Source organism: Sturnira hondurensis, unplaced genomic scaffold, assembly GCF_014824575.4.
Source record: "Sturnira hondurensis isolate 20B ecotype Veracruz unplaced genomic scaffold, ASM1482457v3 Scaffold0009733, whole genome shotgun sequence".
In the NCBI taxonomy this organism is placed as follows: domain Eukaryota; kingdom Metazoa; phylum Chordata; class Mammalia; order Chiroptera; family Phyllostomidae; genus Sturnira; species Sturnira hondurensis.
The window spans coordinates 7,886,516-8,025,957 of NW_028082364.1; the positions used below are offsets into that span (position 1 = coordinate 7,886,516).

Consider the following 139,442-nt stretch of genomic DNA (forward strand, 5'->3'; position numbering starts at 1 on the left):
ACCAAGTCCCGCCAGGGCCGCGGCCTGTCGGGCCCCATGGGCTCCGGACCAGGCTGGTGTGGCGAGAACGCCCCACGAGCTACAGGCGAGGGACGCTGGCTGGGTGCACAGCACCAGGGGACACAGGGAGACGCTGCCTGTGACATGGTCCTCGTGGCAGAATAGGGGTCTCTGCGCCTGTGGGGCACAGAGAGTGTCCCCTTTCCTTCTCACCCTCCAGGTGACACGCAGGGGCTGGCTGACCAGACAGGGCTCTGGTAGACACACGGAGAAACTGGGCCGTGCAGGAAACCGTTCTCAAACGAGGTGACTCCACATGCCCTGTGGAGCTTGGAAGAGGCAGGCCTGGGCCCCGGGCAGAGGTGCTGGCTGAGCAGGCCCCGCTGGGCCCCGAGGTCCCTGCGTGGCTGCTCTGCTCCGGCTACGGGACACTCAGCGTGCCATCTCCCAGTGGGCCAGCCCTGCAGCCCTTGGGACTGTCTCTCTAGGACAGGTGGAAGGAGGACCGTGCCAGGACTCCTGGCCCAGCTCTGAGGGTGGCCCTCTCCCTCTCCGGGCCTCAGTTTCCCTGCTTTCTCAATGAGATGCTCTCCGAAGCCGTTCCTCCCGAGGCCCTGGTGAGTGCTGTAACCACCCTTCGAGGATACTTGTGGGACCTAGCACCTGTGGGTGGCCTAGGCTCATGAGGCCCTCTCAGCTCCCCAGAGGCACTTCTGGGACCATCAAAGCCATGGTCATGAAGGCAAAGGCAGACAGAGTCCAACACAATGGAATTAAGAAATCCCGCTCCACTCAAAGGCACCATAAAAGGAGAGCGGAGACGAACCGCGGAGCCGACTGACTCGCGTTTCCAGCCTGGACCTTCCAGGAAAGGAAGGTCCAGGCTGGAAACGGCCCCCAGCAAGAATGACAGGACAGCCCCGGATGGGGACACTGGGCCGGTGACTTCACGCGGAGGAAGCCAGAGGTGACCGGCCTCGTTAGTAATCAGGAAAAGCCGCTTCGGGCACAATGAGCAGTGGTTACTCACCGGCAGGCCAGCCAAGGTTTGGAAAGTCCGACTCCACGGCTGGCTGGCGCGGGCGCCGGAACCCGCCCTCCTGCCGGACTGCGGTCACTTGCTGCCCACGTTTCAGAGACGCCCGTCTCATGTCCCCAGACCCAGCGGCTCCACCCGCTTGCTGGGCTCGGGGCTCCTGCGGGGCTGCTGGTGCGGATGAGCCACCGTGAGCCCGGTCCGAGCAGCGTGTTGGCTTTGGCACGCGCGAAGGACACCCGGCCACAGGGAGGGAGGCTTCGTTCTTTAGGGGCTGAGAGACGGGCAGAGCCAACGCAGGACAGGAGGGGGGACAGGCTGCTGCCACCTCTTCCCTGGGGTGCACACACGGGGTCCCCTGCGCGTGGGTCGCGCACACCCCACACACGGACTGAATCCACTGTGCTGCGGGCACACTGTGGTCCCAGTTTTAGAAAGCTAAACTTCAAGACAGAGGAGTGTGTTCCATTCGGGGTGGGGATGGGGCTGCCAGCCCCTCTTCTCCTGTGCCCCTACCTGGCCTGGGCACACCTGCCCCCGCCTCCCACCCAGCTGTGGTCCCACAGCTGCCGGCCGGAGCCCTTTGTCCCAAGTTCACCCTTCCTGCCTCCCTCCCTGCCCCGCCCCTGAGAGCTTTGACCGATGACAGGCACACGGGGAACCCCAGGTCCTGTTCCCAAGGGGCCAGAGGCTCAGTGAAAAGGTGGCCGGGGGAGCTGGGGGTGCGGCTGTGCCCTGCCAGAAAAGCACAACTCCAGATGTGGCCACCCCGCCGCGCCCACCCACCCTAGGGCTCTGCAGGGGTCCCTGTGTGCCCAGTGAGTACAGGGCAGGATGGGGGGGGGCCCAAGACCCCCGGACTCCCAGGACAGGTGAGCAAGACAAAACAACAAGAAAGTCCCCAGAAACCATCTCTCTTTCGTGTGACTCTCCAACCGGCAAGAACGGTAGAAATTATCCGCACAGAGTAAAACCCATACAACTAAACTGGCGTCACCAGTGGTGCTTTGGACACTCCGTTGAGAGAATGGTGCGCAGTCCGACCCAGAAAAAGTCGATATTGGTGTCTGCAAAGCTGGGCGGTGGGCGAGGCAGGGGCCTGTGGGTAACCTGTCGCCTCTCCGGGCTTCACTCTGGGTCTCCGTGTCCTGGCCCCCAAGGGCCCCCCCGTGAGAAGCTAGAATCATAAAAGCTGACCTGAGCAAATGGCAATGAGTGAAGCGTAATTTTCTTCTAAAATTGAGATGGAAGAGAAATAATTTCTATGAATCTAGTTTCAGTAAAATGAAAAAAAAGTTAATTAGAAACTGTTTGCTTTCAAGGTTAAACAATAGACCAGGATTAATATTAGATTAAGCGTGTTAACTCTGGAAAATACTTTTTTTGTTAAATATTAATCAGGGAAAGCAAGATTATAGTGAAATATTTTTGTACTCACACGTTGGGGTCCACACGTCGGCACTCTCTCCGTGCACACCCACAAGTGCCCACACGGTACACACACACCGTCACCCCCACAGCGTGTTCACACCGTGCATGCCCACCACCTCACTCGGAGCTGGCAGAGCTCAAGGGCTCCGAGCTCTGGCTCTCTCACTGGCACCTGTCACCCCCTCACGGAGCAGCCGGGCCCTTCGGGGTCAAGGGCATGGGCTGACCCTGGCCCCAGCCTGCTGCTCCCTGACGTCGGCCCGATTTCCAAATCCTTAGTGGTGCCCCTGTGGGCCAGCCTGGGGGGGGGCCTTTCTTCCTAGGAATTGGTCCATTTCACTTAACATTGCCATTTCCACATGAACAGAAAATACAATCATATTATTCTATATAATGTAATCATATTGCCATGTTATGTACTATAATCATACTGGTATATATTGTATCATTATACTGGTGTGATTATATTGTATAATATTGTAATGACATCATTTAATTGGCAAGGAGTACAAACACTCGCCCGGGAGGAACCTGGTGCCAGGTGCCGGTTGGCTGCCCCCAGGCTTCTGGCCCCTCCCCTCAGGGCCTCTGGTGGCTCTCAGCCTGGCCCCGGGGGTCACCTGCCCTCCGGGCTGCAGGAGCTTCCCCAAGACCTCACAGCAGGGACCCCGTCAGTCTCCCCCGCCCCCCGGAGGCATCCGCAGGCAGCTTCCTTCGCTCTCTCAGGGCTGCCCAGCCAGCCCTGCTCTGAGGGCCCGGTTTCTGTGGGCCCAGACTGCATGTGTCTGGGGCCCGAGGACGGACCCCAGCCTGCCTTCCACCTCATGTGTGGCCTCCAGCCAGGATGTGCTCTCAGCTGGGGCTTGGTGGCCGCCTGGGGTCCCTTTAGGAGTTTGGAAAGACCCTGCTCTCTGCCACCTGCGCTGTCAGCGGGGAGGCAGCCCCGCTTCCCTGCAGTGGGTTTTGGAGGGTGCGGTCTCCCTCGGGGGGGCTGGGGCCTCGCTGACCGCCCTGTGCCTGGAGACGCTCCTCGGGGGGCTGGGCAGTGCCCACCCCCCCACCTCACCCCGGTCACGAGAGACCCAGGGCTCTGCCCACCGCTGTCTGTCCTTGTCTGCTACTTGCGTGGTCATCTGAGTGACTGTCCCTAGACCCACAGGTCTGGAGAGCAGGGACAGGGTCTCTCCGGGCCCCAGGGCTGGTCCTGGTGCTCGGGTCAGACGGGGCCCGTGAAGCCAGGGCCCGGCCTCCCTCTCCAGTCTGGCCTCTCCCTGCCCCACCAGGAATGATGAATGGCGCCGCCCCTGAGCTCTTCGTTTCTCCTGGGCCAGGGGTGGGGCAGCCGGGGGGGGGGGCACTGTTGTCCTCCCCTCCCCCCTCGCAGCTCCGGGCAAATGCCTGTCTTATCTCTCCCAGGCCTCTCTGGTTCCAGCTCTATTTGTTCTGACATTAGGTGGGGTTTATCTCTTGTTCTTGGTGTGTCAATAAAACCTCAGACACTGTGGGGGAGTCTCTCTGGGGTTGTGGGGCCCTCGAGGGTGGGTGGAGAACTCGCTCCTCCCTGCGGGCACACCGCGGGCACACCTGCACGGTGTGGCCTCGCTCGGGGCGCAGGTGCCGGAGCACAGAGACCCCTTCGTCTGCCTGCTCGGCTGTCCAGTTTCTAATCGGGGACGCCCGTCCGTTTGTCCGTCCTCACGGTGCAGCCCGGCACTGCCGGCCCAGGGCCTCCACTTGCCTGGTTTAGGCTGTACTTGAACCTGGACCCTGGACGACAGAGTTTGCAGTGGTTTGTTTTCCAAAAGGGAATTTTCTGGGAAGACCTCCCCACCCCATTCTTCCTCGGGGGGCCTGTTTGCAGCGTGTGCGGGACGAGGTTTGGGAACGGCAGCTCAAGTCCCTGCCGGCCCAGTGCCCAGGGCCCGGAGGGGAAGCCCCAGAGCCGAGGAGCCTGCAACCCCCACCTCCCTGTAGCCTGAGCCAGAGCAGAGGGGCCAGAACTTGGCAGGTGTGGCCGGAGGTGTGACCAGACGCCTCGTGGGACTGGAAACCCAAATATTGGTAGAAGTCGGGAGACTCCAGTGACCTCTGCCAGGGGTGATGTCACCAGCACCTGTTTCGGGGCAGAGCTGCGGCAACACGTGACTGTCCTGACTCTCGGGCACCGAGGAGGGAAGCCGATAGGGCCCCGGGGATAAGGACAAAGCTCTCTGCCCGCAGGGTGTGTGCCCAGCTGGGGCCCGGCCGCCCTGGCCAGCAGACACCGGACCAAACAGAGCTGCCCTGGGCCTCTGGAACTTATCTCGAGTCAATAGCAGGCTGGCGGCTGTGGAGGCCGAGAGGCCAGGAGACAAGGCCGGCATTCGGGCCCACGGCCCGGTGTCCGAGGGGCCCCACTGCTTCGCAGCCTGGGCCGGGCTGGGCCCAGCTCGCACCCCTGCCCGGCAGTCCAGGACGGTCTGGCTTCCCAGAGAGAGCCTCATGCTTAGCCACCCCCAGAGCCGGCCCCGACGGGGCAGGGAGAGGCCGAGGGCCACAGACAGCCCCACAGGTGGCTGTTCCCGGCCCTCTGGGCAGGATGTGGGTGATAACGCCAGCGGCTGCAGGATGCTGGCCCCGCTGGGCAGCAACAGCTTCCTGGAGAAAACAGTGGAGGGTCAAAGGGAGCTGGGGAGTCACCAGACTGAGTGAGAGCCCTGGGCAGCTGCCCCAGCCACCAGCAGCCCGGAGCCCCCAGGGCCGTGAGAATGGGCCCGCTGAGGGTCTGTGAGTGCAGACGACATCTCTGCAGCCCGCACTCTGGGCCCTGTCCCGCCTGCTCAGCAGCTCTGGCCCAGCGCCTCTCAGACGCCACACATGCAAGGAGAGCCCAGGTTCTAGTTCAGACGCCACTCCCAAGTCAGGAGCCCGGGGGCAGCCTGGGGCTCCGCAGCCCCCGCCCTCCTGGGTGACGAAGCTGCTGGCCCGGGACCTCTCTGGGCAGCCTCGCTGAAGACGACGGGGGTGGGCAGTCACTTCGGAGTGCGGGCTTCATGCAAAGAGCCCAGGGTGGCGGGAGAGGACCAAGTGATGAGCCGGCCCTCTGGAGCTGGAGGGACAGCCCGGAGGAACTTGGTCACACGGGAGAGCAGCCACCGCGCCGGCTGGGTCACACAGGTTAAGCAGGTGGCTTCTGCAGACCCTTGGGTGGGATGGTGGCCTCTTCCCTGCACAGGTGGATGCACTGGAGAGTGTGGGTGTAGAGACTCCCGGACCGGACGCCCCGAGCGTTCACGCCACCCTGCGCCTCTGTGTGAGCTGTCTGCTCCGGCGGCCAAGGCAGGAACTCCGCAGGCTGGGGGCTTGTACCCCACAGACAGTTAGCTCTCGGACGGGGGCGGGGCTGGAAGTCACCTTTGGGACACACGGAGCCACCCTGGCTGTGCAGTCCACACACTGGGAACCCCCCCTCGGGGCAGCAAGCGGCTCTGGTCCTCAACTGTCCAGGGCGAGGGCCCTGGCCTGGCAATGCCGCTCTGGCCTGTCCCGGGACTCAGGCAGCCCCAGCGTGACGGCGGGTCTAGAGCAGAGCCCCCCTCGCCCGGCGTGGGGCCTGGGAAGCCCGGACGCTGAGTCACGCGTCTGCTGGTGCCTGTCAGCTCCCCTGCCAGCTCCGGCTAATTACTCAATTTGCACTAATTCTCGTGCCATTAATACGCTCTGCCTGAAATAACGTTGCCTAGAAAACGAACTCGTCTGCGACACTATTTTTATCACTTTTTGAGGAAAGAAGAGTCACACTGTCAGTGTTTCTAGCTGTTCCTCGTTTCTTCCCTTTTATTTGGTGCTAAGCTCAGAGAGGGGGATTCTGGGAGGACATGGGCGGGGCGTCGGCCTCTCCGCATACTTCCGCTGGACACTGCATCCCTCTCGCCAGCCCATCTTGGTGGACAAGCCCTGTCCCCTGGGGTGAGCTGGCCTGGACCCTCGACCCGTAGGGAAAGGGAGTGGCAGTGAGTGGCTGGTGCTGGGTTCCTTGGCCACTCGGCGTGACCAGTGTGTTGTCCCCCTCCCAGGAGGTGCCCACAGCCCCTGCGGTCAGGCAGTGAAGCACCCACCCTCGCCCGCTTCCTGAGATGTCCTCCCAGGAACTCAGGTGAGAGCGCTCCCTGATCCATCTCCCTGCTGTGAGTGTGAGTGCACCTGCGTGTGCGTCTGGGTCGAGGACCCCTGTGTGCACACCCGTGTGGCTGTGGCCCCCGTGGGCGGGACACCTGTGTGCACGTGCGTGTGCGCCGTGCTGGGGGGCGGGACAGGATTTCCTGGAGACTCGAGCTCGTGAGCGGCGGGCGGTCTCCATTGTCATGTCAACCAAATATTTTCTGCCTCCACGCCCAGGAGCCCCGGGAGCGGGCTGTCTCCTCGCGGCTCCCAAACCCCCACCAGACTTCCAAACCGCTAGGCAGATTTCGAGTCCCTTTTTTAGCTCCTGAATGAAAAGAAAGTAAGCAAACACAAATCTGCTGATCCCAGGCCGCCTCCTCTTCTGGAGAATTTAATTTCTGGGCTTTGATCTGATACCAGGACCCGGAGGACTTGTTATTTCTAAATAATGAGCTGAATGTTTGTGCTCCAAGCCTGAACTTTTCTGGTTTGGGGGAAAACATGACTCGCCACAGACGGCCTTTGATGCGGCCGGTGGTGGTGTCCATCCACGCAAGCATGAAAAGGCCTTTCAGGAGGCCGGCGGGAGGGGCAGCCGGCCCCGGGCCCAGGCTCGCCCCCTGGACCCGGGGCTCATCGACAACATGGTCCCACCTGGGAGGGTGGGCAGTGGTGGGAGGGGCCAGGTGGACCCATCGCTCCCTTTTGGGGGTCCTCACACTCTCTGAGCTCCATCTGCAAGATGGTCAGTGACCTCTGGCCTTTCGGGGGGGGGCCTCCTGGGGCTGGAATAGACAGGGAGTCAGGATGAACCCTGGACTTCACTGCTGTTGCGTGTAGGGGGACCCCCAGGGACTCTTTTGGAGCAAGTCCTCCTAACTGAGCGCCTCAGGGGCTGGCGCTGGCCTTGAGGCACCTTCGGGGGCAGAGGAAGGTGCCCGTTGGTGATGGGGGGGACGAGGACACACAAGCACAGGGCACGTGCAGCCTTCCGGGTAGGCAGGGCCGGTGCCGCTGGAGCCTCCTGGACCCTCGCCCTGGGCCCCTCAGCCGGGCCCACGACCTTCCTTGCTTCGTCCACGGCGGCCCAAGGCCAGGCCAGGCACTCAGGCCAGGGACACCCTGTGTCTTCTGGCAGAGCATGGCTCCTTCGCTCCTGCCCCTGGGCTGTGGCCTAGGAGACAATTGTCCCAGGTCAGAGCTGGGGTGTTGTCTCGCCAGGGAGTGGCTGGTTTCACCCTCCGGAGAACATTTCCTGGGAAGTTCCCACAAGCAGCAGCAGGACCCTTGCCAGAGGCCATGAGGCGAGCGCTGCCTGTCCTGGGGCCCGGTGACCATTGTCCTGGCAAAGTGGGGGCTGGGCCAGCAGAGGCCTCTGTCTGGGGGGCTCCAGGCACGCCCGAGGTGCCCCTGGCCTCGGCACGGACTGCATAATGTGTCTCAGGCGGGGTCCCACGGGTCCCGGATCCCGAGTCATGGGTCGGGGTCCACTCCTGGGCCTGAGCAGGGTTGGTACGCACTTGGAAAAGGAAAGGAAGTCACTTAATTAACAGGTAATACAGTCAGGCGGCTCCAAATCCCAGACGGGTTGGGAAACAGCGAGGAACCCCTTGGGGAAGCGAGAAAACACGCTCGGGAGGCCGGGCGCTGCTGTGAGCCCGCCTCCTGTGCCGCTCGGCGCTCGAGGCGGGCCGGGGGCAGGGCGCCTGGGGACTCGGTGGAGCAGCTTCCCAGCGGCTCTGCAAGTCCAAAATATCCTGGGAGGTTTACTGTATTGATCTATTTTCCCCCCTCCCCCGAGGACGTTTTCTCGTTGCTTTCAGAGACAGGAAGAGAAACATCGATGAGAGAGAAACCTGGACTGGTTGCCTCTCATACTCCACCCACCTGGGGTGGACCCGGCAGCCTGGGCACGAGCCCTGAGGGGAACTCAGACCTGTGACCTCTGGGGCCGGGGACAACGCTCCGGAGCCACGCTGGCCAGGGCAAGAGGTTCGTGTTTAAAAAGTGGGGGAACAGAGTGGACTAAGGCTCTGGGCTGCAGGACGTAGGGCCCGGGGATGACTGCGGTCACTGCGTCTGGCGGCTGCTGAGTGACGGACGAATCGCCCCAGCCCCTGTGGCTCCAAGTGACCAGGGTCCTTTCCAGGGCCTGGCACAGGGTGCGGAGGTGCTCAGGTCAGACCCACCGGGGGCAGCCGCTGCAGCTGGGGGCAGGGGACCGCCTCTTGCTCTCTTGATCTCTCTCCTGCACATGCTCTCACTCTGTGCTCTGGAAGCTTCTCCGAATGGCCTCCTGTGTGGGCCAGCTCGGGCTTCCCCACAGCATGGTGGCCCTGGGCGCCCAGACACCAGCCCAGCATCTTGGACAGGCTGTGCGCGTCTGTCCCCAGAGGACCAGGATGTGGCCAGCTGCCTTCTCTGACCCCTGAGGCTCAGAACACAGCAGCGTTTCCACCGCCGGCCCACATCCCAGCCCACAGCCCGGCCCTGATGCCACCTTCCCGAAGTCCTCTGGTCAGAAGAGTCACAGACCGTAGCTGTCCTGGAGAAGAATGACGGGCCACCTGGCGTCGCCGTGAAGGCCAGGGCAGCACACAGCGGGGGCAGAGGCCTCAGGGTGCGGGCCCTAGACGAGGCCCACAGGCAGCCCAGCCACAGACCAGCACCTGTGCAAAGCCCACAGCTTGCAGATAACCGCGGTCTCCCTGAGGCCTCGCGTCCGCCAATCAGATAGGGTTGCCCTGGAGTTACTGTGTTGGGAAATGACCTCATAGCATTACAGCTAGTTACTGATTAATTTTGTTTAATGTGGGAGTCTGCTTGATTTTTAATAAGGGCTACTTTGTAATCACAGACCAACGGCACCTTCCAGAGTCAGGAGGTGCATCCCAGGGCATTTTAAAGGCACAGGACACCAGCCGGGCCCCGCAGGCCTGGCTGGGGCTGGGGCTCCAACTGCTGTGAACGGACACCCTGGGGGCTCTTGTCCCTGAGGACGAGGAGTCAGGCAGCTCTCGGGCCGGCTGTGGTTCTCTGCCCAGACCCGCAGTCCGGAGATCTGCTTGCCATCCCCCGGGAGGTGGAGGTTTCAGCCTGCACGCTCTGCAGGGTTGGAACAGAGAAAACACCAGCCTCCAGGGCAGGGGAAGGCCCCCATGGTCTGCCACTGCGGCCCAGCTGCTGTCCTTTACAAAGTTGCCGTGTGACCTGCCCCCAGAGCAGGCCTCGTTTTATGGGCAGTGGGTACCTTGGGAGGCCCTCAGGGGTGTGTGGTGAGGGCCAGCTCGCTGGTGGGCAGGGAGCAGTAGGCAGGGACCTGCCAGGCCCCGAGCGTGCGGGAAGACAGGCCCAAAGGTGCACAGACGAGGGGAAGCACACCCGTGGGGAGGCACTGGGCTGCAGGAATCAGAAGGGCCAATCAAGCTGCCCGACCCAGAGCAGGGGCCAGCTCCTGGTGCCGAGGCCCCGAGGCAGCCATGTCCACTCTGCAGACGTGGAGAGAGGGGCAGGGGTGGGCTTTGGGGGTCACACAGCAAGCCAATGGCCAAGTCAGGTCCTGCCCCCGGGGATCTGCCACTCAGCACAGGAGGCAGCTGCTCCCAGAAAGGAGACCCGGACAGCTGTGCGTGTGACAGACTCGGCGGTAGGGAGCCCGCCCCCAGGGGTGGACAGCGGGGGCAAGCAAGGGGTCTTGCTGACTTCGAAATGGGCTCTGTCCAGCACACCCGTCTGGGTTACCTGCGTCTTTCATGTGAGCTCTTTGCAGAAACCGGACAATAACGCACAGTCTGAGCCGAGGAGATCGGGTCAGTCCGTCCAGGGATGGAGCCAGGGCGCCGGCCAGCGGACCTGCTCTGAAACATGGGCCAGTTCTCCCAGGCACCCTCGTTTCCTGCGAGGGACAGTGTTTGGATTCCCCTGCTAGTGCGTCCGGTTCTGTCACTACGTAGCAAGTTCAGTAAAACCTTTGATACATTTCTCCGGTTCTGTCACTACGTAGCAAGTTCAGTAAAACCTTTGATACATTTCGTTTGTATGATAGTCATAATTTACCACTTAGAAGTGAGCCTTCAATACCCTTTTGGTCATCGGAGGGAGGGGAGCGCTGGGAGGCCAGGGAGCCCCGAGGAGGGGTGGGGGATGTGGGGCGAGGGGAGGGGCTGGAACAGGGCACCCAGGGCCTCCCCCTAGCACTTGAGTCTGGTGTGTTGCGTGGACCCCTCAAAGGGGCACCTAGGGGACCAGTTTGGGACTTTCCCAGGGCCCTGGCATGGGGTCTGAGCAAGACGCCGCCTCAGACAGCCTGGGAGTGAATCCAAGATTGGGTTCGAGTTCACCCGGAGGCCTGAAAGGTGTTTGCATGGAACGGGGTTTGAGAGGGCTGCGCCCAGGGCTCAGAAACTTGTGCCTGCTGGTCATGGTCTGTCCCCTTAGGTATCGTGGACAGCTGTGCTCCAGGCTGCCTCCCAGATCACAGGGAGGGGGTGGGAGGAAGGGGAGGAGGCCTGCAGGTGGGCCAGAACCCAAGCATGAGGGGCTGAGGTGGGGTCAGCTCCTGGGCTGGGTCATGCATCTCAACTCAGGTTGGGGCAGACCTGTGTCCAGGAGGGTGACCTGCAGTGGCCCCGGGGTGTCCACGGGGGGCCAGTCACCCTATGAGTTTCTGTTGGGGCCAGCGGGCGCCAGCCCACTCTTGGGTCCCTTCCTCTGTCTGTGCCCAGGTGTCATCCCAGGTGACCCCGGCCGGGTCACCTGGGACGGCGATGATTAAGTGACTGTCAGGTGCTCAGAACAGGCCTGCCCGGCGAGAAGGCCACTCTCCTGGCAGAGACCCGCCTGCCGCCCGCTGCCCATCCTGGCTCCAGCATCCACCTCATCGATTCCATTTCAGGGTGATGCCTGGAAGCCCCTGGACCCCAAAGCGGGGCGCCGGTCAGTCGGCGGGGCCAGGGCCTGGGCCTCTCAGCCAAGCCGGGGCTGGCCGCCCATGCCCGGAGCTCTGCTGCCACCTGGTGGGACGGCGTGTGCGTGCGCCCTCTGGGCCTCTCCGGCAGGTGCTGCGGGGGGCGGGGGCGTGGGCAGAGCGCGGGAGCTAGGAGTGCACGGAGACAGCGATGAGGTTGTTGCTGGGGGGCTGCTGGCTGGGACTCGGGGGAGTTCCAGTGGAGACGTGAATGGAGACAGGAGTGGAGTGCATTCCCCAAGGCCCTGGGGCAGGAACAGCCAGGAGGCCCACGTGGCTGGAGCCCAAAGAGTGAGGAGGGAGTTAGGAGAAAGTGGGGTGAGGGGAGCGGACCCGGCGGGGGGGTTCCCCCCAGGGGTGAGCCTCATTCTAGCTGCCTGAGGAGGGTGGAGGGAGCAGGGAAGGGGGGCACGGGTGTCGTTCCCTACGCCCCACTGTGCTGCAGTTTGAAAATGGTGGGAGGGGTGGGGGGGGAGGTGGGACAGTCACTGCCTTCAGGTGAGCTGCGTGACAACTGGATGGAGGGCAGGGAAGGGCTGGAGGAGGGAGTGGCCCTGGGGCTGAAGGCAGGATCAAGGCCAACTGCCAGGTGTCAGGTCCAAACCACACACAGGTGTGATGGGAACGGGGCCAGGTGATGTTTTTACACAACCCCACTGGCTGAGCTTCGTGTCACATTGCACGCGCTATCTCGGTCACTTAGCGCTAAGCAGGGTGTTCCCGGCCTTATCTCGCTCGATTGGCAAACAGCCTGTGAGCTGGGCCTGTCGGCCAGAATCAGACAGAGGGAGACGGCCACTGGAGGCTGACGCGCTCAGTTTCTGTCACGGGTGTGCCTCCCAGGTGTGCCTGTGTGAGTGTGTGGTTTGAAAGTAAGGTACAACCCATGTGACGTGGATTTGCTGTTCTCAAGTGTACAATTCCGTGGTTTTTAGTTTATCCACGATGTCGGACAGTCATCGGCACTGTCTCCTTTCCATCGTCTTGAGAAGAAGCCCCCCTCTCCGTGGGTGGTCAGCCCCCGGGCCTGCTCCCTCCCGCCCTTGGCCACCACTCATCTGCCTCCTGTCTCTGTGGGTTTGCTGTGCTGGACACCCCCCACAAGCGGCATCCCACCGCCTGTGCCCTCTGTGGCTGGCTGCTCTCACGGAGCGGGTCTCCCAGGCTCGGCTGTGCCGCAGCGTTGGTTGGTGCTCCGTCGAAGTGCACTGCGCTCACCGCAGCCTCTCCACGGTGGGCATTCCGGTTGCTCCCGCGTCTTGGCTGCTGTGAATAACACTACCAGGGGCCTTTGTGTACGGGAGGGAGGGGGGGCAGGCCTCTCCAGCAGAGACTGAGAGGTTATCACGGACGGAAAGAACTCCTAGGATGCAACTCAGGAAGAAGGGACTTGACCCCAGAGAAAGGAGTGAGGCGGGAGGTGGACCGGTGGGGGAGGAAAGGGCCAGCACCCCCGGAGCCCAGTCCCCAGGGACTTACTATGCGGGAAGGACGGCGGGAGTCGGGGTGGTGAGACCAGGATGGAACTCGAATCAGCCGTGATACTTAATTGCCAACAGCGCATGTTCTCTGGCTCGGTTTGGCAGAAAGCACACTCACTGAGGAGCAATCTTCGGGAGTCCGGGCTCTGAGGATGCCCTGGGAGCAAAGCCCAGCGGCGTCTCCTGCACCGTCGGTTTTAGGACGGAGCCCCTCAGCAGGGCGTGGGGGTTTTCTGAGGGTGGTCTGGTTCCTCACCAGACGCCTGGCGCCCCCAGTCCGCATGCAACACCACCAATGCCCTTCCACGCTGCGTGAGAGCCAGCTCCCCACCCCGGGTGGGGCGGCACGGGCTCTGGTCACCATGCTCAGCAGAAGGCAGGGTCCCCCCGCCCTCCGCCCCGACCTGCTATGGGTCACTCACAGACCCGATGAGGGAGGGCCAGGCGCCCAGAGACAGTGCGGCTGCCGGCCCAGATCTCGGCTTTGCATCTCTAGCCAAGGAACACGGACTTCTGGGCGCAGTTCTGCGCTCAGGGCCCACATCCCTGTTGTTACTCGGACAGAGCAAAACGTACTCGCCTTCGTTTACCCTGAAGGCGGTCTTGGGGTTCCCGGGCCCCTGGGGCTCCGGGCAGGAGCAGAACACCAGCCCTCTCCCCTCAGGGGCTGGACTTACCAGGATGTTGTGTGTCGCCATTAGAATAAGACACTTGTGCAGGGGGCTGGCCGGGCCCTGCCCCAAATTGCCTCTTGATCAGCTTTAAAAGGCACCTGCCATTTCCCTTTGATTTATGTACTAACCTTTCCACACCGTGGGCTGGTTGCGTCCCTCCGCTGCCGCGGCGGCTGCTCAGAGAGCCCTCCTGGCTGCGCCCCCCTGAGCCCTCCCGGAAACAGGGCTCCTCTTGGAGAGCCCGAGACCCCCACCGCCACCTGCCCCTGGACTCGGTCCACCTGCGAGCTCACAGGTGCCCTTCTTTGCACACATTTCTTGGCACAGAAAAGACTGGGAAAGAGGTTTGCATTGAGGTTCGGTGACACACACGTGTGACCGTCCCCTGTCCGGCCTTTTGCACAGAGCCGGTGTGAGGGCTGGAAGTGGGGTCCTAGAACACCAGACCTGACGGGCGGCTCCCAGGCAGGGAGTGTGTTGCTGGTCCAGGCGGCTGGGCTCCTGGGGCCAGGCTACCCCTTGTGGAGACGCTGTGAGCCCGGCACCCACCTCACTGTACTCTGTGCAGACCGAGGCCCCTCAGCCAGTCTGCTGGCCAACATCCAGTCCGGTCAGCAACCTCAACAGAAAACAGAGGGAAAACCGTTCCTATCTTTTCAGGAGCTGCAGACGCACACGGCCCCAAGTTGTGTGGAACACCCAGCTCTGGGGTCCCAGGCTTCTTGGGAGGCGGGGATGTCCCAAGAGGCACTCAGGCTGCCTGTATGCAGGGTCAGCTGCAGACCCAGGCCGGGGGGCGGGGGGCGGAGCGGGGATGCTTCAGGGGATGAGACCTCCCCCAGCCTGCAAAGCTCCATCCTGTCTGCTCAGGTGCATCTGCCCCCTAAGGTGGCTGTGCCAGGGACCCCCAGCCCCAACCCAGCCACACACAGTCCCTGAGGGCAGAGTGCACCAGGATGGGGCTGGTGCCAGGCACCTGGCTGCGCTTTCCTGGGAGGCAGACACTTTCCAAAAGGCCCCACTGAGAGGGTGCACCTGGGCTGGACTCGTGTCTTTGGGGAGGCCACAACTGTTCCCCTCCCCAAACACACTAGCCCCCAGGTTGGGGGAGCCCCAGGTACTGCCCCCCAGGTTCCTTGCTGGGGAACAGAGCTCCTTGTTTGCCCTTCCCGGGCCCGGTGGCCCAAAGCACCTGCCCCCGTCAGGGGAGCACAGAGAAGTGGCCCTCGGGGACCAGCCCTGTTTAGTGAGGCTCTTGGGCACGGGGATGGGCCCAGGACTCGAGGTCTGGGTGCACCCCACATCCATTTTAAGGGACGGAGACATTAAACAAGGGATCGCAGGAATGCAGACCAACACTGCTCGCGATCAGGACCCAGGGGACCCCCGTGAGCACGTGGAGACAGAGCAGGTCCGAATTGTCTTCTTCTTGCCCCAAACCCAGGAAGAAAGGTGTCCCATGCACCGGAGCACAGTTTCTCGACCGTCAGTCTGGAGCCCAGGAGCCAACTGGATTTCGGGTCTCAGGCGCCGAGCACTGGCTGTTGCGGTGGATTCTGGGTGTGGAGGGCTCCAGCCGGCCCCGCAGGTCCCACGGGCGGTCGTGCTGAGCTGGTGGATATAAAAATGGCCACTGCAAATGCAATAACCAGGGGTTGGCACGGGAGAGGAGACAGGCCCAGCGGCAGGCCTTGTCCCCTCCCAGAGGAGCTGCGGGAGGTTTGCCCTCCCATGTGGCCCCCTCGAGGCGCTGCACCCCACACACACCGTGGGGGAAGGGGAGCAAAGTCCCCGTGCTCCCGCCTGCGTGGCTGCTGGTGATTGCAAGCCCGCAGTGCAGGCTGCAGCTGGGTGTGCACACCTCTGGCTTGGACCCGGGGCCGGTGTCGCCTGGAGCCGGCAGAGTCTGGTCGCGCAGAGGCACACCGGGTGTCAGTGCAGGCAGCAGTGGCCTGGCGAGAGGAACCAGCTTCTCCAGCAAAGCCGTGACGAGGCCCGTGCACGTGCCACGTAGCTGGCCTTTTTAACTGGGTGAACACACGCAATGTTGCATGTTTATGGATTGTTCGTGTGGTTGGAGACAAAATCAAATTGTAGATAATAGACTGTCTGCGCGTCCCCTTTCTGGTGCCCCTTTAAATAATTAGGTGAGGGCCGTTCTCTTAGCTGATCCCGTGGTGGGCTGTGGGGGCCCCCACAAGGTGTGGCCTGAGGCATCTGGCCCCACGAGGTCCACACCCTCGTTTCATTCCAGGATCCAAGTTTCCCAATGCTCAGGGGTCGAACGGTGGGGTGGCCACAGCCAGCGGCAGAGGGGCCCAGGGCTCTGATTACTCCACCCCCAGCCAGGCCCTGGGAATTGAGGAGCAGATGAGGACCCCACTCTGTTCCAACAGGCTCTGGGAGCCTCAGTCCTCTTCTGTGGGCGGGTGTCTGCTCATCCCCCACTCACAGGGCTGCTAGAGCCACAGGAGGAGGTTGGGGAGACGCTGTGGAGACCTCCTGGCGGGCCCTGACGAGGACTTTGGCTCTGGGGAGACAAGGGTGGCCGCTCCGCACCACCCTCAGCACCTGGGCCTTCGGTCCCTGAACTCCGTGCACCAGGCCCAGGGTGGGACAGGTCTGCTAAGGCGGCTTGGGGACAAGAGCAGAGGTTGTGGTGGGTGTGTGCTGAGTAAGTCAGTTGGTTTGGAGGACACATTAACCAAGATAACGTGCTCAGAATGTGGGAGGTGATTGTCGGGCAGGCGTTCTGGGGCAAAGTGACACACAGGCATTTCAACGGTGAAAGGAAGGGGGGCTTTGGCCTGGGCTGGGGGGCTGGGAGGGCAGCCTGGGGCCCTCTGGTGCACTTCTCCCTTCCCGCACCTCCGGCCCACCACGCTGGCCCTCGTCTCTTCTGTGAGCCCCTGCCCCAGCTCTTGCCCAGCACAGGGGCTCCGCCCGTTGCCCGTGCCCGTCCTAGGGGGTCCTGCCCAAGCACAGTCTGAGCCCACCCCGAGGGTTTGCAAGTCTGTGTGTGCCTGGCGGTGGCTTCATTGCCTGTGTCGGGAACACAGTCGATGCCTTGGGTTCATAGCTGCGCCCCAGCGCCCAGCACGGCTCACACGTGTTCATCGAGTGAGTGAAGAACAGCCCCAAACGTGCTCAGCAAGGGGGGGACGGAGTTTGAGGGAAAAGGCGGCCTTTCTGCTGCCCTGGGGGAGACCAGGGGTCAAAGGCAGCAGCTCCGTGTGGGGGGAAGTGTCCGACCTGGTGCTGCCCACAGAGAGGGGCCTCCTAGGGAGGGGGAGACCCACCTGAGGCTGGTCTGCACTCACACGCCTGCCCACACTTCCCACCCCCGGCTCTGGCCTTGCACAGGTGGGCCCCTCCCCTCCCCAACAGGGGTCAGGGCTGTCCTGGCTCCGGCTGCCTCCAGCTCCCGAGGAGATTCCTTGCTGGTGCCAGCCTGTGCGGGCAGGGACACCCCGCAGTTCCCAGGTGGCTCAGGAGAGGAGTCCCAGGCCCAGGTGCACCAAGCCTGGGAACTTCACCCTGCACGCCAGCCGTTCGCCAGCGTCTCCGCTAACTCGGCTCGGCAGCGCCTCCCGACTTTGTTAATGGAACCTGGTGATCCATAACCGTGCGTGGCAGCCGTCTGCTTGGGGTGATGTGGCGGTAATGCACACATCAGTGATCAATCAGTGGATTTGCAAGAGAGGCATAACGTATTTAATTATAATTGTGCTGGCAAGTCGGCGTGGCCTCGGCGACATTTGAATAGGTCAGCGCCAGCCCTCACCCTGCTGTGTTGTTTGGTATTAAATGCCACTCACGGGGAGGGCTGGGAGCCCTTCTGAAGTCGCAGGATATCACACGCTGGCAAATTGAAAATGTCCCTTTGCTCTTAAAACATGATTGATATCCTCTACAAAACAAATGTTACACCTTGTAGTGCACGGGTCTCGCCGCTGGGGCCGCCCCCCAGCTCACAGGCACCCCAGTGGGCTGTGCCCGGAAACGCGGGCAGGCGGGCCAGCAGCACCCCACCTCCCTCCCAGGCCGGGATCCCCGGAGATCGTCTCTTCAGGGCAAAGAGTTCTTTCTGTTCTTAATCAGGCTTCCCTCACCAACAAAATACAGGCATAGAGCAAGAACCAGAAAGATAAATGCACGTTATGTCTGCTCCGTTGAGAACAGAAAAATAGGCCTCCGGCTGCTCCAGACGCCACTTACTTGTGAACAGCGCACCCTCCAAACTGTGCCTGGCGTCTTTTAAAACAATGCGGTTAGCACAACCGACAAAGGAAATAAGTAAGAGGAACACAGACAGACACACAGCGCACACACGCCCGCATCCAGACGGGCCCTCGGTGCAGCCTGCCCTCCGCTGCAGCGTGCGGACTGAGTGCCAGCTCCCAGTGCGGGCCCAGCACCACGCCTGGAGGGCAACAAGCTCCCAGCAGTCTGGCAGCTGTCACTCGCAAGGGAGAGGCACCCCTGTGACAGGCCCGCGTCCTGCTCTCGGGAGGACCTTGTGAGGCAGAGGCTGCAGACGGCGGGCTGGGCCGGGCCAAGGGCGCAGGTGGAAGGGGTATGGGCCCATTGCCAGGGCAGACCCCCAGTGAGGGCCGGGCAGACACGGCATTTCTAAGGCTCAGCCTCCTCTTCTTCTCCAACAATGAAAGAAGCGTGGAATCTCTATTCACAGGGTGAGGGAGCGGCTCACAAGTCAGTGAAGGGTCTGAGTCAGAAATGCGTCCGGCCCGGCGTGGTCCTGGGCGCGATCCAACTGCCTCGCTGCACACCTGGCCCATTTTTCAGAGTTCAACAACGCAACTGTGCATTCCCCGCGCAGGGAGCAGCCTCTTTGGGTGTGTTTTTGCTGTTGACAAAGCTAGGCAGCCCCTAGTCAGTCAGATTGGAGGGCATTCGTATCCATGCTCCGGCGAAGCCACAGAGGGCAGTCGACTTTGCAAAAACGGGCTCGTGAAAAACGGTGAGATTGTTCAAAGAGTTTCACTGTGCACACCTGTGCTTTTTAAAAATGCCCATCTCTATATGGCAATTAAATAATTTACCTTTACAAATGGAAGTGCCACCTCTGAGGTGCGGAGTCATGCACGCCTCCCCAGGGAGTGGGGTTTGTCCCCACCTGCTGTGGTGCCACCAGGTGTGTGGAACCTGCCTGGACAGGAGCTCACTCCTCTTAGAAGAACTGAGGCGCGCTTTGCCCCATGTCCTCCCAAATTTGGACCCCTGTTTCTTCCTCCCTCCCACCCTTCCTCCTTCCTTCCCTCTTCCCTGTAGAAAAAAGTGCATGGGCTTCCTGAACAACACAAGATGTATTTGTCACTTTCACGGACATGACCCTTAACAGCAGCACGGTCAGAACGGCGGGGGGTGGGGGGGGGGCGAGCAACGGCCACTGGTCGATTGGCATCTGACTTCTGCAACAGCACTTCATTGTCACTTTTACCTGTGAGGAAGAGGCCAGCCAGTGTCCCTAACTGTCCCAGCACACACAGATGGCTCCGGGCGTGGCCACCGGTGATGATGACCCTGAGCCTGTGCTCTCGGTCCCCGTGCAGGACTTCCCCGCAACTCTAGGGCAAACCCCAAGTGAGACAGGCAGCCGGTGGGGTGTCCTGCATGGGCGCCGTGTTCTGAAACGGTGAGCGGCTGACGGCCACAGACCAGCTTCCCCTCCAGCCCTGGCTGGATCCAGACCCAGCGTGAGCTGCAGGTTTGTCCGATGCTGCAAAACCTAGCTTCTTGGGTTGATGGGAGACTGACATCACCCAGGAGACCCCCACTGGGTGGGTGCCAGACCCTGAAGGAGCAAGCAGCCTCAGCACCCCTTCACATTGTCCGAAAGTGGAGGTTCACCTGCTGGGCCTCCTGCCCACTGGGTGGCAACCGGGGCCCGGGAAAGGGGTCAGGGGAGGAGAGGATGTAGTCAATGCTGAACTTGATGTCCTTGTGAGGCCCCTTGCCCAGGCCGGCGGGGCTGGCGGGGGTCGGTGGCTCCTGGCGGAGGGCCAGGGACCCCGTGGCAATGGCCCGCTCCTGCGGACCAGGGGGACCCTGGGCACAGCCCCCTTTCGCCCCCTCACTCTTGACCCCGCGCCGACGCCGGCGCCGCCTGTAGTTGCCATCTTCAAAGAGGTCCAGCAGCGACTCGCAGCCACCAGCGAACGTCCAGTAGTTGCCCTTCCCCTTCGCGTGGCCCTCCGTCCTCGGCACCTGGGCAAGCGACCAGCGAGGGGGGCTCAGCACTGGGCTGCCCACCCCCCCCGAACGGAGCCCCTCCCCCCGAACGGAGCCCCTCCCCTCATCTGGGCTCCCATAAGGCACAGGGTAGTTCCAGGGGCTGGGATGGTGGGGGCGGGGGGTTGGCCTTGTTGGAGGAGCAGGAGGGCGAAGCCCAGTTTGCCGAGAACGACCTTTCCCCGTGCCTCCTCCTGCCACCCCCCTCCCGGCCCCGAGGTGACTTGACCCAGGAGTCCCCAAGCCTGGGACGCTCAGGGATGCACGAGAGGGGCCGGGGCGGGGCTCACTTTGACGAAGCAGCTGTTCAGGGACAGGTTGTGGCGGATGGAGTTCTGCCAGGCGCGCTGGTTGGCGCGGTAGTAGGGGAACTTGCGCATGATGAAGTCGTAGATGCCGGACAGGGTCACCCTGCCCGCGGGGCTCTGCTGAATGGCCATGGCGATCAGCGCGATGTAGCTGCAAACCCGGGTGCGTCAGGCCGGGGAGGAGCGGAGCGCCCAGAGCGAGTCCCAAGCGCCCTCCCGCCGGCCCTTCCCAGACGACCCGGGCGCCTAGCGCGTTGGAGGGGAGAGCAGAGCCGAGGAGTCGCTCTGGGCGTGGCCCCCGGAGCTCCCTGCTCCTCGCCTCCTCTGGCCCCAAAACCTCTGGCTCACAGTTCTTCAGCTCCCCCCGCCCCCGACCTCTAAACCTGTGGACCGAGGTGTCCCTTCTCTGAGCTCCGCCCGAGAGAAGAAAGCCTTTCCTCCTTCTGTCCCGGGCAGGTTCCCGCTCTCGAGTCCCTGCGGAGGGTGCCCTGACCCCGCGGTCACCTGTACGCGGGCCGCGTGAGCCGCTTTTCCTGGTCCGAGCCGCCCGCAGGGTAGTCGTCGGCGTCGTAATTGAAGCAATTATAGGGATACTCCGAGCTGTCAAACATCCTGGCGCGCGGCGCTGCCGCCTCCACCGCGCTGTCCGCCGGTCGCCAGATCTGCGCTGCGGGACGCTCTCCTCCAGAGCTGGAACCTGGGCTTCTGGGGTCCCCGCCCGCGCCCACCCCGTTCTCTCACATCCAATCCCGGCGCGGGGGAGGCCCCAGCCATCGTTAAAAGGCGGAGGAGAGCGGAGCAGGTGACCCTCTGACCGTAGGGAAGTGGGAGGAGGGTGGGGCGCCGGATGGTCCCACAGGCGGGCGCCATCTGCTGCCTCTCCTCGCTGCCCAGTGCCCTTCCCAGAGCTCCCGGCAGGACCCCAGAGTAGAGGGTCTGGGGCCCTGGAGCCAGAGCTGGGGTCCCCCAGGGCTCGGTGCACTGAGGGACTTCTCCTGGGAGCTGGTTGGTCTGTGGGTCCTGGGTGCACCTGGAGACAGGCAGGTTCTTCCCAGGCACCTAGATCCCCAGAGAGGACTTTTGGGCTGCAGGTCAGAAATGGGGCAGACTGGTGGCTCCCTCCCCTACCAGTCTCCCACCGCCTCTTACCCTCTTTCTGCCCGAGAGCAGAGGAGTCCAGCTGGGGTGGGGTGGCTGTCCACCCGGGGGTGTCACTGCCTGGATCAGAGCCTGTCCCTACACACACGATCAGCACTTCTCTGGCACCCTGTGTCCTCACAGCTCTGAGCCTCACTGCACACAAGTGCGCCTCCTCCGGGGCCCCCAGGCCAGCTTGGGGCCCCCAGGCCAGCTCCGAGCCCCGCAGCCCGGTCAGCGCTGAAACCCAGCCCCGCACGCCCGGGCAGCAAAGACGCCGCCCCCCACCCCCCCCGAGGGCCGAAGCCCCTGCTCCGGGTGTGAGCGGAAGAGAGGACCAGGGAGTTTGGAGAATATTAGGAAAAAGAAGTGAGGTGGGAGTTTGGGACCGGGGCTTTGTTTCCCCACGGAGGTGCCACCCCAAGGAATTTCCTCGAATAATCCACAGAATTCTGCCTGTGATCCAAGCTTGTGCATCTTCCTGGTGCCAGAAACCCTTCCCTTGAGCAGCGCCCTGAGCTCTGGAGAGGCCTGTGCTCTGTCCAGCCAGCAGGCCCAGGGCTGCCAGTGCCGCCTGAGGCCCCGTGAGGAAGGGTGGCCACACCGAGGTCTGCTGGAAGCTCTGAGGTGGCCATGCCGTCGCCCCTCCGCTGTGGCGTCGTGGCCACCTGGCTTTGCTCAGCGGTCTGAGACCCACTCCGGGGCCCCCTGTCGTCACCACAAGCAGGCACCCAGGGAAGCGTTTTGGGGTGCAGGAGCACAGCGTGGTGCAGCCCCTCTCCAAAACATTCTGGTGGTTTCTGTAAAAACTGAACATGCTGCGACCACCACATGACCCAGCAGCTGCACCCGGGGCAGTTTTCTGGAGGAAATCACGCAACACCTGTGCGCAGCCTGCACGGCAGCTTTATTCGTGACTCCCCCGGGTGGGCATTGGTCCAGACCACCTGCCACAGGGAGACAGTGGGACAGGCTGTGGTGCGTCCACGCCACTGGGCACCACCCGGCAATGCAAAGGAGCCAGCTTCGGAGAGCTGCGCACTGGGAGACTCTCTGACCGGGTGAACCGTGCTGGTCTCAAGGGTCCCATACCCATGGTGCCAACTAAACAAACTGAAATGACAACATGACCACTCGGAGAGCAGGCTCGTGCCTGCCAGGGGTTGGAGGAGGTGGGGGCCAGAGGGACGTGGTCCCCGCTGCAGCAGGTGACCCGAGGGGCTCTGAAAGGGTCCATGTCTTGAGAGCATCAGGGTCCCGGCCCCAGTCCTGGTCCTGGTCCCCAATAGGGTTCCCACGATGTTGTTGCCACAGAAGCTGGGGACAGGGTGCCTGGGACCTCTGGGCTTTACGTCTTATGGCCGCGTGGAATCTGCAAAGATCCCCAAATGAAGACTTTAATTAAGAACCCCGAAAGGCTCTGGCAGCCCCCAGAACCCCTCGTGCTGTGGTCACAGGAGCTGCATCCCAAAGACGCTGATGCCCTGAGGACTTGCTGACCCCACAGGGCGGCTCGGGTGCTGAGTCACCCGTCAGCCCCCAGGGACAGAGCCCCCTCCCCGCCCTTCCGCTCCGTGTGGGGCTTGCCCTGCTGAACTGTGGTGCCCAAACCCACTCGCCTGCCTGCCCCCATCCCTCCTCCGTCTCCTTCCTTCCAGGAGGCTGGTCCTGGGCTTGTCCTCCTGGGGGCCCCACGGGCAGGCAGAAGCCAAGGGAGATGAGGGATCGGGCCCGGCAGAGCTCTGGGCCCATCTCCACCCCAACCTGCATCAGTGACCATGTGCTGTGGCTCGAACACTCGCCCCTGTGACAGATGATGCCATGACTTCACCGCAGCCTCCTGGGCTGACCCAAACGAACCCTGCTGGGGCTGAATTTCAAGTTGCTCCCACCCAGAGCCCTGTCCTGTTCTCCTCCCTGCCCGGTACAGCCCTCACTTTGTGGGGCAGCACGCTTTGGGCTCCCCACACCTGGTGTGCAGACTCTCTTCCCTCGGCCAGGGTGTACTCTGACCCCAGGGCACAGGGGACGGCAGTCTGGGCCTGCTCCCTCAGCTGGTGGACCTCGGGGCCCGGGTTTGACACCCACTCTGACTCAACAGCACGTGCTACCCAAACCCAGGGCTAATGGAAAACCCTGAAGCCCAAGCGGCGTGGAGGCAGAGCCTCCCTCCCACCTGCCGTCTGCGCTCCTTTGTTCCCCTGGGAACAGCCCCAAACCCCACCAGGACCTTTGTGACTCCGCCCCCACCCCCACCCCACAGGTGCAATCCAGCTCCCAGTGTGAAGGTGGCAGATATGTCCCAGGAGGCGGCCAGTTCTGCTGGAGCCTGTTTGGGGCACAGGCCGCTCATCCCCCAGCTGCTGTAGGGCCAGCCCTGTCACCCGTCCCAGCAGACCCCTGGGAGTCCCTTGCACCTGCACACGGGGCCTGGACGGCTTTTGGGTCACCTGCCAGCTGCTTCCAAAGCCACCAACACAGAACACAGTTCATTTGCAGCCAACAAAGACAGAAGCCACCACAGAGGATGGTCCTAGAGTGACCCACTGAGCATACCTCTCGTTGGCACCCACGATGACGAAGCCAAGCCCTGGGGCCCCTCTGTGCGAGAAAATGCTCCCACTCATCAGGCACATTCTCCGAGCGCTTGCTGTGGGCCAGCACGGTTCTGGGTTCTCCATGTGTGCGGAACCCACCTGACTGCCACCAGCCAGCGGTGAGCAGGCTGCTGGGAGGCGCTCGGCTTGCACCTGGCAGAGGCGGATGTCACACAGACCTCAGCCTCCCTTAGCAAAGACCTGGAAGAAGTCACCCTAACCTGGTAACAGTGGTGACCTCTGGGGAGAGAAGAGCCTTGGAGCTTTAATTTTTATGAGGACAGTGTACTTCTTGTGTAATCAAATGATGTAGGAATCCACACTGATTTCTGCAACGTCTTTGATTGCTGGGCAACCCACTGCCACAGGCTCCGTGGCTTAACCTGCCGCCTGCTCACCAGCATTTGGCTCTGTGGTGAGCAGCAGGCACTGCGCACAGGGCACAGGCACCCTCGGCAGCAAGGCCAGAGCTGAGGGTGCAGGGCAAGAAGCCCCCCTGCTGGGAGACATCACCCCAGGCAGCTCGTCTGAGCCCGGCTTACCTGCAGCCCGTAGCCAGTGGGAGGCTGGAGACCCCGGAGAGGCAGAAGCCGGGGTGGGGTGGGGGGCCCAGCAGCTCTCCCCACGCTCCCTGGATGTGCGGGATGCACCCTCCCCCCACCATGGCGGAGAAATAACCGAACTGTTCGCTTGGTTAATTGAATAGAAGGTGAAGGCTGATTGGTAAAAAAAAAAATCTTTCCAATGAATTTCGGTTTTTTAGAATTCTGAAATAATTACTTGACTTCTTTTTATTTTTTTAAGATTTAATTTATTTTTAGAGAGAGGGGAAGGGAGAGAGGGAGCGAAACATCAATGTGTGGTTGCCTCTTGTGCACCCCCTACTGGGGACCCTGCCTGCAACCCAGACCTGTGCCCTGACGGGGAGTCGAACTGGCAACCCTCTGTTTACAGTCCAGTGCTCAATCCACTGAGCCACACCAGCCAGGGCTTATTCCTAAAAACAATTTATTAATTAATTTGGGGCCCCTAATCTTTAGCCAAAAATTTCCTTAAAATATCACCAATAATGGCGGCATCAGCCGCAAACAGGCAGTGATGTCCCACGGTGTTGTCATGAATTCCAACTTCTCGGACGATCTCACGAGTGAAGTGCTGCTGTTCAGACCATTGACAGGCGCTCAGAGGTGACTGACTCGCCCAGAGTCACGGCACTGCTGTGGGGTCAGCCCGTGGCCCTGGGGACCCTCCCGTGTGTCCACCAGCCGCCTGTGCAAGGTCGTGCCGCAGGGACATCTGGGAACGGTGAGACAGCAGCAGGGCTGCAGCCCAAACTGGGGACCTCTTGGAGACCTCGGTTAAGTGGGCCGGCCTGGTGGCCCTCAGCACCAGGGCCGCTGGGACGTCCAAGTTCAGAGCCATGAATTGGTACCGTTGATGGATGTCACTCATGACTCCCCACACCAGAGTGGTGATGGGCAGGGCCCATCGGTGTCCACACCGACGTGCCACTGCTGTGGGAGTCTGTGGTCTCCCAGCGCAGCCAGGACACACATGTGAAGCTCACAGGGGAGTGAATACCACGAGGAGGGAACTTGGGGCTCTGCTTGGGGGCCCCCCGGGAAGGCACACCCTTGGCTGTAGCAGCGTGGGGCCCAGGGCACAGGGAGGGTCCGGAGTGCCAACACCAGGACGTGGAAGGAGAACCGGATGTGGCCAGGGGGCTGGTGCCCGGGCCGGTGCTGGTGCTGGGTTTGTGGGGATGGGGGAGGGGCAGGTGCCTCTGTGGAACCTGCCAAGCTCAGTGGTGAGGGACAGGCATCGGGGGTCAGCGGGGCCGACTGTGCAGACCTGCTCCTCAGCCTTGTGCAGCGAGGACCTGGGGTGTGGGGGGCTGTGCGGCAGGCACAGGGGTGCGCGCCTTGCTCCAGCCTCGTGGGGAAGCTATGGTGGCCGTGTCGTTCTGGAAACGCACGGCCTGGACCATGGTGGGGTGGCCTGAGAGGACCTGCAGAGGCAACTGCCGCTGGGGACCAGGCACGTCCTCTCCCGGGGAGACATAGGAGCAGCGCTCAGAATCAGGATCAACGCCGTGCTGCTGGCCTGGGGCAGAGAGCTCTAGGCTGGAGGCTGTGCTTCTGGAAGCTTCCGGGGGGGCCAGAGTGCTTCTGTAACTTCCATCGACTTCCGGATGAACTCCAAACTTCTGGTTGGAAAGCGCGTCTGTAGATATTTATTGTTGTGCGGAACTTGTATTAACACTCAGCAGGTATCTTCGGAGCACCGTGTTCTGGTGGGGAAGTGGAGGGCAGGACGCCTGGGGCTTCGGGGCTGGCCTGGGCTGGCCCCGTGAGCTGGACACTGACAAGACAGGCTGGCCTGCTTGGAGCTTGGACGGCTGGCAGGGGCCTACCTGGCTGGGGGCCCGCCTGCCCGGCAGCGGGGGTGTCTGCGTCACTCAGACTCGGGCATCCTGGCAGCCCGTTCTCAGGAGCAGGGGGACCCCATGCCCGGGCTGGCTCTCTCTGTCCTGCCGTTCCCAGGCTGCCCTCTAGAGGGCGCAGTGGGACAGGGCCTGGCCTTACCCTGCCTGCCAAGGGCGAGGGGCTTGCGGGGACCTCTGGAGAGTGCACCTGGAGGAGACACTGACCAGGGCTGAGGCCCTGGTGTCACCCCTCGCCGCCTGACCCCACACCGCTGACCCAGTTCTGGGCAGTCGGCCCCAAGGGCTCCTCTCCTGCTTCCTCTCCCCACTTACCCCATGAAAGCCACGAGGCCACCGAGACGGGGTGGGCCCTGTGCCCAGCTCCCAGAAGGCCTGGGCTCCACGCCGTCGGTCCTCCTGGCCCACACACCCCTTCCTCTCAGATGCCACCTCCCAGTAGGGTGAGCAAGTCCCCTTCCGGGCCCCCAGCACATACACGGGGGCTTTGTGTTTCTATTGTGCCGATTGGTCTGAGGCCCACCTTCCCCCACCTTGGGCCAGACCCCCACCCCTGCCACCCACAGCAGAGGCCACTGGGCCCCTTTGGGTGGGGGACCGTGACCCACGGTGGCTGGGCAGGGGTGGGGGTCAGCGGGAGGGCCCAGCAGTACCCCTGTGGACAAGGCACTGTTCCCTTCAGGCCCCAGCGGGTGGCCTTGGTCCTCGTCCGCGTCAGACTTCTGGACGGGTGCTGGGAGTGGAGTATGTCCCCGCGCCCACGGTGGGCCCCGTGCACACCTGGAGTTACCTGCTCATTCACTCGCTCCAACTCCGGAAATGGCTTCTGCCCTCAGAGCCACCCGGTCTGCTGGCCTCTCGATCCTCCCGAGCGAGGTCCCAAACGACCAGGGAGGGGATGGGCTTTGATTTTTCTCCATTTTATTTATTTATTTTAATATTTATTTATTTATCTTTAGAGGGGAAGAGAAGGAGAGAAATATCAATGTATGGTTGCCTCTTGTGCATCCCCTGCTGGGAACTGGCCTGCAACCCAGGCATGTGCCCTGACTGGGAATTGAACCTCGATCGTGAGATTCTCAGGCCCCCACTCAATCCACTGAGCTACACCAGCCAGGGCAGTTATTTATTTATTTTAAAATAGTGGTTGGATTCTCGCCCATGGGGCTCTCCTGGACGCTCTGGCAAATGCTGCCCCGACTGCCCACAAGGTGGGCGGCCCAGCTCTCGGGGGAAGCGGACCTTCGCCAGGAGGGGTCGGGCGGAAAGCCATTTTCCTCCTCCCGGTTTGCTCCCTCAGTCCTGGGCCCACCCACCCAGGCCCACCCGCCCTCCCCCATGGCTCCACTCCACATGGCTCTGGGGGCCCAGTGCTGGAGGCTGGACACACTGGGTTCTTGGGCAGGATCCCTGCAATCCAGCCACCAGGCACTCGGGAGCCCCACTGCATTCGCGCAGAGCTCGGGAAGCCCTTCCGCCGCCAGAGCCTGGGTCAGACACCGTAAAGCAGCAGGACAGGACAGGGATCCCGGCGGCAGAGCCCTCTCAGAGGCATGTGCTGCGGCAGGAGGAAGGGTGCCTGGGAAGCCGTGGGTCCTGCGCGGGCCGGTGGGCGGGCGTCACACACCACCGCTGCGACCGGCAGACACCGTGAGGCGGGAGGTCACCAGCTGGGCAGGAACTGGGGTGGGGACAGGCGTCTGGGGCCTCTCTGTCACGTCTGCGGCACCTGTTGGCTCAGCTGTGTGGGCGAGGCTGCCAGACTTCAGCTCGGCCCCAGTGCGTCCAGAGGCCCGGAGTCCAGGCTCTGCCATTTCTGGAGCCCAAACTGACCTTCAGGCAGAGGGAGCTTACCCTCCCGAGCTTCAGTTTCCCCCCTTGAGAGGTGAGGGAAACACGGACAGCTCAGCTCTGGACACCGGGAGCACCGGACAGAGACTGGGCCCCTCCAGGGTAAGGAGACGCCCAGTAAGAGGCTGGGAGGCTGATTCCCAGACAGGGCTCTGCTGGGGGCGGAGAGATCTCTTGTGCTCTGAGAGCACCGAGGCTGACATGACCCCTCTGGCCTGGGCGGCACAGTGCCCCGCGCATGCTCTCAGGCGCCTTGGAAAGCACCCGGATCTTCCTTCCCAGGCCAAGCTCACTGAGGCTGCCTCACGGCCTGTGGCCAGCAGGTGGGGGGAGCATTGGGTTGGGGGGCTGGATCTCTTAGGCTCCCCTCCTGCAGCCACCGCTGTCCCAACTCCCCTGGGTGACCACAGCGTGTCCACCTGATGCCACCTGTGGGGGCCGGCCTGCGCCAGGGGACATCTGCACCTGCCTCTCAGAGCTGCTCCCTCAGGAGTGGGGCAGGTGGTGCCCCCCACCCTACCCTGCCCTCTCTCCAGAGAGCGCAGTATTGCTCCTTCCGGCCCCAGGGGCCTGGCCAGCGTGGACTCCGTGAGAGCTGGGGCCTCGGCTGTGTCCATCACCAGCGCTTGCTCACCCGGAGGGCAGGCGGGATGGGCCCCAGGGAGGCCCTGACACACACTGGCTGTATCTTTATTGCACTTCCGTCACATTGCAGACTGACCCACAGAAACGCACTGGGGGCGCGTGGAGGACCCCATGTGACACCCGGAGGCCGAGTCTCCACAGCAGAGCCAGAAGATGAGTTTCAGCCCTGGCCGCCACCCAGCAGACTCCCTGGTACCCGAGGGCGGCACTGAGAAACGGAGTAACTGGTCATTTTTGTTACTCTCAAACACGCACTCGTCTGTCCACGCAAGTCCGTGCCAGCCACCAGGGCCGTGGTCTCGGGGGGACCCTCCCAGTGTGGCCAGGGAGGGAGGAGAAAGACCTTTTATGCTCAGTTCGGTCGGGAGCCCGCGGCCCTTGGCGGGGAACGTGGCCCAGGATGAGACCCTCAGTGCGAATCTGGGGTCTGTGCAGACGTCTCTACTCACATACGTGTAATCTGTGTATAGACACAAAACGGCGAACAAGGTTCCTGTCCATACTGCAGGGCGGGCTGCCCCTGTCCACAGGCACCCTTCCCGACGCTCTCTGGTCGGGGAGATGAACAGAACACGTCCTGTGGGACCCACTGCTGAAGGGCCGCACGTCTGAGGTTCCGGGTCCAGGAGCGGCCCCGTGGGCTGGAGAGCGCGCGGCGTGGGCGCGTGTGTCCGTCATCAGCGCCGGCCGGCGGCTGCGGTCACTACCTGTCGGTGGAGCCTCTGTGCCCGGGGTCCAGGTCGTCGTCCACCACGCGGCGCGGCCCGTCCTTCCCCACACAGTCCCCGATGGCCTGCAGCACCAGGCGCAGGCGCCGGTCCAGGGCCTCCAGGTGCGGCTGGAGCAGCACGGGGGCCACGCGGTCCTGGCGCAGGGACTCGGCCATCAGTAGGCTCAGCTTGTACTCCTCCTTGGCCAGCAGCTGCAGCCGCAGGTAGGTGGACTTCCTGACCCTGCGGGGCGGGAAGGTGCTGACAGGCTGCCCCTGGGGACCGGGCCGGGCGGAGCACGGGTGCCTCGTCGGCCCCCAGTGGGTCCCGCTTTGAGTCCTGTGGCACCCGTGAGGCTCGGCAGGCACTGTCACCCCAGGCAGACGCCGGGGAGAGAGGGACAGCCTGCTTTTGGGGCGCAGTCCCCAGCTCGGAGCGGCGTGCACGGTGAGATGCACCCCCAGCCAAGTGCAGGCGGTTTGCCCCCACCTGGGGGCAAGATGGGGTGGGGCGCCCCATGGAGGGTGGCAGAGAGGCTCAGAGTCTGGGCTGCCACGTCCCCATCTGCACCATGGGCGGGTAGGGTGACAAGAGGCTGAGCCCCTGAGCTTGGGCTGGGCAAGCATCGGGGGAGGGCTGGGGTGCCGCTGGGCGGCAGGAGGGGCTGCAGGTCACATCTGGGGCGTGGAGTTCTGGACAGGGGTGGGGGGATCTGGTGGCTCTGCCTGAGGCGCGGCTGGGGCGGGGCTCCCTGTGCGGGCGGGGGCGGGGGCGGGGCGGTACCTGCAGCACTGCTGTAGGGGCACCAGGATGGAGAGCTCATCGTGGGAGTATTTCCCAAACCTGTGGGAGGAAAAGCAGACCTGTCCAGAGGGCCCGGGGGGGCTGCAGGAGGGCCGGTGGGCAGGAGTCCCAGCCCAGGCCCCTTTGGAGACAGGAGCAGGGGACGGGCTGGGGGGCGGTTGGGGGCATCTCATGGGCACCCAACACAGGGTCTGAGGTGCTCTGGCCACTGGGCCACCGAGCAGAAGCTCATGCCCGCAGCATCGGGCAGCCCCGGGAGACAGCACGAGGCCAGTCGGCTGGGTCAGCGTGGCAGCACCTTTGACAGCTGGGACCGAGTGGCCCCCACCCGTGAACCGTCCAGGTGCCCGAAGCTGGTTTCTCTGAGGCACTGAGCCCTTGTGGCTCTGACCGTCGGAACGGGGCCCCCGCCCGCACACACCCTCCCCGGAGCACCAGGAACGACTCTCCACCACGGCCCGGGCAGGGGATGCTGTTTGTCTCCAGGTGCCGGTCCCAGACGCCGGCTTTCGGGGTAGACGCCCAGCCTGCCCCTTGGCCAGCAGCCTCCCTAGGCCCCAGCTTCCCCACAGCCACACGGGAACGTAACAAGGCTCTCAGGGTCACTGCGAGGACCAGGCAGGATGCAGTCACAGACCCCTCGTGCTGCGGGGAGCCCCGCATGGCAGGGAGTGGGCCTCGGGGGGGCCCCCTCCTCCTGGCTGGACTGGAACCCAGGGAGGTGACGGTGGGGCGGCCGCCAGCCTCTGGCAGCGTCCGCAGCAGCACGCTCACCCCCTTCCGTTGTCCAAGTGGATGATGAATGTCTCGTTCCCGAACTTCTCAAAGGTCTCGTAGTGGTGACGGTCCATGTTTCCTGGGGCGAGAAGCAAACAGCTCAAGTCGCGGGCGGCTCCGACGACGTGGCTTCCCTCCCTCCCTACATCTACCCCGCGCCCCGCCGAGGCCTAGTCACACATCGAAGCGGAGACTGAGGCAGGGAATGGGGCCCCTCTCCCCACCGCGGCTGCAGGGGCGTGGGCCTGGGGCTCAGGGCTGCATCGCACCAGGGCCGGCCGGATGTACCCATGAGGAAGTCGAAGATGGTCATGTCCATGATGTCCAGGATGCGGTGGCTGCTGTCGTAGGGGGGCGTCCGCTTCACCTCCTTGCAGTACTCGGGGTCCACTTCCCACCTGCAGGGAGCCCGTGTGAGAGGCCCTCCCAGTGTGGACAGGGAGGCCCCGATCCCCTGATGCTGGGGTGGTGGCCTCACATGAAGGCCTGGCCGTGGGGAGCGGGCATCACCATAAAACGACAGGTCTGCCGACCGACACGCCCCCCGCGGGCTCCGCTGCTCACAGGGGTGCAGGCCAGGGGTGAGGCAGCCACGCTGCTCTGCCCTGGAGTGGCCACAGCTGGAGGCTAGTGTCGGCCCAGGGTGCCCAGTGTTTGGCGGGCCGCTGTTCGGGGACCCAGGGGGCCAGAAGGGTGGTAGCGGGTGGACGCCCTGTGTGAACACAGAGGCCAGGCGGGCAGGGCATCACCCCTCGGGGCCACGTCTAGTTCTCGGAGTGAAGGCGCCCGGCCAGACCGTGCGAGCACACACACATTCCTGTGGGCAAGGCCCAGCACCCCTCCGGCCCCTTCCTCCCGCTGCGAGCGGGCAGCAGCAGGCCCTCCTGAGACCCCGGGAAAGTCAGAATCGGCTGCCGCAGCCTTGGCGGCTCCCACTCACTCAGCCTTCTTGCGCTTGTGGTAGGAGCGACGCCACGGGTTCCGCCACGTCTTCCTCTTGGCCAGGGACAGGTCTGGCAGGAAGGCGGCCAGCGAGCCCTCGATCTGGTCGGGCCGCCCGCACAGGGCGTGCTCCGTGGAGCAGTAGTAGGAGCACTCCCCGTAGAAGCAGACGTTGTTGGCTGTGGGCAGGGAGTGCGCCGGTCTGAGGAGCCCCGGAGCCACGGCCCCGCCAGCCCCACCCGGAGTGACCGCCCTGGGCCAGGCTGGGTCCTCCAGGGACCCGGCCTTTACCCCGAGCAAACAGCTCTGGCCACTCGACATGAGAAAGAAAAGCAGCCCCTTCGCCAGGGGACGAAGGAATCGACCACCCTTTCTCCAGAGAAGACCTTCCAGTGGCCAGCAAGGGTGTGAAAAGGTGCCCGGCCTCACTGCTTGCGGCAGAAACGCAGGCCCCTAGGCAGCGAGATGCCACTTCCCGCCCACTGGGGCAGCTCTGGTCGAAAGAACCGCCCGGCATCCGTGCTGCCCAGGAGGATGCGGAGAAACCGGAGCTTGGCGTGGTGCTGGGGAGAAGGTGACTCGGGCGGCCGCTCTGAAAACAGCTCGAGTGTCCTCAGGAGTGAGACACAGAGCCACTGCAGGGCCAGCGAGCCCGTCCCCAGGCTCGCCCCGCAGGGCGGGGGAAGGTGGGCCCACGCTGCTCGGCCCCCTCAGCACCCGGGTGGACCCACCCACAGCTGTCAGGTGGTGCGTGGATGCACCTGACGCGAACACCGCTCCGCCCTGGTAGGAACGAGGCGCCAGTGAGGGCAGTCGGACCCGAAACCACGTGCCCTGTGACTGTATTTACAGTGCCCAGAACAGGCAAACCCGGACGGGAATATTGATGGACGCCCGGGGCTGGGGGAGGGGACAAAGGGGGGTGACGGCCAACAGGGACAGGGATGCTTTGGGGCAGGGGAACGTTCCGGAATCAGGTGATGTCAGGCCACATCGAGAATTGTTGTAAAGCCACTGAACGGTGCACTTCAAAACGGCAACTTTTATGATGCACAAGCTGTGTCTCAACTTAAAAAACAGTAATTTAGAAAGAGCACATGGCTTGCTGCCACGCCTGCTGGGTGCCATGGCCCGCCACTGTCCTGCGAGGCCCCGGTGGCTGCCTCCGGCAAACGGGGCCGGGTGGTAACGGCTTGCTCCTGCACCTCCCCATGGGGTGTGTGTGCTCCGGGGAAACACCACACTGGTTTGCTGGAGAAACCTCGGGGGCCTGGGCTGTGCAGGAACGTGGGGGCCGAGCACCCTGAACCCCACTGTCCAGCCCGAGGGGCCATACCCGAGGCACGTTCTCCGCAGTAGTGGAGACCCCGGCCCCCCTCTGCCAACCCTGAGACCGTCATTCGGGCGTCTCCACAGTGAGAGCTCTGGAAACAGGTGTGGACACGCATGTGACGCAGAAGGACACAAAACTGGGTGGTGGGCACAGGGGAACCTGGTGTGGTCTTAGTTTTTAAAGCTCTGAAATACGTCACTAGAAACAGCCATAAAAACTGCACCAGAAAGTGGATGGTGGCGGCCACACGCCCAGGCAGCCCCACAGGGTGGTCCCGGGGGCGTGGCCAGGGCCAGACCCCAGGTGGTCAGCACCAGCGACAGCAGAGTCTCCAGGGGAAGTTTGGAGACCAGCAGTCTCCCTGGGTGGGCCACCTGGAGAAGATTCGGGGGAGCCAGGCAGTTTTCCAAAATTATTTCCTTTTGCCTTTGAAAACAAGCAAATGGTGGAAACAAGCCCCACGCCCACCCAGGGGCCAGGCGAACCGCGCCCACCGCAGCGTGGCGGCCCCTCCAGGCAGCAGTGCAGGTGCAGGCGGCAAGAGCAGCGGCCGCTGGAGGCCAGTGCTCCACACAGTGTCTCAGTCGCCGGGAAAGGGAACTGAGCTCCCGGTTACGGTGAGCAGCAAGCCCACCTGGCGAGCTCACCTGGAGAGATGAAGAAAGTTCTCCACAACTTCTTGTCCCGCGTGACGTCCCGGATTTCCTTGGTCATGTTGATCATCCTGCCGGCCACAGGAGGGACCCGGCGGAAGTCCAGGATCCTGGAGGGACAGGGGTGTGGGAGGGAGGCTTCACCACTTGCCCCTGTGGCCGGCTTGAGGTGGGGCCCAGGGAGCGCACCCGCCGCTGCCTCCGGGGCCTGTGGTCTGCCCAGTCTGCAGGACCAGGGTCAGCCGGGGGCTCTGTACTCCAACCAGCCTGGTGGTCATTGCTCTGGGCCCCGCACCACACCCTGAGCGTGAGGCCCAGAGGGCCGAGGCCGGGTGGCCCGACCCCAGAGCCAGGCGTTCGAACTACCCCCGGAGGAGGCTAAGCTGAGTGAGCCCAGGGGCTGCCGACTGTCCATCCCTCCCAGTCACACACTGGCCACCTGGCCACCTTCCCAGCAGCAGGGGACCTTGTGGAGATCAAAGAGGAATTCCTTCTTCAGGTGGAGGTGCCCCCAAGGCAGGTGACTACGGCGAGGGTCAGTTTGTGAGAACTTCATCCCTCAGTCCCTCCCTCACCTGCCAGAGGAAGTTACCTGTGCGACGCCCTGTGCCAAACTCCCCTCCCTCTCCCTTCGTCCCCAGCAGTCCACCGCCCACCCTGGGTCCCAGTCACCCCTGAGTCTGTCTTGCACATGCTGTTTTAGGTCTGGGCAGGGCAGGGCACTTCCGTCTGGGCTGCCTCGCCAAGGGCAGGGGCCTGCCGTCCCGCAGGGGAGGGACAGTTATGCACACGGGCTGTGGGCAGACCGACCGCCACCGGCCTCTGTGGGGAGCCGTGGGTGGGCAGGGCTCACCTGTCCAGGTGGAAGGCAGCGATCTCCGCGTTGTGCCTCTCGTAGTCGGAGAAATAAAAAAAGTCAGGAGGCGTCTCCTGCTCTCGCGTTTGCCTAGAGAAATTGGACAGAACAGAGAGGGCTCATCCCCGAGAAAACCTTCCTGCAGAAGGGCACTTGTCGCTGAGTCCCACCTGGACCTGGGGCCTGGTCCCCCTTCTCACCGGCTCCGGGGCGCCCCCAACCCAGGACCATTACAGTCAGAAACCTCCCGTCGACCCCTCCAGGGCCCGCCGCTCTCCTCGCTCAGCCTGCACTGCCACCGCTGACTCCCAGCAGCCCAGCCCCGGTCCTGCCTGTCCCCGAGCCTTCCCCGGGCTGTGCCCACATCCCCAGACCAGTCTCGGCCCCAGGGCCCCTCCCAGCAGCCCCAGACAGGCCTCTCCACGCCCGGTCACTGAGTGCAGGGCGTGGGCGGGAGGGCCTGGCTAAGCATCTGCTCCTAACCGGCACTCAACAGAGGGTGGGCCGAGGAGCGCCCTAGCGAGACGCACGGGAGGGGCAGAGATCCCTGTACAGCGAGAGCTCTCTCCACTGTCGTTTCTTCAAACCCCATATCACCACCATCACTGTCACCCCCACCGTCACCTCCATGGCTTTGTCCTCAACACGGGCCAGCCTCCCCCTGCCCGGCGTGCAGTGCATCGGCTGTGAAGCAGAAAGGTGAGCACCGCTACCAGGCAGCGCTCTGGCCTCTGTCCCCTCCCCCTGCCTCTGGGCAGGTCACACACTCACACCACAGGTGGCTCTGACCCCTGTGGCTCTGGGAACAGCCCAGCCACTTCCTGCAGGCGCCGTAACCAGGTTCCAGGGAAGTTCCTGGTTCCCTGCACCCCCCCACCTCAGGCTTTCCTCTGTCCCCTGCTATTCAGGTAAAGAGGCAGCTTGGTCCCAGCCTGAGGCCACACAGGCCCCCCGCTGCTCTGGTGTCCAGACGCCCCCTCCCCAGAAGGCCCGGAGCGCAGGGTCGAGGTGAAATGTTTTTCTGTCCTCACGCCTGAGGGGTGAGGGGCCCTGGGGCTTCCAGGCTCTGTGGGTGCCCCTCCACCCACCTGCGCAGGTGGCTGGTGTTAAGGCTGCTCCCGACTGGGAGGTCCCGGGGCAGGGGCCCGATTTAACCTGATCCGGGAGGAGGGTGCACAGGCTGACAGAGGACCCCGGTGGGGACCTCCCTGTCCTCTGTTTCATCGGACACCCTCAGGTGGCAGTGGAGGTGCCCGAGCTGGTGGGGGGCTCACCAGCCCCCTCAAGGAGGCTGCGGGCGTGCACTCTGGCCGGCTCCTCACCCTCGGGTTCCCCGGCCAGGATACAGGAATCCATTCTGCACATCTCCATCCTCACAACATACTCAAGCAGGGCTCTGGGGTACGGCTGGCAGGCCCCCGCCCCACTGGCCCCTGAGGAGTCCCCCCCCGGCCAGACACACAGGGAAGGAGCATGAGGAAAGAAAGGCCTGGACTGGTGTGGAAGGCCCCCGTGAGGGGCGAGGCTGAGAGCGTGGTGCAGACCCTTGAGCCGTGGAAGGCCAGTGATGTAGGGAAAGAAACAGGGCCATGCCCCCAGGCGTCTGGGAGATGACGCGCCCCCCCCCCCCCAGCCACCAGCTGTCCCTACTGCCAGCCTACACCCCAGGAGGGCTCAGGCGTCTAAGAACGGGGTGAACTTGCTGCAGGGGGCACGCTGGCTGTCCTCAGGGCCCCGCTGCCCAGCGGGGACGGCGTGGGGACGGATGTGGGGAGGCCTGCCACCTCCTGGGCCGCACCGCAGAACAGAAGGTGCTGCCGCTGACTCAGCCATTCGGGGAAAACCCTTTGGAAAAGTACTCAACCCGCTCCCCAGGCCGGAGGCTGGACTCGCTGAACCTGGTCACCTGGCAACCTTTCCTTCCCCAGGTGTCCGGGCGGAAGGTGTGCCCGGGGTGGGAGGAGGTGAAGGGCAGGGCCCCAGTGGCTTCCTCCTGGGGTGGGGGGTAGAGAGGGGGAAGGAGACACTGCGGACACGGTGAGCAGCCTGCACCTGCCCGACGAGGCGGGGGAGACGAGAGGCTGTGGACAAGCATTTCCTGGAACAGCACCCAGGAGCACAGTGCGCAGAAGTCAGGGTGCCCTGCGGATGACGGGGGCCAGCGAGAGAACGGCCTCCTGGCTGGGCCCTAGGCTTTCTTGGCCCCTCGAGGGGCAGGGTGAGTGCCCTGAGCCTGTGCAGCAGGAAGTGGAGAAGAAGGCCCAGAGGCCAACGTTCCTGGGAAGCAGGGGCTGTGGCCCAGCGGCTGCTGCAGGGAAAGACGGCCTTGGCCGTGGGGACGAGGGGACCGGACAGGGGAGAAGAGGCAGAACCTGGAGAAACGAAGAAGAGCAGGGATTCCAGGGTTCCCGTCAGTGCCTGCTCCCCTGGGAAGGCCCCCAGCAGCGTGCTTCTCTGCCTGGCGCAGGCGGTCACGCGGAGCGAGGGGCTTCACACACACCACCCTGCAGGACAGAGACCAAGAGCACCCTCGGGGGAGGGTGTCGTCCAAGGACAGCAGTGCACACGCCACGCAGTCAGACACATGCACACGCACCGTGTCCACACCAGACTGCCCAGGCACCCAACTCACTTTCTTTCACACAGGCTGGTGAACGAGCCGGTGCAGGCCCCCCAGTGTGCCGGTACCAGGGCCGAGAGGCCTTGGGTGTCTGAGTTGCCTGCGGGGACCCCCTTGGGATTGTGGGGCAGCAGGGTAGGGGTCTCCCAGCAACACGGCTCCTTTTTTTGCAAATGTCTGAGATGCCACAAGCCTCACAGTGACTACACGGGGCCTATGCGTCTTCCTGGCGGCTCACGGGCGGCTCCTCCTCGGGCCGTGCGAGGAGCCCTGCTGTCTGCAGAGCGCCTCCCAGAGCTGTGAGCACCGCCAGGCCCAGCCAACCGCTCTTGGGGGAAACGCCCCGCCTTCCACTCTCTTCCCATACAAGGAAAACGAGGACCACGTCCTCTTCCCCACTTCCCCCCACCCCTTCATGACAAGCAGGGTGCCGGGGCCCCCCCCGCCCCCCGCCCCCCCCCAGCAGGCCCCTAAGAGCTGCAACAACCAGAGAGAACACAGAGACACACTCTGGATACTGCCGTGCAGGACCGTGGTTTGGGGGGAAACGACTTGCTTGCTTTGATTTTAAACAAAGGGGACAATCTTTTCCAGAGGCCCCCAGGAAAATGTTGCCACCATCAGTGAGGTACAGGGAGACCAAGGTGGGGCGGTGGGCGGCCTGGGCACAGCTCCCCACCCGGAGGGCAGGCCCGGAGCGCACCCGCCGAGTCTCACTAGGCCCTGCCCGTCCTGCTCGGGGCTGCAGAACAGTTACCGGTTCCCTCTTCCTTCCACCTTGTGAGCAGGGAGTTCTCAGCCGCCACACACAGCAGACGGCTAACTTCTGTGGCCAGCCCGGCCAGAGGTGAGCGGACAGGTGTCTGGGGAAGCCAGGTGGCCTCAGTGGGCAGAGAGGCTGGCTCGGCCCCTACAGCCCATGGAGAGTTTGGGCCCGTGTGACAGCCCACCCCGTCCACAGAGGGCCTCGCACGAGGCCGGCCAGCACTGGCGCCACGCATTCTGTCAACCGGCAAGGAGCCACTTCCCAGGCAGCCATGAAGGCTCAGAGAAGCCTGTGCCCACCTTGCCCCGGGGTCCTGTTCCTGGGTCACAGCAGAGGCCGGCCTGGCCCCAGGCCATCGCTGCCACAAGGCTTGGCTTGGGTCCTCCCCAGGGACGGACCCTCTGAAATGTTCCTGTTTATCTGTTTGCTCGGCTGTCGGCTCCCGGAGAACTGCCTCTCGGTGCCAGGCAGGGCTTTCTGCGTCTGGTCGCCACCGAAAACTTGGTGCCACAACAGCAGCTGCCATCGGCCCTGACGACCGTGCCAGGTCAGGGGGCAGAACACAGGGGAGGGATGACCCCGACCCACAAGGCTGTAAGGGATGGCTCTTCGGACGGGGCCGGGGAGGCCCCGGGTCAGCCCCGGGCCGGCGGTTGCAGCCCACGTGGGACACGGGGCCCGGCAGCTTCGGTGGAGCCAACTGGACCTGAGGGAGGGCCTGGCTGGGGCCCCTGCGGGGAAGATGCTGAGGTCCTGGAAGCCACGAGAAGGGCAGGGGTGGGTTTGGAGGCCGCCCAAGCCCAGTGCGGACACAAAAGGGTCCTTGTCTGCCCCTGGCCAGGGCTCCTGCTGGCTCCACACCCAGCGACGCGCTCTTGGGCAATCTGTTTGCCCCCGGGCGGAGGGAGGGCTCCGCTCCGAGAAAACACCGAGTGTTTGTCGGGAGAACACAAGTACGCCGCAGACGCTCCTCCGATCGCGGCCCAGAAACCCTTCTTCTCCCCAGGGCTTCCACTCAGGAGCTCAGGGGGAGTTCCTGCTTTCTCTCTCTGCAACACCCCCTCCCAGGCCTGCTCCCAGACTCTTTCCCTCCCCCTGCCCCTGGGAAAGCTCCCCACGAGGTCCTGCAACCTGTGCCTGGGTCTGTCCACCGGCCGCCAGGGCGCCCAGTGCCCAGCACACGGAAAGCAGGCCCCGACCCCTGCTGCCCTGCCCTCCCTCCCTCCGCTGCCTGAGCCTGGCAACCTCGCTCATCCAGAGCAGGCGGGGGCCCCAGTGTCTGTGATTAGAAGCACCAGCCGGCAAGGTTTCTGAAGCTGCCGCTGTGCACGCATCTCAGCCACAAAGGACCCCCGAGCCTCGAAACCGCTGTTCCCAGATGGTTTTGCAGGGACAAGCACACACCTGCCTGTTACGTGCAGGAGGCTCAGGGCATGGGGCGCCCGGCCCTGCGGGGAGCGGGTGGGTCGAGGCGGACCAGGCACGCTGAGTGGGGCCACCCTGTGCAGACGGGAGGCCAATCAGAAGTCCCGAGGACTCTGCCACGTGTGGTGACCCGGGAGTCGCTGATGTCTCAGCAAAGACGCCCCGGCCAGCCTGGCCTCGGCCAGACGTCCGAGCCTGGACTCTGGCCCTGGTGTGCGCCCCACCCCTTGTTTACACGGAAACCCATCTGATCCTCCTTGAAGGACAGCCGGTGGTGACCCTGCCCCGTGACGGGAAGCTAGGTGACTCCAAGCATGAAGGCACCATCAGCAGCCCTTGTGAGCGACGTCCGGAGCAGAGACCGTCCGGTGCCACAGCTGACACCAGGAAACAGCTTTGGGGGCGGGGCGGCTCCACCCAGCAGAGCAGCCCCCAGACGAAAAAAATTAAACAGGAGGGAAAGGGGAGCAGCGTTGGGAGGGGCCGCGTGGCCCTCTGGGCACCGACAGCAGCCAGCACGCGGGGAAGGAGTGGACAGAGGCCCGAGGAAAGGCCACCTGGCCTGCGGGCTCCTGGGGACGCCATTGAGGACTTCGGGATTTCAGCCACACACACCGCCTGAATCGCTGCTTACGGGGCAGACGTATTTTCAACCTCAAAACTGTTGTACTGCCCTGGGCCGTGTGGCTCTGTGGGTTGGGTGTCGTCCCACAAACTGAAAGGCCACCAGTTCGATTCCCGGTCAGGGCACAGCCCTGGGTTGCACGTCCCACCCAGGACGGGACACATTTGAGAGGCAACCGATCGAAGTTTGTCTCTCCCATTGATGTTTCTCTCCCTCTTTCTCCTTCTCTTCCCCTCTCTCTAAGAGTAAGTAAACACAATCTTTTTTTAAAGAATTATTATTTTTTAAAAGATTCTATTTATTTATCTTTAGAGGGGAAGGGAAGGAGAGAGGGAGAGAAATATCAATGTATGGTTGCCTCTGGTGCATCCCCTGCTGGGAACTAGCCTGCAACCCAAACATGTGCCCTGACTGGGAATCGAACCGCAATCCTCTGGTTCGCAAGCCCATGCTCAATCCACTGAACTACCCAGCCAGGGAGTAAACGCAATCTTGAAAAAAACCCTTAAATACTACATCATGCACCCAAGTTACACATCCTCGGAATCAAGGAGGACGCCACAGACGTGGAAAGGGTTTTGCATCTGAAACATACAAAAAAGTCTTACGACCCATTCACAAACACATCCCCCCCACGAAAAGGGAGAGGCCTGAAGCGGCACTTCTGCAAAGACCTGCCCGTGGCCAACAAGGACGTGCAAACCCGCGGCCATGGTCAGCCCGCGGGGACGCGCAGGGCGAGCCCACACGGAGGCACCACTTCCCGCCCGCCAGCACGGCCGTAATCAGAGAGAGGGTGGTAATGAGGGGTGTCGCGAGCGTTGAGGCTCCTCGAGATTACGGGGTAGCTGCTGCAGATGCCAGTCTGGCAGTCCTGTGATCGGCGAAACCCAGTTACTACGCAGCCCCGTGTTTGCTCCCCAAAGATACGAAAACCTGCGTCTGCTCGAAACTAGCAGGCGAACGTCCCCAACAGCAAGATTCACACAGCGGAGCCCGGCGACAACCCGCAACGCATGGCATTCGCCTCAGAGAGGAGTCAGGCCTGGCCTGCTGCCCCGTGCGTGGCCCCGAGAACACGACACCGAGCGAGAGACGCGGTCACAGAGAACACACATGTCCTGATTCGATTCACATGAAGCCCCAGGGCAGGAAGACCCACGGAGATGGGGCGCAGGCAACCAGGGGTCGTCCAGGCCCAGAGGAGGGCAGGAATTGGGAGGCACCGTGGGGCCCCGGACAACACTCTGCTCCAGCTGTCCGGGGTCACGCTGATGGGACGCACAGGGAGCTAAGCCTTGTGCGGTCGCTCAGCCGGCGGTGCCACCTTTCTTCACTGCCTGTCACTCCACAGAAACATGCAGAACCTCCCCAGGCCGCAGAGTGAGGACTGGCTGTGCAGCTTCTGTCCGGAGTGATGGGCGGCTCCTGACACCCGGTGTGCGACCGACACGCACGTGCGGAGGCTGCCGAGTTGTGGGTGTAAGTGGGTGATGGGTGTGCTGGGTGAATTGTACCTTCACAAAGCTGTTAAGAGACCCCGCACGGGGGTCCAGGGACTCGGGCCAACGTGCTCGTTACTTGCTTTTCGCGACACGTGGCTCTGCAGCCGTTGGGGTCGCCCACAGGTCAGGACCCCCAGGCCCCACCCACGTCGCCAGCGGCCCCTCTTGACTTACCTGGGGGGGGGGAATACTACCATCTAATTAATCCACATTATTCTATCAACAACTTACACAGATTATACGTTCACAAAAGAAAGTTTTTAAAATGTGAAGGTTAAACAAAAAAATCTGTATCTGTAGCTTATCTTGAAAATTCGAAATCAGGGCGCACGTCCAAGACCTGCTGGAACTGCCTTTGCACCAGCCCTTGTGCGGCCGCCCTGGGCCCCCGGCCCCCGCTCCCCTGCGCAGGCCCTGCTCCCCTACACGGACCCCTCTCAGTGCCCCCCACCCCCCCCACCCCCGCCCACTCGGCACTCACTTCATGGGCTTGAACAGCGCCTGCCCATAGTTCTGGAACGTCATGATGAGCTTCAGCTGTGTGCCCCCCGACTTCATGGCTGCAGGGGAGGGAGAGAGACACAAGGTCACCCGCTGCCCCGGCGAGGCCAGCTCACCACTGACCCCGTGACCTGAACCCTGGTCACGGCCAAGGGCACCCTCTCCGGGGGAAGTGTGGGGTTTCCCACAGTGCTGCGGACACTCCTCGCCCCCTGCCTGTCCCGGGCACTGTCTTTCTCTAGTCTGGGACTTGATGCCTGCACACTCGCCGCCAGGCCGCGGCCATGCGGAGACATCTGGAACTCTGCTCTGGAGGCCACTGTCGTCTCCCTACAAGTGGGGAGAGGCAGACGGGTCCCCGAGCCTCACCCCTGTGGGACAGGCCTGGGGGTGGTCAGGCCGAGGGCCCCCGCATCGGAGCTGGGACACCCCGACGATGGGCCTTGAGGAGCAGGGTGTGAGTCTGGGGTCCTGCCTGCAGAGAAGCTGCAGGTGCCGACTTGAAGCAATCTCGCCCCAGTGCCGGGACGGGTGTCGTGGGGGCAGAGGCAGATCCCAGGTGAGCAAGCGCAGGCCCTGGGCCAGAGCTGCTGGGCACGCCTGCACCTGGCCGGGTCTCCAGGTGTCCTGGGGGACAGAAGTCCAGCCAACCTCAGCCCTGGGGAGGGACCTGACGGAGGGGCAGACCCCCAGAGGCAAGAAGTCAGGCAAGGGCCAGTGGCCATGTCCCCGAAGGTTCTCTCACCCTGAACATGTCCCCGTCACTCGCCTCCTTCCCACCACCTCCACAGCCACCACCAAGCCACCGGCACACAGGGCAGGCAGGCTGGCTCCCTCCACATCCACCGCAGCCTCAAAGCCTCATGGCACCTGTGCCCGCCCTGACCCCTCCCACTGGTGGGCCTGCCCTGCAGACCCTGGGTGTCAGCTCCGTCATTCCGGCACTCGTAAGTCCCGTCCCCAACTGTGTCCCAGTAGGCTATCAATTAACCCTGACCAAGGGCCATCAACAACACACGCCATTCACCGGGTGTGCTGACCTACGTTCACAGAACACCGTAACGTGTGAGCAGCATGGGTTGCTGCCCATCAGCACTGGAGACCCCGTGGCTGCCACGGCTGCCAGCTGCAGGCCACGCTGCCCCCCCCCCCCCGGCCCCCGGGGACCTGCGAGCTGTAGTCGCTTCAGGCCTGCCCTGCGCATTTCCGAGAGGCATCGCACTTGTGTTCCGAAAATGGAGCCCTTGAGGGGAACGGAGAACAACGGCGCAGGGGGACGCCCAGCCTCCCACCCTCGGGTGTGCAGTGGCTGAGTGGCCTGTCGGGTTCCAGGCCGCAGCTGCCGTCCGTGCAGATGTAGACAGCAGGAGAGTGGGCCGGGTCGGCACCCTCAGGGCTTCGTCCTTGACCTGGGACACAAGGTCGGGGAGGAGAGACCACAGCCTCCCTCCCTCCCTCCCTCCCTGCCTCCCTCCGCGACCACCCGCAGCCCCTCCAGCCCCGTGCCGGGGTCTGGCTCTCTGGGCACTTTTCGGTTATCTTTCTCCAGGTCCCAGACATGGGGACCCGAAGCTGCCACCCAGCCCCTGCAGGGCTGTCCCCTTTGTCCAGGGACCCCTGTGGGTTTGCCCAGACCCGGCTGCGTTGCAGGCAGGGCTGCCGGAATCCTCTCCCGTGCTGTGGCTTTTCCTCTGTAAGTCATTCTGAGGACGGCGTCGTTCAACGTGCCATTTACTCTCTGCGTCCGTGACTGCGTAGGACAGCACTGGCTGGGGAAGGCACCGCACGCCCGAGCCCATGCTGAGTAGAGGAGGTGACACCTCGAGTCTTTTCCAAGGCGGCGGCAAGGCCACGCAGTTGGCCTGGCTGCAGACACGGCCCTGCCGGCCACACACATGGCAGGACCAGGCCGAAGGCTCAAAACAGGGGCGGCTTCTGGAACCGTCCTGAGAGAGAGCTCCAGGACCTCACAGGCCCCGCGCTCCCGCGGCAGCCTCCCCAGCTGGGTCAGTGTGCGGTGAGACGCCCGAAGGTTGGAGCGCCCGCCGGGTCGATGCCGAGGCCAGAACCCTGTGCAGGGAGCAGGGACGTGCCAACTGGGGGTGAGTGTCCGGTCTCTGAGGCCTCAGTTTCGGTCTTTGCAGAGTGGCCCCTGGAAGGTGGTTGGATTTCCAGCTCCTTAAATTTGGAACTTTTTACACCACCCTGGGTATTGCTGGCACTTCCACGCCTGTCTCTCCTTCCGTCTCACGCTCGGGCAACTGCAGTACTAACTCTCGAATCCTCCGGCTGGCCCTGGTCTCCTGTGAGGGGCTGCCATCCAGGCTTCCCCAGGGGTGCAGGCCACCTGGCCCCACAACGCCAGGGCCGGGGCCACCCGCAGCAGGCGGCTCCCACCTAGGGGCCCTGGTCTCCAAAGCCGCCTGAGAGAATCTGTTAAGCTGAGGGCCGGGGACAGTGTGCTTCCACGCAGGGGTTGCCTGCAGCCTGGCCCTCCCCGGCCCCTCTCCTGCTCTCAGCAGGCAGGCGGCCTGGGCTGGCACACCTGTGCACCGTGCCCCTCTGCTCAGGAGTGGGAGGGCCTCCTGCTTCCCAGGAAACGGGGCCTTGGCACCGATGCGAACGCTCCCTGGAGCACGTGCAGTCACAGCGTCTGGCCCGGTTTCTGGTGCTGGCCGGGCTGCAGGGACCCTGCCCACGCTGCTCTCACGGTTTTCTCTTTACTCCAGGGTCCTCTCCATGGCCTCGTGATGCAAGTTTCTAGGACCCGAGTCACAGTCTCCGGGGCAGAACTGTCTGGAGGCTCTGACAGGCTCAGACGACGGAAGGGCTGGGGATGCAGACGCAGCACGGACGGCGTGACGTCGGGACGGGTCTGGGCAGAGCCCCGGGCTCCACACACTCTGGCTTCACTCCAGGTGAAAAGCAGGGTTTAGGAACAGTCTCGCCAGTTCAGGTTTACCCCCCAGGGAGTGCAGGATGAGTCAGGGTCTGGCTGTCAAATCAGGTGTTTGGATTTCGGGTTTGCAGGCTGGAGGTGGCAGGGGCCAGGTCGTAACCACCCGACGCTCCCCATGAGCACTGGAGAGGATAATCCAGGCGGCTGCTGACTGGTGGAACCAGGCCCACTGTCCTGCCAGGGTGGGGGGTGGCACCAGGCCATCGGGGACCCCCGCCAGCACTTGTCAGTGCCAGCAGAGTGACAAGGAGTGGTCAGCCTCTGCTCTAAAGGGCCCAGTGCACCAAGGAACAGACAGGGTTTGGACACGGTCAGTTGGTGCACCTGCGGGGAAGGTGAGATCCACTCAGCCCACAGGGCAGTGACGGGCAGGGACAGAACCTTGGGGTGGGGGCACCCCCAGGCCAGGCCCCTGTGGGAGTGGGAGGAGGAGGATGCCCAGGGTGGGCAAAGCTGCCTGTGAGCCCTGGAGGCCCGACGCCCTCTGCCCCTGCCCTGGGGCCCAGAGCTCTGGCCCCTGACCTGCCTTTGCCCCCTCTGGTGGGGGGGGTGGAGCAGGCAGTTGAAGCCCAGACTGCAGAGCTAGTTAATATTTCACAAGCTCACGGGCACTCACCATCTGCTTAGAATAAGATGCAGTGTTCCTGAGCAGACATGAGCCCACTCGCAGATGGGGACACTGAGGTGGAGAGGAGTGCACCCCGGGAGCAGCGTGGACACTGCCCTTCCCTGAACCCCCTGAGACGCTGGCTCACTTCCCAGAAGCCCTGCCCTCCCCACTACTGGAGAAAGGCTGCCTCTCCCAGGACTGCCCAGTGCCTGCCCTCGCACAAGGTCTCCCTTGGCCGTCTCTTCTCTGAACGCTCCCAGGCTGTATCCCATGGCACCCAGAGCATCTTCTCTTGGTCAGCGTGTGCGTCCTGGGCCCCCTGGAGCTCAGGCCAGGGGGCAGCAGGATCTCTCTCCGCCAGGATTCATCCCCCACTGCCCCTGACCCTGGAGGGGCCTGAGAGGCAAGCAGTGCCCACGAAGCCCACAGAACAGATGAGGGAGCTGGTCGGGGGCGGGATCTTTCTTTAACAGCCACGGCTGCTCTCCGAGTGAAAGGGGCACCCGCTGCAGGTGTCTCCCAGCCCCACCTCTCCCAGGAGCTGCCTCCCAGCAGAGCAAGAGGTCCTGGGCCCCGGAGGAGGCGCGGCCAGCTGTCTCTCACCGAGGTGCACAACACATGCTGAGAGAGGCCGTCGTCCTGTCTTCCCCCAGCCCTTGAGCTCAGGCTGAGAACGTCAAACTCAGTCTGTAAAGGGGTCGGAGAACTCACCTGCCTGTTGTACAGGTGACACCTGACTGCCCTTGGTCAGCAGCTGCACAGAACCCCAGGTGGCCGGAAGAGGGACCGCTTACCACACACCAAGCATCAGTGCCCAGAGCTGCCTGCTCTGTGTGTAGCACGGAGACCTGCGCTCAGGCGTCCCCACCGGGCGGGCACACCCTGCGAGGCCCCTGGGAGCGGTGCTTCCTAGGCCAGGGCTCAGCCTGCCCCGGCTTCTCCGAGCCACCGGTGACTAACAGGGACTTTCCCAAAGATTCGCTTACAGGCCCGAGAACGATGGTCCCAAACCTCTGTACTCAGACACTGCGCTGGCACATTGTCCTGAAACTGGTGCCTGGGGGCCCTTCTTCCTCCGACTCCGCGGAGCCCAAAGTGCTCAGAGATGCGGCCTCCCGGCGACGAAGCGCGTGGGCCTCCACCCCGACAGCAGAGCCCTGGTCACTCCCCGTCCACATAGAGCGGCAGAATCACTTGGCTGCACTTGGACGCGGGCCCGGCCTCAGGGAGCCTGGGGGTGTGGCTGAGGGAGGGGCCGCAGCCCCCAGGGGCACCCCCTGTCCGCGGGAGGAGGGGCCCAAGGTCAAGAAGGGCTGGGCCCCTGCACACAGGCCCCGACAGCAGGACGTCCCCTGACCCCTCCCGAGAGGCCTGCGGCTCCCAGGCCCGTGGAACCCGCCGGCGGAGACCTACCGACGCTCGTTATCTTCTGCACCCCGAGGTCCCGCAGCAGGGCGTCCACTGCCGGGTTGTGCCTGGAGTACAGCTCGTAGCGGTTGATGCCGGTGTGGAATTTGAGCCAGTTGGGGTAGCTGTCCACCGCTGCCTCCCCCGTGGGCAAGAAGCCCTCATCTTCCGGACCTTCCTGTGGCCTGCGGCAATGAAGGTGACGAGTGTCAGCAGGGAGAGGACTGAGAACGAGGGGGGGCCGGCCTCGGGGGCCAGAGGATGGGTTTGTTCAAAGGCGCTTCTGGGCTGGCAGGACCCTGCCGCATCCGCGATTTTCTGTGGCGGCTGTTGTGCCGAGTAATAACACATCTCGAGGCCCGTAATCCCTACTTACCCTCGGAGCCGCCACCGACGGCTATAACTATAGCAGGAGCAAGTCCGGGGCGTCAGCGCTGCCCCCCCCCCAGGTCTGTCCTGGGGTCACCAAGACAGCCCAACAAACATGACGTCACTTGGGGGACCCGGGGCCTCGCGCTTCCCGGGGCGGGAGGACCAGCTCACCTCTGACCACAGCCTGACTGCAAGTCACAGACACGCCTAGTTGTCAGAGTCGCTCCCCGGGAGCCCTGCTGTGGTGCCAGCAACCGGGGCAGGGATGATGCAATCCGCTAAATCTGATTTTAATGAGAGCAGGCCTGGGTGGGGAGAGAGGAAGGAGGCAGGACCTGCCTGCCACCCACGAGGCCATCCTCACACTCGTCTGGACAGAGGGGCTGGTCTGGGCTGGAGCAGGCCCGGCTCCCTGCAGCCGAGCAGGGTGGCCTCGTCTCCGCTCAAGTTCACTGGCACGTGAGGCCCTTGGGCCCTGAGCCCCCTCCCACAGTGGCCACAGTGGGGGCCCTAGATGCCATTTCTCCTTTGAAAGCCACAGGCCAGGGCACAGTTCCGATCCCAAAGCTCTGAGCTTCTCCCTGATCCTGGCCAGCAGACAAAGCCCAGAGGCCCCCAGACGTGTACCTGAAGGTGTTCAGACACAAAACTACGGGCCTGGTCAACTGTCAGGGGAGACGGGTCCTGACAAGATGTTTTGCTCACCCGGCCTTCCCCTCCTGGCCTGGGCAGCCAGCTGGGGGGGGGGTTTCTTCCAGCCTTGCCGCTGGTTAATGTTTCACGGCTCCGGCAGCAGCACCGGCTCATTCTGGTCTTTGTGGCTGAGAAGGGCCTTGGGGGGAAGGGCTCAAACCTGAGCAGCTTAAAGAGATGTTTCTGGAGGGTGCTTCCTGCCTCTCCAGAGCTGCCACCCTGAGCAGCCGGCCCTGCAGACACCGAGGCTGGGGGTGCCCCGGTGAGGCCACTTTGGAGCCTGCCCAGCCTTTGAGGATGGTGTTCTCCGTGACCGGCTCACAGAGCTCCACCGAGTGTCTGAAAACCTGACGGCCAGCAGCTCCCGGGAAAGGGGTGGGGGTGGGCTTGCCCTCACTCCTCACTCCTCACTCCCTTGCCAGCTCATTCACTGCCTGACTCCCCTTCCCAAGCCAGCGCCCAGGGCCTCGAGGGCACTGGCCACTCCAGCTCTGCTTGCCCAGGGCTCAGCCCTTCCCGGGGAGGCACAGTCGTCTGCAGACAAAGGCAGTGCCCTGAGCAAGTGGCAGCCTGAGGGCGGAGGGCACACAAAGCTCCCCTTCCCAGGGGCCTGCTGGCTATCTGCACACAATGCCTGGGACACAGAAGGTCCATTTCCGGGCAAACGACACAGGTGGGTCTTTACTGTCAAAGGACGGGTCGCTGTCTTAGGCCTCGGACCTGCCAGCACCCACTCCAAGTGGCCCTGGACCCCACTCACCAGTTGGGGTTCTCTGCCGCCGCCTTGGGGTTGAACCTGATGTCGCTGTTCACGTTGAAGAGAACATCGTCCTCCGTTAGCGGCGGGACGGCGACCTGGTACAGCGGGTGTTCAAACAGCCTGGCCAGGAGGGAGCCGTCCCCGCTTGGGCCAGGGGGCGGCACGGACCGGCGAGCACCGAGGTCTCGGAGCAGCGGCCGGTGCGCGGGGTCGCGAGGCCTGGGAGCGCCGGCATCCTGCCGGCGCAACGCGCCTTCCGCCGGCTCGGCTGCAGGAGGCAGTTTCTCCAGGGAGTGGGACGTGAGGTTGGAGGAAGGGTCGGAGCTAAAGTCCTGCAGGATGCGCAGCGTGTGTTTGTTGGGCCAGCCCGAGTCCCCGGCGGCCGAGGCCGGGGCCGGAGGCTCCCCGGGCCGGCCCCTCGCCTTGGCCCAGCCGGGGGCTGCCGCCTCGGCCGCCGGCTGCGCGCAGGAGCAGCCGGGCTCCCCCGATGGCCGCGCGGCGCGCCGCTCCAGCTTAGGCAGCAGGTCCAGCGCGATGTGCAGCGCGCAGGCCGCCAGAAACACCGTCAGGACGAGCGCTCGGAACCTGCGCACCAGGATCATCTTCACGGCCGGCGCCGAGCGCGGCCTGGGACTCCGGCGCCCTCCGCCAGCGGGCCCGCCCGAGCCCCTCTAGTATTGGCCAGGCACGAAATCAGCGCCGCGGCTCTGGTCAAGGTCCATCTGGCTTCGGACAGCTACCAGCTAGGGGGCTGTCCCTGAGCCCGCACCACGTGTAAGGAGCCCGCCGCCAAACCGCACGCTCGCCGGGCCATCTCCGGGCCCTTCTCTCTCGACTGTCCGGAGCGGCCGCGCCCTCAGCGGCGGGGCCCAATGGCCTTGGTCCGGGGAGCTGGGGGCGCAGTCGGGTGAGGCCCGGCGCGCGAAGTGGCCGGCTCGGGTCTCCGGCCGCGCTCATCAGGCGCGCAGGGACCCCGCGCGGCGGCTCATGCCGGCCGGGGCGCGGCGGCCTGGATGTGGCGGCGACCGTGCGGCGCAATCGGATCCGGGGCTTGGTGGGCCTCGCTAGGCGCCGGGCTGGCCAGACGGATAAGGGGCGGCTCCTTCGGGCAGGGCTCGGCTCTCTCGCGCTGCGGCCGGGAGGCGGGGACCTGGAGGGGAACGAGGGCGCAGGGTCGCGGGCACGGAGGGGGAGGCGGGGGCGCACGGAGCGGCGGGCGAGATCCACAGCAGGTGCAGCGGCGTCCCCACAGCGCTGCGCCCTCGCGGACCAGCCTCTCGGCGACCCGCGCCCGGGCGGGCAGATATCCGAGCGCGGCGGAGCCGCCCCCCGCGTCAGCGTCCGCAGATTGGCGGAGCCGCAGCCCCGCGAGTCACTGCCGGCCCGGCCGTGTCCGCTCTCTTTCTCCTTCCTCCTCCCCTCGGCCGCGCCCCGCGATGCCTGTGCAGCTCCGGGCCCGCTACGGAGAGGGCGCCTTCCCCCCGCGGTTTGCCGAGAGGAGCCGGAGACGCCCGAGAGAGGGCGGCGGGAGCGCGCCGGGTAGGCGCTCGGGACTCCTGCGGCCGCAGAGCGTCGCCGCGCCGCGGGCGCTGCCCCGGTGGGCTCTCCGGCCAGGCCGCCGCGCCCAGGGCTTCTGCCCGCCCTCCCGGGGCCTGCTGCGGCCTCTGTCCCGCTGAGCCGAGGACCAGAAGCCCAGGCCACGTATCTCCCCAGAGCCTCTGGGCGTCTGCACCGCCAAACGGCGGCCTTGTGTCCCACCCCCTCGCCGCGGGAGACGGGGCGGAGGAGGGGACGGTGGGGCCACCGTCGGAGACGACGAGAGGAGCCAGGAGCGCGGTATTTGATCCAAATCCAGAGCGAGCCCTGGAACGGCGGCCAGGCTCCAGCAGCGAGCCGGGCCCCACCCTACCCACGGGGACCCCACCGGCGGCTTAACTCTGGCGACGCCGGCGCCCTTGTTGGAGCTAGGACTCGCTGGGCAGGGAGAGGGGCCGGCGCGTGGTGAGACTGTGTGTGTGTCACTTTGTCCCAGAAGCCCAGAGTCAGCCACCGGCCCCCAGGAACGGTTACTTCCACATCGTGGCCTCTGCTGGGCCCACACAGCCTCGGGACTGGCAGCCTCCAACAGGGGCTGTGAATGTGAACGTGCACTCAGCCCAGGGCCAGAGTGAGGAAGGTAAGGGAGTCTGGCGAGCCTCTACCCCGGCCCAGAGGCCCTGCGAGTAGAATCGCCCCAAACACAGACTCTCAGCCCACCGAGAGGGCAGTCTCCTGTGGGGGAGCCTCTAGGTGGGAGCCCTGCACTTTCCTGAGCACTGGGCACCCCCTCACTCTGCGGGGCCTTGGCTCCTTCTCACGTGGGTCAGGGCCCATTTTCTCTGGTCAGCCTGGACTCCCTGGTGCTTTTTCGGGAGCGGAGGGAGGCCTCTGCTCACCTGGTTGGAAGTGGATGAAAGGGCTGGACTCAGGCCCCCTGGAGCTGGAGGAGCTGGAGGCTGGGGCCCAGTGGGAGGAGGAGGGCGACGGTGCATCTGAGTGGGGGTGGACAGTGGGCAGTTTTGTCCGTGGAGCGGGAGCTCCCTCCCTCCCTGTCTGTTCCAGCCCTGCCCACTGACAGCATGGTCTGGGTACAGGAGAGGCCACTTTGCACGGTCACTCAGAGAGACAGAGGAAACAGGGTGTCAGCTGAGGCCCAGGTAGACCGTCAGGCCCCACCCGACTGCACCTGGGGTGGGGGAGCAGGATGAGCCTTCTGGTGACCACCCAGCCCCTCCAGGGCCCCGTAGCTGCCACCCCCACGCCCTTCCCTGGTCAGTGTCCTCAGGGAGTGGGTGGGTGGGCTGACCCTGAAGCCTGTGGACGAGCTGAGGGTTGCCGGGCATTTCCAATGCTGTGCACCCCCAACCCCCGCCCAGCTGAGCTGCTGTTTGGGCCCTCCCGTCACCACTGGACAGCTCTGCCATCTAGTTGGGGGTGCATCTCAACTGTCACCTCACTAACCAGCTTACTTTCCCCTGTGCCCCCCCTCCCGCCCCCCCATTTTCCTGGCACCCCCTGCAACCCGAATTCCCTCTCCTGCCCTTGGGCTCATGCTCCCTTCACGCAGGATCCTCAGAGCGTCCGACCTGTGGTCACGTGTCAACGGGCTAAGGTGACACGTGTGGAACATGCCTCTGAGAACAGCACACCCCCAGGAGGGCAGACTGAACAGCCCTCGGCTGGACTTTTTGCCCGATTCCTTCAGACTGGGCTCTGAGGAGTAACTTGATTTGGTTCGGCTGGTCCATCTGGGGATATCCCGAAAAGCAGACATGCGCACACACAGGCACACGGGGGCTGGGAACCCCGCAGGCCCCTGCCTCACAGTCTGGCGGGTGGGGTCTCTGGGAAGGGGGTCAGGGGGTTAACGTGCGGCCTCACTGGAGACCGAGGAATGATTCTGGGGACTTTGTCCTCCCCAAACTGGCATTCCAAAGCCAGTGTGTGACATGTGAGGTGGTGACAGGAGTTCCGCAGAAGAACGTGCCCCTGGGAGGGGATCAGACATCTTGGGCGGGGAGGCAGGGAAGGCCCCTGAGAAAGCGACATTTGAACAGAAGCTCCTACAGGAGGGAACGGAGACCTGCAGGTCTGTGGGACAGTGTTCTGAGCAGGGGACCCAAAAGTGCCGAGACCCTGGGGGGCCCAGAGGGGCATGAGGGCCTTGAGGTGGGGGGTGAGTTGGGGAGGGGGCAGAGACCCTCCAGTGGGATGGGCCCCTGAACTGGCCGGCCTCCTTCCCCTGGAACAGCCCTGCCTGCACCCCGAGGCCGGGCACAGGGGAGGGGACCTCAGGCATCCGCCCACCAGCTCGGGGCCTGGTGCCACACCCGCCTGGGTTCGCGTTGCTTTCCTGAGGGTCACTTGTCTTGAGGCGCACCACGGTCTCTCCTGGGCTGGTGGCCACAGGCTGCTCTGGGGAGGGCTCGTGTCCTAGGCAGCAGGGAGGGGTCTTCACTGAGCGCCCACCGGGACCCAGGCGCTGCGGGTGTGTGGTTTGACCTTTGTCTGATGGCACCAAGGACGTGGCAAGAGGCCTGCCCCCCACCTGCCTGGGACTCGGCTGGCATGGGGCTCATGGGAATGCAGAGTTACTTACCTCTGGGGAGGGTTCGTGAGACCGGCCTTCTCTGTGCTGGGTTTGAGGGCCTGCGGGCACTGTGGACAGAGGGGGCCTGTCCAGGGGATGAAGGCAGCCTCCACCCTGAGCCGCCAGCACCGCCCCTTGAGCGGGTGGGTCCCCTTGCTGGTCCTCTGGACCGTTCCTTTTCCTGCCTCACGGCCACAGCCTGGGCATCTTTGGAGAAGGGAAACTCTTCATTCTAATTCAAAGTGACAGATCAAGAAACCCCAAAACAAATGAATAAAACAATGAAAAAGCTCGGCACTATTTTCTATACTTTGTATCATTCGAATGCATAATTTACATTCTTTTCTAACCACAAAGACTGTCTATTGACCATTAGGAAAATGTCAAGAATTCTAAAGTCAGACCATGGCTGGTGTAGCTCAGTGGATTGAGTGCCCGCCTGCGAACCAAAGGGTCACCAGTTCCATTCCCAGTCAGGGCACAGGCCTGGGTTGCAGGCCAGGTCCCCAGTAGGGGGTGTGTGAGAGGCAAACACACATTAATGTTTTTCTCCCTATCTTTCTCCCCCCCGCCAAAAGTAAGTAAGTAAAATAAAATAAGACAAAAAGAATTCCAAAGGCAGATATCGGCCTGCTCACTGAGGGAGTACATACACACAGATACAAATACAGACGCACAGCATATGGAATCCACAGTCTGCTCACCGGACACAATGCAGTTGAATACAATACAAGCTAAGCCTTCAAAGTATTTCTATCTGGGAATTAACACGACAAATAAAAACACTCATCTATAATTTCTGAGTTTTGAAGGGAACCACGGATGACTGAAAAATGAGCACAAGAGGTAACAGCACCTGTTAGAACCTGTGACACGCCACCCACCGAGGATGTGCTGGGGTGACACGTGGAGTGAGCGCCAGCCTCCGTCACGGGAGGATCACGACTGAGAGCAGGAGAACTTGGCTGTCAGCTGGAGAAACTGGAAAAAGAGCAGGAAGCCCAGGCAAAGAAGAAATGGGTTCGTGCAGAGCAGACCGAAAACACATGCAGTCGGAAACAGAAAGTGGCAGAGCTGGTGAAGCCGGGACGGTCCCCGGAAGCCAGCATGGGGGCCTGACGGAGGAGGGAAGACGGAGAAAACGTGAGTTCCAGGAGCGGGACCACACGCCTGAAGTTGGGGGGGGGTGGGTAGAGTCCCAGAAAAGATGATGCCCTCCCATCTGACTTTAAAGAAAAATTAGAATGACTCAAATTGACTCAAGAAGTGCTAGAGCACGGAGCTGGGCCAATCTTCTTAGGAGAAATTGAAAAGGGTCACGTATTTATCCCTGAAAGTGGAAGTTGGGCTAGTTTTTTTGGACGGCTTCCTCAGATAACCAAGGAGGAGACGCTTCGCATGTTCCTGGGGGACCCTGTCACCTGGGGGCACAGGTTACTTGCTGTCTCTCCTTCACAGGAGAGAATCACTTGTCAGCAGTGAAATTGCTGAACTGCTCTGTGAAATTCCACACACTCCTGCTAAGGCGAGCAGACCAGGCGCAGTGGGGAGTGGCCACTCTGACAGGCAGCTCTCGGGGACAGTGGCCTGTCCTGGGTGGAGGGGAGTCATTTTAGAAGGTGGCATTTTCTAAAATCGAGTCAAACATTTTACCAAACATTTTCTGCACGAGGGTCAAATCTGTAGTCTGCGGTTATAGAGGAGAATGCGAACAATAAGCAAATAAGCTATGATACTCAGAGGCCAATGCAAAGTGCAAGTGAGAATAAATTACAGGAGAACACCTTATTCAGAACCCTCAAATCCCTGGGTCAGGAGCAAAAAATTGATGCTGATAAACTGCGGTGGGGGGACCCCAGGCCGCCAGTGAGCCCTGCTCAGTCTGCCTGGGCTCCTGTCTGGCAGGCCCGGCCCCTGTAGGCTCCAGACTGGGCTCTGGGGGATGTGTCCAGAGAGGCCCCCCTGCCCTCTCAGGGAGGGTGTGGCCCGCGTTCTCCACGCTCCCTGAGAAATGCACAGATGCAGGATAGGGCTGAGCCCCCCTCCCTGACCACCTGGGGTCACCTGGACGCCCCTGTGCGCACACCCTTCCAGTGGCCCAGCGTGTGAGCCCGGCACCGCCAGGAGTCACCCACAGGACGGGTCCTGGGCCCCCACAGCTGCCAGGCACGTTCTCTGCACGTCGGTGCTTCTAGGACAGGAGCTGCTGGAAAGGCAGCCCGAGGGCGGCGTGGTGACCGTGTGGGTGGACAGTGGCCGTGCAGAGATGGCCCTGCAGAGGGCCGGCTGGGGTGCAACTCATGTTGGAAAGTGAGCTTTGGGGTCACTATCCAGACTTCCACAGGCCATTTCGTGGCTGAGCCCCAGGAGAGCTTACAGCTTATGGCTTTGCCAAAAGTGACGTGTTTTATGGGTGACAGATGGCTTTTATCACACCTCTGCGTTATCGTTTACGGCAATGGGGCTGGCAGGCCCTGCAGCTGCGGGCCCCAGAGCAGGGCGCATGGGTAAAGCTGGCAGGTCCAGCCCAGAGCGGACCCCAGCGCGGAACATAAGGAGGGAGGTTCCTCACTCACTGCAGCCCGGACAGCTGTCAGAGCCCAACAGGAGCCGGAGGGCGCCGGGCTCCAAGACCCCTGGTCAGGCGTCTGCACGATGGTTCTTATCCTGTCTGCCTGAGCCCCTAGGCAGGTCACAGCGAGCAGGGCAGGCTGAGCCCCCTGGTCTTCTGCTTCTTCCTGCGGGACAGCACTGTGCCGGGAGGCTCCCAGCTTCGCCAGGGTGGAGACGGGAATGGAACTGAAAAGGTGGATGGAGTTCTCAGTCCGAGGGAATCATCGCATTTGGCCAAACAAGGCTAGGGCTCCACTACGCTTGAAACCAGCCCTGGCTCCTCATCAGCTCTCACAGCTTAAAGAAGCGTGGGTCCCGCCAGAGGCGGCCCAGTGCCCTTGGCCCCTGCAGTCGTCAGGGTGTGGGTGGGCGGGGCCGGCAGAGAAGGACCCAGAAGCTGGGGGCAACTGAAGGGGAACAGGGGTTGGGACAGATCGGTAGGGGGTGCCCTTCCGTCAGAGGCCTCCAGGCAGAGACACCCAAGCGCCCACCTGGAGCGCCCACTGCCTCCCTCCCTCTCCGAACACTGTTACTCCCTGACTCTCGAGCTCAGCATAGCGCGTCCCCCACAGACATCCCACCCGAGCCCGCCAGACACCCTGCCCACCCACGGCCAGGTGGCACCTCTCCCTGCCCTCTGAGCAGAGCTGGGTCCAGGCTGCCCCCGAGAAAGGATTGGGCCCTGGTCCACTCTGGTGCCACCTAGGGTGGCCTTTACTTTCTCTGTGGAGCCCAGAGGACAGTGCAGGCCCCCACAGGCAGCCTGCTCCCTGTCCCATCGTCCCTTTTGGAGTCTTGTCCTCTTTGGGGATAGAAATGGACGCCGACCCCCTGCCGTCTTCCATGGGGCTTGTTTGCAGCTTCTCCCTCTGCAGGGCCGACAGCCCCACAGGCCCCCTGCGCGGTTTCTGCGAGGTTCTCCGAAACGCCCTGGCTGGCAGGCAGGTTGGCCCAGCAGGCCCGAGGGCGGTCCCCGCCAAAGTGGCCACCAGGCCCCGGAGCCGGGAGATGTGTCGGAGTTAACGAAGTGCTTCATGCACTTTGGTTGTCATGCAGCTTATAGTCAGAGATTCGGGTTCCAGGGAAATGTTTAAAAATACACTTTGCTTGAGAAGATGGAAAAACGTAGCTAGTTAAGTATAAAGCAATGATAGCTTAAGCAATGAAATGGTCACAAGACAGTGAGTTTCTGCTTTTGGCTTTGAAGATAGCATCCCTGGTGCACACTCAGAGATGCTCTGCAGAATCCTGGTCACCCGACCACAGAGATGAAGACATCGGGGTCAGGGCCGAAAGTAACCAGACCAGGAAAACCACTGGCATTTGCAGACCTAAGCAGTCAGCCCCGCCCGTGACCCCTCACCCCAACCCTCAATCTCTGCCATAAACCCCGATGACAGTCACCAGGATGCCGGGGGCTGGCTCCCTGTTGTCCTCTCTCGGTGCCGCTGAAACTGCTTTTCACTTCTCTCCTGCAAAACTTGGCGCCGAGTGTGCAGCCCCGCTTCATGGCGATTGGGCAAAACCTGGTGGGCTCTGTGGCACTGTCCCTCTCGAGGACCCCCACCCTGGCGGTGGGCCTGGACCCTGGCCCGGCACACGGCCCCCACCTGCAGGGGGATGGGTGCGGTGTAGGGGAGCTGGTGTGTGTGTGGGGGGGTTGTACCTGGACCCAGGCAGTGCTGGCCGAGCACCCACAGCTGGCTCCCCGCCCCCACCCCGCGCAGCCAGCGAGGAATGCCCGGCAAACCCCGTGCAGGGCTATCACGTCGAAACACTGTCCCCGCTGGGGGGGGGGGGGGGAGAAACTTCCTCTGTAGGCCAAGGGTAAACCCGCTAAGGACAAAGGCAGCAGGGTGATCATTTATCACCAGGAGCCAGAGAGGACAAGGGTAAACCCGCTAAGGACAAAGGCAGCAGGGTGATCATTTATCACCAGGAGCCAGAGAGGACGCTGGGAGGCCCGCGCCGTCCTCGGGACTCAAGGTCAGAAGCTTCTGCTTTCCCTCATTATTTCTATTTTTAACAGCGGCGTTCAGGCCTTTTGCAAAAATAGCAAGAGGTGAGAACATTTCAGGCACGAACATGCCCCCCTTTGTCAGAAAACCGCAGGAACGGAGGGACACCGGCCAGGACGCAGCCGCCTGGCCGCCAGTGCTCCTCCCCCAGAGCTGAAGGGCCCCCGGCGGCCACACAGGTGGGTACACGGAGGACAGCCAGGCAGGCACGTGCCCCAGGTCGTTTAGGGAGTGAGGCCCCCGAGCCCCAAGTCCCTCCTCCTGACCCCCCGCAGGAGGCTGCCCACGGCAGAGCTGCCTGGAGAGTCCGTTTCCCCCTGGCGTCTGCTGTGGGTGGGGCTCGCAGGCGAGGAGGGCACCAGCCCCTGGGAGCTGCCTGTGAGGATCTACCACGACCCAAGAAGAAAAGACCAGGGATGTTCACATTCTCCTTGAATGGTGATGGAGAAACTCATGACCGAGAAACGATGTTTGCGGGTTATGGAAAACGAGTCGTGTACATAAAAACACGTTTAGTTTTTTCATCAGTTGGGCTTCGAGAGAAGCCAAGGCCTGGTCCCTTCCTCCCCCTGTCCTGGCCGTTTCTGAACCAGCCTGGGGGCCAGAAGGCAATCGTTCCCCTCACTCCATGGCCCGTGCAGCGGGCGGCGGGGAGACGCTCCGGCATCAAGGAGACGTGGAAATGCAGGCAGTTAACGATTCCGCAGTCAGCAAAGGGAGTCTTGGCACATCTGTGGCATTCCCACCCAAACAGGGTGGCCTCCTCCCTCTCCCGGACGCAGTGCGCTGGCCCGGGGCCCTGCTGGGATGGCAGGACAGAGACCCCCCTGCTCCCTGGGTGTCGGCACAGAGGTGGGACGACTCGGTGGTGACGTTCTGTTTGTTTCTCACAAAGTGTCGGTGTGTGGAGCCCACAAGCAGGGCCTTCCCAGGAGGCGGGGCAGCTGAAGCCCATTCTCCCTCTGAAGTGCCCCTCCTCCTTTTTTTCAGCATCAAATTGTTTCAGAAACGATGCTTTTACACTCCCCTCTTTTAAATTTGAGGGCCTGTTCGTAAAAGTGAATAAAACATAAAGACAGAACTGCTGTGGGAGTGATGGGGGGTGGGGGGGCCGCAGTCCCCCCAGGCTTTTCTTCCGGCCCAATCTTGGGCCGAGTCTAAGAGCCGGGAGAGACCCTGGGCCTGGGACTGGGGACACCCAGCCCTTTAGCAGACTTCGATCTGAGAGGCGGCGGATCTCAACATTACAAAGAGGACCCTGTGTGGCCACCAGACCGTGTGGGGCCCCACATGGCCTCGCTGCCTCCAGCCAGCACAGTCGGGACCTGGTCCATGGCTGCCAGGGTCCTGAGTTGTTGGCCCCCTGACTTTCGGCTCGGGATTCGCAGAGAGAGTTGAGCATGCCCCTCCCACCCATCCCACGGGAAGGCAGCCCACACTGTCCCCACGGCCTCCTGGGGCCCTGTCACCTGGGTGCGCTCTCTCTCCTGCACCCTTGCCTGGCACAGACCTGGACAGGTGGCCACGTCGGGGGGAGTGGGAGGTTTGCGAACGCGGGGGCATTACCTGAGACCCCCTTCTTTTCAGGAGATGCCCTGACCCACTGGCTCCTTTCTAGGCTCCAGGAAGGGGCTCCAGGAAGGAATGGGAGCCCCCCCCCTCCTTTCCCTCAAGACCACAGCTCCCAGGTCTGAAATCTGGTGGAGGGCTGGGTCTGGCCATTGCAGCCGAGACCTGTCACCCAAAGCCCCAGTGTGGTCCTCCTCACCTGGGCTTTGGTTCCTGCCCGTGAGCCTAGCAGCCTCTGACTTCGGGCAGGTGCCCAGTGGAAAGATACCTTGACCACCCATTCACACCCACTTTCCCCACCTCCTTCTGCGTGGAGTCAGGCAGGTGCAAAGCGTCAGGACAAGGGCCTCGCAGACCAATCCCTCTGAGTTCATCGAGTCCCCAGCCCGGCGTCAGGAACTCAGCACCCTCCCCACTGCTGGCTGGGGCTCGGGGCAGGGCTCTCTCCACTCCCTCAACGCCTGCTGCGTTCACCTTGCCGGGGGGGGNGGGGGGGGGGGGGGGGGGGGGGGGGGGGGTCGGGAGAACGTTTCCGGGGAAGGAGGGAGGAACTGGCCTGTCTGCACAGCCTGCCCTGTGCGGTGCGCCAGCTCTGAACCCTGCCTGCATGTCAGGGCCCCTGGGGTGAGGGGGTGTTCAGGAACCTGGGGCGAGGGGTGCAGTCCTCAAGGGGCTGTGTGTTGCCTTAAGGAGTTTTGCCTTAATCTTGGAGACGCAGACCTGGGAACAGGTCTCACGAAGGCTGCTGTTCACGAGCACCCTGGTGCTTTGAGCTTCCGGGCCACAGCAGGCATGGCATGTGACGCGGGCTGCAGGGACCGGGGCATCAGGCGCTATTCCCTACGTGTCCACTGCCGCCCTTGGCAACCACGGGAAGGGCCTCTCCCGACGGGATGCTGGTGGGTGCAATGTTGGCCGTGCGCCTGCTTGAGGGTCAGGTTTCTCCTCTGGAGCTGCTGCCACCAGCATGGGCCCCGAGGAACCAGATGTGTAGAGCAGACCCAGGCCCAGCAGGTCACCCCAGGGCCCCAGGGGAGAAGAGGCAGCTCCCCCAGCGGGCTCCCCGGAGACCGCAACAGAAGCCGTGGCTGCTCTGCACTCGGGGAGAACTCCAGTCCCCGACCATGAGGGTCGCAGTCCGCATCGCCGAGGACAAGGGTGTCCCCATGCAGCTCCTCTGCGTCCCCCAGCCCCTGGTGAATGTGTCCTGTGTCCCACCCGCAGATCTGCACAGCACAGGCCTGGCCTAGGACACAGAGACCTGAGCCGGCAGTGCCACAGTAAGGGTGCCACAGCCCCGCCGGCTGGCCCCCACCCGCCCCTGAACCCACGGGGGAGACAGCTGCGGGCCGCTGTGGGGGATGGGTGCCCCGGGCAACCTTTATTCTGTGAAGTAAAAATAAAAACTCCCTGGACCTTGTCTACTGGAAGATAAATAATAGTTATCAAAGGCAACAACGTGCCCATTAAACTCGATGTGACCCTGTGGCCACCACAGAAGCTGACCTTTACCTTGAAGAAAGGCCAGGAGGGATGTGAGTATGTGGGCCAGCCCTGTGACTACGCCCGTTCCATGGGTGCCCGGCCGGCAGCTGCTCTCGGTCCAGACAGAGCCCCTCACCTGGCCGCCCTGCGGGCCCCTGGGGGCCACCCCAGCGCCAGGTTTCATGAGCATCCATCTGGGCTGTGAGTCTGAAATCAGAGCAGGCGTACTCTCGTCTCCACATCCCATCCACCACCAGCTCCACATGATCTGCTTCGTCAGGGGCTGTCCCCCAGGCCAGCTTGGGCAGGGTGTCACACAGACCGAGTCCCCAGCAGTCAGAGAGCTAAGGGCTCTGTCAGGGGCGGGACTGGCACCTGGGGAGTTTGTTCACGGCAGCGTCTCCCAGGAGTCGGCATTTCACCCTCCACTGCACTGGGAACACCTGCGTTCATGGCTGACGTTGGTGGCTGACGTTTGCAGAGCGCTCTCCATGCCTGGAGCTGGTGGGCAGGTAGGGACATCCCGGCTTCCCTAAGGCTCAGGTGCCCAGAGGGGTCAAGCTCTCTAGGAGCACAGAGCCAGGAGGGCCCAGAGGAAACAGGTGTCGCCAGTTCTAACAGTGTCTCCTGGTGGCCTTGGGGACCACGTACCCAGTGTGTGAGGATGGCTCGTCCTAGGCTCCACACTGCTGGCCAGGGAGGCAGGTGTTGGGTGACCTGACAGGGACACAGCAGCGGCTAAGGGAGGGACCCTCTTGGCAGAGCAGGTGGCAGTGTTGGCCTGAGGCAGCTCCATTCAAAATGAGGCTCCTGGGATGAATGTTGGGGGCCAGGGTGGCGGGGGAAGGGGTTATTAGCCTCCCACTGAACCCGGGCCAGAGGGTTTCTTGTTAGTGAGCTCCACACACAGCAACGTCACTGAGAAAATCACCCTGAACCAGTGGCTGCCGTGACCAGCGCACATCTCCCTCCTAGGCCTGTGGGTCAGTCGGGGTGGGTGGGGTCTTTCTCTGTGGCCCAGTCACGTCCTGCTTGGCCAGCAGCACTCAGTTGTCCTTTTAGGTGGACACATGGCCACTTGAATTATCGATACATTTCCCAGACTCCCTCGCAGTGGGTACAGTGGGCAACTGAGCTGCGGATGATGGTACCAAGCAGGAATGGTGTCAGGGGGCTTCTGGAAACCTCCTTGTGCTGGGGCGCAGCCAGATGTGAAGGCTGAGCTCCGGCAAGCACTGTGGGAGGCAGAGCAGAAGCCATGGGCAGCAAGACAGAAGCATCCCTGGCTGCCAGTGACCCCACCTCAAATTTCTTCTGAGCTGGGAATGCCGGCCTCCACACTTCCTCTGCTGGACAGAAAGTACACTCCGGTCTTGTTTTAGCCACTGTTATTTTGGGTTTCTGTTTGTGCAGCTGAACCTAATCACAGGGAACACCAAACAACACTGGCCACGTCTGATTACTTCCAGGCAGCCTCTCCTGCAGTGCAACGTTGCACACAGGCTGCCGGCCGAGTCCCAGTGTCACGGTCCCCAGGCTGCTGGCTGGGGTGACCTGCTCCTTGCTCTGCCCCTGCTGGTTTCGTGCTCAAGAGGCAGCACTCCCGTGGGCAGGGAAGCCCACTGCACCTGGCTGTGGTTCTGACTCCGTGTCCTCTGACTCTGTCCTCCTCGCTCACAGGTGTCTCTCCCCCAGACAGCTTCAGGTCCTGCCTTTCTGATCTTGTCAGTTGTAGAAAAGTTAACTGAGCAACCTGGTCCAACATCTCGTTGCTCACCTGTTTCAGTCTGGTCAGCCACAGGCCGAGGGCACCAGGTAGGGCTCCTGGGCCAGGCCTTTCTGTGCCGCTGTGTCCCCCCGACCACAGCCCTGGAGGGCTGCTTGTCACGCTGAGGCAGGAAAAGGAACAGAACTGGGCACACACATGTCTTCACAGAAGCCTGGAAGAGAGACGTGCACAGGGACCGGGTTTGTGGAGGCTCTCCAGATGGTCCCTGGGGTGTGTGTGAGTCACCACCCAACTTTGGAGACGAAGGGCCAGGAAACAGGTGCACAGCAGGTCTGTCCAACTCTACAGGCCGCCCTTGCCACCACTGCTCTGTGTGTGAGCCACTGTGGAGGCCATACCAGGTGCTGCTGTGAGGTCACAGGTCCCTCTAACTTCTGTGCCCTCTGAGGGAGTGTGTCACCTGCACGCGCATCCCCAAAACAAACATGTGCTGTATTTTTTATTCATTTAGAGAGAGAGGAAAGGGGAGAGAGGGACATACCTATTGATTTGTTGTTCCACGTATTCATGCATTCACTGGTTGCTTCCTGCATGTGCCCTGACTAGGGGTCGAACCTGCAACCCCGGTGCATTGGGACAACGCTCAAACCAACTAAGCCACCTGGTCAGGGCCAACACGTCTTGTATAGAAGGCAGGTCTGGAACATTCCACAGGACTGGTGGTGGGATATCAGGGAAAAAGAAACAAAAGGGTAGTAAGTAAATCCATGTTCTCAGACTAACGTTTGCTGGAAGAAGGTTGGGCAATCTTTCTAGACCTTCCATGTCTCAATAATTAAGCAGCTGGTTTATGAATCATTAAGGTCACCGGGGTCACGAGGAGGGGACCCCCAAGGGGTTTGGAAAAAGGGAAGTTACCTTGACACTCCAAAGGTGTGTCATCAGAGATACAAAAAGATGACAGGATCCGTGAAGGTAAAGAGTTACCTTTGTCGGGGAAAAATATTGGCCTGAGACATGACTAGCTGCCTCTAGTTAATAAGTTTCCATTTCGGACCATCCTATGCGGTTCCTTTGGTCTCTGGGTTTGTGAGTTGGAAGCCTCTGGGAGGAGTGGCAGAGGCAGTTCCATCGGCTGGGTCTTCCCGCCAGGCTACACCACCGTAATTCCAAGCAGGTCACCAGTAATGGCCATGCTCTCCATTTCACTCTCCACTTGCAACAGTGAGAATTGCATAATGGTGTTGTTAAGTATCCAAGAATTATAATTAACTGTAATTAGCTAATAAAATCTCAGTGTAGGAAGATCTTGATTAACCAGAACTGAAATAGCCATGCTGGAACCATTTTTTTTTTTAAGAGAAAGAAAGAAATCAAGCAGAAATAGAATCTAAAACCAAATTGTAATGCAAAATGCCAGGCGACACTCTGGGATTGGTATGTATTTAACCGGGTCTCTCGGTTGCCTTAGCCGTAATGCAGGACACACTGAAATTTGGCCTGGGGGTCCTGCTTTGGCTGGTTGGTCCCCTCTGTCCTGTCAGCTCTTAGGGGTGCCAAGAGCTTGCCTCTTCCCCACCGGCCTGCCCCTTCTCATTTGCAACACCCGGCTGTGGGCCTGGCCATGATTGGTGCATCTCTGCTGTTATTGTCCTTCGTGGATACACACTCCTGCCTAGGAGCCATTAGGACAGACGTGCTTTTCACCCCCACCCCCAATACCTCAGCCCCACAAATCTCAAGGAGCACGTGTGGTGACCGGAGTCTCCGGAGGGCATGGCGGGGGGCGTGGCGCGGGAGCCGAGGGGCACCGCAGAGGGCAAATCCTGGACAGCAGTGGCACCTGTAACCCCACCCCACAGGGGACGCGGTCGCACTGTGACCTCCAAGCCTTGGGCACCACTTATTTTTCAGTCCCGAGGTGTGACAATTTCTGTGTGATTTTTCAGTGCCCGGGCTTCAAGAACTCGCGTCTGGGTTTAAGCTTCTAATGGCCGTCGCTGTCCACACAGGCACAAAGTGTACTTGATTTTTTAGCACAAGGTTTTTCTGTCGCAAGGACTTCACAAGAATTACGTTTTTCTAAATGCATACTAATAATACTCTTTCTTGTACGTAGTTAAGGACTGTCCCCTAGGGCCCTCGGTGGCACTGGTCTTAGTCTCCGCGGAGAGGTCATTTCTTCGAGCCGTTCTCCGCCACCAGAGTCCCAGCCCCAGCCAGGTGTCCAGCCCGGGCTCTGCCCGGAGCGCGGGGGCCCGAGAAGCGTTTGGGTCCCAGAGCAGCAGGTGGGCTGAGACGCTCTGGGCCAGACGCGGGCGGCCCTGCCCGGACGGTGTGCGGGTGGGTTGAGCACGAGGAGACCGGACCCCAGGCCCGGGTTCCAGCCCGGAGAGGGGGGTGCTGGACCCCAGGACGCAGAGCCACCCTGCACCACCCCGGGGACAGGCGGCCCCGGGAGGCCACGGTGCGGGCAGGAGGGCTCCGCACCCCACCGCCCAGACGGCTGGGGAGGCGCGCGGGCCAGGTGGTTAGAGGGAGCGGAGCGCGACGCAAAAGAGGGCTCCCGAGCCCTCGAGCCGAGCCGACAGTGGTCCGGGAGAGGACCAGACGGCCCTTTCCCGGGGGAAACCCCGGCGGAGGGCGGGCTTCGTAACTGCGTGGCCCAGCGGTCTCAGCCACCCAGACTCTTCGTGCCAGGGGCAGAGGCGCGAACACGGCACTGCGCAGGCGCGGTGTGGCGGCCCCTGCGCACGCGCGGACCTGAGGCCGCGGGCCGACGCCCGAGGGAGCGGGGTCCCCGGGTACGTCTCGCCTGTGTCCTCTTCGGGGCACCCCTTCCCAGGGGTTTTTCTGCGCCTGGTCCGCGCGGCCACCTCCAGGCTGGGGCGCACACCGGGACCGACCCACCCTCCCTGATCGCACTGCGGTGTGACGCAATTAATTGCGTACTGTGACGCAAGCAGAAGGCGACAGGACTCTTGGCACGCTCCCCGCCCCGCCCACTCGCTTCTCTCCGCCCCGCCCCTGACGTCACCTCAGCGACAATCGAGGCGGTTCCTCTTCCCCTCCCGCCCAGGCCCCTCGGTCTCCGCCCCGCGCGCACGTGGCGTCCGCGGCCCTGGGGCGCGTGCCGCGTCCTGGGGTCAGTGAACCGCGTCCCGCAGTTCCGTCTGTGCGCGCGCCCGTGCGCGCCGCTCGCGCCGGAGGAATACCCCGGGCCGCTGGCCTGCCCCTCCGTGGTTGACGCGGGCCCCCTTCCCTGCTCTGGTCTCGCCGCACCCCTCAGAGCAATAAGGTCCCTGCGGGCCGCCCGCCGGCGGTTGGTTGAGAGCCGTAAATCCCCAGTCCAGTCCTCCAGGAGCTGAGAGTCCTGCAGGGAAGCACGAGCCTGCGCCCCAAAGTAAGAGGAAAACAGCTCTGTGGCCTTTCAGGAAAACCCCGAGGGGGCATCGCGCCCGTGGATCTGTTTCCGCTCCTCCTGCACTTTCCTCCCCCCAGCTGCTGCGTGCATCGGGCACGTGGCTCGGTCTTTCCCGCACAGAGCGGCCTCTCACCGGCTGCAGCCCAGCTCGACCTGGTTCATCGTGACCAGAGACCAGGGGCCCCGGATCCCCCCACTCCCCGGGTGAGCTGCGAGGCCAGGAGTCGGGGTGGGGAAGGCTGCACACGTGCATGCAAAATAAAGGTGTCTAAACGTGGAACTGTGTGTGTGCCCTTTATGTTTTCCCTGTGCCCTGTTTTCAAGCCTGTGCTTTTTATAATTCTTTGTTCCAAGTATTTTGATGTGTAGCAAATCAGGATTACCATGGAGAGAGTAGGTGGACCGGGGTCAGGAGGCGTCAGAACTTTTTGAGAAGTTCTGATCTAAAAATACGTGTGGACCATGGTCTCTCACCACCTCCCCAGGATAACTGACACACACCTCCGGGGAGAGGCTTTCGGGCTCTGCCAGTCCTGTTTCTCCGACTGATTTTCGTCCAGCAGCGGGAAACAGTTTCTACGATGTTGTTTGCCTAATGGTTGTGTTTTGTTGCCCTCAGTCCCTTGACATTTATGAGAGTTTTTCTGCAGGAAAGCACTGTTTCTCTTCCCAAATTTATTGGTTCATTTGAGTATTTCATTATACCAGTATCGACTCAAAGACCTTTTGCTCTGTGGGCAATCATCCAATATCGTCTGTGTTCCTTTTTCCTTCAAATCATTCAAACTGTGGCCCTTGGGAGCCCTTTGAGACTCCTTGACACTCCATGAAGTCCTCAAAGCCACCCCTTCTTCCCGTATAGTCGCACTACCCCGGTTTCACACACACATGGGGAAACTGAGTCTGGGAGCTGCTGCCCATCGGCTGGGTTTGCTCAGCTTAAGAAGACGAGGGGCCCTGGGAAATCACGCTCCCTCCCCGTTGCTGGCTGGAGTTCACAGCGGACCTGTGCCCCTGCGCCCAGCGGCCTAGTGCTCGTCCCTCAAAGACACTCCTGCCTCGGGTCCAGCTGCTCAGAGACAAGGACCCTGCGGTGCTGGTGCCCACACAGGCACTCCCTCTCAGGGAGCTCTGGGAGCTCAAGATAGCCACGTGTGTTCTGTTTTGTGCAGAAAAGAGGAAATGTGCAGTTTGTTTCGTAACATTTACTATTTTTGAAAAGCTGAGGTTTTTTTCCACGTGTATTCTTAACATGTCTCTGGAGGTGTCTTTGGAGGAAAAGACAGGATGCAGGTTTCACCACAGGTCCCTCCATCATGTTATGCAGACCCTCAGTGAGCACCTGGGCAGGCCCTGGTGGGGCAGCTTGGTTGCTCAGAGCCTCCTCATGCACCCAGGTTGTGGGTCCGACCCCTGGTACAGGAATCAACCAGTGAATGTGTGGATGGGTGGAGCAAGAAATCGATGTTTCTCTCTCACTCTTTTTCTCTCTGAAATAAACTTAAAAGCTAGAGCTAAGATACAGGGTTCTGGGAGAGGAAAGCCTGCTCCCAACATACGTAGCCAGCCAATGGATGAACTTGACACAGATCACTCGGGGGCACAGGAGGAAGGAAAGCCGGCTCCTGAGGGGCCAGGGATCTGCAGCCCAGGGCAGAGGGGAGAGGTGGCTGGACCAGGGTCTCTCCAAGGCCAGTTCCCTGGGCGGGGGAGGGGCATCTGCCCCAAAGCCCCAGACTGAGAGGCTGGGCTCCGTGGTCCTGAGACGTGAGCAGGAGGCCGCAGCCCAGCTCAGCACCCGCAGCTTTTCCTTCAGTGCTTACTTGCTCCTTGAGTGAGAACGGCCCTGAGACACGGTATGTGGAGGGTCTGGGGAGGTTTTCTGTTGACTTTATCAGGGAGACATTGGCTAATAAGAGTATATAGGTTTCAGGTGAACAATTCAGTAACACGTCATGTGTATATTGTAGTGTGTATTGCCCACCCCAGGCCCAGCCCCCTCCCAGCCCCATTCAGCCCCCATCTCAGTCGTGTTTAAGGGTCCCCTGTGTCAGGCAGCCAGGACTGCTGGTATTCGAGGGTGTTTCCCGGCCCTCACTGAAATAGTGGAAAGCTAAAAATATAAAAGTAACAAACTAACTAAAAAGAGACACAAATTACCCGCAGCACAGGAAGCTGTGCACTGCCGACGAACAACCAGAGCACAGAGCAGGAGGGCTGTGTGTGGACGTGGGGGGGGCCGGGGGTGGGGAGGCCGCCAGGGTAGGCACCGCCCACAGATGTGCAGCCCAGACATGATGTGCCGGCATGTGCAAAGCCGTCCGGGATAGCCAGCAGGAGCGGGGGCTCGGGAAATAATTGGTAGAAATATGTGGAAAGAACAATGGTGTCCAAGTGTGTCAAGTGAATGCACTGTCATAGAGAAACAAAGTCATTGGTGATGTGGACCACGTAATGGGGACAACCCCAATAGTGACAGCCTGGGACCAGACTCACCGGGAAGGCCACATTCCCACTTCGGCTTTGAAACAGTGTCAGGGAGGCCGAGACGCACTGGCCTGGAGCAGACTGAACCACAGATACTCCAGATCTCCTGGGTTTTTCCCAAGACACAAATCAAGATTATACCTGATGTTTTGAAACCTGTGACTCAAAGCTTATCTGGAAGATAAAGTGAACACGGAAGCCACAGCGTTTTAGGAGAATGGCCTCAAGGGCGGAGGCGCTTCACCAGGCGGCCTGAGCTGCCACCACTGGGAGGGCAGCCGCGGGGAACACCTGCCTCGTGTGCTGGTGGCAGGGGCTGGCACCAGGCACGTGCCAGGCCCCTAGGTGGCCTTGGGCCACTCAGGGCAGGAAGGCGAAGGGCTCTGGCTGGACTCGTGTCACTGTCCATTGATGACGGGCCACCCTCTGCGGTGGCTCCTACAGGACAGACAGTGATCTGAGTCTTGCCCAGCCCATCACCACAGCTTGGTGCCCAGGAGTGAGGGCCCATCTCGCAGAGCGGCTGAGACCAAGGGGTGCAGAGCCATGGCCATCTGTGTCCACAGTCCCTGAGTTGTCTGCTGTGCCCCTGTGCCCCAGCCCACAAAGGCCAAGCACCCAGCTTCCAGGTGCACCCTGCTCATGACTTGAGGCCTTGGTGCCTTCAGGGTTTCTTGTGGAATTAATCAAGGGTGTGCAGCCAAGTTCCCTCTGAGGGTCGCAAGCACCAGCTCTGACAGCCAGACAGTCCTGCCCGGTGTCCAGGGACTGCCCTGACCTGGGGTCTGCCAGGGAGTGGATCCCAAATGCACTTGAATCCTCTTCGGGCACACGGACCTCAGCCCACCATTTTCGGTCCACGTCAGTGAAAGACGTGCATTAAAGAGGCTGCCCTCCAACAACTCACCCTTTGGCCCCTTTCGGGTCCCGGCTGTATAGAGCTGCTTCATCAGCTGGCAGAGCGCCCACCTCCGGCCAGCGCGGATAACCACAGGGACTTGCGCCCCCGCCATCCCGCCATGAGCCCAGGCAGGGAAGGAACGCACAGCTTGATTGGCTTTCCACGGCGTCCTCGTCTTGCTTTGTCATGCCAGATTCAATTCCGAGAGTGAGGCATGGAGACCAGAGGCGCCTCACGGCAAACCGTTCCTGGAGAAGCACGTCAGCCCTGAGCCTCCTCTGAGCGCGAGAGGGGCCGTCTGTGGGAGGGTCGCAGCGTCCTCAGGAGCCTGGTGGTTGGGTTCAGACGTCCCTTCTCTCTGCCTCGTCCACTTTGGGGTTTTGCGCAGGACACCGGGGCTTGTCTTAGCGTCCCTTCCCCAGGAGACCTGCCCCGAGGGCTCTCTATATGGCAGTACTATGCTGTCCACCTGGCAGAGGAGGACGGGATGCCCGAGGCTGACCGGCGGGATCCTCTTCTACGCCACGAGACCAGGGGTGCAGGGAAGAAGGAAGGAAGGAGGGGACAAGTGATCGTGGGGATCCTGCTGCCAGAGTGACAGGCGGGGGCAGCCGGAGAGGCCTCGGGGCTCTCCCGGGGTGGAGCAGGGTGACCGTGAGGGGCGGGGGCAGGAAGCAGGAGCCAGCCACGGATGGACCTCGGGGCCTGTGGAGCAGCTGAGGGGAGACCCGCGAGGCCGACCCCCACCTGCCTGAGCAGGATGCTCCTTCCCTGGGCCTGGAACCAGGCTCCGGCCCCGAGGCAGGGGTTTTCCACCCAAATCCCAGGGTAGAGCTTCTGAAGTGCATCTCTGGCTTGGGAGGTGGAGTCTGTCTGTAAAGGTGAAGAGCATACCCCTCGGAGGCTGGGCGTCCCAGCGGGGCCTGGCCCTACCTCCTCCTCGCCCACTCCCCTTGGCACAATGGGGGGCTGGCCTCTCCACACTCCCGGGGACAGGGCCTGACCACGCCCGGAGCTGAGCACGGTCCTCCTGAGTCGGACAGATCCGACTCTACCCAGCCTGTGGTGCAGGCACACGGAGGTACATGCATGTGCACACATAGACACACTGAGATACATATGTGCACACACGTGCACACAGATAAACACACACACACACCCCTCCAGCTTGAGGCCCACAGCCGCTTGCCCCTGCCTTTCCGGTGAAGGGAAGCAGAAAACCTCAGGTCTTAAATACACTAATAAATACACTAAAAATGCTCCAACTATAAAAGAAGAAATGCATCGCTCTGGCCGGGTAGCTCAGTTGGCTAGAGTGTCGCGCCAGAGCTCCAAGGTCGTGGGTTTGATCCCCAGTCAGAGAATGAGAGAATGCAAGAATTCGGCTGATGAATGAACGCACAGACAAGTGGGAAACAGGCTGATGGCTCCCTCCCCGCTCACCTTCCTTGTCATCTAAAATCAATAACAAATAAAATAAGGGGCAGATAAATTTGACTTTAAAAAAATCAAAACCTGTTAAAATCACCTCAAAGAAACTGAGAGAGAAGTTGAAAATGAGGAGACATTCACTAAGGACACACTGGTGCAAGGTGAGCCTCAGGAATTTGTAACAGAATTTCTGTAAATCTGTACGAGTAAAGGAAAGGCCCTGGGCAGAAGACGTGCAGATGTGCGTCACCTGAGGAGAGGGGGACATGCAGTGACAGGTGGATGTGACCTGTGTCCAGGGTATGGGCGACCCCAGAGAAACACCAGGTTCCAATCTGTTCTCCAGCCTCACGTGTCCCAGCCCCGACGACAGGCCCCACGGGTAGGAGGGCGGTGCTCAGGGCCCAGACAGACCCTGGGGTCCGCCTCCGCACAGGCTCCTTCCTGTGTCCTTGAGTGCCCTTCCCGGGACACATCCAGCTGGAGCCAGCCAGGGATGAGTCAGGGCTGCGGGTCTGAGCTGTGGGCGCCTGTGCTCCCCAGCGGTGGGGGTGGGGGTGGGGGCGGTGGGGAGGAAGTGGCTCTGAGTCAGCGTCCTGCGGACTCGTTTTCCAGGACACTGACCTCCCCGTGGCCCTGACCAAAAGCCAGACAGAGAAGGGTGTGGGCTGTGGCTTCAGACTGTCCTGTGAGCCAGGACACAGACAGACACACACAGAGGCCCACAGACCCACAGATGCGCACAGACGGAGAGACACACTCACCCTCCCGTGGGCAGACCTCAGAACCCAGGCTGGGGCTGGCCCGTGGGTGGCTGTGGAGCTCGGGCAGGGGTGGCACTCCACTGCCCCCTCCAGGTCTCTCTGCTCTAGATCCACCAGTCAGGGCGGGAGGGGTCCTCGAGGCCATCTCCAAGAAGGGGGCTCTGAGCAGCAGGGACGTGGGTGGAGGGGCATCAGGGGATTTGGGGTTCCGCATGAAAGCAGTGGAGTCTTCAGGTGGAGACGGTAGGAAGCAGCCTTCGGCCTGCCCACCGCCCCGGGCTCGGATCACTGACGGAGCTTTTTTGTCCACTAATCCGGAGACCAGTCCTTATGGCAAAACAAAGGCCCCAGTTCAGGGGCACTGGGCCAGAAAGCCGCGCCCATTCTGGGTGCTCCGGGGGCTGGCTGTGTGTGGTTTGAGGGAAATGACTGGCTGTGTCTGTATCTCCTACCCACTAACGCCAGCCAAGCCCTCCAGGCTGTTCACGAGTCCCAGTGCTGGGCTCAGGCTGGTGTGCAGAGCCCAGGGCCTGCCTCCTCTGGGCGTCTCTGCTCCCTGTGGCCTTGAGGGTCAGGGGACACGGCGGCAGTGCCTCCCGTGGCAGCCTGCTGCGTCTGCCTGAGGGAGTGGTGGGGAGGCCCCGGGCTCAGGTCTGGGAACTGGCCCCGACCTGGCCCGAGGATTTGAAGGGCAGGTGCAGGGCCCACCCAGACCCGAGGCCCTGCTGCCCACAGCTCTGGGTGTGCACGGTCCGTGCCCCGGTGGCTCAGGTGGAGGATGAGCAGCTGATGAGTAGACAGGATGGGTGTCAGATCGGAGTCCGTGAGAGGGACAGCGACCGGTGTGAGCAGCAGGGAAGGGGTCAGTGCAGAGTTGGCTCCGATTTTCTCGGCTTAGAACTCTTCCAGGGGCATAACAGCGACGAGCTTAACCAGAAGACACTAGCTTGCGTGGGTCACAGGAGCTGAGGCTGCAGAGCAGGGCACCTTCAAGGGTCTTGGCTGGACCGGCTCTGGGTGGCCAGCCCGGCGCCTGCACTAAGCCTCTTGCTCTCAGTGGGCATGCAGTCCAGAGTCCCTGGTCTGGCTCAAGGTCAGGCCCGGACGTCACCATGTCTGTGGCGAGCTCTCCTGGGTCTAGGTCTCTGGGCCCTGGGCTGTGCCCAACCCCAGGTCTGAGTTACCAGGGACACAGGATGCTGGTGGGAAAAGAGCTAGTGAGCTCTTGCTGGGAGCAGGTGTGTCGTGGGGGCAGAGCCGGGCGCCTTCCTGGGAGGCAGGCCTGGGCAGCGCTGGGACGTACCCGGTGACCCATCTCCCCACCCCAGTTTCCATGGGAGCCACCGGCCGTGCCCAGGGACATGCGGAGGGCAGGCCCAGGAGTGTGCACGCAAGGGTGAGGGAGGGTGTGTCTGAGAGTGAGTGGCGGCACCTTTCTGTGCGAGTGTGTGACCAGTGTGTGAGGCTTCGACTGTGTGAGAGCATGTCCCAATGGGACTCCGCGGTGTCTGCCTGCGGTCCCTCATTCCAGGCGCACTGTCAGCCCTGGGTCTTGTCTGTGCAGGGGGAGGGGATGAGGGGAGGGAATGCAGGCGGGGGAGGTCTGGCCAAGTGCATCGCTCAGGACAGATGTCACCCCAGCAAACGTGCAGCCTCCTCAAGCTATCGTTGCCCCCGGGCACTTCCTGTGGTCAGCTCTGCAGCAGTGCCCCCCCATCCAGCAGCCTTGTCTCCGGACAGCACACCCCACGGCTTGAGAACTGGCAGGCAGCTGTGCCCACACCGACACCCACACCCAGGCCCACTTCTGGCTGCCCCGCCTGCCTCCCGGCCTCATCCTGCAGCACCCCCCACCCCCGCCACCCCTCACACCCCCTGGAGCCTGGCCTCCGCCCTGGCCTTAGGCCACTTCTCCCCTGTCCGGCACACTCCCTTTCTCCTGCCACACTCTGCCAAGTCCTCCCGCAAAATTAAGTCGAAAACAATTTCAGGAACTCCCAACTCCGAGACAAGTTTTAAAGCAGTGTCAGGATTCACACCATTCAGCCCCCCAGCCCAGATCTAGGAGGTGGACCTTCACGCCTTCACCGCTCGCAAACTCCCAGGTCACATCCCACCAGGCAGAGAAGTTGCTGATCTGTTTCACTTGACAACACCTGCTTGGATGCGCCCACTTCCCTCCCGACGGGTCCACCGGGGCCCCACATGTTCTTGCTTGTTTCTGCCACTTTCATTAAAATTAAATGTGTAAATCAGCTCGTTGCCTTTATTGATCGAGTCCAAAATTACTCATATAAATTACCCTGGGGGGACTGCCGATCCTGCCAGGACTGAGAGAGTGGTCTTGTCATCAGTAACACTCTCCCAGGGGGAAGTGGGCTCCTCCTGTTCCCGTGGAAACCTCCCCACACTTCCTGCCAGTTCCCCTCCAGCCTGGATCAGAGGTGCGGGCACCAGGCCGGGCACCACGTCGGGCTTGCCCCTCATCTCGTCCCCGTGGTCATCTCTGCCCCACACAGACCGGGGGTGTCCGAGTCCCCGATGCAGGTTTGGAGCAAGACAGGAAGGACTCGGAGTCCACTCTTTCCTGCAGCCTGTCTGCGGGGAGCTGTGTGCGCCCTGATCCTGCCACGCTTCCGTGGGAGAGGCGACGGCGTTCCGGAGCAGCCATGTGCGCACACCGGGCAGGTCCAGGAGAGCCCAGGTTTTGGAGCCCAGGCCTGCGTGGCGGCTCAGCCGGCAGGAAGGCCTCCTGGGCAGCTGGCTGGAGGGTGAAAACTGAGGAAACGGGGGAGTGGCGTGGCCGGCAGAGTCACGTGGGTGGGTGACATCCGCACGAAGGCATTGGCTGGGGCTCTCGGAGCTGGGCGTCTACCCACTGCCACCCGATCTGGGACGTCCAATCGCAGCGGGGTGGTCTCGATTTCTCAGGGCTCCAGCAGCTCACCTGTGGGAGGCCCGTTGCTTGGGTGGACACTGTGGACACACCTGCTGTGAGCATCGGCTGCGGGAGCCCCCCTGCTCTCCGAAGGGCGAGCTCTCGGTCCCTCAAGGGTGGGGGCACCTTCCTCATGAGGCTGGAGGTGGCTTCTGTTATATGAATCGGTAGAAAGTATGTGACGCAAATGGCTCTTGGTGAGCACTCAGGAAATGGAACGAAACAAATGTCCATGTGAGTTGTTAAACAGAGTCGAGCTGTGGGCAGGGCCTGGCTGTGTCTGTGTTCCCTCTGCCATGTACCTGCTGCTGTGCGCATGCCTCGGCTGCTCAAGACGGGCCAGCCACGTGCAGAGCAGGAGGCGGAAGCTCAGGACGAGCCCACCGGGGGACTCGCCTTCCTGGCCTGCAGGCTGTCAGCCAGGCAGTCCCTCTGGGGCAGGGCAGCCTCGGGGGGACCGGGGCGGCCGCGGCTCCACTGTGGCCAGCAAATGACCCACCTGTCAGGGTATGCTCTCTCTCCCCCTTCCCCTCTCTCTCCTAAAAAGAAAATCAATACATGTTTTCTCTGGTAAGGATGCAAAGAAGACAAAATTTAGTAAATGATGCATGTATATTTTATGCATCCATTTTATGCATGTATATTTTATACTGAAAGTTGATTCATGTTTTTAAAATCCTCACCTAGAGAGGTTGATTGATTTTTAGAGAGACGAGAAGGAAGGGAGGGGGAGGGAGACAGAGAGATCGCTGTGAGAGCGAAACATCGATCGGTTGCCTCCCAGATGTGCCTGGGCCAGAGACCGGAGACCGACCCACAGCCTCGGCGTGAGGCTCAGAGTGCTCCGAGTGAGGCCGCAGGCAACGTGGGCTGAAGCAGAGGGGGAGGCCGAGCCAGCTCCGGGCGGCACTCTTGGGCGCTGCTACGGTTCGTCAGAGGACCGTGGGCAAGGACGGCCGCATCGAGGCAGCTCCCGGGTTGTTCTTTGGTTGTCTAAAGGCAGGAAGGGTGACTCCCCTGTGCTGTTCACTCACACACTTTTGTTCTTGGTGCTCCTCTGGGTGCGAGCGGCTGGGCTGCAAGGTGTCTGTCCCCAGGGTGAGGAGATGGGCCAGTGAGCCAGGACGAGTGGAACGGGAAAACTGAGACAGACCGTTCAACGAAGTGGCCAAGCAATTTATAGACAGATGCAGACGGTCCCCTCCGTGGAGTTAACATCAACGCCTAGGTTGTATTTTAGCTCCAGGCCCAGAAACGCAGCAAAAACAGGTGCAATGCTTGTGGCCTGAAACATCTTCCCACCCGGCGTGGCTCACTGTGCCTCACCCCCCTCTTTTCCTTCTCAGCGTTCCGAGCCCGTCGCCAGCCCAGGACACTCCCCATGGTGACACAGAGTGCTGTTCTCACCCGCTTGTGTCAGTTCCTGGGATGACCTTGCCACCTCGAGGTCCACCTGCTTTCATCAACTGTCCCAGAGGAGCTGGCCTCCAAACCACCCCCTGAGGGACAGGCATAGCCAAAGGTCCTCGGGCCCTGGGCCTCAGGGCAGCAGCTTGTTCTCAGGTTTCAGAAATTCTCCCGTGTCTGCTGGCTTCTTAAAAATATTAATCAGTCCAAAGTAACCCTTACATCACAGAAGCCTATTTTGGGGCCCAGGGCACATTAGGGGAGGGATGGCAGAGGGGACGTCCTGAGGTGAGCGGGGGAGGGGAGCACATACGGGGCCCAGACTGCCCTGGGGCACCCGTCTCAGTCCCCATGTAAGTGACCAGCTCCTCGGGCCCACTTTCCATGAACACATCACCCAGACGGGACACTCGATTCTGTGTCTCCGCTCTCTGCGCAGATAACAGACATTTGTTTCTGTGCATTTAACTGTGCAGCCCGTTCATTTCAACCAGTGAGCGGAGAGCAAGTTCGTTTCTGTGTCCGAGATGGTGGCGACGTTTTAATCTCCGTCATGTTAACTTCAAAAACAACTTTGGGAGATTGACATCCTAATGTGTTTTGTCATTAGAACATGGCATTGCTTTCCAGTTGTTCAAGTGTCACACGTTGGGTGTCATTTTAAACGTTGTTCACACGGCTCATGCATGTTCTTGTCGAGTTGATCTTGGGTATTTTATCTCTTTTGTTACTATCTGTTCTTTTCGATTCTGTCTTTAACTTACAATTTCTACATACATAAAGAGGATATTTATTTCTGCATGTTCTTTCCCCTCACTGTCACAAATTCTATTATTTGTTATTATTACATTGCTTTTCATGATTCATGGAGGTAGATCAAATTGTGTTACTTTAGCTACGTAAAAATGTAAAAATAGATAAAACTTGGAAGAAATCATGATGAGGTAATGTGAAAAGTTAGAAAAAATTTTGTCAGTGATAAGTTCATTAATGATGAAAGAAAAGAGGAACAGGATTATTATTTTTAAGTGAGTTCAGGGTTTGGACCCCTGGTCTCTAGAGAGCAGAAGTTTTTGTATGCGAAATGGCGCCCCCTCCAGGTTATCTGAGGAACTCACGATATGGCAAATTTACGATTTTTTTTTCAAATGTACATATTTTTGATAAGGGGGATTGTAGATGGTGAACTTCGGAATGTAGAAAGCAACAGTATTCACTGTTAGTGACGTCACAGAACAGTTATTAGGGAGTGACGTGTGAGCAATAACAAGAAAGATGTCATTCTCGCACGCCTGCGGCGCTTCATCCCCGAGACTCAATTTCCCCGGGTGTGCGGACCGCCGGGTGCACTCAGGCAGGTGTCCGCGCAGCCTGGACGCTTCTCCCCTTCTCCTCCGGACGCTGGGCCCTTCGCTACCACTTAGGTCTCAGCGTCCACGCCGCTTCTTCCGAGAGAGGTTTTTTTTCTGATCACTCATTTTTTTGGCCTAATATTCTGTTCTGTTTCTTCACAGCAGTCACCTGCGTGTAAGAAACATGTGTAAACTAATGTTTTTATTTTTGCGTGTAAACGAATATATTTATTTCTTTACTCTGTGAGCCGTGCGCCCCGCGAAGGCACGTGTGTCCCTCCCACCAGTGCGTGTCCCGTGTCGCAGACGAGACGCCCGTGCCCGGGCCTGACCCCAGGGAACGCGCTCCCTTCCCGGGCGAGACCGTCCTCCGCGTCCGGGTGGAGCCACACCTGCCCCGCGCTGCTCTCGGCCTCCCCGCGGTTCTGTCGGTCCGGACGGTCCGGTGGGTCCCGTAACCGTTCTCAGACCCAGCCTGACCCCCGCCCGTCCCTTCTCTTCCCTCCCGCGGCCACGCGACTGGGACACGCGGGCAGAGGAGCCCGCGTAGGCGGAGGGGCGTCTGCAGGGCCGCGGGGGCGAAGGTCTCCGGATGGAGAGTGGAGGGGCGCGGAGATGTCCATGCAGAAATTTCGGGGTCTGCGGGGGAGGAGTGACCAGGGCGCTGTCCGGTGCGGGCGCGATCCCGGGGGTCGGGGTCAGGGCCGGGGCGGCGGGCGAAGCCCCGGTGAGATGGGGAGGGCGGCGCGCGTCTGGAAAGAGGACCGGTGCTGGGAAGCGGCCGGTGCGGACGGGGTTGGGCGGGGACGCCTGGGGGGGGTCTGAACAAGTTACACTGGGGGCGGGAGGGGAAGGGCCCGGTTACACTGGGTGGGGCGGAGAGAACTGAGGTTTGGGGACGCGGACCTGCTGGTGGGCGGAGGCGCCGAAGGACGTAACAGACCAGAAGGACAGGTGGGGGGAGGACGATGGGGCGAGAGACGGGACGCGGGGCCGCGCGCTCGTAAGTTCTGGGGGCCCCTCTGCCCCGTGGGATGGAGGGGAGAGCGGAGCGGGGCGGTCCCAGCGCGAACGGGTCTGCGCTCCCGGCCTCCGGCCTGTAACGACCGGCGGGCGGGTCGCGGGGCTGGCGAATTCGCGAAGCAGAGCGGGCGAAGGTTCGCGTGGACGCGGTCTCGAAGGCCATCTAGTTCACCCCTCTCGGTCCTGGTTATGAACAGAAGAAGACAACGGGAAACCCGGCGTCGCGGGAGCTGGTAAAAGAGCGAAGGAGTCCTCACCTTTTCCGGTGTGAGGACGAGTCCCGCTGCGCTGGACCCCGCGTACCCACGGGGAGGCTCCGGACCCCTGAACCGGGCCTGGCGCGCACGAGCGGCCTCCGGTCAGCGGGCTCTTTGCACGCGCGCTTTCTCTCCAGACCTTTCTTTGGCTGTTCGGGTGCCAGTAGGGAGGGTCCGCATTCGTACATCAGAAATGTCCCCATGAGACACATGTCCCTGTCCGAGTGGACGCCGCCCCAGGGGACGGTGCTCACTGTGCTCCGCCAGGGGAAGGGCCGAAATAGAGTTTGGGGGCAGTTCTGGTCCCATAGTGACATGGTTGACAGAGAGGGTCTTCTTTGCTGTGGTGACCAGTTCTCCCTAAAGACGAAAGTTAACGTTGATATCGGAACAGAATTGGGCGGGCCCCGCATGGTCGTGAGGAGTCGGGTAGAAGGTGTCAGAGCCTAGAAGGTGTTGCTTCTCCCGTGGTTGTCCACTTTGGGACCTTTCTCACCAGGAGTTACTGCGTCTGGGAGTTCTCGGAGCTGGTGTGGTTCTGTGACTTGTCGTTCCTGAATAACTGGGACCACAGCGTTGGTGGCCTTTGTCCTTGTTTTCCAGTGGTAAGTGACGTGGAGACCGGGACGCTTCACTTCCTGGGGCTGTAGTTTCCAGTCATGTTTTAACTATTTTAGGAGAAGTCATGGAATATGTAGGTTCATTTCAGCTGGAATTTCCCCAAATTTCATGGATTTAAGCAGGACTGGTAGAAGGGGGTCCCCGAGCGGCTGCTGAGCTATGAGGTGCCGGCTGCAAGGCCTCTGGGGGGCGGGGCGGGGGGGGGGATGCCCGAGCCACCTCCACGTTCCACGTGGCACTTGAGCACTCGGGGGAGGGGCGGGGCATCTCTCCATGCCCAACAGTCCCTGGCTGATGTCTCCCCGAGGCCGGAGGAACAGGTGAGGTGCGGGGCCCATCCGTCTGCAGAGGGCTGCTCCTTGCAGAGAACTGTGGCTTTTTAAGGTTTTTGTGGGGTGTAAGGAAGCATTTCCGTGAGGAGTAGGGTGATGGAACACGGATGTATTTGTGTTTGGCTACAAATTATAGAGGAACTAAGGATATTCGAGGCTATGAGTAAACTTTTCTTGTGCCATAAGTAAATACATCTTTAGAAGTAATTAAATTTGTTTATAAACATCGATCAAAAGAATACTGGGGCAACAGGCAATCCACAGTTCCTTATTCTTGGTTTTAATTAGAAATTGAGGGTTTTTAAAAATGATTCAGAATTCTAATTAAAGCATACAAAAAAGCAACAGAGAAAAATGACCGTGTAGTAGAAAACCAAGATATGTTGTTCCTGAATGAGGGGTATGAAATATAGGTGTGCATTCTTCAAAGGGAATTAATTTTGTCCTAAGTGAGAGGAAAAGCAGGACACAAGTGGAGTGTGAAAAGGAAAGTGGTAGAGGATCTGTGAGGGCAAGTTTTTATCCATGGCGAAGCTGAATACAATGGGAATAAATTTTGTTAAGTGAATGAACGTAAATATGAAAAGTGAGCTGACGTAGAGGCAGAGTTTGTTTCTATTTTACTTTGATAACAGGACAAAGTTTTCCCGTATTGTGCAGCACCAGATATGATAGTGTGAAACATTTTCCACCTGTAAAGCAAAGATACTATGTTTCCTTAAAATGTCTCTGTTTTTCCCTGACTGGTGTAGCTCAGCGGATTGAGTGCGCGCCTCCAAACCAAAGGATCGCGCTTCGATTCCCAGTCAGGGCACATGCCTGGGTTGGAGGCCACTTCCCGGCAGGGGACACACCAGAGGCAACCATACATTGATATTTCTCCCCCTCTCTTCTTCCCTTCTCCTCTAACAGATAAATAAATGAAATCTTTTTTAAAAGTTTTTTAAATGTCTGTTTCATGTTGTTTTAAACAGGTCTTTGATTACTGAAGAAGACAGTCTTCTCAATCCCAAGAACCAAAGAGATGACAACCACATCTGGACCCGCAGCCGACATGTCTGGTCCCTGGTCTCTCAGAATGGGACCCCTTTTCATACTGCTGCACTCCGCCATCTAGTGTGCATCTTTGGACCAGCATCTGAGTTGAAAACAACAGGAAATGCTCTTTTTTGTTGCCACCTTGTGGACATGTTGGGAATAGCACATGTCTCCCAAGCAGCTGCCCTTACTTTGCCAGGACAGTGCACCCCAGGCCGTCACAGCCTCAGCACTTTTTGGGAGCCTACACTTCCGTTCTATGTCTGATGCTCATCTGCACGTGGGGTTTCTGACTCTCATGTGCATGAAGTTTCTATGTCTATGCATGTCTCAGATTGGGTTATTTCATTTTCTAAACTGCGTCATACCTGTTGGAGTATCAGACCAGCATGAAGATTCTTGAGGTTGGAGGAAGAACTGTTTCTCCTCCACATAAGCAAACAGATATTGAATAGGATGTGGATTGGGGGAGCACATGTTTGTAACCATTGACTTAAGTGAGATTAAACAATTGAAGTCAAGAAACCGATTCTCAAAACCGAATGATCATGTCAGCGAAACACGGAACAACGGACAGATGCACCTCGTGGATATACAGCTTCTATTTTAAAGGTTCAAGGGCGGTCACGAGCGGGCCACCATCTTGCACTTGGCATGTTGATGTTAAACTGGCCGTTCAGAAAGGGAAGACTGAGACATTCCTTACGATTGTCATCTCACTTCTTCCTAAGAGGTTTAGTTGCCACAGCTTGGTTTAGGAAGAGAGCTTCAGCCCAATCACCTCAGCTTCAGACAGTGAGACTCCTAGCAGGAGCTTGTTGACTGTCTTCCTGTACTCCTGTGTCTTAAAGTTGTGGGAGTTGCCCAACAGAAATTGACCTGGCAGGTATGCTGCCTTTTCTTCTAAATTACCTGCATGTCCCCCACTTGACCTGTGAAATCTAAGACTCTGTTCTTTCATTTTCCAAAATACTCCATATACCCAATATTACCTCATTGCATTTGGTATTCCTTTGACTATGAATTCTCTTTGCGCACATATTAAACACTGAATATCTCCTGTTAATATGATTATGTCAATTTGATTACTAGCCCAGCTGCCAGAACTTAGAAGGCACGACAAGAACAATGTTTTAATCTCCCACAGGTTTGGTGAGCCGGCTGTGTGACATTCATGGCCAGGACACTAACTTCCAGAAAGTGCGGCCTCTGAGAGATCATGGACTTCTCCTGGCAAAGTATGTGATTATTCTTTTTTTTTTCTGTCAGCCTTTTTGCCTATTTCTGTAGGGCTTGGTGTAATTTAGCAGTGCTGTACACTTGTACACTTACATTGGCAGGAAAATGTATTTGTGAGCCAGCTGTTTGGACTTAGAGAGTCAGGAATGTTCTTTGTTGACTCCTGGCTCTGTTGACACTGAGGACTCGGTTCCCCTCCTGCATCTGGCAACCGGGCTGAATAGTCCAGCTCCAGCTCTGGAGTCTGGCTGTGGGGTCCGGTTACAGGTGTGGGTTCTGTCTCCTGAGTCTGTGGCCTGGGGTAAATCTGTCTTTAGCTGTGTGTCTGGAATCTGGGGCCTCTTCAGGTGTGGCTTTGTGTCCTGGGTGGGGGTGTGGGGTCCATGTGCAGCTCTGGTTCTAGGGTCTGATGCATGGAACCTGATGTCCAAGGTTCCCTGTCTGTCTGTGGTGTCTGGGGTCTGGCATTCAGGGTTGATGGTCTGGCTTGGTGCGTGGGGACAGTTTTGGGATTGGGGCCGGGGTCTGGGGTCTATCTTTTGGTTTTGGATCTGCTCTGGGGCCCAGGTTCTGCAGTCTAGGGCCTGTGTCTGGTCCTGAGTCTGTCTGTGGCATCTGTTGTCTGTGAATTGATGGTCATTGGCTCCAAGTCAATGCCAGGAGGAGTTCCAGAGTTGGGGTGTGGGGAAGAAGGAAACTCTATTTAGTGCAAATAGCTGTGTTTTGGTACTAATGGGTGTGAGTGCAGCATGGCTGTTAGGAAGCTCAGTGTTGTTCCAGGTGAATCATGAAGCGGCACCTGTGTGGGTCAGCCCAGTGCTGCTGCTGCTGTTCAGGTGTGAGGAGTCTTGGCTGTGAGGGCCCCCCCAAATGAGGCAGCCCCAGGGCAAGTTCCCCCTCAGGCTGTGCTGCCCCCCTTCTCTGCTCATGCAGATCTGGTCCTGTCATTCCTCTCTGCTGGGCTGCATTTGCACCCAAAGAAGCGCACTTTGGAAAAGGGGCCCCTCTGAGATCAATCTGGGTGAGCAGAGAAAAAGCCTGTGCTGTTGTTTCCACAGCAGTCTGGGTTATTATTGTTCTTAAGTTATGCCATATTTTCCTCTCATTCCTTCTTTTTTTTCTTTTTTTTAAAGCTATTTTATTTTTATTTTTAATATTTTATTTATCTATCTTTATAGGGGAAGGGAAGGAGAGAGGAAGAGAAACATCAATGTATGGTTGCTTCTTTTTTTTTTTTTAAAGATTTTATTTATTTATTTATCTTTAGAGGGGAAGGAGATGGAGAGAAACATCAATGTATGGTTGCCTTTCGTGGGTCCCCTGCTGGGAGTTGACCTGCAGGGAACCAGCCTGCAACCCAGGCATGTGCCCTGACTGGGAATCGAACCACGATCCTCTGGTTCGCGGCCCGCGCTCATTCCACTGAGCTATGCCAGCCAGGGCGTTATGGTTGCTTCTTGTGCATCCCCTGCTGGGAACTGGCCCCTGCTGGGAACTGGCCTGCAACCCAGGCATGTACCCTGACTGGGAATCGAACTGCGATTGTCTGGTTCACAGGCCCGCGCTCAATCCACTGAGCTACACTAGCCAGGGCCTTCTTTTTTTTTTCTTAACCCAAACTGAGAAGGGTTTTTTTTTTGTGTGTGTGTGTGTGTGGCAGGTTACTTGAATTATACGGAAAAATAAAAATGAATTCAACATGTCACCCAAACAGGTAATAGCTGCTATTGTTTTAAGTACATACCCTTCCAGACATCTCTCCTTGCCTATTTCCATTCTTCTTCTTTCTTTGGATTTAATTTATTATTCTTGGCTTGTAATATGGATGCAAAACTTGTGACTGTTCAGCTGTCTCTCCCTAATGTGCAGATTTATCACTCATTTTCCCATAGGTATTTAATGTATTGTTTTCATTATTCAGCTTCAATTATTCGTCACTCCAATCGCGATTCATTTTGAGGGTTGTTTAGACGTGTATTTCATCACTTTTTTTTCATGACCGGAGAACGCAAACACAGTTCCCAGTACCGCAAAGTATGCAGCCAAGGCTCCCACATTTGGGGAAATTGCAGGGGTCAACACATCCTGTGTGATCACGGGATTTCCCCTGGCAGGTAAATATATTATTTCCTAACTTTTGTTTTTTATATATTTTATTTATTTTTAGAGAGAGGGGAAGGGAAGGGAAGGAGAAAGAGTGGGAGAGAAACATCAATGTGTGGTTGCCTCTCATGTGTCCCTTACTGGGGACCTGGTCTGCAACCCAGGCATGTGCCCTGACTGGGAATCGAACCAGCAACCCTTGCTTCACAGGCCTATGCTCAATCCACTGAGCTACACCAGCCAGGGCTATTTCATGACTTTTAAATGTAAGAACTTTCTAGTTAACTTTTATAACTTATGTCTAGATCAACTACAGTGAGAGCAAGAAACATACTTCATATAATTTCAATCCTTTGAATTTTTGGAAACTTGCTTCGTTACAATATGGTCAATGTAAAAAAATGTTCCAAGCAGATGCATCTCTGCTGCCATCTCGTGGTCATTTGGGGACTAACACCTTAGGGCAGGTCAGCAGGAAAAGCTGTGCATAGTCAGTTACCTGTGAATGTTGAATCCAATTTGCTGCTCATGGTGTTTCTCGTACACTTACTGAATTTTTTGAGGTGGTTTCTTGTTTGTGAAAGTGGAATGCTGTATTTCTGATGAGAGAGGTTTGTTAAAGCTATTATGATTATAAGTTTTTCTTTGCATCTGTGTTCTATATAATTTAAGTTTATGACATTGTTTATAAATTTGGATCTTCCTGGTAAATTAAACTCATTGATGTAAAGGGCTCTTCATCTCTAGTCATGCTTGTTACCGTGAAGTCCACTGCATGTTAGTATGTAATATTTATGTGGTTTATGTTTGCATAAGACAGGGTGAGGCAAAAGTAGGTTTAGAGTTGTGAATACGAGAAACAAAGTTTATTGTTGTGTTTTTTATTTAATAATTATGAGATTATGTTCCATGTGAACAACTGTAAAGTTGGTTTTGCATCATCCTGTGTATCTTTTCCCATTTTTTCACTTTCAATCTTCTTTCACCCCATGTTTTAGGTCATTCATGTTTTCTCCCAGTTTGTGTCTTGTCCTTTTATTGTCTGAACAAGTTCTTTTTCAGAGTTGTTTTTAATTTTATAAAGTATATATCATTAATGTATTTCTTCATTACACTGCATGTCCACACGTGTACCTGATTCCTGGCTGGTTTTGTTTAAATGGACCACGAAAAATCAAACTTGCAGATGGGGGCGGGGTCTAAGGTCAGAGGCTGGAGTGGGCTGGAGGTGAGAGGAGGCCACGGACGTGGGTGGGGCTGGGTGGGAGGCATATTGAGGCTGGCAGGCTTGAGGGGCGGCCAGTTCTGGTGGAGAGATGAACAAGTATGCGGGCTGGAGGTTAGGCGCTGCCGGCTGCTGGTCTCCGTGGTCACGAGATGATGCTCGCATCCTAACGTGATGCAAGCAACGCAGTCCAAGGACAGGAGGTGAGCTGTGTGGGGACTAGGAGGTGACAGGGCTGTGGGGGGCACATACAGCCACCCTGTGGGGAGCACCAAAGGGGGGCCAGACTGTTTCTAGGGTACATGTCTCAGTACCCCAGACTGTTTCTAGGGTACATGTCCCAGTACCCTGGGACATGTCTCAGGTCCCAATTTAACTACTACTTCCTATGGGATGACTTTTCTATATTTATCTAGATATTTCAGTTATAGATAACTTTGGTAAATGGGTATACAAAGATAGCCATTTTTAATCCCAAAACAAGATGATGTTTTTTATTTGTTCAAGTTTCTGTTATTGTGTAGCAATTTCCAAATTCATTCGTACAGATCCTGTACATTGTTGTTAACTTTATTCCGAGGTTTTTTTTTTTACCTGTTTTGTTGCAATTGAGTCTTGTTAAAAATTATATCATTAATGTACTTTTTCTACATATTTCTGCATGTTATTTCTCCATCACTGCACTAAATTCTATTTTGGTACTTTTCTATTGATTCTCATGAGTTATGAAGGTAAACCTGCTGTCATGCAATAATGACCATTACATGGTTGTAGGTGTAGGTGACCTAGAAATAGTTAAAGCTTGAAAGAAAACAAGAAGAAGTGAAGTATTGTGAGGAGCCAGAAAAATTGTCCTTGTTAGTCCTAAATACATTAATGACTAAATAAAATAGTAACATCCTTCTTAGCATTTTATGTGAGTTTAGGGTCTGGAAACATGGTGTTCCAGAAATCAGAAATATTTTGTGACAGGCAGTGTGCCCCAGGTAGGTCATCTGAGGAACACAGAAGGTAACAAATGTCCACATTTTCAAAGAGGAAAACTTCAGATGGTCAAGTGTGGAATCTAACAGAGTAAGATTCTTTGTTGTAAGTGACACCATGAATCAGTTATTAAAGTGATGTATGAGCAATGGAAAGAAGCAGGGATCCTCAGATGAATACTCTGTTTAATCACAGTGTGATCTGGTCTCCTGAGTGGACAGATCTTCCTTTGCCTCCTGACCTATTGCTCAGGACAGTTCTCCCCAATGTTGGCAAGGTGGCTGGCATTTTTTGTTCTTTAAGTTTCAGCTTCAGGCTTCCTGTTCCAAGAAAGGCAGCCTTTGAAATGTAGGATGCAAAGGGACATGCTGTGTGTATTCTAATGGGGTCTTCATGATGCAGAGCAGGGGTTTTTATTCTCAGCACCATGGAGGTTTGGGGCCAGAGAATTCATTCTCCTGGGGGATTGGCCTCTGCATTGTAGGTGCCTGTCAGCATGCAGTACCTCTATTCACCGCCAACACCCTCACTTCCTTTCCTCCCAGGACAATCTGAAATGGCTCAGTACATTGCCTGAAGTTCCCTTGGGGGCAAATATCACCTTTGGTTGAGAAACAGTTTGAAGCTTCTTTCATTTTTGAAATCAGAAGGATCTTGGTCTGGCATGCAGTATTTTTATTATTTTGCTGTGTAAATTATTAAACCAGACCAACATCTTTCTGGTTTCAAAGTCCTTATATTTGGTAGCTATGTAATACACTTCTAAATAACCACAAAAATAAAACAATTTGAATTACAAAATAAACTCAATGGGGATAAAGATACCACATACTAAAACTTATGAAAAACATTTTCACCCTTAAACGCACAGCCTCAAAAATAAAAGCTAAAAATTTACAACTTTTGTGCCCATACTTATAACCTAAAATAGTAAATGAAATACAGAGAAAGTACACAGAAATGTGCCCGTTGACATATCTGCAAGTGTATATGCATAAAATGATAGTTCTTTTTAACTCTTAGAGTAAAATTTTGAGTAAACATTTTCTCATTGTTTAAGTGAGCAGAACAAAGTAAATTTAAAACGCTTTAAATTACAAAATAATCAGTTTATTTTGTAATTCAAGTTGTTTTATTTTTGAGGTCGTTTAGAAGTGTATTACATGGCTACCAAATATAAGGACTTTCCCGTCACTCCATTTGAGTGAATTCTAGCTTCAGTGCAGTAGGAGCACTTAGAGAAACACACAGTATTTCGTTTCAGTGCTGCATTGCTTGTTGAAACTGGCTTTTTATTGGCTTGACCAAAAGATAAACACGTTTGGGAATATATAATTATGAAGATGCCTGAAAGGTTGCAGAAGGTAGTGTAACAAAACAATACATTCTTCAGTGAAATTATCCGTGAAAACAAAAAGAAGGAGAATTCTCTGCTTCTTGACCTAAAAACCGAATGAACCCTTTGGCCAAGCAAATAGTGTTCCAAGTGTGAATCTCTGCTGCCATCTTGTGGGCATTTGGGGAATAACATGTTAGTGGCAGGTCAGCAGGAAAATTGGTTAGCGATAGTAGAATATCAATAAATGTTGATTGTAATGTTATTTAGACATGTATTTAGTAAATATCAGGAGTAACTAGTTATCCTTTGTTTATGATTTCTATATTAGTAGCCATTATAGAAAGAAATATACTGTATATAATTTCAGTCCTTTGTTGGAACTTGCTTTATAGCTCATTATAATCACTTAGAAAAATGTCCCAAGTGTGGCTCTTTGCTGCCATCTCCTGGGCAACCTGTGTATAACACTCCGCGCAGGCCAGCAGGAGAGGTTGGTGGCTGCGGTGAATTACCTACGAATGTTGACCGGAATGGTGCTTAGTCGTGGATGTTATTACTTTCCTATAAATGGACTTGGTAGTTCATTTTTCCTTCTCTCCCCCCTGCACAACAGTGGTGTCTTTACGTCAGGTAACTGGGCATCCTTTGTGGGTCAGACCTGTATTCATGTTTCAGCCGTGTCCATGTCTTTGTGGTCCAATGTCCCATGTCTGTCGGCATCTTGGCAGCATCGATGTACCTCTCGTGTCCACGTCCTCACCACGCTAATGTCCCAGCCTTGCCAAAATCATGATGGTGTGTCTAGGTCCCCTCTGCTTTGATGTCATGACTGCGCCGCCATCCTGTGTGTTTGTGTCCCTTCCACGTCCCTGTAGAGGGCATTGTCTGCCTCGAAGTCCTGGCTGCACCACTGTCCCACCCGCGTGGATGTCCTGGCTGCTTCGCTCCCTTTTCCACACGGACGTCTCAGCTCTGTCGCTTCCCTATGCACGTCCATGTCCTGGTTTGTCGATGCCCCAACTGCATCGGTGGTTCCAACGCACCCACATCCCAGCGGCCTGATGTCCTAGCAGCGTTGAGGTCCCTGCCGTGTCATTGTCCTGCCTGTGTGGCCGTGGCTCTCCTCCTGGTTGGGGACACATCGTCACCTGCCTTGCACTCGTGGGCCCCGCTGCCCTCCACTGGCTGCGGCGGAGGAGGACAGTCCGCACTGCACTGGACAAGGTCGCTCAGTCCCGTGGGCGAGGCTCCTGGCAGCCGGTCCCCCTCTCAGGCCGTGTCTGCCACTGTTGCCACAAGAGTGAACAATTTAAGCAAAGTAACCTGTTCTCAACGGAATGATTTTGTGAATGAAATTGGAAAAAGTTTATTAATTGAGCTTTGTGTCCTATAGTTTTGAGGATTGCCTACCAAAAAGTGACATTCCAGGAAGCTTGCACTTTTCATAAATTCCCTGTCTATCACCCTTCTTACCTCTATGAGGTCCTGGGTCCCCATAATCCTCAAGGTCCTACGTACCTGATATCACCTCATTGTCCGGTATTCATTCGTGCTCATGCACGTATTAAGTGTTGAATATCTCATATTGATCTGATTACGTCATTGTGATTATTATCCCACAGGTGTTAGAGCTGACAAGGTTTGTGGGAAATAATTTTATCCCCCACAGATTTGAAAGCTGGCGATGTGGGATGAATGCTGAGACAGTGCCAACTCCTGAAGCTGTTGGAGCTGAGAGACCATGGACATCTGTTCTCCAAGGTCAGCCTCCTTTTCGTTCACTCTGCGTTTTGGCCCATTGCTGCTGGGTTTGGTAAAATTTTGAAGTTGGCATTTAGAGAGACAAGGGTTTTATCCTATTGGATCCCAGGTTTGTGTACAATGGGAGGATCCGGTTCACCTCCTGCCTCTGGCCTCTGGCAATGGGCTCCCAGCGTCTGGCCCCAACTCCAAATTCTGGCCATGGCCTCCTGGTTAGAGATGATCATCATGGTTACAGATCTGCGTCCTGTGTCTGGGGCCTGTGCTTCAGAGTTAAAATGTATTTGGTTGTGTGTCTGCAGTCCTGCACCTCTTAGCATGTGGTTTTGTGTCCTGGGTGCCCATGCGAGGTCCATGTGCAGATGAGCATTTTGGCTTTGGTGTACGGCATCGCAAGTGTCCACTGTCAATCCCTGGCGTCTGGTCTTTGACCTTCGGACCTCATGGTCTGGCTTGGGTGAGGGCCCATGGCTTTGGGTTTGGGGCTTTGGGCCTGGAGTCCTGGTTTTGGTTTGGGTCCACTCCGAGGTCCAGCTTTTGCAGTCAAGGTTCTGTGTCCAGAGTCCTGAGTTTGGCTGTGGTGTCTGGTGTCTGTCAGCAGATGATCATTGTGTGAAATTCAATGTTAATGTGAGTCCCCAAGTGTATGGAGTTGAGGCAGGTTAATAAAAAAAGTAAGAAAATTCCTTGGCAAGTGGAATGGAAAAAGTGAGTTTGATAGGTTAATAAGGACAGTGATTTACAGCCAGGTAATAAATCTGAGGCCCTTATCTTCCCTGACCAGGGACATTGGAGAGCAAATGGTTCAGACATTCCAGACCACACAGGGGAAGACCCACCTCAGTCCCAGCCCTTCTCTGGTGACTTTTTTGGGGGAGAAATTCACCAGGGGAGGACCCTGATCACTCTGTGTGCTCCCTTTGCTGCATCAACACATCAAAGGGCCCCCCCTGGAGAGCTGAGTGTTCTGTGCAGATGACTCTTCTAAGTCCTCCTCTAAAGTCCTCAACGTTAGGAAACAGGTGAAACCCTAGCAACAGAGGACCCAGAGTGCACTGTGAGTGGAGCACACACATACGCCTTCGCTTCGCTCCTTTCCTTAGATGAGTATCTTTGCAGCTGCCCCACGGGTCTCGAAGACCAGGGGCAGTGGAGAGCCATCCAGGGCAGATGCTAACTGGGGACAGACCACGTTATGGCACGGGGAGACAGGCGACATACTCAAAGTATCCTGGTCAGGCTTTGAGAATCATTTGCCCCAGCCTGGTTATGTTAATCGCTTTGACACTTGGGCTCCACAGAAGTTAAGCAGGTGGGGGACACTTTCTGACCGCATTTCCACATGCACATCTGCACCGAAACGCAAGGATAACGTTTTATTTCCATGAAGACTGGGGGCCAGGGGGAGGATGAATCGTTGCTATTTAAGAATAACGTGGAACAGGAGAGATTGTGGCCAAACAAAGGAAATGCTACCAGCAGCCCCTGTAAAGGGGGTCTTTGTCCAGAGGAGGTCACCTGGACCTTGTGGTGGATTCTGGAGGGGTTCCGGCCGTGGGAGCTCCTTGCTGAAAGCCAGCAGGTAACTCGCAATAAGGACTGCTCCTTGTCAGAGCAACTGACAACTCTGCGGAAGGAAGAGAGTGTGGAATTTGTCAGCAGAAGACACATCCGCCTCAGGACAAGGTGAGAGTGCGCGTTTCTCTGTGATGTCCAGGGGTAAATTCCGATGTGGCTGCAAATGGAGATTCTTCTGCAGTACTCACCAGACCTGCGTCTTCACATGACTGTTTAGTTCGGTCTTTCTGAAAAAAAATTTAAGGATTCTCTGAATTTCTCTTGAGAGGGGAAGGGAAGGAGAAAGGGAGAGAAAGATCAGTGTGTGGTTGCTTCTCGTGCGTCCCCTGATGGGAACTCGCCTGCAACCCAGGCATGTGCCCTGACCGGGAATCGAACCACGATTACTTTGGTTCAGAGCCCGAGCTCAATCCACTGAGTTACACCCACCAGGGCTGGTCTTTCTGAAATTTTGTCAGTGGAGAGAAATTTCCATTCCCTGAAAGACTGCAGAAGGCGACCAGAAGAGTGCTCTGCTCTGAGAGAACAATGTTGTGGGAAAATGCAATGGTGAAGTGTGTGAAAGGTGGGAGAGGGCAGTGGAACAAAACAGCTACCATGTTTCCTAGTCACGTTGTTGGAGGGAAATCAAAAGCGTGCTTGTCATTGTATCTCACTGTAAAAGCCGTGGAACTTTTCAGCCAAGCCATTAGTGGGATATAGGTTCCTGGTGTGGGTCTCTGCTGCCATCTCGTGGCCAATTTGGGGAATGACACCTTACTCCAGGTCAGTGGGAAAACTGGCTGATTCCATTGGAATATCAGTGAATTTCTTACAAGATTTTATTTATTTATTTATCTTTAGAGGGGAAGGGAAGGAGAGAAGTATCAATGTATAGCTGCCTCTCGTGAGTCCCCTGCTGGAAATTGGCCTGCAACCCAGACATGTGCCCTGACTGGAATCGAACCGCGATCATGCGTCTCGCAGGCCCGCACTCAATCCACTGAGCTACGCCAGCCAGGGCTCGATGGATTTTGATAGTAGTGTAGTTTAGAAGCGCAGTTGACGTCCACCTGTCAGGAATGTCCAGTTAGTTACCTTGAAACTGGTCTCCAGATATTGGCTAATGGAGCAATTAGCGTGTTTTATGTGACGTTTCTTGGAACTGGCTTTGTAGAGGAATAGAAGCAGGTTTTTAAAAGCACCACATGTGCTTGTTACATTTACAATGTGCAAATTACAAATATCATTTGTAATTTGCTTTGTCTGTTGCAGCCTCTTTAAATAACACAGAAGTCAAACTTATTTAAAATTCCCCACCAAGAGGTAAAAGAAAATATAGTAAAATACAAGCGCTCTCATTGTATGTGCCCCTCAGGACATGTGTATCGGCTCGTTTCTTCCACTTTGCCTGGACTTCGTTTAATGTTTTAGGTTCCTCTTAGGGGTGAAAAGAGAAGGAAACTTTCTGTGAAGCCAGTGTTCCAAGTGGCGGTCTCTGCTGCCATCTGGTGGTCATTTTGTGAATGACATCGTGGTTTGTAAATGTCAGCACTGTCCAGTTACCTTGTGACTGGTTTGCAGCTTAAAGGGCAAAGGGAGTGATGAATGTCCTGTGATGTTTCTTGGAACTGGCTTTGTGGCGTACTAAAGTCAGGATTTGACCACTTGCATGTGCGCTCGAAAATCATTTGTAATTTGATTTGTCTCTTGCAACTTCCTTAAACAATGAGAAAAGTAAAGTTTATTCAGTATTCTCTGCCATGGTGTAAAATATAAAATAAAATACAAAAATAAAATAAAAGTGTCACCATTTTGTGTATGTGGCCTTAGGGACATGTCTCCAGCCTCTTTTTCTTGTTTTTCTCTGGATGTCCTTATCTATTTTAGTTTCCTCATATGGGTGCAAAAACTGGTACATTTCCTGTTTCTAACGTGTATTTCTGGGTGAAAATCTCTTCCTCAAGTTTTGGTATGTAGTATGTTGAGGTTATGTTATGTTAAAGTTATGTTGCATCTCAAAGGGTGGTTCACTTTGGAGATTATTTAGGTGTCTGTTTCATGAACACCAAACAACAGAACTTTCTGGTCACCCACTTTCAGTGAATTCTAGCTTCAGTGCTATGAGAGCAAAAAACTCACTGTGTATGATTTCAATGCTGCAATGCTGGTTGAAGCCTGCTTTAACACCAGGTTGGCCAAAAAGTCAGTTCGGTCCCTCACCACCCCCGCCTTCACTCTCCCACCATGTGGACTCTGGTTCACATATCTGTCTTTAACTTTATTTGAAACCCTTTGGTTACACTGTATTATGACAGATGTCCTATCAGCATGCATTAAAAAAAAGTCATCAGAAGTGTTGGGTGTGTGGCCATTTTCATATTGAAGATGGATGAACAGAAGTAATCTTTTCAATACATTACATTTTGGCATGTGTAGAGTGTTGAAATGCCAGTTCAATGGACTACCAGAGTTGTGCCATGTAGGAGAAGGTGGTATGATGGCTTGAACGTGTCAGAAGTGGTTTGCGAAGTTTCTCTCTGGAGATTTCTCATGTGAGGGTTCCCCACACATCAGATGGACCAGTCACAGTTGACAGCCATCCAGTCAGACATCATTCAAGGACAGACCACATTATGCCACACGGGAGACAGGTGACCTACTCAAAAAACCCAAATCAAGCATCAAAAATAATTTCCACTGTAAGATTACATTAATCTATTTGATGTTTGGGTTCCACAGTAGTTAACTGGGGAGGACGGGGAACCCTTCCTGACCACATTTCCACATGAGATTCTCCGCTGAAATGCAAGGAAAACGTTCCATTTCCAAGACAAAACGTGGAGAGAGGGGATGAATTGTTGATATTTGACACTAATGTGGAACGGGAGAGATCGTGGGCACAAGAAGGGAACCACCAGCAGCCCCTCCGAAGTGTGGTCTGCACCCAAAGGAGGCGCTGCTGTGGACATGGTGGGATCACTAGGGAGTCCTGTACCAGGAGCTCCTCTCGGGAAACCAGGCAGTTACTTCCAAAGTGCTGCTCCCCATTGGACCAATGGAACTCCCCGCCCCCCCCCCCCCCCCCCAGGGAGAGAGTCCTGAACTTGTCAGCAGAAGACGTGTAATCTTCCATCAGGATAAGGTGAGAGTGCTTATTTCTCTTCGGTGACCAGGGGAAAACAGTTCTGGCCTGGCAGGGAAGTCTTGATACATCCACAGTACATATAAGACGTTGTATCTTCAGACTGCCAGGTGTTTCAGCAGCCTTTCCTAAACTCTCTTAGTGGATTTCCGGTCTGTGGAAGACTGCAAAAGGCACCTGGAAGAGTTCTGTGATCCAAACATAACAATGTTGTGGGCAGATGCAATGGTGAAGTGGGCCGAATGATAGCAGAGGACAATGGAAGTAAATGATCAAACTGCAGACCACTCACATTGTTTGAAGACAGTGAAAAAATGTGCCTGTCATTGCATCTTACTGGAAAACGTGGAGGAACCTTGTGGCCAAGCCCATAGTACAGTATGTGTTCCAAGTGTCGGTCTTTGCTGCCATCTCGTGGCCATTTTGGAGAATTACACCTCAGTGCTGGTCAACAGGAAAAGGGGTTGATTTCAGTGGAATTTCAATGACTTTTGTTAGTAGTGTAATTTAGAAGCGCATTTGAAGATGTCCAGTTGTCAAGAGTGTCCAGGTACTTTGCAACTGGTCTCCAGACGTCAGCCAAGGGAGCAATAAGCGTGTTTTATGTGACATTTCTTGGAACTGGCTTTGTAGAGGAATAGAGGCAGGCTTTTACAAGTGCCAAGTTTGCTTGGACATCATTTGTAATTGCTTTGTCTGTTGCAGCTTCCTTAAATAACACAGAGTTCAAATTGATTTAGAATTCTCCATCAGGAGGTAAAAAACTAAAGTAAAATACAAGCACTCTCATTTTATGTATGTGTCCCTTTGGACATGTCTACAGGCTCATTTCCTCCACTTTGCCTGGACTCTGTGTACTATTTTAGGTTCCTTTTACGTGTAAAAAGTGAAGGAACCTTTCCTTGAAGCAAATAGTAGAATACCTGTTCCAAGTGTGTGCATCTCTGCTGCCATCTTGTGGCATTCTCAGGAATGACACCTTAGTGCAGGTCAGCAGGAAAAGTGGGTGATCGCAGTGGAATATCAATGACTTTGGATGACAGTGGTATTCACAAGTGTATTTGAAAATGTATAAAGGTCAGTACTGTCTAGTCATCTTGTGACTTGTTGGCAGGTTAGAGGCAAAGGGAGAAAGGAATGTGTTTTTTGTGACGTTTCTTGGGACTGGCCCTGTAGGGTAGTAGAGTAAGTTTTTGACAAGTTGCAGCTGTGCTTGAAAGTCATTTGTCATTGTTTTTCTACTGAAGCTTCCTCAAAAATTGCAGAGGTAAAATTTGTGCATAATTCTATCCCAGGGGGTACAAAAGAAAGCCAAGTAAAATACCAGCGCCGTCGGTGTGTGTATGGTTGTTTCCTCCATTTTGCCTGGACTTCATTTACTATTTTAGATTCCTTGTGTGAGTGCAAGCCTTGTCCTTCTCCAGCTTCTAACCTGTGCATTCCAGAATGGAGATATCTTTCTCAAGAGTTGGTAACTGGCATCTTTAGCATCATTCAGGTCAAGTCATTGTGTAATTCAAAGGGTGGTTCATTTGGGGGTTCTGTAGGAGTCTGTTTCAGCAGTCCCGAACAACAGACGTTTCTCCTCATCCATTCTCTGTGAGTGCTGCTTAAGTGCTATGAGAGCAGAAACATGCTGTATAGGATTTGGAGGCTGCGATGTTGGTCGAACCTTGCCTTACATGGGGTTGGCCCAAAAGCCCATTCAGCCAATAAGCCCATTCAGCCCCCAACCCCACTTCCACGGACACCCCCACCACACCATCACCTGCCTCCAGTTGCCCATACTTGCCTTTATTGTCCTTCAAAACTGTTTTGTTAGACTGTGTGGTACAGCCGTCTTAACAGTGTGTGATTTGAAAAATGTCTCACAAGTGGGGAATGTGTGTGTGGCCCTTCTCACGCCGAAGGCACAGGAACATAAGCAACATTTGGGCCCCTTCGGCCTGCTGTTTAAAGAAAGGCACACGTGCTACTGTGAGGCAAGACAAGGTCCGTGGTGTGTGTGGAGAAGGCGCTGTGACCGACAGAATGCATCCGAAGTGGATTGTGAAGTTGCATGCCGGAGATTTCTCATGCACAGTTGCCCCACGGGTCTCGCAGAGCAGGTGCAGTGGAGAGTCGCAAACGGCAGACATTAGCTGAGGACAGAGCACATTGTGGCCCATGGGAGACAGGCAACATGTTCAAAGTGTCCTGATCAGACTTCGAGAATCACTTGCACCAGCATGGTTGCGTTACTCATTTTGACGCTTGGGCTCCACAAAAGTTAAGTGGGATGGATAGTGGGGGATGCTTCCTGATCGCATTTCTACATGCAGTTTTGCACTGAAACATAAGGAAAACATAGATTTTCCATGAAGGTTGTGCATCAGGGGAAGATGAGTCATTGCTATTTGAGAATAATGTGGAACAGGAGAGATTGTAGCCAAACCAAGTAACCACCACCAGCCCCTCCAAAGGGCAGTCTTCATCCAAAGGAGGTGATGGTGCCCTGGTGGTGGATTCTGGAGGGGGTCCTGCAGTGGGAGCTCCTTGCGGAAAGCCAGCAGGTTACTGGCAACAAGTTCTGCCCCAGGTAAGACCAACTGGAAGCACCACCTGAGGGAAAGAGTCTGGAATTTGTCAGCAGAAGACACAGAGTCTTCAGGATGAGGAGAGAGTGCATGTTTCTCTGTGGTGACCAGGGGAAAACGGTCCAAGCCTGGCTGCACTGTCATGATTCATCCCCAGTGCTCACCAGCTCTTGCACCTTTGCACGGCTGTGTAGTTCATCTCTGAATTTTTCTTTGTGGAGAGAAATTTCCATTCCCTGGAAGACTGCAGAAGGCACCTGGAAGAGTTCTCTGCTCCAAAAGAGAACAATGTAGTGCAACAATGGAAAGGTGAAGTTGTCTGAAATGTGGCAGAGGGCAGTGGAACAGAACGGTGACGATGTTGTATGGTCACATTGTTGGGGGGAAATGAAAATGTGCCTGTCACTGCCTCTCAGGGTAAAAAGTGAAGGAACCTTTCATTCCAGCCATCAGTGGGATACACGTTCCATGTTGGTCTCTGCTGCCACCTCGTGGCCCTTGGTGGAATGACACCTTAGTGTAGGGCAGCAGGGAAAGTGGTTAATTACAGTGGAATATCAATGACTTCTGAAGTCAGTAGTATTTTCACATGCATTTGTAAACGTCCACATGTCAGCACTGTCCTATTACCTTGTGACTGGACTCCAGATTTACAGCCAGGGACCACCAATAAGCGGGTTTTATGTGACATTTTTCGGATCTCGCTCTGTAGTTTAATAGATTCAAGTTTCTACAAGTGCCAAGTGTGCTTGAAAATCATTTGTCACTTGCTTTGTCTGTTGCAGCTCCCTTAAACAATGCATAGGTAAAATTTACTTAAAATTCTCCATCAAGAGGTAGAATAATACAGTGAAATAGCAGCGCTTTCATTTTACGTACACGCCTGTCTGGACATGTCTACGGGTTCATTTCCTCCAGTGTTCCTGCACTTCGTTTACTATTGCAGGTTCCTCATACGGGTGCACACTGTGTGCATTTCCAGCTTCTCTTTGTATCCTGGGTATTCGAGGGTGAGTCTTCTCTACCCAGTTTTGGTACGCAGCATCTTCACGATCAATCAGGTCAAGTTATTTTGCAATTCCAGTGGTGGTTCATTTCAGAGGCTCTGTAGGAGTTTGTGTCACAAATCCTGAATGACAGAATTTTCTAGTCATTCATTCTCAGTGAACGCCAGGTCAAGTGCTATGAGGCCCATAAACATATTGTATAGCATTTCGATTCTGTGATGCCGGTTGAATACCGCTTTAATTTGGCTTGGCTACCGAGTAATTTCATTCCACCCCCTGTCATGTGACTCTGGTCCTGTATACTTGTCATTAAAGCCATTTGAAACCATTTTTGAAGACTCTATCGTGACATCCGTCATATCTGCTTGCATTAAAAAAAACTCATCAAAACTGGTGAATACTTGTGTTGCCATTTTCACACTGAAGATGTATAAATATAGGCAACATTTTTGGCACATTAGGCTTTGTCATTTCCAGAAAGGTACAAGCGCAACTGTAGGGCCCCAAACAAGGTTTGTGGTGTGTATGGAGAAGGCGATGTGAACGGTGGAACGTGTCAGAAGTGGATTGCCAGGTGCAGGTGGGAGATTTCTTCTGCGCAGTTGCCCCATGGGTAGGCACAGCAGTTGCAGTGGGGAGCCATGGAGGGGAGATGTTCGGTGAGGACAGATCATGTTCTGGCATGTGGGAGACAGGGACATATTCAAAGTATCTTAATCAGACTTCAGAAATCACTTGCACCAGCATGGTTACCCTGATCGCTTTGCCATTTGGGTTCTGCAGAAGTTAAGTGGGGTGGTAGGGGACTCCTCTTGACTGCTTTCCCACAAGCAGTTCTTTACAGAAACATAAGGAAAATGGTCTGCTTCCAAAACAAATTGTGAGAGGATGAACTGCTGATATTTGAGAATAAGGTGGAGTGGGAGAGACTGAGGGAAACAAAGGAACCACCACCAGCAGCCCCTGCAAAGGGCGGCCTTCACCCAAAGGAGGTGATGTGGTGTGTGTGGTGGGTTCCCGAGGGTGTTCTGCAGTGGGAGCTCCTTGTGGAAAACCAGTGGGTTTCCCCAGCAGGTATTGCTCCCCGTCAGGGCAACGGAAAGCCGCCTGTGGGAAAGGGTCTAGAATTTGTCAGCGGAAGACACAGAAGCTTCAAGACAAGGCAGGAGCGCACAGGTCTCTTTAGTGACCAGGGGAAAACGGTTCCAACCTGGCTGGGCAGGCACAACTCAGCCGCAGTACTCTCCAGAGCTTGTGCCTGTGCAGAGCCATTTAGTTCAGTTTTTCCAAATTTCTCTCAGTGGAGAGAAATTTCCATTCCCTGGAAGACTGCAGAAGGCACTTGGAAGAGTTCTCTGCTCTGAAAGAGAACAATGTTGTAGGACCATGGACTGGTGAAATTACGTGAAAGGTGGCAGAGGGCAGTGGAATAAAACGGTGACAACGTTGTGCCATAAAGTTGCTGATGAAAAATGAAAAGTGTGCCTGTCATTGCATTTCATGATGAAAAGCGAAGGAACCTTTTAGCCAGGCCATTAGTAGGATATGCGTTGCACCTGTTGGTCTCTGCTGCCATCTCGTGGACATTCTGGGGAATGACACCTTAGTGCAGGTCAGCAGGAAAAGTGGCTGATTCCAGAGGAATATCGATGGCTTTGGACAGCAATGTTATTTAGAAGTGCATTTCAAAACGTCTAGATGTAAGGACTGTCGGGTTACTTTGTGCCTGGTTTGCAGGTTAGAGGCAAAGGGAGCGATGAACGTGTTTTCTATGATCTTTCTAGGAACTGTACCGTAACAGAGTCAGGCTTTGACAAGTTGCAGGTGTCCTTGAAAATCATTTTTCATTGCTTTGTCTGCTGCAGCTTTCTTGAAGAAGGGTAAAAGTAAAAATTACTCAAAATTCTCCACCTAGAAGTATGAAAAGGAAAAGAATACCAAAGCGCTGTCCTCACATGTCCGTGTCCTTCCGAACACGTCTACGTGCACTTATTTTCTGTGTTTTATCGTTTGTTTATCCTTTCAGCTTCGTACTATGGACGCAGCCCTTGTACATTTGGTGCTTCTGTTCCTAAGCTGTGCATTTAAGGGTGAAGACTTCTTTCTGAAGTTTTTTTATGTGGCGTTTTAAGCATCGTTCGGGTCAAGTCATTTTGTCATTCAATGGTGGTTTCTTGTGGAGGCTCCTTTGGAGTCTGCTTCGGAAGTCCCGAATGACAGAGCTCTCCGGGTGCCCGTTCTCATTGAATGCTAGCTTAAGGTCTGTGAGCGCCAAACATATTGTAGAGGGTTTCAATGACGGGATGAAACCTGCTTTAAATCAGGTTGGCTACACAGTTTGTTCGATCCCCATCTCCTCTGCCGCCCCGACCCTGCCTGTCACAGGCTCCGGTTGCTCTTACTCGTGTTTAAATTCACTGAAATCTATTTTGTTAGACTGTATCAGGACAGTTCCGTTAGCATGCATTGTCCTTCAAAAGGACAATTATCACTGAGAATGGAGGAGTAGACAGTTCAGTTAGCATGCATTAAAATAAAACTCACCACATCTTTCGAATGGTTGTGTGTCCATTTTCATACTGAAGATGGATGAACATTTTTGGCACATTAGGTTTTTTCGTTTCAAGAAAGGTGAAAGTACAACTTTAAGGCAAAAAAAGGTTTTTTGCATGTATGGAGAAGGTGCTGTGAGTGATGGGATGTGTCAGAAGCGGTTTGCAAAGTTCCACGCAGGAGACTTCTTGCACGGAGACGCCCTACGGGTCTGGCAGACCCGCTGCAGGTGATGGTCATGAAGACCAGATGTTAGCTGAGGGCAGACCACGATATGCCACACGGTGACATACTCAAAGAATGGAAATCTAGTGTCATTTGCACGAGAATCATTTGCACCGGCAGAGTTCCGTGAATCGCTTTGATGTTTCGGTTCCACAGAAGTTAACCAGGGGAGGGGGGAACCCTTCCTGACGGCATTCCACACCAGGTGGTCTATTGACACACAAGGAAAACATTGCGTTTCCAAGACAAATTGTGGAGAAGGGGGATGAAGAATTGACATTTGACACTAATGGGGTTTGGGAGAGATCGTGGGCACACGAAGGGAACCAGCAGCCACTCCGAAGTGTGGTCTGTGCCCAAAGGAGGCAATGCTGTGGACATGGTGAGATCACTAGGGAGTCCTGTACCAGGAGCTCCTTGCCGTATACCAGGTGGTTGCTTCCAAAGTGCTGCTCCCCATTGGACCAGTGGAACTCACTACCTCAGGGAAAGAGTCCTGAATTTGTCAGCAGAAGACATGTAATCAAGAAAAGGCGAGAGACCACGTTTCTCTTTGGTGACCAGGGGAGATGGTTCCAGCCTGGCGGGGCAGTCCTGATACATCCACAGTACACGTCAGACCTTGCACCTTCCACGACCCTTTAGTTCAGTCTTTGTGAATTTCTCTCATTGGAGAGAAATTTCCATTCCCTGGAAGACTGCGGACAGCAACTGGAGGAGCTCCCTGTTTCAAAGATAACAATATTGCAGGAGGAAGGAATGGTGAAGTGACCTGTAAGGTGGCAGAGGGTAGTGGAGCAAAAACGATGACGACTTTGTGCGGTCACATTTTGGGGGAAAATGAAAAGGGTGCCCGTCATTGCATCTCATGGTAAAAAGCCAAGGAACCTTTCAGCCCAGCCATTAGTGGGATATGCGTCCCATGCGGTGGTCTCTGCTGCCATCTCGTGGCTGTCTTTGAGAATGACACCCTAGTGCAGGTCAGCAGGAAAAGGGGTTGATTCCAGGGGAATACCAATGACTTTTCATGGCGACGGAATATACAAATGCATTTGAAAACGTCTAAATGTTAAAGCTGTCCAATTACCTTGTGACTGGTTTGCAGGTTAAGGAAAAAGGGGGCACTGAATGTGTTTTATGTGATGTTTCTTGGAACTGTCTTTCTAGCGTAAGGGAGTCAGGTTTGACAAGTTGCAGGTGTGCTTGAAAATCGTGTCTTGGCTTTGTTGCAGCTTCCTCGTACAACACAGAGGTAAAATTTTCACACAAGTCTGCACCAAGAGGTACAAAAAAAGGGAAAGTAAAATATCAGCGCTATCGGTGTATGTGCGCTTTTCCCCTCTACTTTGCCTGGACTTCATTTACCACTTCCGGTTCCTGGCAGGGATGAAAACCTTGTACATTTCCAGCTTCTGCTTCTAACCTGTGCATTGGAGGGTGAAGATTTCTTTCTCAAGAGTTGGCAGCTAGTATCCTTAGCATTATTGAGTCGAATTGTCATGTCATTCAACTGGTGGTTCATGTTGGAGTTTTTGTAGCCGTCTATCTCAGAAGTCCCAAATAACAGAATTTTCTACTCATCCATTCTCTGTGAATGGTAGCAGAAGTGTTACAAGAGCAGGAAGCGTACTGTGTAGGATTTCGGGGCACTGATGCTGGTGGAACCTTGCATGAAATAGGGTTGGCCAAAAAGGTCATTCCACCAAAATGGCGTTTGGCCGAAAAGTCCGTTTGGCCCCCATCCCCCCTCCCACTGCTGCCCTCTTACCCCGTCATCTGGCTCCAGCTGCACATACTTGCCTTTAACATCATTTGAAACCGTCCTGTTGGACTGTATGGGGACAGCTGTCATATTAGCATGTGTTATAAATATCACAACGGGTGAATGTGTGTGTGTCCCTTTTCACACTGAAGATGCATGAACATAAGCAACACTTTGGGCCTCTTAGCCTTTGTTACTCCCAGAAAAGTACAAGCGCAACTGTGAGGCAAGACAAGATGTGTGGTGTGTACGGAGGAGATGCTGTGACTGACGGACTGCGTCAGAAGTAGACTGTGGAGTTCCATGCTGGAGCTTTCCCCCATACAGTTGCCGCGTGGTAGGCAGACCACTTGCAGTGGGGGGTCACTCAGAGCTGATGTTAACAAAGGACAGAGAATGTTACGGCTCACGGGAGACAGGCGACGTACTCAAAGTATCCTAATCGGGCTTTGACAATCATTTGCACCAGCCTGGTTGTGTTCATTGCTTTGACGTCTGGGCTCCAGAGCAGTGAAATGGGGTACTGGGGGACCCTTCCTGACTGGATTTCCACAAGCAGTTATCCAGTGAAATGTAAGGAAAACGTTCCATTTCCGTGAAGACTGTAGGCCGGAGGGGATGAACTGTTGGTATTTGGGAATGATGGCTAATGTGAGAGACTGCGCGCAAACAAAGGAACCACCACAAGCAGCCCCTCTGTGGGGCGATCTCCCTCCAAAGGAGGCGAGATTGCCCTGGTGGTGGATTCGGGAGGGAGTTCTGTGGTGGGAGCTCCTTGCGGAAGGCCAGCAGCGCACTGGCAACCTGTGCCGCTCCCTGTCAAAGCAACTGCAAGCACCACCTGAGGGGAAGAGTCCAGAATTGTCCGCGGAAGACGAAGCTTCGGGAGGAGGTGAGAGTGCACATTTCTCTTTGGTGACCAGGGAAAATCGGTCCCAGCCTGGCCGTGCCATTGTGGTTCATCTGCAGTATTCACCAGACCTTGCCCCTGCGCCTAGCCATTTAGTTCAGTCTTTCTGAATTTCTCTCAATGGAGAGAAATGTCCATTTCCTGGAAGGCTGCAGAAGGCACCTGGGAGAGTTCTGTGCTCACAGAACACAGAACCAGTGTTGTGGGAGGGTGGAATTTTCACCTCAAAGGTGGCAGAGGGCAGTGGAACAAAATGGAGAGGATGTTGTCTGGTCACATTGTTGGGGGACAATGAAAAGTGTGCCCATCATTGCATCTCTCAGTAAAAAGCCAAGGAACCTTTAAACCCAGCCATCAGTGGGATATGCATCACATGTGGTGATCTCTGTTGCCATCTGGTGGCAGTTTTGGGGAATGACATGTTAGTGTAGGTCAGCAGGAAAAATGGTTGACTCCAGCTCATGGCAGTGGTGTATACAAGTGCATTTGAAAACGTCTAAATATCAGCACTGTCCAGGTACCTTGTGACTACTTTGCAGATTAAGGGCAAAGGGAGCGATGAGCGTGTTTTATGTGACCTTTCTTTGAACTGGCTTTGCAGAGTCAGGCTTTGACAAGTTATGGGCATGCTTGAAAATCATTTGTTGTTGCTTTGTCTGATACAGCTTCCTTAAAGAATGTGGAAATAAAATTTATACATAATGCTGCATCAAGAAGTATCCAAAAAAGCAAAGTAAAATACCAGCACTATCATTGTATGCACATGCCCTTCCAAACATGTCTACGGGCTCGCTTCTTGGATTTGACTGGACTTCATTTACCATTTTAAATTCCTTGCATGAATGCAAAACTTGTACATTTCCTGCTTCAGCTTGTAATGTGTGCATTCAAGGGTGAAGATTCCTTTTTCAAGTTTTGGTCTGTAGCATCCTTAGCATCATTCGGGTCAAGTTATTTTGCATTTCAAATGGTGGTTCGTTTTGGAGGTTCTGTAGGAGGCAGTTTCAGAAGTCCAGAACTGTCTACTCCTCCATTCTCGGTGATATCTCGGGCTTAAATGCTATGAGAGCAAAGAAACAGGTTGTATAGATTTCAGGCCACAATGCCACTTGAACCTTGCCTCAGTGGGGTTGGCCAGAAACCGAGTTTGGCCCAAAAGTGCGTTCTGCCAAAGACTCCGGTGAAAAAGTCTTTCCAGACAAAAAGTCTGATTTCCCCAAAAGTCTCTTGGCTAAAAAGTCTGGCCCAAAAGTCCATTTTCCCCAGAAGTTTGTTCTTCCAAAAAGTTCATTTGGCCAAAGATTCTGGCCAAAAAGTTCTTTTGGCCAAAACGTCTGTTCAGCTCAAAAGTCTGTTTGGCCAAGAACTCTGTTTGGCCCCTAAGCCCACTTCCACCACCCTCCCCCATCACCTGGATCTGGTTCCCCGTACTTGCCTTTAACGTCAGTTGAAACCGTTTTGTCAGACTGTGTCGTGGCAGCCATCATATCAGCACCCAGTAAGAAAACCTCGTCACAACCGGAGAACGTGTGTGTGGCCCCTTTCACACTGAAGATGCATGAACAAAAGCAGCATTTTGGTCCTTTCAGGCTGTGCCATTTCAAGAAAGGTACAAGTGCAACGGTAAGGCAAGAAAAGGTTTGTGGTGTGTGTGGAGGAGATGCTGTGACTGACAGATCATGTCAGAAGTGGACTGAGAAGTTTCATGCCGGAGACGTCCCTGGAGCAGTTATCTCATGGGTCTCGCAGAGCAGTTGCAGTGGAGAGCCATGGAGGGCAGGCATTAACTGAGGACAGAGCACATGATGGCTCGTGGGAGACAGGGGACGTACTCAAAGTATCCTAATCAGGCTTCAGCAAGGATCTGCACCAGCGTGGTGATGTTAGTTGTGTTGGTGTTTGCAATGCAAACTCCACAGAAGTTAAGTGGGGTGGTGGGGACCCCTCTGGACTGCATTTCCACAAGGGGTTCTGCACCGAAATGTAAGGAAAACATTTCCTTTCCAAGACCAGTTGTGAGGGGGGATGAGCTATCAACTTTAGCCACATGGAATGGAGGAGACTGTGGGCAAACAAAGGAATCACCACGGAGCAGCCCCTCCAAAGGGCCTTCTTCATCCAGAGGAGATGATGTTGCCCTTGTGGTGGGTTCGGGAGGGAGTCCTGCAGTAGGAGCTCCTTGGGAAAACCAGCAGGTTGCTCACAACAAGTACTGCTTTGGTTCAGACAAACCAAAAGAACCACCCAGGGGAAAGGGTCTGGAATTTGTCCAGGGAAGACACAAAAGCCTCAGGATGAGGTGAGAGTGCCTGTTTCTCTTTGGTGACCAGGGGATAAATGGTTCCAGCCTGGCTCGCAGACATGATTCATCTGCAGTGCTCATCAGACCTTGCACCGGCTTATGGCTATTTAGGTAGGTCATTCTGAATTGTTCATAGTGGAAAGAAATTTCCATTCCCTGGAAGACTGCAGAAGGCACCTGGAAGAGTTCTCTGCTCCAAAAGAGAACAATGGTTTGGAATGATGGAACGGTGAACCTGCCTGAAAGATGGTAGAGAGCAGTGGAGCAAAATGGTGATGATGTTGTGCAGTTACATTGCTGGGGGAAAAGGAAAGTGTGCCCCGCACTGCACTTCATGGTAAAAAGGGAAGGAACCTTTCAGCCATGCCATGAGTGCGATATGCATTGCATCTGTCAGTCTCTGCTGCCATCTCGTGGCTATTTGGGGGAATGACACCTTAAAGTAGGTCAGTAAGAAAAGTGGTTGATTCCAGTGGAATATCAATGACTTTGGATGACAGTGGTATTTACAAGTACATTTGAAAATGTCTAAATGTCAGCAATGTCCAGTTACCTTATGATTGGTTTGTAGGTTAAGGGCAAAGGAAGAGATGAACGTGTTTTCTGTGATGTTTCTTGGAACTGGCTTTGTAGAGTAATAGAGTCAGGTTTTTACAAGTTCTAAGTGTGTATGAAAATTGTGAATTGCTTTGTCTGTTGTAGCTTTCTTAAACAAGGGGGATATAAAATTTATTCAAAATTCTCTGCCCAGAAGTAAAATAAAATAAAATAAGATAAAATACAAACATTATCATTTTATGCACCTACCCTTTCAGACATGTCTCGAGGCCAGTTTCCTCTAGTGTGTCTTGGCTTTATTAACTCTTTTGGGTTCCTAAAAAGAGTGCAGATCTTGTAGAATATGATGTTATGTGCATAACCTGTGTGTTGAAGGGTGAAGATTTTCTTCTCAAGCTTCGGTGTGTGGTACCTTTAGCATCATTGAGTTTAAATTATTTTGTAACTCAAATGGTGGTTTATTTTGGAAGTTCTGCAGGAGCCTGTTGCAGAAGTACCAAGCAGGAGAACTTTCCAGTCACCCATTCTCAGTGAATTCTAGCTTACGTGCTATGAAAGCAAAAAACATACTGTAAAATATTTCAATGGAGTGATTCTGGTGAAAGCTTTATTTATACTGAGTTGGCCCAGAAGGCAGTTCATCCCCCACCACCCCCGCTGTCCCGCCCCATCCTGTGACTCTGGTTTGTGCACTTGTCTAGCTTCATTAGAAAGCACTGGGTTAGACGCTATAGTGACAGATGTCATAGCCATGTGCATTGAAAGAAAAAAACTCATCGAAACCATTGTGATTTTATGGCCATTTTCATACTGAGGATGGATGAAAATAAGGAACACTTTTGGCGCATTAGGCTTTGTCATTTCAAGAAAGGTGAACACACAACTGGAATGCCAAAATAAAGATTCATAGTGTGGTTGTAGGTGATGAAATATGTCAGATGTGGTTTGTGAAGTTTCATGCCCAAGATTTCTCCCACAAATATGCCCCATGGGTCTGGCAGGGCATTTGCAGTTCAGAGCCATCGAGTCCAGATGTTCACTGAGGACAGACCACGCTATGCCATGCGGGAGACAGGTGACATACTCAAAGTATCCAAATCGAACATCAAAAATCATTTGCACCTGCATGATTACGTGAATCGTTTTGATGTTTGGGTTCCACAGAAGTTAAGCGTGGTGGGGTTTGGGAACTTTCTTGACCTCGTTTCCACATGTGGTCCTCTATGGAAACATAAGGAAACCATTCTGCTTGCAAGCAAATTGTGAGGGGGATATGAACCGTTGAAATTTGAGAATAATGTGGAATGGGAGTGATTGGTGGCAAATGAAGGAACCACCACCAGCAGCCCCTCCACAGGGCGGTCTTCATCCAAAGGAGGTAGTGATGTTGCCTGTGTGGTGATGCCGGAGAGAGTCCTGGAGGAGGAGCTCCTTGGGAAAATTCACAACACGTGCTGCCCCATCAGACCAACCGCAAGCACTGCCTGTGGGAAAGAGACGAAGTCGTAGACGGGAAAGGTTCAGGATGAGGTGGGAGCGCACGTTTCTCTTTGGTGACCAGGGAAGATCGGTTCCAGCCTGGCTGCGCAGTCGTGATTCATCCGCAGTACTCACCAGACCTTGCACCTTCGCATGCCCGTTTAGTTCGGTATTCCGAATTTCTCTTAGTGGAGAGAAATTTGCATTCTCTGAAAGGCTGCAGAAGGCACCTGGAAGAGCTCTGTGCTCCTAAAGGTAACCGTGCTGTGGGATGATGGAATGGGAAGTTGCCTGAAAGGTGGCAGAGGGCAGTGGAGCTGATCGGCGATGACGTTGTGCAGTCATGTTGTTGGGGGAAAATGAAAAGTGTTCCCGTCATTGCGTCTTAAAACAGTAGAAAACAAAGGAACCTTTCAGCCAAGTCATTAGTGGGACCTGCGTTGCCTCTATCGGTCTCTTCTGCCATCTCGTGGACATTTTGGGGAATGACACTGCAGTCAGTGCAGGTCGGCAGGAAAAGGGGTTGATTCCAGGGAGAATATCAGTGACTTTTCATCGCAGTGTAATTTAGAAGCGCAGTTGAAGACATTCAGATGTCAGAACTGCGCAGTTACTTTGAGATTGGTCTCCAAACATTGGCCAAGGGAACAATAATCGTGTTTCATGTGACGTTTCTTGGAACTGGCCTTGTAGTATAATAGAGACAGGTTTTTACCTGTCAAGTGTGCTTGAAAATCGTTTGTAATTTGCTTTTTCCATTGCAGCCTCTTTAAAAAACATGGAGGTCAAGTGTATTTGAAATTGTCCACCAAAAAGTAAAAAAAAAAGTAAAGTAAAATACAAGCACTCTCATTTCAAGTCCGTGCCCCTGGGGACATGTCTATGGACTCGTTTCTTCCATCTTGACTGGATTTTGTTTACTATTTTAGCTTTCTCATATGGGTGCAAAACTTGTGCATTTCAAGCTCCTGTTTCTAAGCTGTGCATTCAAGGGTGAAGATTTCTTTTTCAAGGTTTGGTCCATACAATCTTGATCATCAGTCATGTCGAGTTATTTTTTTAATTTATTTTTAATTTTTAGTTACTTAATTTTATTTATTTTTAAAAAGTTTTTATTGATAATGCTATTACAGTTTTCCCAATTTTCCCCTTTTATCCCCCCTCTTCCCTGCACCTCCAACCCTCCAGCTTCCTTTCCACTTTAGTTCATGTCCATGGGTTGTACATACGTTTTTTGAGTTCTCTGTTTCCTATGCCATTTTTATCTCTCCCCATCTATTTTATGCCTACCAGTTAAGCCTTTTCTTCCCTGTACCTTTTCCCCCTATTCCCCCTCCCCTCTCCTGACTGAAATCCCTCCATGTGATGTCCATTTCTCTGATTCTGTTCCTGTTCTAGTTGTTTGCTTAGTTTTTGTTTTCTTTTTTTAATCCTTCCAAAATATATTTTATTTATTTATCTTTTAGAGGGGAAGGGAAGGAGAGAAGGAGAGAATTATCAATGTATGGTTGCCTCTCGTGAGTCCCCTGCTGGGAACTGGCCTACAACCCAGGCATGTGCCCTGACTGGGAATCGAACCGCGATCATGTTGTTTGCAGGCCTGTGCTCAATCCAATGAACTACACCAGCCAGGGCTAATTTTTTTATTTAGTTATTGTTCAAGTACAGTTTTCTGTCTTTTACTCCCATCCCAGCCCACCCCCCAGTGCTCCTCACCTCCCTCCCATTTCCACCCCCCTTAGTTGTTGTCCATGTGTCCTTTATACTAGTTCCTGTAAATCCTTCCCCCTTTTCCCCTGAAATTCCCTCCTTTCTCCCCTCTGGTCACTGTCCCCTGTTCTGTATTTCAGTGTCTTTGGTTATATTTTACTTGCTTGTTTGTTTTGTTGTTTAGGTTCCTGTTAAAGGTGAGATCACATGGTATTTGTCTTTCACTGCCTGGCTTATTTCACTCAGCATAATGCTTTCCAGTTTCACCCATGCTGTTGCAAAGGGTAGGAGCTCCTTCTTTCTTTCTGCTGCATAGAATTCCCTTGTGTATATGTACCATAATTTTTTGATCCATTCATTTACTGACAGGCACCTAGGTTGCTTCCAGCTCTTGGCTATTGTAAATTGTGCTGCTATGAACATTGGGGTGCATAGGTTCTTTGGGATTGGTGTTTTAGGGTTCTTAGGATACAATCCCAGCAGTGGAATTGCTGGGTCAAAAGGCAAGTCCAATTTTAGTTTTCTGAGAAAATTCCATACTGTTTTCCATAATGGTTGTACCAGTCTACAATCCCACCAACAGTGGACCAGAGTCCCCTTTCCTCCACACCCTCTCCAACATTTGTTGTTTATTGCTTTGTTTATGATAGCCATTCTCACCGGTGTAAAGTGGTATCTCATTGTAGTTTTAATTTGCATCTCTCTGATAGCTAGTGATATTGAGCATCTTTTCATGTGTCTCTGGATCCTCTGTATGTCCTCCTTGCAGAAGTGTCTGTTCAAGTCCTTTCCCCATTTTTTAATTGGGTTAGTTGTCTTCTTAGAGTGAAGTCGTGTGAGTTCTTTGTATATTTTGGAGATTAAACCTTTGTCTGAGGTATCATTGGCAAATATGTTTTCCCATACAGTTGGTTGTCTTTTTATTTTAATGCTGTTTTCTTTAGCTGCGCAGAAGCTTTTTATTTTGATGAGATCCCATTTGTTTATTCTTTCCTTTATAGTCCTTGCTCTAGGGGACATATCAGTAAAAATGTTGCTGCGTGAAATATCTGAGATTTTCCTGCCAATGTTCTCCTCTAGGACTTTAATGGTGTCATGGCTTATATTTAAGTCTTTTATCCACCTTGAATTTATTTTGGTGTATGATGTAAGTTGGTGCTCGAGTTTCATTTTTTTGCATGTAGCTGTCCAGTTCTCCCAACACCATTTGTTGAAGAGGCTATCTTTACCCCATTTTATGATACTGCCCCCTTTGTCGAATATTAATTGACTGTAGAGATTTGGGTTTATTTCTGGGTTCTCTATTCTGTTCCATTGGTCTATGTGCCTGTTTTTATGCCAGTACCAGGCTGTTTTGATTACAGTGGCCTTGTAATACAGTTTGATATCAGGTATTGTGATCCCTCCTACTTTGTTCTTCTTTCTTAACATTGCAGCTGCTATTCGGGGTCTTTTATGGTTCCATATAAATTTTTGAAGTGTTTGTTCTATGTCTGTGAAATATGCCATTGGTACTTTAATAGGTATTGCATTGAATCTGTAAATTGCTTTGGGTAGTATGGACATTTTGATGATGTTAATTCTTCCAATCCATGAACACGGTATACGTCTCCATTTGTTTGTGTCTTCCTTGATTTCTGTCTTCAGTGTTGTGTAATTTTCTGCATACAGGTCTTTAACCTCCTTGGTTAGATTTATTCCCAGATATTTTATTTTTCTTTTTGCTATATCGAATGGGATTTTTTTCTTGATTTCTGCTTCTGCTGATTCATTGTTAGTATACAGAAATGCCTTTGATTTCTGGATATTGACTTTGTATCCCGCTGTTTTGCCAAATTCATTTATTAGTTCCAGCAGTTTTTTGGTAGAGTCTATAGGATTTTCCATGTACACTATCATGTCATCTGCAAACAGTGACAGTTTTGTTTCCTCCTTTCCGATTTGGATGCCTTTTATTTCCTTTTCTTGTCTGATTGCTGTGGCTAGAACTTCCAATACTATATTAAATAGAAGTGGTGAAAGTGGACAACCTTGTCTTGTTCCTGATCTTAGTGGAAAAGCTTTCAGTTTTTGCCCATTCAGTATGATGTTGGCTGTAGGTCTTTCATATATGGCCTTTATTATATTGAGGAATGCTCCCTCTATTCCCACTTTGCTGAGTACCTTTATCATAAATGGGTGTTGTACCTTATCAAAAGCTTTTTCCGCATCTATTGATATGACCATGTGGTTTTTGTCCTTGCTTTTGTTTATGTGGTGTATTACATTTACTGATTTGCGGATATTGAACCATCCTTGCATCCCTGGGATGAATCCCACTTGGTCATGGTGTATGATCTTTTTGATGTATTGTTGGATGCGATTTGCCAATATTTTGTTGAGGATTTTAGCATCTATGTTCATCAGTGATATTGGCCTAAAGTTTTCTTTCTTTGTTGTGTCTCTATCTGGTTTTGGAATTAGGATAATGCTCGCTTCATAAAAAGAGTTTGGGAGTTTCCCATCATTTTGGATTTTTTGGAATAGTCTGTGAAGAATAGGGGTTAGCTCTTCCTTAAACGCTTTGTAGAATTCTCCTGTGAAACCATCTGGTCCGGGGCTTTTGTGTGATGGGAGTTTTTTGATTACTGCTTCAATTTCATTTGCTGTTATTGGTCTGTTCAGGCTTTCTACTTCTTCTTCATTGAGTTTTGGAAGATTATATTTTTCTAGAAATTTGTCCATTTCACCTAGGTTTTCAAATTTCTTGGCATACAGTTCTTCATAGTAATTCCTTACAATCCCTTCTATTTCTGTGGTATCAGTTGTAATCTCTCCTCTTTCATTTCTGATTGTGTTTATTTGTGTCCTCTCTCTTCTTTTCTTAATGAGCCTACTTAAAGGCTTGTCTATTTTGTTTATCTTTTCAAAAAACCAACTTTTGGATTCATTGATCCTTATAATTGTGCTTTTGGTCTCTATGTCATTTAATTCTGCTCTGATCTTGGTTATTTCCTTCCTTGTACTTGCTCTGGGCTGTCTTTGTTGTTGTTCTTCGAGTTCTTGCAGGTGTCGGGTTAGGTTGTTTGTTTGAAATGTTTCTATTTTCTTTAGGTAAGCCTGTATTGCTATGAACTTCCCTCTCAGGACTGCCTTCACTGTGTCCCATAAGTTTTGGGTTGTTGTGAGTTCATATTCATTTGTTTCCAGAAACTTTTTTATTTCTTCCCTAATTTCATTCTTGACGCATTCGTTGTTTAATAGCATGCTATTCAATCTCCATGATTTTGAATGTTTTGGGTCTTTTCTCTTGGGGTTGGTTTCCAGTTTTAGTCCCTTGTGATCAGAGAAAATGCTCACGATGATTTCAATTTTCTTGAATTTGTTGAGGCTTGTTTTGTGTCCTATTATATGGTCTATCTTTGAAAATGTTCCATGTGCATTTTAAAAGAATGTGTATTTAGCTTCTTTGGGATGAAGGGTTCTATATATATCATCAGTTCAGTCCATTTCATCTAGGACGTTGTTCAATGCCACAATATCTTTGTTGATATTTTGTTTGGAAGATCTGTCCATTTTTGACAGTGGGGTATTAAAATCCCCAACTATAATTGTGTTGCTGTCAATATCTTTCTTGAAGTCTTCTAAGATTTTCTTTATATATTTGGGTGCTCCTATGTTGGGTTCACATATATTTACAACGTTTATGTCTTCTTGGTGGATTGTTCCCTTGAGTATTATGAAGTGACCTTCTGGGTCTCTTTTTTTGAAGACTATTTTGTCTGATATGAGTATTGCTACCCCAGCTTTTTTTCCTGTCTGTTTACTTGGAAAATTTGTTCCCAGCCCCTCACTTTTAGTCTGTGTAGGTCTTTTGTCCTGAGGTGGGTCTCTTGTAGGCAGCATGTGTGTGGGTCATGCTTTCTTATCCATTCAGCTATTCTGTGTCTTTTGATTGGAGCATTTAATCCGTTTGCGTTTTAGGTTATTATTGATAGGTACTTATTCATTGTAATTTTTGTACCTGTTTCTCATTGTCTCTCTCTTTTCCTTCCTTTTCTTAAAGCAGACCTTTTAATATTTCTTGTAGAGCTGGTTTGGTAGAGGTGTATTCTTTTAGACTTCTTTTGTCTTGGAAGCTCTTTATTTGGCCTTCTATCTTGATTGAGAGCCTTGCTGGATAAAGTAAGCTTGGTTGCAGGCCTCCGGTTCTCATTACTTGGAATATCTCTTGCCATTCTCTTCTTGCTTGGAGCATTTCCATTGAGAAGTCAGCAGCTAATATTATTGGGGCTCCCTTGTATGTTACTTCCTTTTTCTCCCTTACTGCCTTTAGGATTCTCTCTTTGTCTTGAAATTTTGCCATTTTAATGATGGTGTGTCTTGAAGTGAGCCTCTTTGGGTTCCTCTTGATTGGGACTCTCTGTGTTTCCTGGATTTGTGTGACTTTTTCTGTCATCAAATTAGGGAAGTTTTCCATCATTACTTTTTCAAATAGAATTTCTATCCCTTGATCTTCTTCTTCTCCTTCTGATATCCCTATTATTAGGATATTATTACGTTTCATATTGTCTTGCATTTCTCTTAATCCCTCTTCATTCTTTCTGAGCTTCTTTTCCTTTTCTTGCTCTTTCTGGGAGATTCTTTCTACTGTGTCCTCCAACTCGCTGATCCAATCTTCTGCTTCATCAATCCTGCTTTTGATTCCCTCCACTGTGTTCTTCAGTTCAGAAATTGTATTCATCATTTCCTCTTGGCCCTTGCTGATAGTTTCTATTTCCTTTTTCATGTTGATATAGTTTGCAGTGAGTTCATTGTAGCTCCCCTGTAGTTTCTGGTAGCTCATTGTGAGCTCTTTGAATTTCCTGATAACCAGTGCTTTGAATTCAATATCTGATAGCTGACTTGCTTCTATTTCATCTAGCATTCTTTCTGAGGCTTCCTCCTTTCCTTTCATTGGGGGATTGTTTCTTTGTCTTCCCATTGTTTGTGAGACTCTTCTTGTTAGCTTCAGCTTCTTAAATTGATTTGTCTTGGCTTCTTGGGTTTATGGTATGAACTTCTGTGGTATAATACCTGTGACATTCAGTGGTGTAGTCTCCTTGATCTCCCCAGCTTGCTGGTCTTGGGCTGTCCTTTACATTGGCTCTGAGTTTGCCTTTGGGTTTTTGTTGTTTCTGGGTCTTTCTTTTGTGGGTCCTTCCCACCGACTGGTGAACTGATGGTCCCTCTGTCCTCTCCCCATATTAATTTGATGTGCTGGGGGTGGCAGGTCGCATTGAAGCTAGTTCTTCTGCGTGTACAAAGTTTTGAGGGTTATCTTTTGCTCTTGTTCAGTTGTTTGCCCTGGGTAGTTTCTCCGCTGTTTAGTTGTATTTCCAGATGGGTCTTGGGTTGAGGTGTGGTTTCTACTCCCTCCTTCACCTTCTTCTGTTGTTATTCGTTGGTGGTTCCTTTGTTGTTGGTTTTCCTCTTCCCTTGGGTATCCTGGTGTTCACCACTTCCACCTACTCTTTTTTTGTGTGATCAGTTGGAGGGGAAGGCAAACTGGTTTATGACAGCAGGAGAGTATTCTGTGATATTTACAGTAGCAGCTGATAGAGAAGAGATAGGAGATCCCCTGGCTATGTACAGTGATAACTGTCATCTTCAACCCAACTAGCCACTTTTTAGAAAGGATGGAAAGAAGAGAAGGCTCTTGTTGGGGAGGGAAGGTTTGTGATTTGGATCTAGAAAGGAGTGAGATTGAGGGAGGTCAGATTCTGAGGTAAGGTGAGAATAAAGGATGGTAAATAAGTGTAGTGTGAGAGAGAATAGAGTTAACCACTACAGTATTATAGTTCAGACAACAATGAAGTGGGCTAAGATCTGGGGTGGGGGGTGTTGTGTATTATTTACAATAGTATGTAACAGCTATTATTTACAATAATATTAGAGCAACAATCATGACAGAATCTATGATATACCAAGATTAGGGAGTATTGGACCTTCAATAGTGTGCTCACTGGGAAAAGGGAAGTAAAGAACAGTAAATTAGCAATACACTATGATTGAGGGGATAGAGGAAACCTGTCAAGGGATACAATATATCCAGCCAAGGTAAAGAAGACTATACAGAAAGAGGAGGAATAGAAAGATACTATTAAAATAAAAGATGTGAGAATAATGAAAAAAATACAAATATGCAGTAACTTGTAGTTTTTCTGTTATAGCAAAGTGAATTTTGTTTCTCTGTCTATACTGTTGGAATGCCCCTTCTTTGAGTCCAGTTCTGGTCTTTCTGCTGTTCCAAGTCTTTTGTCTCACTTAGGGGGGAGGGGGGTGAAAAGAAAGAAAAAAAAGCAGCAGAAGGGAGGAAAAAGTAGGTTTGGAAAGAAAGGAAGAAGAAATAAAACAAAGAAGAAGAGAGAGGGTAAAAGTATTGAAAGATAAAACAATAATAAAGTTAAAAAATAAAAGATTATTTTAAAACAAACAAACAAACAAACAAAAACCCTCTTGTTGGTTTCGAGCTGGTCAAACTGTTTTTTCTGGTCACACTAGCTGCAGCAGTCTGAGGGGCACTTGGTGTGGCCTTTCTCCCTTCTCGGTGAACTCAACTGGTCTCACAAGTGCTCTCATGAGTTCTCTCCCTAGATCCAGAGCGCTGACTCTCCCCAGCGCCCCACTGAGAGCAGGCTTTCCCCAGGATTCACAGTCCCGGGCTGGGGTGTGGGCGCAGGCTCCTGGCCAGACTTCCCTGGTCCTGCAGGCTTGGGTGCAAACCTTTCCCAGTGCTACAGGGGAACGCAAGGCCGACTCTCAATTCTCCCAAACCGGTGACCACAGACTCCATGGGTGATCAAAGCCCTCTCGTTTGCTTCCTCGTGCCCATTCCTCTCTCTGACACTTTACACAAACAGATCTCTCCTGGCGTTTTTCAAACTGCGCCCGGGTGGGGAGAAACCTGATGACCAGCTCTCTCCCAAAGACCTTGCTGTCAGCCCTCGGTTCCCAGACACGGAGGCGGACCGGCCCAGGCCCTGGCACAGCCTGGCAGAGGCCCTGCAGCCTCTGCGCTGTTCCCTGGGACCTTATTGACCTGTGGCCATCTCCTTACCGTCTGGTCATTGAGTGTCCGCTCCGACATCTGGAGTCCTATTTTCCTATATGCTGGGTCCCTGTTGGATATTTGCTATGTTCCTCTACAGATCAGCCAGGATTTTCTCCGGTGCGTTGGGGGGCGGGGGAGGGGAGCGGAATCCTTTGTCCTACTCCGCCACCATCTTCCCTGAGCAGTTTTTGTTTTCTTTTTGTGTTTTTTCTTTTTGGTTCATTTGTTGATAGTTGTGAGTTTGTTGTCATTTTACTGTTCATAGTGTTTAATCTTCTTCAATTTCTTAGATAAGTTCCTTTAACATTTCATATAATAAGGGCTTGGTGATGATGAACTCCTTTAGCTTGACCTTATTCGGGAAGAACTTTATCTGCCCTTCCATTCTAAATGATAGCTTTGCTGGACAGAGTCACCTTGGATGTGGGTCCTTTCCTTTCATGACTTCAAATACTTCTTTCTAGCCCCTTCTTGCCTGTAAAGTCTCTTTTGAGAAATCAGCTGATAGCCTTATGGGCACTCCTTTGTAGGTAACTGTCTTCTTTTCTCTTGCTGCTTTTAACATTTTCTCTTTATCTTTAATCTTGGGTAACTTCATGATGTGCCTTGGTGTGTTCCTCTTTGGGTCCACCTTCTTTGGGACTCTCTGGGCTTCCTGGACTTGCTGGAAGTCTATTTCCTTCACAAGATTGGGGGAATCTTCCTTCATTATGTGTTGAAAATAATTTTTAATTTCTTGCTCTTGTTTTTCTTCTTCTGCAACCCCTATAATTCGGATATTGGAACATTTAACATTGTCCCAGAGGTTCCTAAGCTTCTCCTCATTTTTTTGAATTCTTGTTTCTTCATTCTGTTCCAGTTGGCTGTTTATTTCTTCTTTTTGTTCCAGACAGTTGGTTCAAGTCCTGGTTTCCTTCCTGTCACTTTGGTTCCCTGAATATTTTGCTTTATTTCACTAAGGGTAGTCTTTCCTTTGTTCTTTCATTGTGTGACCAAGCTCAATCAGTTCTGCAAGCATTTTGATTACCAAGGCTTTGAACTCTCCAACAGATGGGTTGGCTATCTTCTCATTGCTTAGCTCTCTTTCTGGAGTTTTGCTCTGTTCTTTCATTTGGGCCATAGCTCTTTGTCTCGGTGCACTGGTCTGGTTGAAACTTGCTCCATAGTACAATATGGTCAGTGTGTTAAAAAAAATTCGAAGCATGCTTCTCTGCTTCCATCTCTTGTTTGTTTTGGTAATAACACCTTAGTGCCTTTCAAGAAAAGTGGTTGATTCTAGTGGAACCTCAATGTCTGTTGATGGCAATGGTATGTAGAAGTATATTTCAAAATGTCTAAATGTAAGGACTGCCATGTTACCTTGTGACTGGTTTCCAGATTAGGGAAAAGGGAGCAGTAAATGTGTTTTATGTGCCATTTGTTGGAACTTGCTTTATAGTGTAATACAGTCAGGTTTTTAGAAGTTCCAAGTGCGCTTGGAAATGATTTGTAATGTGCTTTGTTTGTTGCAGCTTCCTTAAACAATGAAGAAAGTAACATCTATTTAAAATAAAGTTTAACCCAAGAGGTTAAAAAAATGAAACTGCTATCATTTTATAGCAGTTATCATTTTATATGTAAAAATCGAACAAACCATTTGTCCAAGCCACTAATAATGTGTACCAGGTGTGCACCTCTGCTGCCATCTCGTGGACATTCTGGGGAATAACATCTCAGTACAGGTCAGCAGGAAAAGTGGCTGATTATGGTGGAATATCAGCGACTGTTGATTGTTTTTAAAGATTGTTTTAAGGTACAAGTCTCAGGTCCAAATGTAAGTGACCAGTTCCTTGGGATCACTTTTTATGACCACATCATCTAGATCAGACACCAGATTTTGGGGTGCACCATTGGTTCTTTTCTTCAATTATTTCTTCAAATTATTCTTTGTGTATATAAAAGATATTTATTTCTGGATGTTATTTACCACACAATTTACTAAGTTGTATTGTTTACAATAACTTTAGGTTGATATTCATTAGTTGTCAAGGTAGATGAGATATCATGCAATAATAAAATTACATCAGTTTAGCTGTATAAAGCATGAAAAAAGAGTTAAAGCTTTGAATAAAACATGACAACAGGAATAGTTAAAATGTGCTAGTTATAAGTTCATTAATAATTAAATAAAATAGTAACACGATTCTTAGCATTGTAAATGAGTTCAGGACCTGAGCAATGGTGTTCTAGAAATCAGAAGTTTTTTCTAAGTAAAATTGTGCCCCTTGTAGGTTATCTGAGGAACTCACAATATGACAAAGGTCCACATTTCCACAAGGGAGAATGTTAGATGGTGAACTCTGGAATGTAAAAGAAGGAGGTTGCATGTGTTGATTTACTTATTTTTTATTTTTACTTTAATTTTTTAAAAGATTTTATTTACTCATTTTCAGAGGGAGGTGAAGAGAAGGAGAGAGAGGTAGAGAAATAACAATGTATGGTTGCCTCTTTTGTGTCCCCTGCTGGGAACTGGCCTACAACCCAGGCATGTGCCCTGACTGGGAATCGAACCTCAATCCTTTGGTTCACAGTCCTGCGCTCAATCCACTGAGCTACACCAGCCAGGGCAGAAGTATATTTTATAACATCTGTATAAAAGGAGTTTCTAGTTACCGCCTGTACCTGATTTCTAGATTATTAGCAATGAGAGCAAGTAACATACCCTCTATAATTTCAGTGAGTTAAAATTTGTTGGAACTTGCTTTATAGCACAATATGGTTAATTTTTTTGAATTTGTGTTATTTTATTTTTCCTCTTTCTAGTTCAAAATTATAACCTTGGGCATTTAGAGTTATACAAGTGACACTTACAAAGAAAAAAGAAACCACAAAATACCAGACACCCAAGTGAGATGCTGCACAGAGACAAACCACAGTCAGGGGCCTTGGCAGAGGCAGGGCTGGGAGCCGGGGGTCAGGGGCTGGGTGGCTCCCCACAGGCTCCTAGCTGACAGTCAGCTTCATCCCACCCCAAGACCCAGAGTCCAGTCAGACAGGGAGCTCCGATCCTGCCAGCAGGGGCCGAACACCTCTCAGCCCTGATCCCAGGTCCCTGGCAGGAGGAGGAGGCAGCATCGACTGTGAGAGGCTGTGCCAAGACTGCAGACCCTCAGGCCTTGCCTGTGGCCCTCAGCCCTGCAGGGCTGTGAGCTGAGCCAGAAGTCAGGCCTGGAGTGTCTCCTGCTGCCAGTCCCCCCCCACCCCCCACCTCTCTTTCTCAGCCCCTCTGACTGTGTTTTCGAGGGGAGCACATTTCTCCGTCCTGATCCAGGCCTGTGCAATCTTGAGTAGAGTCCAGCTGGAGTGCCCAGCAGCCCCAGATGAGACCCCAACATCCATCCGTCACCTCGGGGGCAGAGCTGGGTTTACTGCTCAGGACCATTTAGATGGGACAGTAGTGTCCAGACGTGCCTTCACATTTCCGTCACTGGGAAGAAGGGCACAAACTCCTGACGTTCTCTGTGTGTGTCCTGGCATCTCTGTCTTGGGATCACAGGACACAAACAGTGGCTTCCTCCAGAGAGGGGAGGGCTCCTCACCTGTAACAAGCCCAGCAGTAGTGGCCTCGCAGTTCAAAGGAACTAGCTTCCACCCCCTCCCTCCCTATTCCTGGGACTGGACGAGTGTGATGCTGGAAGTGCAGGAGCCCCTCGCTGCCAGGAGGACAAAACGCAGGCCCAGGAAGACAGAGCAGAAAGAGGTGAAGCTGTGTGCCTGGTATTGTTGCTGGGCTGTGGCAGCCGGGCCTCTGGGCCTGGCCTGTGTGAGGGAGTCACAGGCCAGTTGTGCTCCTGAACCATCTTGCTGACATTTCCGGGCATGTGGCTGAAGGTGTTTCTGCCTCACAGATTTGAGACCATGCAGGTAAAACACACAGCACACGCTGCTCAGTAACAAGCCAAGACCCTGAGAACTTGGCAGGTCTGGCTGCTGTCTGGACAAGCACCGACCACAGGAAGGCCTGAGCATCATGGCAGCTGGACCGTCACAGGAAGGATGCCTGTGCCCATCCCCGACACCACTGTGATGGGAATTTGTGGTTGGAGTCAGAGCCCCTCTCCTGACCCCAGAGCAACTGCATCCAGACTTTGTCATGGACTCTGCCTGCTGCCCTTGTCTTCCCATTCGAGTCACTGCCTAGGCCAGAGTTGGCTGCCCTTGCCCTGGGACAGAGGGTTGGGCAGTGTGTCCCCGAAAGGCCCAGAGGGTTCTAACGAGCCACCTGGCTGAGGACCACAGGCCTAGGTGACACTGCGGCCCAACACAGTGATGCATGACGCCCCAGTGGACACAGTTCATATGACATGCACTGGCTTCTGCTGGACATGGTCAGGCTGGAGATGGGAGGGTGGCCGTTGGTGTCAGTGAGTGTGAATCCAGCTGTCACTGTGGAACTTAACTCGTCACCTTGGAGGTCGTCACCTTGAACCCTAGGGCTGTACACGGGCACACTCTGCAGACAAACACGCAGTGCTCCACCCTGGGGATCAGAGGCAGGTTTGGCTGGTCCACCCAGTGCCACCCTGGGAGCAGATGAGGAGCCCCTGAGGCACCCACCTAGAAGGACCATCATCCAGTGAAACACCAGCTTCTGGGTTGGGCCCTGTGAGGTGACAGGCAGCTCAGCTTGTGCCTTGGCTGCCCACTCCACAAAGAAGCAGAGTTTGGTGGTTTCAGACCATCCCCTCCCAGAACTGACCTGAGGAGACTTTACCTGGACTGGGATCTGATCCATATATTCCCAGTCCCAGCACCAGATAGTGGGTTCTGGGACCCCTTCAGTTATGTGTTCCACTCTCATGGTGGCGGGTGATGCTGGGAGTGTTTTCTATTTTCAGCAGAGAATGTGGTCTAATTTTGAGAGAGGCCATTTCATCGTGCTATGTACAGTGCAGTCTTGTGAGCACATTTCTGATGTACTCTGGTGATTCCTTAGGGCTTACTGTGCTCAGGGCTCAGAGTCAGCCTGTGGGCACCAGCAGGACCCAGTCTGCAGCAGGTGCCCCTTCTGACTGGTTGGCGCATGTTCTAGTTACGAGTCTGTTCTGATTGGCTGGTGTCTGCTCTGATTGGCAGGTTTCTGTGCCCACCAGCTGGGACAAATAAATATACATGGACCACACCATACAGTGGGCCCTCCTGCCCCCCACTCTGTCAGTCAAGCCCTGAAGTGAGCACAGCCACGATGCCCGTGTGCTGGCTGATGGTGAGCCTGCTGTGCTGAGGCACCGTGGTGTGAGCCGTGGCTGCGTCATAGGTGTTCTCGTCAACGGTTCTGTCCATTGCTGTGACTTGCATGCTGGTGGCGCCTGCAGGGAATCGTGGAGAAGAGTTGATACCCCATCAGCTGACAACTAGCATGGCAACAAAAGTAGCACAGCAGACTATAGTGCAACGTGCTCCTGTTTCAGTCCCCTCACTGTGCAGACGGTAGTACTGCCCGTGAAGTGACACAGCCGTATTGTCAACCACATCACTGCAGCAATTTCATGGTTATTTGTTCACTCACTTGGATAGATTTAGGGCTTCTTCTGACACTGCTGTAGCTGTGGGAACACTGTCCCCCACTAACATGAAACTATCAGTGACCTGAGGGAAGGGCATGTGACCGTCCCAGGTCTGATCCCTCCACCTGTGCCACTGCTCCCAGACACTCACCCCTCTTTCCCTGACAATGTCAGGGGTGTCCTGTCTGGACACTGGCCTCACAAGCCAGAGGGGAGAGCTGGGTGGGGGGAGTGAGTCCTTGTCTCTTAAATCAAGACTTTGGAGTTTGGTCCGTGAATGGACCTGAGGTGGCTGTTCCCCTCATGGGGTCATCAGGAGACGGTTGGTGCTGGCTGGTGAGCAGAGGTTTGCCATGGGGACAAAGCCACCATGAAAGAAAAGGGAGGAAAAGGGGGAGAAAGTAGCAGTGGCTGCCACTGGCAGGCGAGGACAGGAAATCAGCCCATCAGAATGACCTTTCATGTGGAATTTTTAGTTTCACTTACTTTTCAGCTGCTGCTGCCTACTCTGAGCTCAGAGGCTGCCCTGCTGTGTAACCTTTGTGTCCAGCGAGGCCCAGAGCTGGTCCATGATGCACGCAGCTCAGATCTGCGCCCAGCCCTGCCCACCTCCACCCTCCTAACCTTTGTGTGCATCCCCTGGAATGTGAAAGGGGCTTACAAATGTGTCGTGAATGACTTCACAAGTGGCTGTCTGAGGTGTTTAGGAAGTGAGGCCGTCACCCCTGGTTCTAGACCCCCCTGAAGCCACACAGGAGACACTCGCAACAGCGTGAATCGCTTCTCCCCAACCAGAGATGTCATCACCTGCAGCCACTGACTTACCCTTCTTACAACAAACACCTAAGGAGGTTTGTCAGCCTTGGCCAGATGCTCAGTTGGTTGGAGCATCATCCTGTAACTGAGAGGTTGAGGGTTCGATCCCTGGTCGGCATGTGTATGGGAGGCAACCAATCATTGCATCGATGTTTCTCTCTCTCTCCCCCTCCCGTCTCTCTCTAAAAGCAATGACAGAAATGCCCTTGGGGGAGGATAAAGAGAAAAAAAGGAGGTGGGTCAGCACCTGGGTCAGTGATGCTGTAGGAGACCCGGACTCTCACGTTCTTGTTCGATTTGATCTGAAGACGACACAGGAACAGAACCTGCAGAGAACAGTCCCTATCAAATCTGAATTCCCTCAACGGGGCTCCTTGAATGAGACCAGAGTTTGCCCTTTGCTGTTTCTGACCTATGTTTTTGGGAATAGGCCTCGGTCATTCTCTGGGAAGTAGATGGGAGGGATAGACCAGCCTCTCCTTTGCCTCTTGAGACCAAAGGTGGGGAACTGGGGGACATCAGTAGTCCTTCTGGTGCCCAGAGAGAGCTTCCTAAAAGGACAACAGGAGAGAGACCACAGCAGAACTGTCCAGTAAGCTCAGTGGCTGTCAGGGCCATGCTGACCTGTGGGAGGGGCTTCGGTTTGCTGCATCCTGACCTTCCATTACCAACCACAGCATCTGAGGCATTTGGGGGCCCTTATTAGAAGGCATCGCTTGAGAAAAAAGCTGCAAAACCATAGAGAAATAGGCTAGGGCACAGAGGGCAATGCCTGTGGTCCCACCTGAGAGCCACCTCTCAGCCTCGTGTTTCTCCTCTGCTCCCCAGAAAGCAGTGCCCCCACCTCACCATAGCCTCAAGGATTTTGAAACACCTTCCTCAGGAGAAGAAGGCTAAGAGGAGGAAGGACGCTGACATCCTGTGAGGCCCGAAGGTGGAGTGTGCTGTCCCCTTAACTGCAGGACACTGGAGAGCTTTCCTGGGCCCTGAATGCACTGCACACACTGCACATTCACGTCTGTACCATTACTAGGCTGACGTGTGCTATACGGATTTTCCCAGAAACACCATTTTTGTCCAACAAGGGGGGTTACTGAAACCTCAACCCAGGGGTGTGGGACCCAGTGTAACTGTGGAAACTGAAGGACGTGCCAAAGACATGTGGAAGGGAAAGAGCGTGCTGAGGAAAGTCAGATGGGGCTCAGTATCATTTGTAAAGGAAACTGCAGGTGTGCCCATGTGTGATGAACAGAGAGCTCTAACTTGCTGTGTAAATTGGTGTGCCTTCTGGATTATGGAATCATGGGTGGTTTTATTCTCTGTATTTCCCAAACTCACTTTTTAAAAACAATAACTGCATATCAGAAAAAAAAGTTCCCATCAAATATGAGAGTCTGCAAAAGAAAATCTTAAAGTGCAAATTTCAAAATGTTACAGTTTTCTCCAGGTGATGAGATTAACAATCTCTTACTGTAAAAAATTATTTTTTTTAAAAAGCTTTCTTTAGTAACTCTTAAGAGGTCTGATATTTGAAGACAGCATCTATGGATAACATACCTCCCCAAGGGCAGCTCTCAGAGGCTGGGTCAGGAACTTTCCAGGGGAGTTAGGACCAGGGCCAGACCAGGGGCCAGACCAGCAACAGACAGGGAAGGGTCTGGGTGTCAAGGCAAATCTGCCAAATTTCAGAAAGGCCTACCTGACCCCAGCTTGGAAGGCAGTGAGCTGGTCTGTGGTCGAGGCTGACCATTCTGGCCAGTCACCCCCTCAACAGCCCAGGTGTGGTCCCCAAGCCAGCCCATGGCCTCCTTACCCTGGGTGGCAGACAGTGAGAACATAAACCAGGTGGGGCTGGCCACAGTTGCAGTGACCACTGTAGTCAGAGACAAATGTGTGGGGGAAGCAATTGGCTATTGTGTCCTGTCACCTCAGCCACTAATGTCCTTTTTGCCCAAGGACTATTGACCTGCCCCATCCAGGTCGATCCCAGTGTCATGTATAGGAGTCGGGAAGCAGCAGGTGCAGCTAGTGTGGCCTTGGAGGCCCACCAGGTGTCATGGGGACATGACAGTAACCTCAGCTGTCTGTCAAGGGCAAGAGACTCAGAATCCAGCAGATGTCAGGCTACACTCACACCTTGGAGCCTCCACTTCAAAACAAGGATGGTGGCTGCCAGCCACTGATGGCTCGGCAGGAGGGGTGTGTAAACACCCAACTCCCTGCACAAGGTGATCTGAGACCGTGTGAAGTATGTGAGCAAGACTGAAAACAAAAGGGCCTGTTTATGACTTAGCTTTGAGAGCCACACACCATTTTCACAACAGATCAGCTCCATTGTGTGAAGGAGGGACTGTGAGGAGGGACTGAAGGAGGGACTTGTGAGGTCAGGGGTGCCCTCTAGGGGACACCTTGGAGGCTAGCAGCTACACTAGGAATGTGGTTTGCTGCTGAAAGGGAGGGAGCAGGAACAGACCTCTGTCTACTCATCTTGGATTTCTAAGCCTTCTGGGAGAGCTCCAGGGTCTGTCCTGATGGGGGGTTGTGGCGACCATTGCCTGGCAGTCTATGGGTTCCCCTCCCTACTGTATCTCAGTCCCAGCCCCTCTGCCAGCATTACACTGGGACTCTGCCCCTCTCCCATGGCCCATGCTGAAAGCCACAGAATATTGAGTTTATGGTGTTCTCTCTGGGCTGTGGCGGTGGGGGAGAAACAGGGAAGGGAAACAAAATCCAAGAAAGACACACACCTTCCTTTAGAAAAGCATAAGAGAACATAATAGTGGATATTTATTACTGAAATCCACATAGTTTATGTGGACACTCTTCACCAGCCTGTCACTGGGGGGATGGAAAAGTCATTGTTCCAGGTCATGGGGGTGGGTGTCCCCCTTCAGTGAACCCACTCCAGCAGGAACAAGGTGGGTCATGTGTATGTCTCCCTCATGCAGGACAGGGTATGATTGGGTCCTAATTGTTCACCATCTGTGTGTATTGAACTCAGCTCTGGTTCTAAGAAAAGTGTGGCCTCTGGGAGCTGTTGGCACCTTTCCTTATGCTTATGCAGATGTAGATGTTTACCCTGTTCTCACCCTGAGTCTTGCTGGACTCCCACCCTTTGGGTCCATGGGAATTTTGTGCTCTTGGGCCATTGTGGACATTATCTGCAAACGGGTGGCCAGGAACGACCAACATTGTGCATGTTCATTATCCCATCAGACTTCACTTCACAAACAAAAGTTTAAATATACAAGTAATAATTTCGAGATGGTGTCTGTGGTGTGTGAAGTCCTGCGGGGCCCAATGTGCATTACAGAAGCTGCTGTGTTGCGGGCTTCATGAATGCCACATGCAGATTGGGTACACCTGCCACAGGAGAAACTCAGTTTTTCTTGCCAATGCAGTTAAACATTACAAATCAGCAAGTGTATGAGCATGCAAGTAGGGTTTATTAGTGATACATTCTCATGGAAGAGAACAGGTCTTGCTGAGATAGGAGTGAAAAGCAACTTTGTTTGGGTGGCAAAAGCACCAGGTCCTTTGTCCCGAGGACTTACATAGTTGGTGTGAAGACTTTACGTATTGATTCACAGGTAAAATGGTGCCAGCTCCCACTGGGAATGTGACTACCCAACCTAGGTGTGTGTGTGGGGGTCTGTTAGCCTGAATCCTTATCTTGCTTCAGACCCCCCTTGGCCATCTTGTAAAAGAGATCCATGACAGGAGACAGTTTAAGTTGAGGCAGTTACCCAAAGTTACCTATGGGCTCTTTCTGTAAGCACTAGGGACCCTCTCATAAAAGAGTAGCCAGAGGCAAGCAATTAGCCAAATTTGTTTTATGGGTCCTTTCTTTGAGTGCCGTGGACCCCTTCCCATCTTCTAGGCCTTGGGATGAATAGTTTCAAAGTCTTTCTTGCCAGATAGTGGAAATGATGCCTAGAATTTCAACATTAGCATGGTGTTTCTTGTGATGCTGGGCCATCTGGCAATACAACTGGACGAGGCTGAGGACTGCTGAGTTAGTGGGTGACACACATCTTCCTCGCCCTCCCTGCCCTGGCTCACCATCTATCACACCTAACACAACAGTGCAGGCAGATGCTGTTTCCAATGTCAGTTCTCAGCAAGGGGTGCCTGAGGGTCTTGTTTCACAGGTCATTCTCAGTACCACCTGCCTGTGTTGAGGCAGCTCCGAGGGTGCGCAGGCTCAGTGGGAGGGTGGTGACCTGGAGGGAAGCTCTTCCCCCAATTCAGGCCTCCTTCTCAGGGCACCTGAGTCTATGTGGGGAAAGTAGTGGTGTCTGCTCAAATTCTGAATTTGGCTACAGACCCCCACCCTGTCCTTTTCTTCCTTTGTGCAGCACTGAAGACCCGGGAGACATGGGCACTGAAGGTTGTTCAGGACTTGGAATCTCAGCAATACTCTTGCCAGACTGTCTGTGCTGACTCAACTTTGAATGTCAAAAAGGCTGGAGTTCCCATTTCCATTGTACAGACTGAGAAGCAGGCAGAGAGAAGTTGAGAATCATGCCTCAGGTCACACAGCTGGAGAAAATGGAGCTGAGACTCACCCATTATGGACTGATGTAGAATCTGCATGCTGTGCACTAGGAAATGCTGACCCTGAAGGGGCAGCAATGAGAATGAGGAAGACCAGGTACCCAGACTGAGCCAGGCTCACGTCCACACACAAGCACAGTTTCCTCCCTGCCGTTCACCTCTCAGGCTCCAGAGGTTGTAGGAAACTAGAACAGCCAAGAGAAGCCAAGGGAGGAGGGTAGGAAGACCATTAGGAGAAAAGGCCCCACTTCCCAGGAGTCTGGGGAATTCCCTTCCCCCGTAAGTCTGTCTTAAATTCCTCTCACTGGGCAGGAACCAAAGTAGATTGGCTGAAGACTTATGCATTTGCAGGAGTTGAATTTCTGTGGCTGAGAGTATGAGTTCTTTGTTGCTCTTCTGGGACTCTCTGCTTTCAGTGATGGGGAAAATGAGGGATGTGGGCTTCATATTTGTATGGAGACAGAACTTTTTAGAATAGGACGTCAAAAAACATGGAGATTGGTGCTGACATCCCCATATCACTCATGGAACTGTTTGTCCATCTCATCTCTTGTCATGAAACTAGAGGGTTTGTTTAACCAGTTAGTTCTGTAGTAATTCCAATCTTGGGGACAGTGAGGGGCCATAGACTTCATAGTAATGTCTCACTCAGTCCACCTGCAAACATAGGGCTTCTTCTGAGTGTGTCCTCTCGTGTATGATGAGACCTGACTTCCTTGTAAAGCCTCTCCCACAGTCCCTGCAAACATAGGGCTTCTCCCCTGTGTGTGTCATCTGGTGTCTGATGAGAACTGACTTCTGTGTAAAACCTCGCCCACACTCCCTGCAAACATAGGGCTTCTCCCCTGAGTGTATCCTCTGGTGTGTTTTGAGATGTGACTGCTGTGTAAATCCTTTCCGACACTCCCTGCAAACATAGGGCTTCTCCCCTGAATGTATCCTCTGGTGTCTGGTGAGAACTGACTTCCAGGTAAAGCCTTTCCCACACTCCCTACAAACATAGGGCTTCTCCCCTGAGTGTGTTGTCTCGTGTGTGATGAGATATGACTGCTGTGTAAAGCCTTTCCCGCACTCCCTACAAACATAGGGTTTCTCCCCTGAGTGTGTTGTCTCATGTATGATGAGAACTGACTGTTGTGTAAAGCCTTTCCCACACTCCCTACAAACATAGAGCTTCTCCCCTGAGTGTGTTCCCTGGTGCATGATGAGAACTGACTTATACGAAAAGCGTTGCCCACACTCCCTGCAAACATAGGGCTTCTCCCCAGAGTGTGTCCTCTGGTGTATGGTAAGAACTGACTTCCGTGTAAAGCCTCGCTCACACTCACTGCAAACATAGGGCCTCTCCCCTGAGTGTGTCCTCTGGTGTGTGACAAGATGTGGCTGCTGTGTAAAGCCTCTCCCACACTCCCTGCAAACATAGGGCTTCTCCCCTGAGTGTATCCTCTCGTGTCTGATGAGAACTGACTTCTGTATAAAGCCTTTCCCACACTCCCTGCAAACATAGGGTTTGTTCCCTGAGTGTGTCCTCATGTGTGTGATGAGAACTGACTTCCAGGAAAAGCCTCTCCCACACTCCGTGCAAACATAGGGCTTCTTCCCTGAGTGTACTCTCTGGTGTCTAACAAGAATCGTCTTGCATATAAAGCCTCTCCCGCACTCCCTGCAAACATAGGGCTTCTCCCCTGAGTGCGTCCTCTGGTGTGTGATGAGATGTGACTGCTGTGTGAAGCATCGCCCGCACTCCCTGCAAACATAGGGCTTCTCCCCTGAGTGTGTCCTCTGGTGTGTGATGAGAACGGACTTCCAGGTAAAGCTTTTCCCGCATTCCCTGCAAACATAGGGCTTCTCCCCTGAGTGTGTCCTCTGGTGTGTGACAAGATGTGATCGCTGTGTAAAGCCTCTCCCACACTCCCTGCAAACATAGGGCTTCTCCCCTGAGTGTGTCCTCTGGTGTGTGACAAGATGTGATTGCTGTGTAAAGCCTCTCCCACACTCCCTGCAAACATAGGGCTTCTCCCCTGAGTGTGTCCTCTGGTGTTTGATGAGAACTGACTTCCAGGTAAAGCCTTTCCCACACTCCCTACAAGCATAAGGCTTCTCCCCTGAGTGCGTCCTCTGGTGTCTGATGAGATGTGACTGCTGTGTAAAGCCTCTCCCACACTCCCTGCAAACATAGGGCTTCTCCCCTGAGTGTGTCATCTGGTGTCTGATGAGACCTGACTTCCGTGTAAAGCCTCGCTCACACTCCCTGCAAACATAGGGCTTCTCCCCTGAGTGTGTCCTCTTGTGTGTGATGAGATGTGACTGCTGTGTAAAGCCTCGTCCACACTCCCTGCAAACATAGGGCTTCTCCCCTGAGTGTGTCCTCTGGTGTATGACAAGATGTGACTGCTGTGTGAAGCCTCTCCCACACTCACTGCACACAAAGGGCTTCTCCCCTGAGTGTGTCCTCTGGTGTCTAATGAGAAGTGACTTGTGTGGAAAGCCTCGCCCACACTCTGTGCAAACATAGGGCTTCTCCCCTGAGTGTGTCTTCTGGTCTCGGATGAGATGGGACCCGTCAGTAATGTCTTGGCAACACCCTCCGTGCTTGATTGTTACAATTCTTGGCATTCCTACTTTCAGATATACCTTGTCTGTGTCCTCTGGACTGTCTTTCTGGCCTCTGTGGGACTCTTCCTCCATCATTCTCTCATGCTCACTAGAGCTTGTCATTCTTTCTTTGGAAGGTTGGAAAAAGGGTCTTGAGACTCTCCTCTGACTGATCCTTTTAAGGAAAGGTTTGGACCTTTCTTTGACCTCTTGGCCTTCAGCTTTATCATTGCAGTTGTATGTACTAGTATGTTGCTGCTGCTGATTCTGATCCTCTGGGCAGGGTTCCTCTGCTTGGAGGTGTTTTCTTGCAGATGTTCCTGGGAGAATCTGAGAGGGATGATTGAGTTTCATGTCTTGGCCAAGGAATTTCTGACTGGAGACGGCCAGAGAGCAGGAAGGACATGGGTGCACCTCTGGCTTTGGTTCCGCTGAAAGAGAAAGGTTTGGTTAGGGCAGATGTTGACACGAATGCTTTGGCTGCATGATTACTCTCCTGGTCAGACCTGCCCCATGAGTCATTCTAACTGTGGTGCCAACGCAAACTCTTTCTCCCACAAAGTGTCCATTCACCATCTATATTCCTCTTCACTTTTTGCAGTGCATCATCTTCAGAAATGCAGAAAGCCTACACCAAAGGTCTTTTCTAATAATGCCCAGACTGGGGGCTTTCAAAGAGCATGAGAGAGGCCATTTCACTCCCTGTGTGGATGGAACTGTAGTGAACTTTCCTTTTTATCTAAGTCATGTTAAAGAGGAAAACCACAGGCCCCAACTAGGAATTGCTCCTCTCTAGTTTCCAAAACAGTAAAATAAAATGTCCTTCCTGCCCTTGATGGTGTGGCTCAGTGGACTGAGTGCCAGCCTGTGAAGCAGAGTCATAGGTTCGATTCATAGGGAGCAGCCTGGGTTGTGGGCCAGGTCTCGAGTAGGGGGTGTGAGAGGCAACCATGCATTCATGTTTCTTTCTCCCTCTTCCCCTCCAAAATAAATAAATAAAATCTTTTAAAAAAGTCCTTCCTCAAGCCTCACACCAGATAATTATGCTTCATTTCATTCAACATTAGCCCATTCCAAATACACTGAGAAGTACTGTTTCAAAATATTTCTCCAACCACCCGTCTTACATGCCTGACTCCTGTTCCTCTGGCCAATCCACCATGCTCTCTCACTTGGAGATGAAGTAATCTCTGAGGGGATTCCCCACTGGAGTTTGGCCCTCAGCCAATCCAACGCTGCACCTCTTTTCTTCCCTGCACTAGCTGCCCCCTCTGCCTGAAATCCTCTGCCCAAGGGTATTTTTGTAAATGTTGTCTCCTGAGAGCCCTTCCCAGACCACCTGCCACAACACACCTTCCCTCACACTGATCCCTTAGGCACTTGTCCTGGATTAGTTTCCCCCAAAGCACTAACTGCTCTGTCGCGTTACGCACATACAAGCACGTGTGCCTGGATTTCCCTCCTTCACCCGTCAGCTCCTCAAGAGCAGTGATTCTGACCCTCATGTTAATCTGTATATTCAGGTCCCAGGATGCTGTGCACCACAGAGTAGGATCTCACATGAGAATTCACTGAAATAATGAATGCATGTGCCTTGTGTGAATGGTGTGGCTTGGTGAGTTGGGTGTTGTTTCACAAACTGAAAGGTTATGAGTCTGATTCCCAGTCAGGGAGCATGCCAGGGCCGTGGGCCAGTCGGGGTATGTCATAAACAAGAGATTAATGTGTCCCTTGCAAACTGATTTTTCTTTCTCCTTCCTTTCCAGCCTCTGTAGAAATAAATAAAATCTTGTTTAAAAATATTTGATTTATGTATTTATTTTCAGAAAAGGAGGAAAGGAAGGAGGGAGAGAGAGGGAGAGAACCATCAATGTGTGGTTGCCTCTCACATGCCCCCTACTGGGGACCTGGCCCGAAACCCAGACATATGCCCCAGTAGGGAATCAAACTGGCAACCCTTTGGTTCATAGGCCGGAACTCCATCCTCTGACCCATACAAGCCAGGGTGAAATCTTTAAAAAACAATGAATGCCTATCAACAGAAACAGTTTATTTAGAACTACGGAGGAAAATTAAGAAGAAACAGCTATAAAAGTGTCAGAAAAACTGCCTGGGTGAAAGAACTGGTTAGTGCTTGAAAACTTTCTTTTCCCCTCGCTTCTCAGTCTTTCAGTACTATATGCAGTTGTGTATTTTGCTCATGAAATATTTTAAAAATAAAAAATATAAAAATTTTGCTTAAAAGTCAAAGGCATATGAATGAATTGTGAATTTCTGAAGCATGTGATTTGAAACTACTGACTTTAGAGTGGATTTTACTCTACTTAAGAGTTGAATCATGAATATTTCTATGGAGAATTCTCTCTTTTCTTTCTGTTTTGAAGAACAGTGGTGCCTACCTCTCCCGGCCGTGAGCTCTGCCTTCCACTTGCTGCCCCACTTGCTGCCTAGCTCCTGGCCATACTCGTCCCTGAACCAGACCAGCAGCTCACAGCCTGGCCTGATGACCCGGCAGGTTCGGTAGAAAATCTGTCCACGGTATTGAAAGGCCACCAGGTTCTGCTCTTCATGATCCCGAGCACAGTTCACATACCTGGAATTGAGGCAGATGAAGGGGAAGAAAAGCAGTGATGAGTTCCCACTACCTGTTACATCCATGTCCAGCTCCTCACTGATTCTGAAGGCCCTCAGGCTCTGGTGTTGCCCACTGCCCCTAATGCTCCCGGGGAACCTTTTGTTCAGTATCTGAGAGCCTGCCAGTGTGTCATGTGAATTCTTACCTCCAAGTCCCTCTTGCAGTGTTTATCCTGCCTAATACCATTTCCTAAAACCCAGTTCTAGACTTAACCTCCACCCTGATTGGCTATCATATCCAGTGATCTCTAGCTTCTCCAAACTCTAAATCAAGTTATCTCACACTACAGAACCTGGTGCTTGATCCAGGGCTCTGCTTCTAAACTAGCTCACTGATTATCCAGGACTCAGCCCATGTCTGTTTTCTCTCGAGAAGCCTTTCTGCAACCCCCTTGGCACTTTACTCAGGGCACCATTCACTCGGGTGCCCAAGGTCACCATAGAAAATTGGAGGTCTTTTTGTCTTGTTAGAATAAAACAGAACAATAGTAGTTGATTCACATTCTGTTAACCCTGATAGAAGAGAGCCTCTCTCAGGAAAGGGGCCCATGACCATTCCTCTGCAGGCCTCAGAGCCCAGCTCTAGTTAGAAGTGAGGCTGGGATGGTTTGCGGCCCTCACAGGTTTAGGCCACCCTTGGTGTGTGCTATCTTGACACTGTGCAGTTCTTGGAAATTATAGCAAAATGTTTCTAAAAGCAGTTGTTTTACGTCTGTCTGCAAGAAGTCCTCCATAAGGACATGGGTTGTGCGATCTGTTTAAGTAATGTATCCCTTCATCTAAACTGGAATATAGTAAGTGCTTAATTAATGTTCACTTGATCAATTAAAGTGTAATCCAGTGTCCCTGGTGAATCTAGGGTCTTCAAGGTCCTTTCCAGCACCCATATTGTTTCTAGCAGAGAACTTTATATTTTGAGGATATATGCTATACTTTTTCCGTAAAAGTCCCCTGAAATGAAAGAACACTGTATGGAGGAAAAGAGAAAAGGATTAAGGGAGACCACTGAGGGAGGCATGATGAGAAGGACAGATATATGGGCTTGTGGGGGATGAGTGTCCCCTCTGGTACCCAGAGACCTGTTGACCTCACCTCATCCAGTTGGCCCAGGATCTGTCCTTTCCATCCACATACTCATAGCAGTTTCTCCCTTTGGCGATCTGTGTTTCAGAAAAGAAGTTTCAGACCTTTTACTTTTTTTGTGGGGAGGTAATAGTCAGAAGAATTATTTTACTCCACTGTCGTCAAAGCTCTTTCCGCCTGCATGGAGATTCCACTGCCAGCTGTGACCACATGATATTTTTCTTACCCATCACCTACACACCCGACTCTACCTGTCCAGTCAGAGCAGGAGCCCCGCAAGGGAGGAGCCACTCCTTTGTCTCTGCACCACTTTGCTCCCATGTAACTTCTGATCCTTAAACAGGAGCTCTGTGTTCATGTAAAATCCAGTCAGTACACAGAGCTGACCACATTGTCCCCTCCATGTCTAGCACATAAGAGGTGAGGTCCCTCCAAGCCTCAGAAGGATTGTGGGAAGCCAGAGGACAGGGGAAGAGGTAAATAGTTCTCACCAGCCAGGAATATCTGCTCTTGGCTGCCTCTTCATCTTCTGTGACTTGTCCTTCATAAGGGCCAAAGTGCAGACCCACAGGCAAATCAGCTGCCTCATTCCACACTCCAAGCCCAGCCTCAGGGATGCTGGATGGCCCGATTCTCAACCCAGGGGGCAGGGTGAGGGCTGAGCGGTGGGGATGCCCCTTGTCCACTGCATTGTCCTTCACAAATGTAGGGGGCCCGTGCACAGCACAGCTGTCGATGAAGAAGTTCTGACACTTCTCACAATCTGGAGGCGAGAGCAACAGGGGTTAGGGAAGGTATAGCGCATGTTCCTGGACACAAAGAGCTTCAGAGGGAGTCCAGCACTCACATCATTGAGACTCAGTCCTGTACTCCANGGAAGAGGTAAATAGTTCTCACCAGCCAGGAGTATCTGCTCTTGGCTGCCTCTTCATCTTCTGTGACTTGTCCTTCATAAGGGCCAAAGTGCAGACCCACAGGCAAATCAGCTGCCTCATTCCACACTCCAAGCCCAGCCTCAGGGATGCTGGATGGCCCGATTCTCAACCCAGGGGGCAGGGTGAGGGCTGAGCGGTGGGGATGCCCCTTGTCCATTGCACTGTCCTTTACAAAAGTAGGGGGCCCATGCACAGCACAGCTGTCGATGAAGAAGTTCTGACACTTCTCACAGTCTGGAGGCGAGAGCAACAGGGGTTAGGGAAGGTATAGCACATGTTCCTGGACACAAAGAGCTTCAGAGGGAGTCCAGCACTCACATCATTGAGACTCAGTCCTGTACTCCAGGTCACTAGAGGTAGGGAATGATTGGGGTCCAAAGGACTAGATGAAATTATTGTAGCATAATACACTGTTGTGGACCACTCTGCCTGGTTTCAGGAACTCTAACTACCCACTGTGGCTAAGGATGAGCGAGTGACCTCCGGAATGCAAGCCACAGGAGACAAAGCTTGTCTCTGTAGCGAATGCTGTCTTAGTTTCCTCCCTTTTCCCAAAGCACAGCTGGAAGTCAGAGACGGGCAAGACCCCTCAGAGGAGGGGCAACCTAGGCCAGACTCAATCACTTGGGAGGGCATCATGGAAGGACTCCGGGGGCTGCAACAAAAAGCGAGCAATAGACCCTTGCCCCCTGGCTATGTGACACAGCCCGAGTCCCCATGTCCTCTGGGAGAAGCGCTTCCTGGCTCTAACCCACTTAAGCCTGAATATCTGACGGGGAGAGGTGCAGCTCCTTGTCTTGCCAGAGCGAATCCCGGGGAAAAATCTGGCATCACAAAGAATTCCTCAAAATCCCGTGAAACCTGCTCTGCTAAGAGTGCTTTCATTCATGTTAAGGGTCCGAGCAGGAAACCCTAGAGTTTTTGCCAACTCCCTTCCTGACAGACTCTGACTCAGACTAAGCCCTCAGATTTCTTTGAAATATTATCTACTGTTTGATCCTTGTCGCCCTGTATTCCTGTGTATTACAACCCCATAAAAGCCCCTGGAGGAAGGGGCTCGAGGGCCTTCCCTTTTGAGGGATCGACCATCCCTTCTCCCCAAACAGATCATGTCCTGGTAGTGTTTACTTTCATCTGTGGCAGACGGGGGTACTTGTGGGAAAAGTCGCCCCTGCAATACACTTCTTAGTGAGGGTCACTTACAAAGGTAGTCATCATCCTGGGGCTCGCTGACCTCTTGATACATGTGGTCCTTTCCTTCTTGTGGGCTGTACATCTTCACATCCATTTCCTTTCTCCTGAGTTCTAAGTTGGAGAAGAGCAAGTGAGCGAGGTTGGTGGGGTCTGGAGTGTTAGTTCCCATTTTGTCAGATAACACAATCTCCTTCCATCAAATTATTACCTTCCCTTTTGTATACTCTGGTATTTTACTCCATTAACTATTGGCTCAGAAGACTAAGATGCCACACTAACTACAGATGACTGATTTAATTTTTTAGTTTCTAGATCTTCCCATTACCAGGTTTACTTGACAACCTTTCATTATTCATAACATAGTCACTGAATGCACTTTGTGTGTTAGACACTGAGTAAAGGCCTGGGCACCCAATATCAATAAAGTGTGGTTGCTATTATCACAGATGCATTTATCGGACAAGTTGCATGTGTCAATTTTTTAAAATTTAATTTAATGTTTTGAAACAATATATGAGCGAACTACCCTTATCTTCACTTGACACATTAGCATTCAGGAGCTCAGAGAATTTATAGGATTTGCCCAAAGCCTCACTGCTAACGTCAGTCTCAGCTTAGCCCAGCTTAAACCCAAGCCTATTGAAAGTCCACCTGACATACCTAGGTCACACTTATCAGCCCTTTTGTAGGACTTAAAGGAACTAACATTTCTAAATCATTTTCTCTTACCTGATTTTCATCTAGTGTGCTTTCCAAAGGCACATGCTTCTCTAGGAGGGGACACTGGTTTCTGGGCATGCTCTGAGTCACTTGCAGTCATCAAATTCGCTGTTCCTGACAATTTCTTCAAACTATATTCATTGCTTAATGGCACCCTGGATGTCTCCTTCAATATAAGAGTCACATATTAAAGATTAACATGTATTTAATTTTTGAAGGCTTATGGTACATTTTACTTGCATGTCTTTAAAACTTCAACCCTGGGACATACCTAGGGAGTATGAATACTAGAGGGTATAGGGCCAATGTGGGTCATGAACCCAAGATTAGAACTCATGTCTGATGGCTCTTTTCTTTAAACTGTCTCTGTAATATTGAGAGTGAAGGATATTCAGAAGAGAATAAGGAAATAGTTGGCAGAAACATATCTAGACAATAAATAAAACGGTGATAAAATTTGTAATACCTTAGAAAGAATATTTGTACTTAGATTAGCTGGTTCCCACCAATTTTGTTGGAATATGGCTGTATCAGTAGCTAGTTGTCTTCGGTTTCATGATCTATAACTTGCTAATTTTCAATGGTCTAATGAACGTGCAATTACATATTGGTCACCCAAATGTTCTGTGAATTGTGTAATGCAGTATAAATGTGAGATTACAGCCCTGCTATCCATTTACCCCTAAGCTCTCTCCACATTTCACATCTCACAGAAATTATCTTCAGTGTCCATCAACCATCTTCTAGTTTAATTTGTAATTGTGAAATCATTCATTCAGCAACCATCTGGGGGGCCTCAGGGGCCCTAATCTGGGCCTGTGACCTCTGAGAAGACTCAGGTATGGACCAGCCTCACAAAGAGCTCACAACGCAGAGGTAGGAGGGCTGAACAAATTATTCTAAATGGGATGAGAGTGGCCTCACTGGAACTCAGAGAAAGAAGCTGTTACTTTACCTTACAAGAAATGGCATTTGAAATCAGTTCCAGATAGATGAGTTTCTGTTGAAGAGTGTGTAACCTTTATGAAGACCTCATGTCATTTTATTATTTGTTGCTTCTCAAGCATCAAACCTGCCATTGTGGGGGGCAGATGCTTTCTTTGATTAGAGGGGGAGGCTCTGATCCTGGGGATTTTACATTCTTCTTCATCTGGGACCATCCACTGTACCAACTGCCTACACATCATACATTTTCCTTCGGCAGAGGGTCGTAGTGCATCTCTCACTTGAGCATAGCAGAAAAGAACTTTGGTTGAAATCATCAGTCAGATGAATGATGTACTGACATATGGATAAGACAACGTAAACTTTAGAAAACTATGAAAGTTTACTTTTGTAATTTCTAAAAAAGATTTTGTTTGTTTTCTTGAGAGTGGGGAAGGGAAGGAGAAAGAGAGGGAGAGAAACATCCATCAGAACTCCAACTTGCCTCTCACACACACCCCAACTGGGAACCTGGCCCACAGCCCAGGCATATGCCCTGATCAGGAATCAAACCAGTGATCTTTTGCTGTGTAGGATGACACCCAACTGAGTCACGCTGGCCAGGGTAAAACTATGAGTGTTTCAATGAGTTTGTAAGTGGTTAAGAGAAGCAACTATGGGTTAGATTGCACTACCCCTGACACTGTGATCTTAGAAATATAGTCAAATTTCTCTGTATCTCTGAAAGCTCACTTTCCTCATCATAAATGGTGAGAGTACATACCTCATTGGCTTGCTGTAATGTTTAAGTGAGTTTATTCACATAGAATTCTTAAAGTCTGAAACATTGTGAGAATGAAACAAATGGTAGTTACTATTGTTGCTGTAGTTATTAACTATTAAGATGATGAGCCCTGGCTGGTGTGGCTCAGTGGATTGAGCGCTGGCCTGCAGACTGAAAGGTCACCGGTTCCATTCTTGGTCAGGGCACATGCCTGGGTTGTGCAAGAGGCAAGCTATTCATGTTTCTCGCCCTCTCTTTCTCCCTCCATTCCCCTCTCTAAAAAAGGGATAAATTAAATTTAAAAAGATGATAATATCAGACAATGTGTTGAAGAGACCATGAAAGGAAGGCAGCAGTTCCTAGGATACTTTCTGGATTTTCCTATTCTTACATGCATTTCTATCCATGAAGAAAATTTTTTTGTCCACAGGATTTGGGAAACACTCACCTTCTGGTGTTTACTCTGCTCCCTTCTGAAGGCCACCCAAGAAGGTTTCACTGAAAGATGATGAGAAATAAGTGTTTTGGTTGGTAAATGTTCCAAAAATGTGGAGATTCTTATTAGGGACACAGAATTCTGAATGAGAGTAATCCAAGAACAATCCGAGAATGGCTGGAAAATGTTTTCTGAGGTATCATTAAAGCCTATGCTTCTACTGGGGCCATCAACTAATTTCATTAGAATGAAAAAAATAGACAAAGTGTCATCTACGCTTCCTCCTATGTTCATAAAGTGTCTATTATATATATTAAAAAATAAATTGGGGACTTCTGGCCAAGATGGAGGCATAGGTAGACACACTGTGCCTCCTCACACAACCAAATAAGGACAATTTAGAAACAAAATAACAACCAGAAATGGAAGAAAATCGAACCATATGGAAGTCTGACAACCAAGGAGTTAAAATAGACACATTCATCCAGATTGGTAGGAGGGGCGGAGTGGGGCAGCCAGGCCAGGAGGGGGCGGGGCAAAAAAAAAAATCAAAAAAAAAAACCGGTGGCACAAGATGCACAAGGGAGCAGCTGCACAAGCCCACCCACATGGGAATCAGCACCAGAAAGGCCCACTTTGCATGGGGGAAGCCGCAGAACGGACTGAAATCCGACAGACAGCAGAGCAAGCACCATTGTTTCCCCTCAGACCCTGCCCCCACATAGTGTCACAACCTAGTAACTGGGCTGCCCCACCCTGGTGAACACTTGAGGCTCCACCCCTCATACTAACAGGCACAAGACAGGGAGAAAAAAATGGCCCAAACGAAAGAACAGATCAAAGCTCCAGAGCAAATACAATTCAGCAACCAAGAGATAGCCAACTATCAGACGCACAGTCCACAGCACTGG

The 139,442-nt window shown here is 55.0% G+C and overlaps 3 protein-coding genes, 4 long non-coding RNA genes and 1 pseudogene across 7 annotated transcripts; 2 read left to right on the forward strand and 6 right to left on the reverse strand.

Moving 5' to 3' along the window:
• Nucleotides 1-19,575: 19,575 nt before the first annotated feature.
• Nucleotides 19,576-20,902, reverse strand: FOXL3 (forkhead box L3). Its single transcript, XM_037057723.1, has 3 exons — nt 20,796-20,902; nt 20,274-20,442; nt 19,576-19,959 (listed from the first exon to the last, which is right to left on the reverse strand). Exons 1-3 carry the CDS (start codon nt 20,900-20,902, stop codon nt 19,576-19,578), a joined length of 660 nt encoding a protein of 219 aa, XP_036913618.1.
• An 8,091-nt stretch (nt 20,903-28,993) lies between these two features.
• Nucleotides 28,994-49,902, reverse strand: FAM20C (FAM20C golgi associated secretory pathway kinase). Its single transcript, XM_037057993.1, has 10 exons — nt 49,283-49,902; nt 47,464-47,642; nt 42,462-42,540; nt 35,037-35,129; nt 34,178-34,293; nt 32,196-32,376; nt 31,544-31,653; nt 31,253-31,334; nt 30,458-30,517; nt 28,994-29,917 (listed from the first exon to the last, which is right to left on the reverse strand). Exons 1-10 carry the CDS (start codon nt 49,882-49,884, stop codon nt 29,668-29,670), a joined length of 1,752 nt encoding a protein of 583 aa, XP_036913888.1. The 5' UTR covers nt 49,885-49,902; the 3' UTR covers nt 28,994-29,667.
• Nucleotides 49,903-55,471: 5,569 nt separating this feature from the next.
• Nucleotides 55,472-57,818, forward strand: LOC118995067 (uncharacterized). Its single transcript, XR_005068191.1, has 2 exons — nt 55,472-56,218; nt 57,232-57,818. It is a non-coding gene; the product is annotated as an uncharacterized LOC118995067 (long non-coding RNA).
• Nucleotides 57,819-65,281: 7,463 nt separating this feature from the next.
• Nucleotides 65,282-81,008, forward strand: LOC118995068 (uncharacterized). The gene is made up of 3 exons (XR_005068192.1): nt 65,282-66,228; nt 79,309-79,414; nt 80,737-81,008. It is a non-coding gene; the product is annotated as an uncharacterized LOC118995068 (long non-coding RNA).
• Nucleotides 81,009-83,045: 2,037 nt separating this feature from the next.
• On the reverse strand, nt 83,046-103,775 carry LOC118995069 (uncharacterized). The gene is made up of 3 exons (XR_005068193.1): nt 103,765-103,775; nt 101,136-101,142; nt 83,046-83,140 (listed from the first exon to the last, which is right to left on the reverse strand). It is a non-coding gene; the product is annotated as an uncharacterized LOC118995069 (long non-coding RNA).
• LOC118995074 (uncharacterized) lies at nt 84,038-84,161 on the reverse strand (annotated as a pseudogene).
• Nucleotides 103,776-128,361: 24,586 nt separating the features above from the next.
• LOC118995071 (uncharacterized) lies at nt 128,362-129,482 on the reverse strand. Its single transcript, XR_005068194.1, has 2 exons — nt 129,446-129,482; nt 128,362-128,689 (listed from the first exon to the last, which is right to left on the reverse strand). It is a non-coding gene; the product is annotated as an uncharacterized LOC118995071 (long non-coding RNA).
• Nucleotides 129,483-129,521: 39 nt separating this feature from the next.
• LOC118994916 (histone-lysine N-methyltransferase PRDM9-like) lies at nt 129,522-135,764 on the reverse strand (the record flags this gene model as incomplete). The annotated part of the gene is made up of 5 exons (XM_037057724.1): nt 135,677-135,764; nt 134,436-134,707; nt 133,548-133,615; nt 132,221-132,414; nt 129,522-130,252 (listed from the first exon to the last, which is right to left on the reverse strand). Coding segments are annotated over exons 1-5 (1,350 nt in total), but the record flags the coding sequence as incomplete, so codon positions are not given.
• Between the last annotated feature and the right edge of the window lie 3,678 nt (nt 135,765-139,442).

Bases quoted from the DNA above. Each gene is read 5' to 3' on its own strand.
- FOXL3 (XM_037057723.1), bottom strand. From the start codon at position 20,902: ATGTTTGACAGCTCGGAGTATCCCTATAATTGCTTCAATTACGACGCC. The intron at 20,443-20,795 runs GTGACCGCGGGG...CCGGGTTTGCAG, and splicing joins CTCACGCGGCCCGCGTACAG to CTACATCGCGCTGATCGCCA. The intron at 19,960-20,273 runs GTGAGCCCCGCC...TCGCTTGCCCAG, and splicing joins TGAACAGCTGCTTCGTCAAA to GTGCCGAGGACGGAGGGCCA.
- FAM20C (XM_037057993.1), bottom strand. From the start codon at position 49,884: ATGATCCTGGTGCGCAGGTTCCGAGCGCTCGTCCTGACGGTGTTTCTG. The intron at 47,643-49,282 runs GTGAGTGGGGTC...TCATTGCCGCAG, and splicing joins GCGGCAGAGAACCCCAACTG to GCCACAGGAAGGTCCGGAAG. The intron at 34,294-35,036 runs GTGAGCCCTGCC...CTGTCCCTCCAG, and splicing joins GCTGCCTTCCACCTGGACAG to GATCCTGGACTTCCGCCGGG.